This window comes from Schistocerca piceifrons, chromosome 8, assembly GCF_021461385.2.
Source record: "Schistocerca piceifrons isolate TAMUIC-IGC-003096 chromosome 8, iqSchPice1.1, whole genome shotgun sequence".
Classification (NCBI taxonomy): domain Eukaryota; kingdom Metazoa; phylum Arthropoda; class Insecta; order Orthoptera; family Acrididae; genus Schistocerca; species Schistocerca piceifrons.
Genome location: NC_060145.1, coordinates 128,698,674 through 128,842,852, shown reverse-complemented (window position 1 = coordinate 128,842,852; position 144,179 = coordinate 128,698,674). Strand labels below are relative to the sequence as shown.

At 41.5% G+C, this 144,179-nt stretch overlaps 1 protein-coding gene across 2 annotated transcripts; it reads left to right on the top strand.

Annotated features, from left to right (window-relative positions):
• The first annotated feature begins 24,036 nt into the window (after positions 1–24,036).
• LOC124711759 lies at positions 24,037–124,598 on the top strand. Of its 2 annotated transcripts, XM_047241974.1 has the most exons (6): positions 24,037–24,176; positions 56,697–56,810; positions 57,086–57,183; positions 57,270–60,043; positions 84,124–84,262; positions 124,211–124,598. In XM_047241974.1, exons 2-6 carry the CDS (start codon positions 56,702–56,704, stop codon positions 124,385–124,387), a joined length of 3,297 nt encoding a protein of 1,098 aa, XP_047097930.1. In that variant the 5' UTR covers positions 24,037–24,176; positions 56,697–56,701; the 3' UTR covers positions 124,388–124,598. The 2 variants fall into 2 exon arrangements, with proteins under 2 accessions (XP_047097930.1, XP_047097931.1); XM_047241975.1 differs by lacking the exon at positions 84,124–84,262 and having other exon boundaries at positions 124,211–124,315.
• Positions 124,599–144,179: the final 19,581 nt, after the last annotated feature.

Here is a 144,179-nt window from a genome sequence, read left to right as displayed (position 1 = left end):
GTCTGTTTATAATCCTAAATGTTTTCCAAATGAAATTTTCTTTTCTTTGTACATTCATTTGGTTTAGAGTGAGGAGTTGCCCTTCATGATCAGAGAGCCCATTTATAATATTTTTCATGGTAAATTATTGCAAATATCCTTATCTACAAATACATCATCTATTAAAGTGCTAGAGCTGGCAGTTACTCTAGTTGGAGTGTCCACCACTGGTACTAAATTGTAACAGTACATTAAATGTTCAAAATCTGTCTTGCTTCTATTTTCTGTTAAAAGGTCCACATTGAAGTCACCCATAACAATGATAGATTTAGTTTTCCTACATAGGTGGGCCAGAAGTGATTCAGTTTGTCTTAGAAATACCTTTAGATTTCCAGCAGGTGCCCTGTAAACAGCCAGAACAATAACAGTTGCACTATCTGCTGTTAACTCAATGCCACACACCTCAAAATGTTGTTCATCACAGTATTTGCTTAAATCTAGGGATTTATACACTATATTATTTTTTATAAATATTGCAACACCACCTTTTTCCATAACAGATCTACAGTAATGAGTAGCTAAACTAAAGTTCTCAATCTGTATCATGTGGATCCCATTCATAACGTGATGTTCTGAGTAACACAGTATATTAGGCTCACTTTCACACTTGTCTTTTAAATTTATTAGCAACTGGTCTATTTTATTCTTGAGGCTACATATATTTTGGTGGAATAAAGACAAAGTTTGATTTTTTCTCCCCTCTGCATTTGCGTGATGTTTGCTAGGAGTGGCTTTTTTCAGTACATTAGTTGATAGTATTGCTTGGGGTGTGGAAAACTCATATTGAATACACGAGAGAGATGCTTCACGCAACTTTGAATCCAGTAAGTAATAACACTTGGTGTAGTTTACGAATAACAATTTTCAGGGAAACTGTAATGTCAGTCCATTGATGTGTTATTTGTGTGGGAAAGACTGCAAAAACACATGTTTTTATGCTTTAATCAGTAGTGAGGAGAGATAGTTCGTTTTAGGGACTTCAACTGACATTCACATTTAAGAAAGCAGATTTAAATGTGGGATGAAAGCAGTATTATACCTGGCGAAATCAAAAAATAAAGTTTACATCATACCAAATAAAGTGTACATGATCACATACTCACTCTATAATAAAAGACGATATGACCATACTGATGAAAGAAATTTGGAAGCTCCAACTGATCATGATTATCTCATATTGAACCTAACTGAATATGCTAGCAACTTTTATATTGCAGGACGTTTTTAAACATATGACAGAATTATTGCTATTTGCAGAGGCTGTGAACACAAAAAGACATGAAAAGGTACCCAGTAAGTAATAATACCTGCTGTAGTTTACGAATAATAATTTTCAGTGGAACTGTAATGTTGGTCTATTGATGTGTTATTTGTGTGGGAAATACTGCATATACACATTTTTTTCCAATTTGATCAGCCTTTGCTATCGGTAGTTATGACGTGAGGGGAGATAGTTCGTTTTAGGGACTTCAACTGACATTCATATTTAAGAAAGCAGATTTAAGTGGGGGATGAGAGTAGTACACTACCTGGTGAAATCAGAAAACAAGGTTTACAGCATACCAAATGAAGTGAAACATGATCACATACTCAGTTATGTAAAAATAAAAAAACTGAAATGAATGCTTTCAAATCACATTATGTGAAAACATGACCGGATCGAAACATACTTTTTTCACTGCACTGGTTTAAAACATACACTCCTGGAAATGGAAAAAAGAACACATTGACACCGGTGTGTCAGACCCACCATACTTGCTCCGGACACTGCGAGAGGGATGTACAAGCAATGATCATACGCACGGCACAGCGGACACACCAGGAACCGCGGTGTTGGCCGTCGAATGGCGCTAGCTGCGCAGCATTTGTGCACCGCCGCCGTCAGTGTCAGCCAGTTTGCCGTGGCATACGGAGCTCCATCGCAGTCTTTAACACTGGTAGCATGCCGCGACAGCGTGGACGTGAACCGTATGTGCAGTTGACGGACTTTGAGCGAGGGCGTATAGTGGGCATGCGGGAGGCCGGGTGGACGTACCGCCGAATTGCTCAACACATGGGGCGTGAGGTCTCCACAGTACATCGATGTTGTCGCCAGTGGTCGGCGGAAGGTGCACGTGCCCGTCGACCTGGGACCGGACCGCAGCGACGCACGGATGCACGCCAAGACCGTAGGATCCTACGCAGTGCCGTAGGGGACTGCACCGCCACTTCCCAGCAAATTAGAGACACTGTTGCTCCTGGGGTATCGGCGAGGACCATTCGCAACCGTCTCCATGAAGCTGGGCTACGGTCCCGCACACCGTTAGGCCGTCTTCCGCTCACGCCCCAACATCGTGCAGCCCGCCTCCAGTGGTGTCGCGACAGGCGTGAATGGAGGGACGAATGGAGACGTGTCGTCTTCAGCGATGAGAGTCGCTTCTGCCTTGGTGCCAATGATGGTCGTATGCGTGTTTGGCGCCGTGCAGGTGAGCGCCACAATCAGGACTGCATACGACCGAGGCACACAGGGCCAACACCCGGCATCATGGTGTGGGGAGCGATCTCCTACACTGGCCGTACACCACTGGTGATCGTCGAGGGGACACTGAATAGTGCACGGTACATCCAAACCGTCATCGAACCCATCGTTCTACCATTCCCAGACCGGCAAGGGAACTTGCTGTTCCAACAGGACAATGCACGTCCGCATGTATCCCGTGCCACCCAACGTGCTCTAGAAGGTGTAAGTCAACTACCCTGGCCAGCAAGATCTCCGGATCTGTCCCCCATTGAGCATGTTTGGGACTGGATGAAGCGTCGTCTCACGCGGTCTGCACGTCCAGCACGAACGCTGGTCCAACTGTGGCGCCAGGTGGAAATGGCATGGCAAGCCGTTCCACAGGACTACATCCAGCATCTCTACGATCGTCTCCATGGGAGAATAGCAGCCTGCATTGCTGCGAAAGGTGGATATACACTGTACTAGTGCCGACATTGTGCATGCTCTGTTGCCTGTGTCTATGTGCCTGTGGTTCTGTCAGTGTGATCATGTGATGTATCTGACCCCAGGAATGTGTCAATAAAGTTTCCCCTTCCTGGGACAATGAATTCACGGTGTTCTTATTTCAATTTCCAGGAGTGTATTAAATGCAATTTAAAAATCGAAATGGAGCCTTTATACCCTGGGAAGTGATTTAATTCAAGACTAATTCTGGAAAATTATCTTAATACCTAGGTTCTGCCATCGAGAATTTCGACATATTTCAGTTGGTTGGGCAGCGAAAAGTTTTTTTTTCGAGTCCTGTAGAATTATAATCTGTGCACTTAATACGGTTTAAAACAATGCTTCTCGAATCTGTTTGCTATGGTCCGGTAGCACTCTACAGTAAAAGAAGAAATGACCATACTGATGACAGAAATTTGGAAGCTCTGTCTGATCATGTTTGTCTCATATTGAACCAGAACATAAGCTGGCAACTTGCATATTGCAGGATGTGTTTAAACATATGACAAACAAGTTATATTGCAATTCTTGCACACACAGTTTATTTAGTGTAGAATGTGTGCAGTTTGGTGTAGAGTCTATTCAGCGCTCTGCCTCATTAACAAGAAAAGATAATGGTGGATTGAACATGCCATATAAAAGAATTATTGGCATTTGCAGAGACAGGGAAACTAACATAGTGATGGTTTTAGTCATCCAGTTCTCTACTTCCAAAAGGCCATGTGCTCCATGAAATTATGTCAACTGTAGTGCCTATAATGATACCAACGCGATTTATTTCTTGAACTTGCGAACCCCCCCCCCCTCCCCCTCCGCGCCCCTACTTTATTAAGGAGCTTGACTAAGGATGCTAGCTAGTTGACTATCTATATCTCAATCTAAGGAACCAGGCTAATTAAACTGTGCACAATGTAATTAAGAAACGATAATTATCAGCTCAGCAGTAGATTTATGTGTGGGAACAATCACAAATTTTCATTGATTAGGTGATGGGATCACTAACTATGGAGTAGAATTCACAGGTAAAATGAATCCCTGAGTTTGTTAACAAAATCAGAGTTATTTTAAACAATGTCACTAATTCAATAAAAGCTTACTCCAGACATAACAAACAATAATAATAAAGTGAAGAAAAATAAAACTGAAACGACCTATGGTTTTCAAAGTTCAAAAGAGAAACACTTGATGGAAAGTTCCACTCTGTACCATGTACTGGCAAGGAAAAAGTCGCAAAATCAAAAAATTATTAATTTAGGATAATGAAATTTTGGGAATACATTTATCTAGGTAACATGTTTAAGGGATTGTCATTGCAAGATCGGAGGTTAATGTAAATGTGAGGTAAGACTTTGCAAACATGAAATGCTGATATTAATAACTGATATAACCGCCAGAATGTTGAATGAAAGCATGAAAACATGCATCCATTGAGTTGTACAGGTGCTGGATGTCAGTCAGTGGGATGGAGTGTCACGCCTTTTGTACTTGGTCAGTCAGTACAGGCTTGGTTAATGCTGTTTGTGGATGACACTGGAGTTTTCGTCTGATGATGTCCCATATGGACTCGATGGGAGGCAGATATGGTAATGCAGCAGGTCAAGGCAAACTGTTGACTCACTGAGGAGAAAGTTGGATTACAACTACGGTACATGGGCGAGTGTTATGCTGTTGGAAAATACCCCTTGGAATGCTGTTCATGAATGGTAGTACAACATGTCAAATCACCAGACTGACTTACAAATTTGTAGTCATGTTGTGTGGGATTGCTACGAGAGTGCTTCTGTTGTCACACAAAATCACACCCCAGACCAGAACTCCAGGTGAAGGTTCTGTCTGTCTGGCACACAGACAAGTACAAGTTGGTTGCAGTCCCTCAACTGGCTCTATGCTGACCAACACATGGCCATCACTACCACTGAGACAGAAGTGGCTTTCATTGAAGAACACAACAGACCTCCACTGTGCCATCCAATGAGCTCTTGCTTGACACCCCTGGGGTGAGTGGAATGCACACTCCAGGGCGTCTGGCTAGGAGCTGTTCTTGATGTAACCTATTTGCAACAGTTCGTTGTGTCACTGTGGTGCCAACTGCTGCTGAAATTTCTGCTGCAGATGTAGTACACTGCGCCAGAGCCATATGCCGAACATGATGATCTTCCCTCTTGGTAGTGTTACTGTCTGGAGCCCAGTCTTCTTGTTACTGTACATTTTTGTGACGGCCGCTGCCAACAATAGTGCTTAATGGCTGCATTCCTGCCAAATCTATCTGCAGTACTGCAGAACAAAACATGCATTTTTCGTGGTCCTATTACACGATCTCGTTCAAAATCAGTGAGGCGTTGATAATGGCGTCTTTGTCGTCATAAAGGCATTCTTGATTAACAGCAACTCACCGTGTCCAATCTCCAAAGTAACTAACGCTCACAACCGTTGGAGCGTGGATTTAAAGCAAAACTGATTTGCATCTTCGTAGTGGAGCTACTAGCGCCACTATAATGCGATTGGCATGAAAGATAAATAGACATCAGTTTTCAGACATAGGAGCAAGTCTACCAACTTTCCTTTATGTCTCTCAACTTATTCGTGGTGTTGCAAACCTTTTCTCCGACAATGTGTTAAAAATTAACCGTCCAAAATCCATGTCTCGACGTCAGTGATTGCTTATCATGCTCAGAATAAAACAGAAGTTATTGTGCACAGTGCCTGCCCCAGTGATCAAGTTGAACATAACCGTGAAATTATGGAGACGAGGTTCGAACCAGAAGTCTTCTGGGTGAAATTCCTGTTTGAAGCATTCAGACGAAGTGTGTCCCAGCTGCATATACAGCCCGCAAAATCTCTGCTGAGAGCAGAACCCGAAGTGACCGAAATATTGCAGAGAGCATCTATATTCCAAAAGTCTACCGCTCCTCAAGCAGCATTTGCCACTCTCAGAAGTTGGCTTTAGCAAACTGCTAATGAAAAAATTAAGCTGACCCCACGGTACTCCTATGAGAATACGAAAAATGTGGCTATCCCAATCAACTATAGTGATGCCTCACATCCAGAAACTTGCGTCTAAAAACTTTTACGTCATGATTCTCTAGCCAATCTGGATGTCTTATTTTTCGTGCTTTTAGCGCTGTTTTCTAGCTTTGGAACACAAAAAGAAGTAAAATTGTTAAACTAGACGACCAAGTAGTTGCCGAATCGTGTGATCAGTATTTTCAGGGACAGTCCATGTCTTTTAGAAAGCTTCGGAGATCTGTACCTCCCCTAGCAAGTTCCTCTTACGAACGCCTCAGAAAACTGCCCATTCTGTTTACGAGGTCTCCTTCCACCAGAGAAACGTTTTGCGGATATCAATAGCAGTAAACTTTTAGCAGAGAATGCCTGAGCGATGATTCTCCAGGAAGCTGGTGGCACATTACTGACAGCTGGTGGCCTAGTGGCCATCCTTCACACCTGAGGTCTGGCGCTTTCCTTACCTACTAAGCCAAGGGTTAGGACAGTTCTGTTGGAATCTTGTGTCCGTTCTGAGCCTGACACAGCTAACTGAAATCTTCTTAAACCATATTCAGTACATATGCAAGGTAAATATACAAGTGCAAAGATGAGAGAAATGGAGAAACTACCTTCACAGTCCACCCACTTAGCTGAGTAGTCAGAACATCTGACTGCTATTAATCAGGCCCACATTAGATTCCTGACTGGGTCAGAGATTTTCTCCACTTGGAGACTGGGTGCTGCGTTTTCCTCATTGTCATTTCATCATCATCGACAGGCAAGTCACCCAATGTGGTATCAACTGAAAAGACTTTCAACACAGTGGGTAAACTTGTGCAGGTGGGGAGTCCCAGCCATCAACGCCATATTATCATTTCATTTCATCTGTGCAGTCACTGTTGTTCTCCTGCAAATGGAAATAAACATGTTTCTGTAGACATTCCAATTTAGAATGGAATTAACTTCTATGTAACAAATCTGCATATAAAACTGTCTCTAACTTCCACATTAAAATGTAGTTAATCTGCATAATACATATTGCAGAATTGAATGAGACGAGACATACTGCTTCAGCAGTTTTCATACTGAAAGATCATCTAAATGAAAATATGTTCACTGAAAATCATGTTTATATTATTGTAAAAGCCACAGTAAAAATATATGTTAAAATTCATGCAATGCAACTTTGCTGAGGAATATAATTAGGCAGTGTATGCTACTGTGCAGAGAAACGTAATTAGGCACACACTGACCAAACCTATTTTATTTCATAATCAGTGATGCATGTAGCATTTAAGATGAGTTAATTTATTAAAAATAAAACTGTTTTAACTAGGAAAATATTAGTTCTTATAAAATTACAAGTCATGCATTATACTTTTTGCGTGTTAGTAGTAGTAATGAACAAAATTGGAAATAATGTTTTATTTCTTGTTTACTTTCTTATAAACATCCATAAAATCAAAATAATTATATAATCTTAATTGTGTTGATCTGTAGCATAGTCTGTCTTATATGTTAGTTTGGAAAGTAATTAATGTGAATGCTAAGTAGAGGTCCTGATAACTGGTTGATCTGTAGTATAACACATCTACATTCAGTCCATGTCTCTTGGCACTTTTTACTATAAATAACTAAAAGCTAAGTACATTCACATGAGCTGTACCAGATTACAGAAAAATTTTTGATGAGTATTTTGCTGCATATAATGTCAATATATTGTACATAAGCTACAGAAATGCAATGGGCGCTACATAGCTCTTACTCTGATTAATATGAAGAGTAAGTAGAATTCAGTGAATAATTAACTATGTAATGTACAGTTATATTAAAAAGAAAATACAGAAGTATGATGCAGAGGTAGAGTAAAGAATCATAGTATTTAGGCATTTAATAGATTTTGTCTATCTGTTGGTGTTTGCACAAAGCTTATGAACTCTAATACTGCAAACAGTCCTGACATTTTCTTCAAAAACTTCTCCAGTCCTTCATATTGGATTTACAGATTTTTACTTTTGTGTAGATATGAAAAAAAGTATGTTAATTTAGCTGTATATGGTCTGTTTATTATAAATTTCTGAGTTTCATTGATATATATATATATATATATATATATATATATATATATATATATATATATATATATATATATATATAACGTAGTACAAGGTATCTTCATATGGGGAGGATATTCTGCAAATTCTTAAGCTAGTGGGATGTATGGTTCCACTATGAGGATACTAGGATACTTTGCACCATTTTAGGGTTTGCGTGGCATGTAGAGCAAGGAATGCATGTCATGCAAATCTGTCATTGTTAAAGTTACTTTGCATCATATTCACAAATATACACAACTTGAAGTAGGTGGAAAAGCTTATTAACACATATAAACAGATACAGAACGTTACAAAAAGTTTTCAGTGAGGCAGGTTTCTTTAAAAATATGTCACAACTTCAATTTATAACCCAAATTTCATGTAATTCAGGCTCACTGAAATAGACATCATTTCTAAGTTGCTTAATTGAGCTCTAAAACTTTTTCCCAACTGTAATTTAAATTACTAACAGTTGCAGTTCACTACCAAGCACTTTTTAACCTCTGCGTGGAAGAAATCGCCACTTCTTCTTTGCTACATTTCAGTATTTTCTTCTGGCAGTAGTTCATTTACATATGTGAAGATTACAAACTCTACAGATATTTTCTTCAGAAGTACTAAACTGCCAGAAGTCCCACCTTCATACAACTTTTGACAAGGTTGATGCTCTAAACAATTGCTGACTTTGATTTTCTAATTCATACTCGGAACTTACGACAGTAGCAGAGTATCCTGTGCTTTTATTATGTACATTTTTTTTCTCAATTCACCCTCTTTCTTAGCAAAATTGTTGTTGTAACTTAGTGCTTCAGTAGTTTCTGTGGCATTGCTCTATGGACAACACAAGATGGTTGGTTTACCCAGCTTCAAATATCAAATAAAGGTTCCCATTTAAATCATTATTGTTTATTTGTATACGCTAAACACCTTCCTGTCGCTCTATTTAACATGTTTTCATCTTTATATGCAGACAAATATTTACCCAGCGTCTCAAAAATCAGTGTGCAGTACGATGACTTCCAGGGTTCCTGTAATGACTCCTCAGCATATTCGTATTGCACAACTAAAAAGCCGGCCGGTGTGGCCGTGCGGTTAAAGGCGCTTCAGTCTGGAACCGCGTGACCGCTCCGGTCGCAGGTTCGAATCCTGCCTCGGGCATGGATGTGTGTGATGTCCTTAGGTTAGTTAGGTTTAATTCGTTCTAAGTTCTAGGCGACTGATGACCTCAGAAGTTAAGTCGCATAGTGCTCAGAGCCAGCCAGCCACAACTAAAAATGTTTGCAGAACTAACATCACACAGATAAAAACACATCCAGCTAGTCGTATTGTATTACTGGTAATAAGTTTGGGAAGATAAGTGATGGGGTAACTTGGCTTCACATACTACAAGCACAAATTAATCCTAACGTAACATAAATGTTGACTTGCACCTATACATATATATTACAGTAAGACATTTTTGCTAGGTGTCCTAAAAGTATTGCCAGTTAAATATTTACTTTCATGAACCGCAACTAACACAAAAGTAAAGACACACGTGTATTAGCTAGTAAACTAACTCATGAAGAAGCAACTTCTGCAAGTTGTTTGATGTGGTAACACCCTGAACAAGTCGACTTCCGCAAATCTCATGTATGGTTATTATGCATGTATGCATAGACTATTGTGAAGTGGAGTCTTATTTTGGGTTAACTCAAGTCTGGCAGCCGCGATCAACTGACGGAACACAAGTACAGCTGATTAATGAAAGGATAGTGAGTAGATCTCGGCCCACAATTTGTCACATACCTGTCGCCATAGGTAGGAAAAATAGGTCTTTTTTAGGATAAATCCAGACAACAGGTTCCCCTGCCTAAAGAGCATCTCCAGCACTTTAAAAAATACTGAAACAACCACTCACAAGACAGATTTTTAACACCTCAAATATCGCATATACCATATGTCACAAAGAAAAACAAACCATTGGAAAGAGTAACATGGGGCATTTCACAGACTTAACAATCCTCCATCAAAACACGCAATCAATAAAAAATAAAATACAACTATTAGATGTTGAGCTCTAATCTTTGAACTGCACAGTAGTTTGTATTACTGAGCACTGGTGTAAAGACACAGAAATCTAACATGTAGTACTATCATTGTATGAAAAGACAAACTCTTACTGCAGAACTACTTTAAGGGGTGGAGGATCATGCATTTATACCAGAAAATTAACACAGTTCAAATCAAGGCATGACCTCAGTGCCGTAAGTGAAGACGAACACTTTGAAATATCAGCTATTGAATTAACAGGGTGTGATATCACCACGAAATTAACCATTTTGTGAGTGTATAGATCTCCCACTGGTATCGTGGACACTTTCTTTTTTCAATAAGTTAACAGAAGTTCTAGATAAAGCCTCAAGTACAAAGGTCAACATAATTCTGTGTAGGGACATTAACATCATCACTAACATCATAAATGAATCCATCAACTCCTTTATAAACATCCTTCAAAGTTTTCGCATTTCCCTATTGGTCAATAGTGCAACAAGGGTTACCACAACGACTTTTTCAGTAATTGACTATGTGGCCACAAATATGGACAGGGAAAATGCGATATAGCTGTAAAAGATCTCAGACTATCAGACGATCTCTGTCAAATAACAACAGTAAAGTCAGGCATCGAATCATTCCCTAAACTACAAGCCTACAAACGACGATTTTTCAAAGGAACTAGAAAAACAAAGCTGGAATGAAGTGTATAAGGAAAACAATGTGAATATGAAATTTTCTAAATTCTCCACACTGTTTAAATTGAACTTTGAAAAGACATTTCCAAAAGTATGCATGTCTGAATCAGCATCCCCCAAAACCCGATGGATAACAGCAGGTATTAAGAAGTCCTCCCAAACACTTAAACACCTCAGTTCCATGAAAAAGATTCACAACGATCCAGCATTCTTAAATTTCTATCACAGATACAAGAAGATCTATAGGAAGGTGCTGATTGCTGCAAAAAAGTCATTTAATGACAAAATAATATGAAATGCAGAGAATAAAAGCAAAGCAGTCTGGGATGTTATAAAAAAGGAAACAGGAAGAGGCAAACAAGCGCAGAATAACATACTGCTAAGGGAGGGGCATAAAGTAATCAATGATCCACAGCACTTAGCAAACTATGTAAACGAACATTTTTCAAGTATTGCAGAGAAGTTACAGCAAAAATTCCCCCAGGCAAATATAACACCTGTAAATAATGTACTAAATACAATGTTTTTACTTCCAACCACAGAGAATGAAGTCAGTAAAACAATTCAAAAACTAAAAAATAAAAAGTTAGTAAGCTTAGATGAAGTACCAATGAGTGTACTGAAATAATGCATAGGGATTACACATGGCCCTTTAACAAATATAATAAATGAATCCTTCACATCACGGAAATTTCCAGAGCAGTTAAAACAGGCAACAGTTGTACCTTTGCTTAAGAAAGGTAATGCAGAGGACATAGAAAATTACTGGCCCATTTCCCTGCTGTCAGCATTCTCAAAAATAATAGAAGCAATTACGAAAGACAGATTAATGAATTACCTGAATAAATACAATCACAGTTTGGTTTTCAAAGTGGCAAAACTACGGAGTCAGCCATACTAGAATTTACAAAAGTTGTACTTGATGCTCTTGATAAAGATCAGTGTGTCAAGGCACATTTTTGGATCTTTCTAAGGCGTTTGATACAGTCGGTTACAAGATTCTATTAAATAAATTAGCAGCATAAGGAATAAGAGGGGTAGCTAATAACTAGTTTCGATCGTACCTAGCAGATAGGGTACAAAGAGTAACAAACTTCAAATAGATCTAAACATTTAGTAAAACACTTATCAGAACCAAAATACATTAATATATCTGTTCCACAAGGTAGCATATTACGACCAATACTGTTCCTGATATACATCAATGACTTTCCCAGTAGTGTTACTCATGGTGAAAAAATCCTCTTCGCTGATGACAGCAATATTATAGTCACTGAGAAAACAAGAGAACTCCTTGCTGAGAAAGCAAATGAAACTCTCAAGGAAGTTTATGATGGGTCAATAAGTAATAAAGTGACAATGAACATAAAGAAAACTAATGCCATGAATTTCAGTTTGAAGAGGAAAAATGACAATGTTAAATTAAATGTAGATGGCACCTCTATTAGACTGTGTAACAAATGCAAAATTTCTAGGAATGAATATTGATTCTCAGTTGAAGTGGTGTGAACACACAAAGGTACTTGCAAACAGAATGTCATCAGCATGTTATGCCTTCAGAATCCTATCATCAGTGTGTAACATGCAGTGTCTTTCAGTTACATATTATTCATATGTACACTCAATTCTTAGCTATGGCATTCTTTTTTGGGGAACAAATGCACAAAATATGAACACAATTTTCAAACTCCAGAAAAGGGACATAAGGATAATAACCAAAAATACCAGCCAAGCTCATTGTAAAGATCTGTTCAGAACACTGGGGATTTTAACTGCTCCATGTGAATACATTTACCAGGCAGTTGTACACATCAAAAATAACATTGGTAATTACTACACAAACAGCTCTGTTACTCTAAACTTACATTTACCAAGAAAAAATAAACATAAAACCCAAAACAGCATTCTCTACCAAGGAATAAAACTCCACAATAAATTACCAAAAGAGATTAAAGAAGATGGAAAAATACACTTATTAAAAAAAAAAAGCAGATAAAAAGTACCTCTTATGCAATACATTTTATATATTTAAGGATTGCGTAGCTAAAACACAGTAGGGGTTTGATAAAAAATGTTATAGAAATAAATAATAATAACAATGATTATAAAATATCCAACATTCCACATAACACCTTCACTTTATGTTTTTTCGTTCTTTTTTTCGTTTCTAGAAATACTTACCCCCTATCTATGAATGGCACAATACTAACACCTCTTCCTCTTTTTGAGCTCAGCATCTCACTCATTATGGAGGGATGCTGTCTCTGTTTTTCAGGATATCAAATGTGAAGTTGCAGTACAGAAAATGGACCAGAGATCACCAGTGTGTGTGTGTGTGTGTGTGTGTGTGTGTGTGTGTGTGTGTGTGTGTGTGTGTGTATAGTGAGTGAAGTGTTATGAAACAGTGTGTCTATAGTGTGTGCAGTGACTGATAGTGAGATATGAGTGAACAATGTGGCACTACATTATTTAATAAGTTATTTGTAAAAGAAGGTATTGTATACCAGGGGTAAATCTAATGATTGTCTCTAACTAGAAGTCTGTAAATATATGTGTATACGAGCTAGCTCCTTTAAATTGATCTCAATTTGTAAATACTTTGACATGTCCTACACACTTGTAAAAAGAGATCTACGGATGAGTGAAGCTACTACTACTACTACTACTACTACTGTCAACGAGGATCGCGTGTCGGCCGCGAGGAGCGCTGACATGTACTTACTCCTTGCTGTGGTGCGCGAGCGTTCCATGACTTTTAAACAATGTGTTCCGTTGTTGATTACACAGAACGTTTTTGGGAAGTTCCACCCAAGTTTTATCTACCGTTCCATTGGTTATTATTGTGTAATAACTGCCTATGTTATGTGTTCTTTCCTGAGTGATCTTCAATAAAAACATGATAAACATAGAAGACGCAATTCTTCCACAATTAGAACGCGATAGTTAGTCGCAAGCCTAACCCACAGTTGGAACGCGACATCGGGTGACCTGACGTGATTGTGGCTAAGAAGACGATTCATCGGGACCATGAAAGTAACATTTGTTAGCGGAAACATGACAGATACACCAGAAACTCCCACGATTTCTAGACTGGCAGCACGACTCCCACTATTCTGGCCTCACAACCCCGCATTATGGTTGGCTGTCAATTACATATAACAACTGACAGAGGACGCCAGGACGAGTCTGAATTGTTTATTCAGCTGAGCAAGTTTTGCGGCGCATCACACCACTTAACAACGAGTTATCATCCAGCCAGCAATGGCATGGTTGAACGGTGGCACTGGTCCCTTAAAGCCGCCCTAATGTGTCACGAATTGAAGTGTACCATGGCTCTTCTTTTACTGGTACTCGGCCTCCGCAGTGTCACTATGCCAGACCTCGACGCATCCCCTGCTGAGTTGGTCTATGGGGAATCCCTGCGGCTACCAGGCGAGTTCATTGATCCAGGTGCCTCACCGGGGGACTTATCACAGTTGTCCCAGTTTACAATCCAATTGCGGGATCGAATTTCACACATGCGACCACATCCGGCCTCGCAACATGGGACACCGCATATGTTTGTACATAAAGAATTGAAGCATTGCACCCATGTCATGCTGAGCAAGGACGGCATTAAACCAGTGCTCACGCCACCTTACACTGGACCACACCGCGTAATAACAAGACAGGACAAAACGATGGACATTATGGTGACTGGAAAAAGGAACACAGTGTCGGTCGACCGAGTTAAACCTGCTTTCGTCTTGGAGGAATCATTAGATGCGTACAGTTCCCTCTACCGAGCGTTGTTTTCGCCAGTTGATAATCCAGCATATGATGCAACTCCTTCGACGCAGACACAACGTCCAACGCGGTCCGGACGTCGTGTGTACTTTCCGGCGCTCTCCCATGGGGGGCTGTGTGGCGACTAAGGCGGTCGCGCGGTTGACAGCCGCGATCAGCTGAGGGAACGCAAGTGTCATCGAGGTTCGCATGCCGGCCGCGAGGAGCGCTGACATGTACTTACTCCTTGCCGCGGCGCGCGAGCGTTCCATGACTTTTAAATGATCTGCCACGTTATAATTGTCCCGTTGTTGATTTCACAGAACGTTTCTGGGGAGTTCTACCCAAGTTTTCTCTAACGTTCCATTGGTTATTACTGTGTACTCACTGCCTATGTTATGTGTTCTTTCCTGAGTGATGTTCAATAAAAACATGATAAACATAGAAGAAGTACTTCTTCCACAAATAGAACGCGATAGTTAAGTCTCGAGCCTAACGCACGGTGGGAACCAGACAGACAAATGAAAGGATGTGCACTGGGAAGTCCTGTTCATAAATTTTCAATGAATTTAAAGTTATGACACTTCCCTTTATTTACATCTATAAAACTATCTGCTTTTTGAAATCTGGCACCCAGTTTTCTTCTTCAAACAGTGAATTCCATGACTGTCCAACAGGACACAGAAATAAATTCTATAGAGAAGTATCAGAAAACTGAAAGATATCATTCCAAAATTCTTTTGAGTGCCTTACCTTAAGATTTAAAGGGATAACAAAGTTGCACGTTTTTTAAGAATGAGGTTTAAGAATGTCAATAAGCGGAAGTTATTACTTTGTTATTGAATACTTGAATTTTTCAGTATTTTAGTACACCTGTTTCATACTTCAAGTTACATGTAGCCATGTGTCACTAGTATACTGAGTGAGTCGATGCAAAATGTATCTACAGAATTTGGTCGCACATAACTAACAGCATTATTATCAATAACCGCCTAAGGCAGTGTCAATGATGTGACAAAGTGTTCAGTGTAGTTTACTTATCTTTATTTATCTATCAAAAATTAATTAATCTGCCATTATAGATAATGAAATAATCAGTTGGTTAGTTAGTGGCAGTATCAGTGATGTGATAAAGTGTTCAGTGTAATTTATTCGCTTTTATGTATGTATAAAAAATTAGCTAATCTGCCAGTATAGATAATTACATAATTGATTATTTCTTACTCTTATTCATTACTGCATATACAGGGTGGTCCATTGATAGCGACCAGGCCAAATATCTCAAAGCCATCTATCACAAAGCAAGAAAAGTGGTCTAACTAAAATATTCATATTTCTTTACATGCTACATGAATATGTAATAAAATGGGGGTTCCTATTTTTAAAAAACGCAGTTGATATCCGTTTGACCTATGGCAGCGCCATCTAGCGGACCAACCATAGCGCCATCTGCTTTCCCCCTTCAAGTTTCGTTCTTTGTAGTTTTTTCGTTTGACGCTTGTTTCGTGAGATATTTGGTCTGGTCACAATCAATGGACCACCTATACACACATTACACACATTTGTGTGTGTGTGTGTGTGTGTGTGTGTGTGTGTGTGTGTGTGTGTGTGTGTGTGTGTGTGTGTGTGTGTGTGTGTGTGTGTGTGTGATTCACAAATTTTTTGTTTAATTACTTCCCTGTATTCTATATTGTTGCAAACTTACATTTTTTAAAGTTTTTGGTTTGTGTATTTGATCTTTAGAATTCGTTCACAGACACTACTATTCAAGATAATTTTATTCATTTTTTCTGTATCAACACATGGAAAATCCCATATCATTTTGTATGATAAGATGGATGCAAAATAAATAACAAAAGGATTATAATAGTAATACTGTTTGAAGCAAGCATACAACTTTCTCAGAAAGTTTTTAATCTGAGCGAAGTCCTTTGAATTTATTTCACTGAAACATGCTTCTTAATAATTGAAATATGTACACCTCTGCATCCATTTCTATACAAACATTTCTTTTTTTCTGAATTATGTATTATGCAGCGATTTTCTTCAGTAATAATGATAATAATAATGCTAAAACTGTGGTAGGTCCTCTGTTTCTAACCATGACTATAATCTTCCACATGCCCTCCTTGCAACACAACTAATGGAAACACTTCAGGAAGTTCTTGCAACAAGTTCCTGAAATTAAAGCCAGTTTCACACAGGAAACTAAAACGATGTCATTGACTGTGGCATTCTGTAATGCCACTGTGTGCTGCACATAGGATGCAACAAGTTCTATGTACTTGTGCAGATTTCAATATGGCGTTAATTGAAAATCATATATGAAGATATTAACATTATAGTGCAAGTCATGGCATTAGAGTTGTGACAGGATTTAAATACAAGGAAAACGAAATGCAGATGTTGATTCAAAAACAGGTCTCACGCAAGAATAAAATAATGGCAACAAACACATGGATAAAATAAATAACACTAGAAGGTGCAAACGTTATATGTTACGGCAAATCAACCAACAGCCATCATGACAGTAATATTCTAAAATTTTATTGTACAGTAGTCATTAATGTGGGCATTTCGAAAATAATGTGTCTAATTTTTAGTTTCACAGCAGCTTCAGCACATTCAGCCACATTTTCCACCTGAAATCCACAATTTATACAGTGCTTGGCGTCTCAGACTATTAGGTTTCTGCAATCGGGTATTTTGGTTAAGGCTAGTTCAAACTGGTCGTCACATCATGTCAGTTCAAAACATTCCGCAATACATTACAAATGGTGGCATCCACACTGCTCATCATGTCACATCACATCACAGAACCATTAAGGTTTCTTGGTAAGAAAGTTTTGATGGCTGACATCATCATCTGTTATTGATCATGTGTCCTCCAATATCATTTCTCCTGAGATACAGCCAGGAACTCATATCCATATTCCGTATCATCATGCTGTTCATGGCTGATACGAATTGTCATACTAAGTCTTTCTTACTTGTCATTTTTGTTGTTTGATACAAACTGTTTCATATCATTATTTCTTTTCTTAAAGTTTATAATTTTGATTAATTGAAGCAGTGATGCGGCAATCTAAGTTGTACAACATGAGTGTACTAAAACACTACCTGTCTACTTCATTTAAATAGTGGCTTTTTATACAAACCAGTACAGTATTTAATGTCATACAATGAAATGGACTGCAATATAGCTACACCCTGAAGTGGAAGAAGTACTGTGGATAGAATCAGATTGATTAGTAGAGTAATTAAATTGTACACTGATCAACCAGAACATCATGGCCAGTGACCAACCATCGATATAAATCTCTCCTGGCGATAACAGTCTTAACATAACAGTCCTGTGTATTTCGGAAACTGCACTACTTGTTGGGTGTTTCAGGGGTGCTGTGATGAGTGTCTTAACATGTGGCGAAACGAAGGTGAAACCACATCCGGACACTGTGAGGCCACTCCTCTTTACAGATATCGAATGTCATAGGCTGGCCAGACTGGTAAAACAGGACAAGCAGCGAAATGTGGTGGAACTAATATCAGACAATGCTGGGCACAGTACAAGAGCATCTAAACATACAGTTCACTGAACACTCCTAATGATGAGCCTCCTCAGCTGATGAACCACGCATGAGCCAATGTGAACACCATGGCATTGCAGCTATGAGTGACATGGGCATGTGACCATTGGCACTGGACGTTGGCACAGTGGCAGAGCATTGCGTGGTATGATGAATTCCGATACAATGGAAGGGTGCAAATTCACTGTCTTCCAGGAGAACATCTCCTTGACACCTGTACTGCGGACAGAAATGAGCTGGCAGAGGCTCAATTATGCTCTGTGGAACATTCATGTGGGTGTGCATGCATGGGTCCAGTAGAGCTCGTGCAAGGCACCATGGCGGTATTGTATACTGGTTGCAGCCCATGTACATCTTTAATGACGATCATGTTTCCCAGCATCAGTGGCATATTTCAGCAAGATAATGCGCCATGTCACAAGACCAGGAGTGTGATGGGGTGGCTCAAGGAATACAGTGGCGAGTTCCAATTGATGTACTAGCCCCCCAGCTCGCCAGCTCTGAACCCGACAGAACACATCTAGAATGTGATTGAACATGGCCTCAGAACTCATCGCCCCCTCCCCAGAATTTACAGGAATCAGGTGGCTTGTGTGCACAGATGTGGTACCAAATCCCTCCAGCGACCTACCACGGCCTCATTGCTTTCATGCCATAATGTGTCGTCGCTGTTATCTGTGGTAAAAGGTAGACATACCGACTGTTAGATGGTTGGTCATAGTGTTCCGGGTGATCGGTGTATGTTGTCAAGTATTTGTAATGTTTGGTAAAGAAATTGCCTGCAATCTTTGGACACTGGAATAGTGACAAAATGATTTTGTTGTGGAGTATACATCAAGTAATGTATTAGAGTTGTATTTTTCAGTAAATGTTTGTGGCAGTCTTATTTATTGTTAAAGCATCAGTGGTCAATAAATATGTGATTTTGGTAGTTAACCCCGATACAAGTGCGGAAATTGGACTATTAAAAGCCAAATACATGATGTATTGAAAATCATAAATTTTGAAGGGAAGGGTATTGGAGGGGGAGATATGACTACCGCCAAAAATTTGCACTGGACTGGCAGCTCATAGCACTGTGTTTGTTTTAGTAATTCTGGGTGCAATTTGCTGTAACAAATAAAAATACTGGTGCTTTCACTTTCTAAAATGTTTATAAAATGCAGATTCGTCTTCCTTTATCTCCTTGTAGCGTGTATGAAATTCCACTTCTGTAGCACACAATGACATTTTTTTGACCCACATTCTTTTTTAGCATTGTTTCGCCCTTCTGTCTTCCTGCTCCAATATCTAAGCTATCCCAGTTAGCTGGAAACTATTTGAGCAAGATGAATGTAATTTTTGTACAAATGTGTACTTCTAGCATTCACATACACTCCTGGAAATGGAAAAAAGAACACATTGACACCGGTGTGTCAGACCCACCATACTTGCTCCGGACACTGCGAGAGGGCTGTACAAGCAATGATCACACGCACGGCACAGCGGACACACCAGGAACCGCGGTGTTGGCCGTCGAATGGCGCTAGCTGCGCAGCATTTGTGCACCGCCGCCGTCAGTGTCAGCCAGTTTGCCGTGGCATACAGAGCTCCATCGCAGTCTTTAACACTGGTAGCATGCCGCGACAGCGTGGACGTGAACCGTATGTGCAGTTGACGGACTTTGAGCGAGGGCGTATAGTGCGCATGCGGGAGGCCGGGTGGACGTACCGCCGAATTGCTCAACACGTGGGGCGTGAGGTCTCCACAGTACATCGATGTTGTCGCCAGTGGTCGGCGGAAGGTGCACGTGCCCGTCGACCTGGGACCGGACCGCAGCGACGCACGGATGCACGCCAAGACCGTAGGATCCTACGCAGTGCCGTAGGGGACCGCACCGCCACTTCCCAGCAAATTAGGGACACTGTTGCTCCTGGGGTATCGGCGAGGACCATTCGCAACCGTCTCCATGAAGCTGGGCTGCGGTCCCGCACACCGTTAGGCCGTCTTCCGCTCACGCCCCAACATCGTGCAGCCCGCCTCCAGTGGTGTCGCGACAGGCGTGAATGGAGGGACGAATGGGGACGTGTCGTCTTCAGCGATGAGAGTCGCTTCTGCCTTGGTGCCAATGATGGTCGTATGCGTGTTTGGCGCCGTGCAGGTGAGCGCCACAATCAGGACTGCATACGACCGAGGCACACAGGGCCAACACCCGGCATCATGGTGTGGGGAGCGATCTCCTACACTGGCCGTACACCACTGGTGATCGTCGAGGGGACACTGAATAGTGCACGGTACATCCAAACCGTCATCGAACCCATCGTTCTACCATTCCTAGACCGGCAAGGGAACTTGCTGTTCCAACAGGACAATGCACGTCCGCATGTATCCCGTGCCACCCAACGTGCTCTAGAAGGTGTAAGTCAACTACCCTGGCCAGCAAGATCTCCGGATCTGTCCCCCATTGAGCATGTTTGGGACTGGATGAAGCGTCGTCTCACGCGGTCTGCACGTCCAGCACGAACGCTGGTCCAACTGAGGCGCCAGGTGGAAATGGCATGGCAAGCCGTTCCACAGGACTACATCCAGCATCTCTACGATCGTCTCCATGGGAGAGTAGCAGCCTGCATTGCTGCGAAAGGTGGATATACACTGTACTAGTGCCGACATTGTGCATCCTCTGTTGCCCGTGTCTATGTGCCTGTGGTTCTGTCAGTGTGATCATGTGATGTATCTGACCCCAGGAATGTGTCAATAAAGTTTCCCCTTCCTGGGACAATGAATTCACGGTGTTCTTATTTCAATTTCCAGGAGTGTATATAAGCTACCATGTTATGTATGTACGCTTTACGTGTAAAAACTGTTGAGAAACATCTTTCAAAGACCACAATTCACGCGAAAAAACCAGGTGAACAAGCAAGAAAGTCCATAAGAGTTGAAATCATAAGATCGGAATTGATCTGATGTGACAAAACATGACGGACAGTGTGAATACACCTTTCGCCATGGTCCCATGATGGCCAGTGAGAACTGCCTTTTAATGGTAGATATTAATTTTATTTATTTACTTATTTATTCAAAAATCTTTCAAGATTGCAAATAATGTGTTGACAACCTCCACCCCGCCGGCCGGAGTGGCCGAGCGGTTCTAGGCGCCACAGTCCGGAACCGCGCGACCGTTACGGTCGCAGGTTCGAATACTGCCTTGGGTGTGGATGTATGTGATGTCCTTAGGTTTGTTAGATTTAAGTAGTTCTAAGTTCTAGGGGCCTGATGACCTCAGAAGTTAAGTCCCATAGTGCTCAGAGCCATCCTCCCCCCCCCCCCCCTTCCCCCCGCCACCACCCCACCCTCACGCATACACAAACATTTGCTGCTACAGAAATTTGTCTATAATATGAGGTGGTTGTTCTTGTAGTTCCAGAAGTTGCGAATGTGTGCCTCCACACTACTCTTTCGACTATTTTTACAATAACGATTTGAAAACACACTGAAATCGAATGGAGTCCAGCAGCAATTATTCCAAGATAACTACGACAGAAAGCTTGTCTTTCGAAAATCTCGTTTTAAGGTATTCAGTGGTGAGGAAAGGTTAGTTGCTTCACAAAGTACAACGGAATTGAACTTTTTGTGGCATGGCGAAAGTTGCATCTCTTGAATGACACCATTGAAAACTACGTGTTCAAATATGCAGCTGTGGTGCCACTGCAGTGTTCCACTATCTGTGACATCACTTTAATTGTGTGTGTGTGAACCTGCTTAAACTGCAGTTGCAATTTGTGCAAGGTTTTGTGCTAATGTAAACAACCCACTGGATGCTTGCAGAAGTTACTTGCCAAAGATACTTGTTAGTGGACACACGTCTGAACCAGTAAACATATATAATTGGCCACCAGTCAAGAGTGTGCAAAATTGGTTTACAGCTTACTTTGTTTCACCAGAAAGGGAAGTAGCAAGGCATTTTTTAATGATAGTCTAAACATAAATGCATTACATTTGCAACAAAAGTAATAAATACTGTTAGCAAAATTCGAGGAGTAATTAGATGGCCTTCTCTTGGTGATATAGCTTGTCGCATCTTTGTATCCTTTTTTAAAATATTTGATTGTGTTACAGGGAAGATATGTTCGAAACTAGTATACGCCATTCTCAGACAGTTTTTAATTCGAACAAAATGCTCTGATTTTATATCATTCAAAGGTGTTCCTTGATGATTTAAATATTTGCGTCTCTGCATCCACTTCTTAACTCAGACATTACTTTTCTATTCTTAATTATGTATTTTGTAACTATTTTTCTTCAATAATAATAATTATTATTATTATTGATAAACAGTGGCAGCTGCTCTGTTTATAACCACAGCACTGTAATCTTCCACCTACCTACCTCACGACGCATTTGTAGTGGAAAGTACTTGCAACAAGTTCCTGAATATTACGTCATTTTTTTCCATTTCCTGTCGTTCCAAAATTTCATCTTTGCATTCTCTCTCTCTAAAACACACACACACACACACACACAAGATAGACACGCAGCGATTGTTGGCAACACTACACGCTGTAAACACGTGCACGTTGAACACACAACGAAAAAGTACAAGGGAAATCAAGAGAAATGGTGTAGTAAACGTGTGTGAAAGTCGCCGAAAATCGGTCTTCTGGGCTTTGAGAAACGGACCAACATCTCCAGGACGACATTCATGGACTGGCAACATTGGATATCGTAACACCAAACGATAATTTATCCTAACGAAACTTGTGCTGCAGAAGTTGTTTCTAATCTCAAAAACAAGAGAAGACCATGAGAAAAAGTAACATAGTAACACATTTGTAACTACTATATGATGCATTTATTGTACGTATAAAACCAAACATGCTTCGTTAATAACAGAATTAAAACAAGTATGGCAGAAAAACGGATTGTCTTTCATTTAGTTGCAAAGACAGCACAAATCCGCATGACTTGCTGAATTTAACTTGCAGAAGTAAATTTGAGCCAGTTTTTGTTCCAATGTAAGCACCTCAGCAAGTGTTTGCAGAAGTTACTTGCTAGTTGACAGACGCCTTGAACACCAAAATTGCAAAAGAATATTCCCAAGATACGGTAAGAAAATAAAAGAAAACGGGTTTTAACTTGTTGCCGAAAACCTTCCGAAATGGGTTGCGCGATGTCAACTAAGGAACGATAGATTAATATCGATTTGTATTTTTATCACCAGATTATAAAGAAAGTGGTCTGAGGTGTGGTGTCACCGCCAGACACCACACTTGCTAGGTGGTAGTTTAAATCGGCCGCGGTCCATGTAGTACATGTCGGACCCGCGTGTCGCCACTGTGATCGCAGACCTAGCGCCACCACCAAGGCAGGTCTCGTGATACGAGAGTGGACTCGACCCCAGTTGTACGAGAACCTAGCTACCGCCCAGTTGTACGCGAACCTAGCTATCGCCCCAGTTGTACGAGAACCAAGCTACCGCCCAGTTGTACGCGAACCTAGCTATCGCCCAGTTGTACGAAGCCTTTCTCTCTCATTAGCCGAGAGACAGAATAGCCATCAGAAGTTAATGGCTACGAACTAGCAAGGAGCCATTTGTATCAGTGCCTATAGCTTACGAGTATTCAAGAGAGATGTATTCCGAGGAATCAATAAAAGTTAAGTAAAAAGCATCTACATACTTTTCTTCTTATTCATTCATAAGTTTTTATGTTCCAGACTTCACGCCCGACTGCTTATTGCCGTTTGTGCACTATCGGCCACAGCGTTAGTTTAGCATTCCTTTTCAGCAATCCACATCACGGTGTCGGTCCAGCTACCGACACTACATGAGGTATAATGCAAAACATCCCCCGAAGGCGCAAAGTACGCCCGTCGTACGGTATCTGATAAAATGCTGCAAAAAAATGTAATCCAAGTTAGAAACTAGTGTGGAAAGTTATGGAGATCACAGTTACTAACGTCTGTCAAGTCCAAGCAAGTTGAAGGAAAACAACGACATATTATGGAAAGGAAGGTAGACAAGCTTATGTCGTATGAAACTTTTAAGTGCACAAGATACACTCAGGAAATGTGTCAGGAAAAATCAAACTAGAACTGATAATGGAAAAATTGGTTAATGGTAAAATAATCTCCAATACTTCATGAGATTCATGCAATTATCCTGAATCAATAACTTGCCGCATTTTCGTTCCTGGCGGCTAGTAGACCAAACTGGGAAATTGCATTTATTTAAGAACAGTTTAAGCATATTTGGATTCTCAATGAGAGTTGCGATGGTAACTCTGTTATTTTCGTGTTTTACAATTTGATATTGCCTCTTACATCTTTCAAATAACTTGGCCTGTATTTATATTCATCTCTATAAATGGTGGTGATCAGGTGCTTTACTATTCTGTTGCGGCGTGGTAAGGGTTAGACTGTAACCAGTGCCACCTAGTTGGCATTGGTTTGAGTCAACAACAGAGATTGGCAGCCTTCGGCCAGGCGAGACGCTAGAGTTTTGTAGTTTATTAAAGATGAGCTGTTGTAGCAGTTAGTTTATAATAGATTACTCGCAAAATACATATATTACTATTTACTTCATACTGTGAGCTTTGCAACTAGGACAGGCAAATGCCCTGAGACTACTATGGACAGCCGGCCGAAGTGGCCGTGCGGTTAAAGGCGCTGCAGTCTGGAACCGCAAGACCGCTACGGTCGCAGGTTCGAATCCTGCCTCGGGCATGGATGTTTGTGATGTTCTTAGGTTAGTTAGGTTTACCTAGTTCTAAGTTCTAGGGGACTAATGACCTCAGCAGTTGAGTCCCATAGTGCTCAGAGCCATTTGAACCATTTGAACTACTATGGACAATATCGGTGTAGACCAATATAGGAAAAAAGTCATATCACAAAACCAATAGTAAATGGTCTATCTGACCTGACATGCAGCGTCTAGTGTTAAAATATGAAACTTGTCAGGATAAAAAAAATCAGTTAAGTCTGAGTACAGAAGGGTAATAAATCAGTCAAAAACTCAGAAATTCAGCAAATTCCTCAAAAACATGAAATGGATGTTACGATACTTCTGACTCAAATGGAAAATACAAAGGATTCATTAATAAAGTCACTTAAACTTTTGAAAATTTTTCCCCTGAAGGTAATTCAAAACACAGAAGTCAAAAAATAAACCATGGATTACACAAGGAAAAAGGGTATCACGTGGGACAAAAAGGAGACTTTTCCTACTATCTAGGGACAGCTCTGATGTTAGCATTGTAATGCATTACAAAGAATACTGCAAAAAATTGAAGCAAGTAATCCCAAAATCTAAGCAGCTTTATTATGAGAAAGAGATAATTCCATCAGGCAACAAAATAAAAACTGTATGGGATATACTGAAGACAGAGACAGGTGGGGCCAAAAAGAAAGAGGGACAGATAGCTCTAACAGTAAATGAGACTTTGGTAACAAGTGCATGTAGTGTTGCAAACCTCTTAAAAAAAAGTACTTCATTTCTGTTACTGACAGGTCGAGGTTATCAGGTTCGGTGAACAGTGCAATGGAGTATCTGAGACCAGTCTCTAAAAATAACTTCAGTAAAATAGAAATGACACTCACACCGCCTTAAAATCTAAGTATTCTAGTGGGAATGATAACATATGAACGAAGTTCAGCAAAGAGTGCTCATGCGAGTTAAGTTCTATCTTAATCAAACAATGGAAAATCCAGGATGGAATGTAACAATATTATGAGAATAAAGTTGCTACTCACCATATAGTGGAGATGCTGAGTTGCAGATAGGCACTACAAAAAGACTCTCACAATTATAGCTTTCGGCAGTTAAGCCCTTCATCAACAATAGACACACATATGTGCACACACACACTCATGCAAATGCAACTCACACACATGACTGCAGTCTCAGGCAACTGAAGATAAGTCTTTGCATAATTATTCGCTTGCGTCTGAGCTGTCTAACCTGTAAGCAGCAAATAACCAAGGGACCTACGCTCAATTCAGATATAGAAGGATCATGGACACAAACCCAAAGGCAATACAGTAAATAACACATTTATTTAAACAATAGTGCAAAATCTGTACAACATACAGTTTGCATTGGTTTACACAATCAAGAACAAATTTATATTACACTGGTCTAGCCAATACAATGGGTGGTGTGGCTTAAGTTTAAAACACACGTATTAAAATAATTACACTCCTGGCACTAACAAAGCTGCCAATCATGCTCCAATATTAAAAGGAGGTAACAGATAGTGAAGATCAGACTTGCTTGAGAAGTATTGCTATAATTAAGGACTGCAGTTTAGTAATGACTCACAGGACAGAGGCTAGAATATCCCCATCTTTAAAAATATTTAACTAGCAAAATTTTGAGGCAGTAAATTGCTTTATGGATATTGCCATGTTAAAAACTTCAATTAATTGATCTTAGCAAAAGTAAAACTCACAGTGGCTAGAAGAGTCCAGTGTTTAAGGAAATTTAAAGTGTTTAACCATAAAAATTCTAAAGAAGCTTCCTTCCCAGAAATCTTAAAGGACTAGGGTTTCACGACATTTAAAAAAATGTAATGGCCCTCATCCTTGGCTTACCCCAAACTCTGAAGGGACGCTAATCAAAACATTTTAGTTCTCATCACTTTAAAGGCACAGTTACCAAATAAGTTGCCGTTAATCAAAGAAGTGAGCCTGAACAACCTAAAATATTACACTGAAGTTTACTAAACAAGTGAGTGTCTTCAGTTCTCAAAATCTAGGAAATCTAAAATGTACATTGACTAGATGGGCCATACTTGTCAACAAACACTATGGGCGCCACAGCCAGCTTTTTCCAAGATGCACCATTGACCACAAATAGCAACTGCCAGTCTATTAAACAGAGCCACGTTACAGGGCCCCACACTAGCTCTTGCTTATAACAGTCAACAAGTGCTCACTATTCAAAGGAGGCTCTGCCAGCAGTAACTGCTCATCCATATGGCATCCACCGATTAACACACTCCACCAAGTTGCCTCCTGAGCCAGGCCGCAGTATTGCTGTGTCCTCACTACCATGATTCCTAGCAAGGTGCAGAGTTAGCACCACCTCAAGCACAGCCACAATCTTTGCTAATTGACAGCGGACCAGCACTGTGTCTTCCTACATTTCTCCAGAACCAAAACTGATCTTCCCAAAGATTGTCATCTTACAGCTTTCCGTTCTACTGTAAATAATGTGTGTCAGTATTTTGCAACTATCACTTGTTTAATTGACAGTTCTTCCATGTTTATACTTCTCGGCACCTGCCTTTGTTGGAATTGGAATTACTAAATAATTCTTGAAATCTTGGGTAATTACCCTGTCTAGTATATCTTGCATACCAGCTGGTATAATTTTGCATGGTATGTTCTCCCAAGTGTCAACGAGGATCACGTGCCGGCCTCTCAAAATGTGTTGTTACAGTTTAGGTCTTTCAGTCCTCTGCCAAATTTTTCTCACATAATGATATGTCTCATCTCTTCTTCATTTACGTCCTCTTCTCATTCCATAATATTGTCTTCAGGTTTGCTTTCTTTGTATAGCACTTTTATATATTCTTTCCACCTTCCAGTCTTCTGCTTTGTTTATTACTGGTTTTCTATCTGCACTCTTGATAGTTAAACAGCTACTTCTCTTTTCTCCAAAGGCCTCTTAAATTTTCCTATAGGTGGCATCTATCTTTCCCCTAGACATGTATGATTTTACAGCTTTCCATTTTTCCTCTGTGCAGTCATGCTTTACCATTTTGCACTTCTTGTCATCTGATTATTTAAACATCTGTGTTATCTTCTGCCTACTTCACATTGCCTTGTTATTATATTTTGTGCTTCTATCACCTAAATTCAGTAGTGTGTGTGTGTGTGTGTGTGTGTGTGTGTGTGTGTGTGTTTTATTCAAGGAGTTCTACTTAGCCTTGTTTTTGTGCTTAGTTGCTCCTCTGCTGCAAAATACCATCTCTCAAAGCTACCTATTCGTTTCCTATTGTTTTTCTTTCTCCTGTTTCATCCACATTCATCTAATGCATCATTTGAAACTCTCCTCAAACCTCTGGTCTTTCAATTTATCTGTGCCCCATTTCCTAAATTTACGCTTCTGCAATTTCTTCAGTTTACATCTGCAGTTCATAACCAATAAATTATGGCTAGAGTTGGTATCTGCTACTGGAAAAGCTATGCAGTTTAAAAGCTGGTTTTGGGATACCTGTTTCATTAATATATAATATATCTGAGACCTTCTGTCACCTCCTTGTCTCTCCCACATATACAACCATCTTTCACGATTCTTAAAGATACGTTTCACAACGATTAAATTGTTTTCTGTGAAAACTTCTACCAGATGGTTTCCCCTTTCATTCCTTTCCACTTTTCCATGTTCTCTTACTGTTTTCCCCCTTTTCTTTTTCTTGGTATTGGATTCCAGTCCCTGCTTACAATCAGGTTTCTATCTTTCTTAATGATTAGAATAATATCTTCATTAGCTGTGGAACTAGTAGGCATATAAATGTTTACTACTGTGTTTGGTGTTGGCTTTGTTTCTATCTAGGCTGTAATAATGCATTGCTTTTCATAGTAGCTTACCCACATTCCTATTTCTTATTCATTATTAGACCTGCTCCTGCATTACCCATATTTGATTTTTTGTTGAGAACCCTGTACTCACCTGAACAGAAGTCCTGTTTTCCTTACCACCACACCTCACTATCTTACACCAGATCTAATTTCAGAGTATCCATTTCTCTCTTTATTTCTCTAGCGTGCCTAATTAAGGGATCTAAAATTCCAAAATTTGATCCATAAACACCAGATTTGTTTTTTCCTATAATAACATCCTCATTAGGAGTCCCCCCCCCCCTTTCCTGAGATCTTAATGGGGGACAATTTTACCTCTAGAATATTTAACTTATGAGGATGCCATCACCATTAAACCAAATATTAGAGCCACATGTCCTGGGGAAATATACTAGCTATAGTTTCATATTGTTTGCAACCATTTCCATTACCAACATACCAAGGCCACATTGGCTAGTGTTACAATGCCAGATCTGTCAATTATACAGATATGTGTCCCTCTAATGTGATTTCATCTGGGATACAGCAGTTTGTAAACTTCTATTGTTGGGACATGTGAGCCACCCCACTGTGGCAATGTCCATGATTCATTGATATTTTCTACAATACTTGAAAAAGTACTGCACGCTGGAATTATGAATCTAGAATTAAGACTACATTCTCAGTCATGAATAATGTCGTGGAATCCTTAAGCAGAAAGATGTCATTTGGGCTGTGTTTGTGATCTTTGTAAGTTTTTAATTGAGTAGAGCACACAGTACTACTTGACAAAGCATATCATTACAGTATCAAAAGGGCACTGGGAAACTGGCTGAAATCATACCTCCAATACAGTAAGCATTTACATCTTCATCTAAATTCACACTCTGTGAACCACTGTGAAGTGCATGACATCAGGATACTTCTGATCTTACCAAATGTTAGGATTTCTTCCTGTTTCATTTGCACATGGAGCATAAGAGGAACACACATTTAAATATGCAGTATAATTTGTCTGATCTTGTCCTCATGATCCCTATGGGTGTGATATATGGGGGCAAGGGGGGGGGGGGGTGAATGTGGAATATTCCTAGATTCTACATTTAACAATTGTTTGTGAAACATTGTAAGTAGGCTTTCACATGATAATCAGTGTCTACCTTAAAGTATCTTCTTCAACACTCTTAGCATTTCCATAATACTATCCCGTAAATGAGACTAACCTTTAACTATCTGTGCTGCACTCCTATGTACACCAGGTGTTAAAAAAGAAAGTATTCCATATTTTGAGAGGTGGTACTATGGACAAAAAAAAAGTTCATGGAACATGAGCTGCAAAAGACATACCATAAGAACTATGAACACTTGTTCAACTTTGCTACTGTGAAACACATCTCTTGTACTGCAAGATCTTTGCTGCCACAGATGACCTACAGAATGCAGTAAATGAGTAGTAGTAGTAGTAGTAGTAGTAGTAGTAGTAGTGAAGACACATTCCTCTGTTACAGCGTGCAGTAAGCACCTGTTAGTGCTGCTACTGTAAACTATATCCAAAATTCTGGACAAATGCAGCACATACATTAGTTTTAGTAGTACTAGGTTATGTTGTGATGAATTTGTGAAACGCTTTTACATTGTAGTTTTATCTTTGCACTTACCACCACAATATGTCTGCTTGTGTCTGTATGTGTGGATGGATATGTGCGTGTGTGCGAGTGTATACCTGTACTTTTTTTCCCCCTAAGGTAAGTCTTTCCGCTCCTGGGATTGGAATGACTCATTACACTCTCCCTTAAAACCCACTTCCTTTCGTCTTCCCCTCTCCTTCCCTCTTTCCTGATGAGGCAACAGTTTGTTGCGAAAGCTTGAATTTTGTGTGTATGTTTGTGTTTGTTTGTGTGTCTATCGACCTGCCAGCGCTTTCGTTCGGTAAGTCACCTCATCTTTGATTTTATATATAATTTTTCCCATGTGGAATGTTTCCTTCTATTATATTGAAATAATGTTCTATCTTATACAAGCAGCCCAACAAAGTACTAAAAATGTGCTGACTTGGCAGCACCTTTCTTGAGTTTTCTTTGTAACCAGTCAAGTTGTATCTCATTAAATGCTGTAGAACATGGTAGGAACACCCATTTATAAAAGACGAGATAGGTAATTGACATCCCATTACAAACACATCTCCCTCTTCTCATGTTGTGAAGTTCTGTGCACTATCGTGCAAGTTTATGAAGTTTCAACCAAACTCGGCACAGAATTTTCAAAGCCTCTTTTCTGAGACTTCCAACAGACTCAGAACAGTAGGACGTGATCAGTTCTAATGGAAAATGCAGCAGGTAATGGGCTTTGTATAACTTCCATGAGTCAACTGATCTTTTCCACTTTTCCTGCCACTGGGAAGTTCCAAGACCTTGGAGCCCAAACAGTAGCCATTGTTTGCTCTAGTGTGTGCCACAGTCTGTAGTAGTTTGCATTGTCTTTCCTCGGTGGCTGTTAGAATAGGCTCTTCAGTTTGTTGATTGGACCTCAAAGCATATATCCTGAGTACACAAGATGATATTTCTTGTCCTTTGCTGCCATTCCCATAAGGGATAGAATTATTCATTTCAAATTGAAACTGCCTTGACACAGAACACAGAAGGCTTTCCAAGAGGTGAAGTATGTTTCTCTGGCTCATGTTAACTTTCAGTGGGAGGCAGCACCTCATACTTCTTGATTTGGGGGACAAGTGTATCGTGAGCTCTCCCTGGTTCCTGCCTCCTGTGACAGGGCCTTCGACATACCACTGACAAACCACTCACAGTCAAGTCAAGTCAATAAGTAGTACTTTAACCTGTTTACTGTAATTGAGCAACAGTTTCCCTCCACATTTTATTCTCCAAACTTAACCTGCATTGCCAAACTAACTATTCCTTGATTCGTAAAGATCTCTTTACAATGACTTGATTTAGTACCTCTTGATTAGTTCCTTGATCTACCCATCTGATCATCATTTTGCTGTAAGACTACATTTCAAAATCTTCAGTTTTCCACTTGTCTTTCTGCTTATTGTCCATGTTTCACTACAGTATAAGGCTACCCTCCAGTAAATACTTTCAGAAAAGTATTTAAATATATATTAGATGTAAATATATTTTCTCATTTTCTGAAAAGCCTTTTTAGTTATAGCCAGTCTACACCTAAAATGCTCTATATTTCTTCCATTATCAGTTATTTTTCTGCCCTAATAGTAAAATTTGTCTATTACTTATAGTCTCTCATTTCCTAGTTTAATTCTCTCAACACCATGTGATTTGGTTTGACTACACTCCATTTCCTCCATCCAGAACGTTATGCATTCCATTCAACTGACCCCTCAAGTTGTTTGCCACCCCTGAAAGCATTGTGACGTCACCAGCAGATCTTTTTTTTCTACTCCCTTTCTAGAATTTTAATTCCTTTTCCAAATATCTGCTTGTGTGTCTTATGTTACCATAAGATCGAACATATTCATCTCCAGATGGCTTCAGTAATCAGAAAGGTAAAAGTTTAAATAGAAATATATTTGAAGATGAAGTATGTAAAATAAATAATGTTCTATCATATACAAGCAGCCCACCAAAGTACTAAAAATGTGCTGACTTGGCAGCACCTTCCTTGAGTTTTCTTTGTAACCGGTCAAGTTGTATCTCAATAAATGCTGTAGAACATGATAGGAACACCCATTTATAAAAGACGAGATAGACAAGTGACCTCTCATTACAAACACATCTCCCTCTTCTCATGTCGTGAAGTAATTTTGAGATTGCAGCCTCAACAGAATATTGAACCACCTTCCTCAGCTCAGTCTGGCTTCAGTACAGGCTTCAATACTGAGAAACCACTAAATACTGAGGAACCACTTAATGACCTCACAAATTCAGTAGAAACATGCAAGAAAAATTACCCTGTTGACATTTTCTGTGGTCTTGGCAAGACCACTGAATGAGTAGTTCATAAAATTATAGTAGGGAGACTAACATAAGTTCCCTTTCTGTGAATCAAGTCTTATTTTAACAGTAGGAAACAGAGGATCTTATTAACAAATGATGCAACTGGAATAAGACTAAATTTGGTGAGAAGAAACATTAAATATAGTGTTCTATCAGATTCTGCGTTCAACTTGCTTCTGTTCTTAAGGGCCTGTACCTCAATTAATAAAAACAGAATCAGTTGATTATCTGTCTGTGTGACTGTTTTCTCAGGAACAGGTATAGGTTTCAAGTTGAAAGTTATGTTACATACTCAGGTCTCTGTCCCTTGGCAGTGTGAAAACTTTAAGCCTCTAAGTCATTGTAATAAAAAAATCCCGCCATTTATGTCCGTATTTCATTACTCTCAGACTCATTCATCTGGTACTTCCAGTTGACCTAGAATCACGAAATTTGACAAGAAGTAAAGTTTCATAGTACAAGTACAGGAAAAAAATCCAAAAATTGTTAATTTGTAATTATAGCACATAATAAAATATTATTTTGCCATTTGTTGTCTCTCTGTCTGTATGTCTGTTAATACCTCTTTGTCTCAGGAATGTTCTTTTGTATCAAGTTGAAAATTATGTCATGTACTAAGTTCTATTGTCACTTGGCAGTGTAAAAAATTTAAGCTTTTAAGTCAATGCAATCAAAAAATATCACCATTTATGTTACATATTTTAGATACAAACTCATTCATCAAAACCTGTAGATGAACTGTCTGTATATGTTTCGGGCCTGGTGGTCTAGCAATAAAAGTGCGCCCGGAAAGTGAGAAATCATGGGATCACACAAATCTCAGGTGGACCACAGATTCTTCAATCTTTGTTTTAACCTGGCCTTCACCTCTCAACAATGTGAAGAATTGCCAGAAACAACACGTGATTCAGATTACACATTAAAATGGTACATTCCCTTTCCCTGGATGGATGCCTGGGGTAGGTAAGGGACACACAAGTCATCAAAGAGGCATCCAGTCAAAAAACTTGTACCAGGCCATTGAGCCACATAAAATTTTGTTACAATCTACATACATAGCTAAGTTTGTACACTGCCATCAGAGTGCAAGTCCTACTTACACTTGTTTACTTACATAGCTGATTTACATGAGAAATTGGAGGGCACTTCAGAAACCGTACTTGCTAACAACATATAAAATGATAAAAGACACAAACACTTTCAACTTAACAGCCAGGAGAATAATGGCGCAGGTTTACAACTGATTCACAGTTAGTGGTTTAACCCTTAGTCTTACAATAAACTCATATTATGCTATTCAAAGCAAATAAAAATGACTTCCAGGTACTAGAAGTAGGGATCAATAGGCAGACAGCAGAAGTCTCAGAATGTGAAGTTTCTATGCATCCAGATGTATAATGAATTGAGATGAGACCAGCACCTGGATAAGTTAACCAAAAGGTTCAGCTCTGCCCACTATGCACTCAGTCTCTTTTGTGTTAGCCTGTAGGGAGAATTTTCATAGCATACTTCCACTTAATACTGTATTTATTCTACAGGAATGCGCAGCAATAATATTATGTTAAGTTGGTAATTAAACATCTTGCAAAAGCCTCTTCAGGGCTCTAGATATTCTAACACTTGCATGACAACAAGAGAGAATTTAGGATTAACTGTGCAATTCACAGTTACAATGCTACAAGTAAAAAAAAATCTCTTATAAACTATGCATTACTAGAAGGGAAGTAATTCACTGACAGACTACGCATAACTAAAAGTAACAATAATTTGCATAAACTGTGTAGGCTAATGATCACAATTGGGTTTTATATTCTGCCACTAAAGTCTGTAACAGGTTAGAACAGAATAGAAACTTTATTGTCACATAACATGTCATATGCAATCAGATGATTGGGACATAGGTGACTCATCAGTTTAAAGCTACTTCTAATTCTAAGTATACAGAATAATTACAGGTATTTTGTAATTTTAAGTACCATAAAATGATTTAAAATAATCAAGTTGAAACTAAATTTTTCACAGACTTTATTTCGCAGCCACATACCCATATAGTAAGGAGTCTTCTCCAGCAGTTTTAGCCTATGAGTTGGTAACTTATACTGATATTTGTTTCTTGTTTCATAATCATGCTTAAACAGGTTATCCTCAAAAAGTTGTGGGTTTTGTTTAGAAAACTTAATTGTCTAATAGATAGAGAGGCCAGGAACAGTCATAAGATCAAGGGCCTTGAATAGAGGTCTGCACAATTGCCTTTTTTCTGCACCTGCCATTGTCCTAATGATTTTTTTCTGTAGTGTAAAGACTTTCTGTAAGTTTGTTTTCTCTGATTCCCCAAAAATTATACCATATCTATTCACAGACACAAAATATGCATGATATACAACTTTTTTGACTGGTGTTTCTATTATACTGCTTATAACATTCATTGCAAATATTAGATTATTTAGACGGTGACAGATGGCATCTACATGGTCTGCCCGTGATGAATTCTTGTTCGGCATTACACCTAGAAATTTGGTTCAGTTTGTGGTGGCAAGGCAATTGTCCTCATATGGTATTTCTAGTATATATTGTACAGTTTGTTTTGTGGTAAAGTGAATTGTTTGTGTCTTCGTTAGATTTAATTTGAGACCATTATTTCTCACCCAGGCCTCAATTCCAGCCAGAGACTGCTGAAAATGATTTTCACTTTTCTTGCAACAGGCTATTACTGTAGAGTCATCCGCATAAAGAATAGTGTCTGAATTTATGTTAGTTGGCAGGTCGTCTATATAATACAAGGACAATATTGGCCAGGGATAGAGCCTTGTGGTTGCCAGTAGACATCAGACACATAACTGAAAATTTTTGGCTGTTCAAAAACAATGTAGAAGAAAACCTCATTAACCACCCTTTCCGCAGTTTATCAGAATATTTGGACACAGGGATGTTAAGTCAACATAACTGTAATATTTATATTAAGAACATCTTGACTTATGTATAGACACCTGATAGTAGTCTGAATATTTAGACAACTGCTTGATTTGAAACATTAGAGAAAAACAGCAGCTGAGAAGGATTAGAGAAAGAGCAATGTGTCCTTCCCCCCTCACCCCCCTGCCACCACATAGGAGCTGTTTTTCCCCTAATATACATACACATATTCCGCATAAAGAATAAAGGAAATAGGAACAGACAAGATCTTCGAATGTGCAGCCATAAAGCTTACAGATCTAAATCTAATTGTAGCTACAATTTACCATCCCCCATCCAGTAGTATTAACGATTTTCTGTTACAAATGGACTTGTTTCTACCCAAATAAGTCAGTGGAAACAGGATGTAATTATATGTGGTGACTTTAATATAGACTTTCTCACCCACAACAGAAACAGGGAGACATTAATTAACATTGCAAAAACTTACAACCTGCATGGCCTTGTAAACGAGCCCACTAGAATAACACCCACATTCAAGACAGCTCTAGATCAAATTTTTGCAAATAGAAATAAACTTAACCAACACTAGAAGTATACAATGCAGGATTCAGCAACCACCAAACCGTCATTCTAAAGGTCGATGTTAGCAAATATATCTCAAACCCAGTTCCACCTAAAATTTTATGAAGGTTTTTCACTCAAGATAACTTGAACAAGTTAAATGCCCTCCTTAGTAAAGAAAAGTGGATAGAGATGTACACAGCCAGTGACGTCAACATGAAATTCAACATATTTCTTGACACAATGAGCCGCCACTTCGAAGAGGCTCCAGTAAGAATAAATAATAATAAGAGAAACAAAACTTGGATTGCACCAGCTATACAAAACATGTTATGTAAACAAAATAATGACTCCCCCCAACTAACAGAATACTATAAAAACAACACATGTATCCTAAGAAGAGTGACAAGACAGGCAAAAAGGATGAAAAATGATGAGTACATTGAAAAATCCAGCAATAAAGTAAAAGCAATGTGGAATATTTCAAAAATTTTGTACACACAATTGCTGAACCATTAACTCACCTCTGTGACTATTCTTTCCAGGCAGGCACTTTCCCTCAAGCTCTGAAACTTTCTAAAGTAATTCCTGTCTTCAAAAAAGGTGATAATACAGATATGAATAACTAAAGACCTATCTCAATCTCATCCTGCTTTTCTAAAGTTTTTGAAAAAACAATGTACAAAAAACTGATGGACTTCATTAAAAAAAAAAAAAAGATTTACTAAGTTTAGCTCAATGTGGGTTCAGAAGCAACAAATCTACTGAAACAGCAGTATATGATTACATAAAGACGCTATTAGATCTGTTAGACAAAAAGCAACCCATAACAGACATATTTCTGTATCTGTCAAAGGCTTTTGACACTGTTGACCACAAAATATTGCTGGAAAAAATAGAACACTATGGTATCGGAGGAATTGCAAACAATTGGATTGCTTCATTCCTAACCAATCAGAAGCAGAGAGTCAGCATGAAATACACTAATAGACAAAGCAACTGAATAACCGAAATCCTATTGAGTAATAAAACTGTAAAGTAAGGTGTACCACGGGGTTCAGTATTGGGATCTCTACTTTTCCTCCTGTATCTTAATGACTTGAGCCTGAATGTAGATGCACATAAAACAATAATATTTGCTGATGAGACAACTGCACTCCTCAAAGGGGAGAATACAGAGGCTGTGCAAAAAGCAGTGACCTTGGCCACTGAAAAACTCAGCAACTGGGCTAAAATCAACAGATTAACTATCAACACCAAAAAGACAGCTTCCATGAACATTCACACAACACAAAATGCAAATTCCTCTCAGCCACTTGTCACTGTAAATAACCAGCCAATAGGTACTGACACTGTTTTCAAATTCCTGGGTCTGTGGGTTCAAGATAACCTGAAATGGAATACACATATGGGAAAGGTAAATGCCAGAATTAGTACTGGCTGTTATGCATTGAGTGTACTGAAGTCATGTGCTAGCCTGAAAATATTAACCACCGTGTACTACACTTACATACAAGCCCACCTAAAATATGGTGTGATATTCTAGGGAAATTCTCCAACTGCCCTGAGCACATTCAAAATCCAGAAGAGAGCAATGAGGATTATTACTGGAAGCAAACCCAGAGACTCCTGCAAAGCCATCTTCAGAAAGTTGGAAATCCTTACACTGCCTTGCCTATACATTCTCGAGACTCTAAAATTTTTCAGAAACAACATAGTGCCAACTGACTCCAGAGTCATAAAAAATAATGAAATACATAAACACAACAGCAGAAAAAACTCAAATCTTCACGTTTTACATACAAATACTCAACAATCTTCCCACTAGTATTAAATCCATTGAAGACAACATAAAATTTAGCAAAGCCGTGAAGTCATATTTGTTGTGTCACTGTTTTTGCTCTATAAATGAATACCTAGAACAGTAATCTTGCTATTTATGTCAAACTGAAAACACTGAGCAATGGAGTGAAGTTAACTTAACCAATCTTTGCAATATAATACATTATGTATGTTAATATATGTTAACAATGTTAACTGATATTTTCCTAACATCCGTAACACACTGTGTACCATCAGATCACATGGAATAAATAAATAAAATAGTGTCTGAATTTATGTCAGTCGGCAGATCATTTATATAATACAAGAAAATATTGTCCAGGTTGTCAGTAGACATCAGACACATAATTGAAAATTTTTGGCTGTTCAAAAACAGTGTAGAAGAAAACCTCATTAGCGACTCTTTCGGCAGTTTATCAGAATAATTGTATACAGGGATGTTAAGTCGACATAACTGTAATGTTTATATTAAGAACATCTTGACTTATGTATAGACAGCTGATAGTAGTCTGAATATTTAGACAACTGCTTGATTTGAAGCATTAGACAAAAACAGCACCTGAGAAGGATTAGAGAAAGAACAATGTGTCACCCCCCTGCCATCACAGAGGAGTTTTTTTCCCCCTAATATACATACACGTATCTAGAGGTAATTCACATAATCATCAGGTATGGCTAAATTAGAGCAAGCCATAATTTGTTGTCATTACACTTTGTAGAAGTAAACTATATAGGCTGCTTTCGCTTGCTAACATATAACAGAACACAATGTGTGACTTAATGAATGAATGGAAAGTACTGCAGAAACATTGTTATAACAGCATGATATAAAGTTTTCAAGTGCTGAGAAGCCAGAAGCTCAGAGCTGTCACAAAACCAGCGCAATATGCACAGAAACCAATTCAAAACATTATCTCAAAATATAAGACCCAAGGAAAAATGTCATTACAGGGATACCACATAGACACTATCTGTTAGCATTCTCTTGAGTTAATACCACCACAGGGAAAGTCAATAGGCTCTTCGAATAACACTATGATTACAGTGCAAATGCCTTTGTGGCAACGATGAAATCGACATCAACGTTGATACATCCATCTTTGGACTAAGCTAAGATTATCTTTGGCCTCTTCTGTCATGACTAGTTCTTTGTGAGCCTTGCTTGTGTTTTGGTGAATAAATGAATTACTGTGAAATGGGGGTTGTTTGGTGTAACTAACCCAAACTTCCCACTCACTGATGACCCTGAGTTGTAACGTCTTCCGTTTTCGCCGTTTTACTGTGTCCGTGACTTCCGCGTCGGTTATTTTCGCATGTATTACATCAACACAGCATTCGAACAATGACTTCGGCCCAGTGCCTAACGCCGGATTTTGTGATCAACATGCATCGTGTTGCGGGTGATGTGCACCCCCCCGGGACTGCAACACAATGCCTCTCACTCAATGATTACGCCGATTTCACCGGACGTTTTCGAGCCTGCAACAATAAGTGAGGTTAGGAGTGTGCATGACTCCGGCTATCAAATGCCTTTGTTCCGACCACATGTGCCCTTCTTCATCGACTGTGCAGTTACCTCTTATGGGTCTCCGTGCAGTGCGGGACCAATGCCGATTTCTGCAAATGCTTCGCTGGGCAACTTACCACCGCCAGGACAACGATTTGCCATGCCGCAATCCATGCAGTACCATGCGGATACCTGCCACATGGCCGGATCTGCTTCGTTCACAGGTCAACCTCCTCAGCATCTGACCACATCCGCGCCTGCCTCAGTTCAGCATCAGCACATGCCTTCCTACTTCGATACCTCGGCCTGCAACAGGAACAATAACTTGTTATCAGTGCCTGACCTCCACCTCTGTCCCACAGCTATGCCTCAGTGTTTTGTGCCACGACATTCACCTTATCTGCACACCATATTGAGTGGAGTGACTATTAACAGTGAACATTCTCACATTCTGTCCCACGTTCTACATCATTTCCCACACTGTGCTTCTGGACAGCCCGCACCTCCGCAGCCTCCCTGCAACACAGGTGGCCCTAGCTGTGATAATATGTCAAGCTTTCCGCAGACTAACATGCATTATCAAACTTTGAACTTTTTCTCACCTGTCGCCCCCGTGCCAGCTCCAGTCGATCTTCCGCTACCATTCTCACCACATCTCGGTGCCTCATCCGCATCGGTCTTCCGCGATGTGTCAATCTGAACACACCCGCAAGGTGTTGAGCTTCCGCAAGCACAACCGACACATTACGGTGTCTGACCCGCGTCAGCCTTCCGCGTCGCGATGGATCGTGCTCAACCACAATGTGTCATCTTCACACTGCCACTTGAACAGCCATCATTGCCACATCCCCTGGAGGCACACTCTCCTGGGATACTACAGCAAAAACAGCTTGTTTCAGGCAGTGCCCCGACGAACTCAACTCAACCTGTTCTTCCGAACATTTTACAATGCTTACCAGAACTGCCGCTGTTTAATTCCGACAGAGCTACAACCTGGTTCAAAATTGCAGACGAAGTGTTCGACCATTACAAACTCGATGAGTCAACCAGGTTTCTGTGCCTCATCACCCACCTGCACGACCAGGAGGACTTGATTGCTGACCTGATCGATGTCCCAGACTCATCTACCCAGTACACTCTAGCCAAAAAGAAAGTTCTACATCGGCTTGCACGCTCAACTGAGGCAGCAATACGGCAAGTTCTCCACGTCGAGCAACTAGACAATGACAAACCTTCCCGGCTCTGGAGATGACTATGTGCCCTGGTCAGTGCCGATCTACTCTCTATATATATACTAAGATGGTATCTGTTCTTTCAGACATGTCTGAAAGAACAGATATTATCTTAGTATATATATAGTTAAGGCTCACCGGCCTCTTGACCATCTTCTTCTTCTGTGTGAATGCACAAACAGTGCCCGAACTCTTACGGGAATCAGCAACACGCCGCGAGTAATGAGTATAATGGGCAGGGGCACTACGAATGTAGTGCGGGACAATACGTTGAGAATGTGGGTTTCGCAGGAGGCTTGCCAGAGATAAATCCCCTGCAGTCGCACTATCCTCTGTGTCCTCGGTGGCTCAAATGGATAGAGCGTCTGCCATGTAGGCAGGAAATCCCATGTTCGAGCCCCGCTCGGGGCAAACATTTTCATCTGTCCCCGTTGACATATGTCAACGCCTGTAAGCAGCTAAGGGTGTTCATTTCATTGTAATTTCGATCTACTCTCTGACACAGCTCTCCTCACCATCTGGTCAGATAAACTATTTCCTCACATCCGCTTTGCTCTGGCACTGTGCTGACGTTCTGCTCGCTCCAGGAAGCAGTAAACAAGCTACTGGGACGTCACCGGCTCCGCCCACGGTCACACCCCCTCCTGCAACCAAGCCTGCTTTGGCGACCGAACCTCAGCCACCACCACTGGCATCGAATGTTCCACAGGAAATGCAACCGCACCACCATTACTGTTACTTCCACACACGGTTTGGTGAAGCGGCACGAACTGTAGACCACCCTGCTACTTCCCAAATGCCAATCGCAGGTAGGTCCGGGTGCCACCTCCTGCGCACAACATGACAGGCAACCCCCAGTGCTCCATTCTGTCTGGGAACGACCAGATAACTGTGGATGACTTTACATTAAACATGTTTCGTCGGGATACCATTTCCTAGTAGACACAGGTGCTGATGTTTCGCTGCTGCCTACGCCCTTAGCGTCGTTGAACATCCACCCTCATCATACTTCACTGCAGACCATGAATTCAACTAAACTACAATGCTCGGGTTTGACTTCCCATGTCATCTCACTCTCTGCAAACTGCAAACTCAAATGGACTTTTTTAGTGTGCGAAATTGATGTACCTATATTAGGCATTGACTTCTTGCAATACCACAAACTTTCATTGGACCTAGTGTGAAACACTGTGCTTCATCACCCATCCAAGACTCACTTCCCCTGTGCTCCGTCGAGCAAACCCCCCTGTGACACATCGGTCTGGGCTCATCTCATCCGTACATGCTTGTCTCTGTCGACGACATTACAAGAAACAACTCACAAGTGCCTTGTCAAGCTTGAAAACGTCGTTCGCCTACACAGGGAAAACTTCGAGCTCTCCCTCCGGCTCCACGAAACTCAGCTCCAGCTCTCTGATGCAGCAAAGGAATTACAGACACTACAGTAAGGGCAAAGCAAGGTCAGTAAGTGCGCCGAATCTGCTTGCAGTCCCAGCAATCGAGCCTCTGTGTGTTTACCTCCCACTACCCCTCGCAACTGTACTATCAAGACTGCCATAACATGTAGTGACAGCTCCACAGGGCCACACCCTCCTAACACGACAGTGTTTGACACTCGGCCGGACACAAGTGCGCATGTGCGACGAGCGTCATGTGTTCCTGAACTGATGGCTCCTACCCCACCCCTCATGGACAGCACCTCAAACTATGCAACTTTGGCTCCTACGCGCACTGTGCGACCACTACTGACAACAAAAACAGTGCACTCGCACCTAGTACTTCACCCATGATCCTGCTGCCACAGGCTGCGCCCTCGGACAGTGGACTCACTAACGGCTCACGAGCTCTACCAAGCTCTCCTGACCACGGTGCCACTGCTTAGGGCCGGTGGCCATCTTGTCGCGTTTACTCCTGGGACACTTTGCTGCCTCGGCTCCCATCGGACTTGTCAAGTGGCTCCGAACACCACAACCAAGCCTCGCCTGCCCCGCCTGCCACACATTGTAAACAAACTGCCTCCCGCGCCACTGGCAACATTTCTGTCATCACCAACGGCACGGTTCACAAGCTTTGCCTCACGGCACTTCCCCCAATCTCCAGTAAACCATGTCGACTTTGTCCCGTGCGCCTCTCCGACCTTAAAAATCAGATTTCTGAACTACTAAGCTCCAGCGTCATTGAACCCTCTGTCAGTAGCTGGTCTACGCCCATACATATGACACCCAAGAAAGATGGGTCCTGGCACATGTGTGGAGACTACTGTCGACTAAATGCATGAACAATTATGGATACCTACCCCATACCCAACATTGCCGACTTTACCAGTTCCCTCGCAGGTGCGACCACGTTCTCTGTCATTGATTGCAAACGGGCCTACCACCAGATCCCTATGGCACCTGAAGACATCAAGAAGACAGCAATCACCACCCCGATCGGGCTATTTCAGTTTTGATTCATGCCCTTCGGTCTGAAAAACGCAACCCAGACCTGGCAACGCTTCATCAACGAAGTGCTATTCGACCTAAAATTCTGCTTTGCATATCTTGATGACATTCTTGTGTTCAGCTCCTCCATCAAGGACAACATTCGACATGTGCAAACTGTTATGAACACTCTCGCGGCAGCAGGCATCGAGACCAACCAGGTCAAATTGCAGCTACATCAACCCGCTGTCACTTTTCTTGGTTTTCGGGTCTCTGTTGACGGCGTTTCACCGCCCCCTGAGAAAGTACAAACAATACTAAACCTACCCAGACCTTCGTCATTCGAAGAGCTCCAGCGCTTTCTGGGAACGGTTAATTATTATCACCGACATCTACCTCGGGCTGCGGCGATTCAGGCTCCACTGACGGATGCCTTGGCAGGCACCCACACTTCTGGATCTCGGCCCGTTCCATGGACTCCTGCTATGACTGACTCTTTCACTGACCTCAAAAATCTTTTGGCCGAGTCCTGCACCATCGTGCATCCTCATCCCAATGCGTAACGTTTCATCACCACAGACGTGAGCGACACTGCCATCGACACTGTCCTTAGCCAGACAATCAATGGCCAAACTTCGCCTCTGCAGTTCTTCTCACGCAAGCTCACCAATGCACAACGGAAATATTCCTCGTTTGACTGGGAGTTGCTCACGGTCTACGAAGTGATCAAGCATTTTAAGACTGATGTTGAGGGACACCCTTTCTATGTTTTAACGGACCACAAACCCCTGGCTGCGGCCATTACAAACCTGCCAGCTGACCCCCCTCCTCGCCGCTTCAGATACATGGACTTCATACCTCAGTTCACCACCGATGTCAGACACATAAAGGGTGCTGACAATATAGTTGCTGATTTCCTTTCACGAGTCAATGCCATCCATTCGCTGTTAGACCTTTCTGAACTGCCTAACCTCCAACCCGCTGACGAGGAAACACAAAACCTGATTTCAGACTCTACCTCTTCAATACACTTTGTCCGCACCACCTTCCCTGGCATATCTGGTGCGACGACAGTACGGGCACATTACACCCCCTCATCCCAACCACGCTCCGTCGAGCTGTCTTCAGTGCATTGCACAATTTAGCCCACCGCTGTGTGCATCCGCCCGCCTCGTAGCAGAGCACTTTGTGTGGAGAAATGTCAACAAGGACTGCCAGCAATGGGCACACTCCTGCGTTGCATGCCAATGCTGCAAAGTACACAAGCACACTTCACCGCCCCTCAGCGCCTTTTCGATCCGTCCTGGGCATTTCCAGCATATTCATATTGACATTGTCGGCCCTTTCCCCCCCTCTAATGGCTTTTGTTATGTTCTCTTGTCTCTCGACCAAACAACTCACTGGGTTGAGTCTGTCCCCCCCCCCCCCCCGTCCCCCCCCCCCCAACATTATGGCAGAAACTGTTGCTCGAGCTTTTGTCAAGTCACAGGTATCGCGTTTTGGATGTCCAGCTATCATCACGACTGACCAGAGCAGACAATTTGAGTCAGCCCTGTTCAACAAGATTTGTAACATGTGCGGCATCTGGCGCATCCATACCATAGCATATCACCCGCAAATTAACGGGCTAGTTGAGCGCTGGCACCGCACTTTCAAGGCGGCTCTTCAATGTCACGACTCTCTATGGATGGAGGCCCTTCCCCTTGTGCTACTCAGCATTCATGTGATCTATAAGAAAGACCTCAAAGGCACAATTGCCGAGTTCGTATACGGCCAGAACATTGTTCTCCCTGGCGAACTTGTGAGCCCTTCCGCTTCACTCCCTCAGTCTGACTTACCTTCCTTCGTGGACCGCGTCAGATGCCACTTCATCAACCTCCATATCCCTCTGCCCACCAGCCACTCCCGCCCTAGGGTTCACGTCCCAAAATCTCTGGACAATTGCGAGTACATCATGCTCTGAGATGACACTGTCCATTCTCCCCTCCAAGCTCCATATATCGGCTCGTACTGAGTTCTCCGGCCCTCCGCCAACACCTGTGACATCCAGATGAAAGATTCAGCTGTTACAGTCTCTCTCAACAGACTTCAGCCTGCTCATGTCGAGCCTTTTTCTACCCCCCTTCAGGCCACGACCATGCCACTCACTGCCATGGCTCACGACGCTCTGACCACTCCCTCCACGTCGGACTTCCAGCTCCAATCGTCGAGCTCCCCTCTGATCTCGCCCTCTACTCTGGTCTCACACACTCCATAGAGTGACCACATGCTCCCCACGACGAGCTTACCTAAGATCACGCCCTCGCCGCCGGGCCCTTCGCCAGTCCCTCCGACCTCTCCACCGTCGCCTGCCTCGCCCTGTCGAGGTTTCTCACCCCCCCCCCCCCAATCTTGAACATATCCTCACTCGACGTGTTTGTGCCTGTCCCCCCAGACATAATCCACGAAATCTCAATAATACTGCACAATTATACACTGTCCGTTGTGTGTTTCTCTCCATCCAGTGCTCATGACAATCTTCTCCATTCCCTGGCACCTGGTGAAATGTGTTTCCCTCCCACCCGACGTCGACCTGGACATGCTTTGTGTGTTCGCCATGCCCACCGGAGACAACATCATTGTCGCTCTGTTCCATCTGCAAACCGCCGGCCTACCTGTCGCCGCACGACCAGCACGCCCAGTATGACGCCTGGCTTGCTTCAACGACTTCCAGGTTTGGTGGCCGAACCTTCCTTCACGACATCTACCCATGCAGCTTCCCGACAACGCTGTCGAGCTGACCGCGGTCCGGCTGCCGCAGACCACTCCTACCGACGCCATAGTAACCCCCCTCCCCCGGCCCGGCCTCTCAAGAGTACTCCATACTGCAGGAGAAGGGGGGGGGGGGGGGGGGGCTATGTGGCACCGATGAAATCGACACCAACGTCGATGCATCCATCTTTGAACTAAGTTAAGATTATCTTTGGCCTCTTCCGCCATTACTAGTTCTTTGTGAGCCTTGCTTGTGTTTGGGTGAATAAAAGAACTACTGCAAAATGGGGGCTGTTTGGTGTAACTAACCTGAACTTCCCCTTCACCTTCTTTCTCACCACAGAGAAGATGGAGAGAAGTCTCTTCACTTCAGAAAGAATGGAACATATTTGAACACAATAGGCCAATCAAAGCTAAGCCAGTCATTCAGAATTCTTCTGAAAAATATGTGTCCGAATAAGTGAAATCCAGTGCCTCTACCACAAACAGAATCAGAAACAGCTATTACTGTAGACTACTTTTTATAAGGTAACAATTCTGCATGAGTAAAAGCAGCAGCACCAGTAGCAGTTGCAACACGAGCAGTATCAGTAACACTATCAACAACATTAGCAGTAACAACATCAACATCAGTAGGAGGAACAGTACCTTCATGATTACTATCAACAAAAACAGTACTAGCATCAGACTTGCTACCGACTGCATGACAGTGTTTAGAACCATGGAAACTACTATTACTGAAACAAAAAGCCCACACATCTAAAGCGCAAGGATGTTTTATATCCAGGAACTGGGAAAAAAGTTACGCAATATACAGATAAATGATTGTGGGGGAGTGATAAATTACAAAAGAAGAAAACTTATTTGTTAGTGTAAATGAGTCATTAGAAATAACAGTAGTAAAAATAACAGCAAAGGAAAATCAGCACTTTAACATTTAAACTAATACTTCATAATTATTTATATAACAAATTACAAGTGCTAGAAGTAAAATTAGAATATGATCTACATTTTGATTTCACTTACAGGTCACAGCATTGGATGTTAAAACAGCAGATGGAAACAGTATTAACTTTTGAATGAAAGTATCTTTGAGATATTTGGTTTATTCTGCATTTTTGAGCTTAGGGTTTAAGAGGATGATAACATATTTCTTCTTTTGTAAATATATATTATGAATTTTTGTTTTTAGAATTGTTCTGTACCCTTGAGGAAGGCAATGGCAAACCACCTCTGCTAGGACTGTGCCTAGTCAGCGGTGCGGGTCTCCCACATTGTCCTCTTATGCTCCTCGGAGTTTGGGACCTCATCATCATCACCTTTGGGCAGCCCCTTACTATGCATGTATGGCACAGAAGTATATTTATTTATTTGTCTAGTTATTTTTTTTTGACCATAGGAAATCTCTCTGCGTAGAGATACTGGTGTTATAGATGTACGATAAAAGTAAACCTGCATTCTAGTACAGTTCCATAGTGTGTACTGTGTCTCCAATTGTGAATATCGCAGTCTGGCTTATGCACATGGGAGATCTATGCTGACCAACCAGCTTCACACAATCAGTTTGGCCTCTAGGTACACATGAAAAAAATGGCCTATAGCACCATGGTGCCTGAAGGAGGTGGGCAAGGGAACACGTGGAATAGAACCTGGATTAATGGAGTTGGGTGCTCTTCACTGATGACTACATGAGCTATCTCATGCCTTATGACTGTCTTTTTTCTTTAGAGTCATCAGTCTTCTGACTCATTTGATGCAGCTCAGCACGAATTCCTCTCCTGTGCCAACCTCGTCATCTCAGAGTAGTACTTGCAACCTATGTCCTCATTATTTATTATTCCAATCTCTGTCTTCCTATACAACTTTTGCCCTCCACAGCTCCCTCTACTACCTTGGAAGTCATTGCCTGATATCTTAAAGGGTGTCCTATCATCCTGTCCCGCCTCCTTGTTAGTGTTTTCCACACATCCTTTTCCTCTCTGATTCTGCACAGGACCTCCTCATTCCTTACCTTATCAGTCCACCTATTTTTCAACATTCGGCTGTGGTACCACATCTCAAATGCTTTAATTGTCTTCTGTTACAGTTTTCCCACAGTCCACGTTTCATTACCATACAATACTGTGCTCCAAACATACATTCTCAGAAATTTCTTCCTCAAATTAAGGCCTGTGTTTGATACTAGTAGACATTTCTTGGCCAGGAATGCTCTTTTTGCCACTCCCAGTCTGCTCTTGATGTCCTCTTTGCTCTGTTTGTCATTGGTTATTTGGCTGTCTAGGTAGCAGAACTTCATCTGCTCTTATAATTGCGTAGGCTTCTGCAGCCAGAGTCAGTCGACATAAAAGTTTTCTGGGTGTGGTACCATGTCATAGCGTATAAAGCTACTGCTGCTGGGGAAAAACCAATGTTTCAGCCATGGTTGCAGTGGCCTTCTTCTGAGTAGACCGAGAAGAAGGCCGCTGCAACTGTGGCGGAAACATTGGTTTTTCCCCAGCAGCAGTAGCTTTATACATTATGACTCGGTACCACACCCAGAAAACTTTTATGTCGACTTCATCTGCTCTGTGACCATCAATCCTGACGTTATGTTTCTTACTGTTCTCATTTCTGCTACTTATTACTTTTCTGCTACTTATTACTTTCATCTTCCTTCAATTTATTTTCAGTCCACATTCTGTACTCATTAGACTGTTCACTCCATTCAGCAGATCATGTAATTCTTCTCCACTTTCACTCAGGATAGCAATGTCATCAGCATATTGTATCATTGATATCCTTTCACTTTGAATTATAATTCCACTCCTGAACCTTTCTTTTATTTCCATCATTGCTTCTTTGATGTACAGGTCGAACAGTAGCAGCAAAAGACTATGTCCCTGTCATACACCCTTTTTAATCCAAGCAATTCTTTCTTGGTTGTCCACCCTTATTTATTCCCTCTTGGCTCTTGTACATATTGTATATTACCTGTCTCTCCCTGTAGCTTACCCCTATTTTTCTCAGAATTTCGAACATCTTGCACCATTTGACATTGTTGAACGCTTTTTTCAGGTTGACAAATCCTATGAACCAGTCTTGATTTTTCTCCAGTCTTGCTTCCATTATCAACTGCAACGTCAGTAACCTTTCCTAAAGCCAAAGTGATCATCATCTGACACATCCTCACTTTTCTTTTGTATTCTTCTGTATATTACTCTTGTCAGCAACTAGGATGCGTAAGCTGTTAAGCTGATTGTGTGTTAATTCTTGCACTTGTCAGCTCTTGCAGTCTTTGGAACTGTGTGGATGATGTTTTTCTGAAAGTCAGATGGTATGTCGCCAGACTCATACATTCTACACACTAACATTAATAGTCGTTTTGTTGCCACCTCCCCAATGACTTTAGAAATGCTGATACAGTTTTATCTATCTCTTCTGCCTTATTTGATCTTAGCCCTCCAAAGCTCTCTTGGATTCTTATTCTAATACTGGATCCCCTGTATATTCTAAATCGGCTGCTGTTTCTTCTTCTATCACATCAGACAAATCTTTCCACCTGTCCACTCTCACCTCTGCATTTAACAGTGGAACTCCCATGGCACTCCTAATGTCACCACTTTTGCTTTTAATTTCACCGAAGGTTGTTTTGACTTTCCTGTATGCTAAGTCAGTCCTTCCGACAGCCATTTCTTTTTTTATTTCTTCACATGTTTCAGGCAGCTATTTCATCTTAGCTTCTCTGCACTTCCCATTTATTTCATTCCTCAGTGACTTGTATTTCCGTATGCCTTTATTTTCCCTGAACATTTTTGTACTTCCTTCTTTCATCGATCAACTGCAGTATTTTTTCTGTTATCCATGGTTTCTTTGCAGTTACCTTCTTTGTACCTATGGTTTCCTTTCCAACTTCTGTGATTGCTCTTTTTAGAGAATTCCATTTCTCTTCAACTGTACTGCCTTTTGAACTATTCCTTATTGTTGTATCTGTAGCATTAGAGAACTTCAAGCGTATCTCATCATTCATTAATACTTCCGTATCCCACTTAGTTGTATGCTGATTCTTTCTGACTAATCTCTTAAACTCCAGTCTACTCTTCATCACTGCTACATTGTGACCTGAGTCTATATCTGCTCCTGGGTATGCTTTACAATCCAGTACCTGATTTCAGAATCTCTGTCTAACCATGATGTAATCTAACTGAAATCTGCCCATATCACCCAGCCTTTTCCAGGTATATCTCCATCTCTTGTGTTTCTTGAACAGAGTATTCACTATTACTAGTTGACATTTATTACAGAAGTCAATTAGTCTCCCTCCTCTCTCATTCCTTGACCCAAGCCCATATTCTCCTATAACCTTGTCTTCTACTCCTTCCCTTACAACTGCATTCCACTCCCCCATGACTATTAGATTCAACTCCCTTCACATACTGTACTACCCTATGAATACCCCGATACACTTTCTCTCTCTCTTCATCTTCAGCTTACGACATCAGCATATGTAGCTGAACTATCATTGTCGGTGTTGGTTTGCTGTGGATTCTGATAAGGACAACCCTATCACTGAACTGTTCACAGTAACACACTCTCTGCCATACCTTCCTATTCATAACCAATGCTACGCCCGTTATATCATTTTCTGCTGCTGTTGATGTTACCCTATTTATATCTGACCAGAAATCGTTGTCTTCTCTCCATTTCACTTCACTGCTCTACTGTATCTAGATTGAGCCTTTGCATTTCCCTTTTCAGATTTTCTAGCTCCCCTACCATGTTCAAACTTCTGACATTCCACATCCCATTCATAGAACTTTATCCTTTCATTGGCTATTCAATCTTTTCCTTGTGGTCACCACCCCTTTGGCAGTCCCCTCCCAGAGATCCAAACGAAGGACTATTTCGGATTCTTTTGTCAAAGGAGAGATCATCATGACACTTTTTCAATTACAGGTCACATGTCCTGTGGATACACATTATGTGTCTATAATGCAGTGGTTTCCATTGCCTTCTGCAGCCTCATGCTGTTGATCATTGCTGATTCTTCCGCATTTACAGGCAGTTTCCCACCCCCAAGGATGTGAGGATGCGCTGAACCTCTGTCCGCTTCTCCGCCCTCTTTGACAAGGCCATTGGCAGAATGATGGTGACTTCTAGTGCCAGAAGTCTTCGTGACTAAATAAGGACCCTTACTGGCATCTTAAAATTTGGGCTTAGTGGGACTGGAGAACAAATAATTTTATCAGAGCATGTTTCAGTCCATGGACGTATAGGTTGCACTTCCACTGAACCACTCTGTTAGGCTCTGCCTTCAGTGTATGACATGAAAGCATACAGAAAGTCTTCTTGGTGCTGGTTCACACACCTAATAATTTCTGTGTAAGACCTCATCTGAACCCTAACTTGACTTGGCTCATCCGAACTCAACTGATGTCATGCTGACACATGCAAGCAGCTTGAGATGCAGGTATGAGATGCAGGAATATAACTTCACTCCACAAAGATGGTAGCATCTGAAATTCATTGCCCAGAAATTACAACCAATTAAGAAAATGCTTATCTTCCCAGGATTTGAAGGGAGTATCTTCTGATCCATAGTCAGGCACATGATTCACATAGCAAGGCTGCTGTGAGCTGTACACATCACATTATAACAGGACAAACTCTCCATGTCCTGTACTTGCATGTGAGTTTTTCGGTTAACTTATTCATATAACTAAGCATTTAGCTCATGTTCTGCAAGAGTGCTGGTACCCATGCCACTGATTGACCTGAAGTCAGTATCATCATCAAGTATCAACATCCATATGCTGGCGTCAAAACAGTTTATTAGCCATTTAGATGCCTAAGAAACTCACTATGGTGGCAGTTTTTTTCTTTTTTTTATCTTTTTGAAATTAAATATTGAAATTATGGAATTTAATTACCACCATATTTTTTAGCTAGGCTTCTCTACCAGGATTGTCTGTTGGCAAGTATGATTTTGGGACATGATTTATGCCTAAAAGCTATTGGACTTCATTTTGCTAAAAGTGAAATTTTAGATGCAGGTTCTATTTTGAAAGCAAACCAATCGTATTCGAGTGATTGGTGCCATTAATATGCAATCATTCACCAACAGACATCCCCACACAAAGTAAGCCACATTTACTTTTCAAATTCATGAAAAAAAGCTGAGGAAAAAAGGTATGATTATTCTTAATTACAAACACAATGAAATTAAATAATAATAATTTTTATTATCATGCAAATGAGCACAAATAACAGAATCTCTACTTAACTGTGACCTTACCGGACAATGGTTGATCGAGAAGAGAGAGAACAAAAAGTTGCCAGGCCAGTTCATTTAAACTTACATAGATACTGTAATTTACAGAGAGGTTTTATTGTAATTACAGTGTCTACTAAGCAGCAATAAAATCGTCTCAGCTCTACTGCGTGAAGACACACAGTCACAAAATCTGTTAACACTTGGGGAACATTACATCACGTACAGGGCCACATTTAGTGTGTGCAAAAATCAGTTTCAGCTAAACAGCGATGTACATAATCACAAGACACAAAAATAATTTTCATGTAGACTTTCCTCCTTGTCTATGGTTCAGAGTGGAGTTACGTTGTCTGGTACAAAGACATTCATTAAGCTTCCATCTCACACAAAGCAACAAACTGAAAATCCCAACTGGTTCAATAGAAAATTATAAATGTAATTCATTGGTTGCTCTTCCTATAAATTATTTGAGTATCTGACTTCAAAAGATTAAAATGTTCTGTTAGTTACTTGGCAAGTTGCAGTATTATCTGTGAAGCTGAATGACGAGTAGTAATGTACTGTAGCAAGGACATTGTATTTGCAGATGTAGGTAACTGTTTTCCGTAAAACAAGTAAATAGTAGAAACTTTCTGGCAGATTAAAAACTGAATGCTGGATTGGGATTAGAGCATGCAACCTTCATCTTTCATGAGCAAGTGTTCTGCCAGCTGAGCTACCTGAGTGCTACTCACAACCCACGCTCACAGCTTTACTTCTGCCAGTACCTCATCATAAAAATTCATTTCGGAAACAATTACCCAGGCTGTGGCTAAGCCACGTCTCCATCTTTCTTCCAGGAGTGTTAGTTCCGCAAATCTTGAAGGAGAACTTCTGTGAGGTCTGGAAGGTAGGCAATGAGATATTGGCAGAATAAAGCTGTGAAGATGGTTCATGAGTTGTTCTTTGGTAGTTCAGTCAGTAGAACACTTGCCCATGAAAGGCAAAGATCCTGGGTTTGAGTCCTGGTCTGGCACACAGTTTTAATCTGCCAGGAAGTTTCACATCAGTGCACATCCCACTGCAGAGTGATAATTCATTCTGGAAATAAATAGTAAGCTACCAATAGGGAATAAACAGAAGTTATGTAGTATAGCTGAGGGCAGCAGATTTTTTTAGAGTAGCAGCTTTCTTTGTAATTTATTTTATTACATTTAGATGGCATAAGCATTTAACAATATAGTGATAGTTTATTATTATTACAATATATGGATTTAGTTTCTACAGTTTCCTTATATCTTGTTCCACATCCCTGAAGGTTCTCCTTCTTAATTGGCTCTAGGGAACACAATTAACTAATTAATTAATGAGATGTGCTCACTGATCTCTACTTCTGATAACTGTAAATAATTTTTATTTGTCTGGAATTGTATGACATAAGTCTTTGTAAGATTAAGGGTTAAGTGTTTCACGTGAACCATTTGCAAGCCTGTTCCAATGTCTTCTGTAAATGAAAGGGTCTCTGGAAGAGCTAACACATAAGACTATGTTTTATATTATTGCATGTCATATATTTCATTAAATTCAATGACAGGTACATAAATAGAATAAGACAATTCAAATTATATAGTAGACAGCATAATCTGATGGTACATGTCAAACTACTTGTTACCATAATGTGGTGCGTCTGAAAAAATAAGAGGTACAGAGACCAGACTAACCCTTACTAAAACGAGAGCCATCATTTACTTCTGCCGACTCCTTCAAATCATTTATGTATGGCAAGAACATGAGTGGATGAAGTGCTGAACCATGTTACCTCACCCTGACTTTAGTTTTATCCCTTTGGTATCATCATCATCATACATTTTAACTGTAAACTCATTTACACATGCCTATAGCATTTAGGTGTAAAATAGCCACTTCCTTCTTTTCTGAAAAAAACGGCCTTTTTTGTTTAAAAAGTAACTAATTGGTAATGACGTAGTGATAAATCTTTATTTTGTGATTTCATTAGCAAATTTTCAGTGTAGACTGTCCATAAGCTGTTCATTATGCGCATATTGGTCTAGTCCCTATGTACCATTTGTTCAAAATAGTTGGCTTGGCCTGCACATTTTTCTGTTCCTTTAACAATACTACAAATAATGTAACTAAATGTTTTTAGCCACTTATGATTTAATCCATAGTTTGATAATCTGGTCCATTAAATGTTTTCACATTTATTGCATGCACTGTATGAAGCTTTTGTAAAGTTTGCCGCACTACTTATTAGTAACATTTGTTGCCTCACTTGCACATTAAGTCTGGCTCTAGGTTAACTGATCAGAACATGGAGAACTGTTACACATATATACTTTTACTGGTATTATTGACTCCAGCATAAAGTTTTTCCAGTAATCTGAAACTTGCTTGTTACCCTATCTTACACCCTTAATTTCTCAGGTTTTCAAATCTCATCCAGTGCAGGCACCAACAATCATTTTTTCCTCCTCATCCCATCCAGTAAGTCTCCCTTCTGAGTGACTTATTCCCACTTCTCCCTATTTCTTAAACTTCACCAGTCTTTAACCTTCATCACTCCTCCTTTCCCTTCAATCATTTTGTCAGAAGAAGGAGCCACTGGCCCCAAAAGCTTGTGAATTTCTATATCTGTTATATGTGTTTTCTCCTGCTGCACTCTGGGGAACAGATTTTTTTAAATCTATCTATATTATATTTTCAAACTCTGTACCTCTTGTACTACAGGGTGGCACAGGGGAACGGGAAATTTTGAACGTTACAGTTGGCAGCACTGTAGCGCTGGCAGATGTTTGAAACTTTGCACAATTGATGTGAACGCATTGCCATTTAGTAATCATGGAGAATTGGACTGGTGCAGAATGTGCAGTAGCTGTGAGAGCGTTTTACAAAAATGGTGATAGTGCGACTGCCGCGCAGAGAACATTTTGACAGCATTACCAGCTTGGACGTCATGGACGTGTCCCATCTGCACATGCAATTACAACGTGGGTGCATAATTTTGAAGAAACAGGATCTGCCTTGAAAAAGAAACCTCCAGGTGGCATTCCAACGGTACATACCTCAGAGAACATTGCAGCTGCTAGAGCTGCAATCGAGAGAAGTCCTTGCCGCTCCATTCGACAGCATGCATCTTCGCTAGGGATTCAGTGATGAAGCTTACAAAGAATACTGCACAAATTAGACTTCCATCCCTATAAGTTGCAGATTGTGCAACACTTACATGAACAAGACCCAGCGTCACATATGGAGTTTAGTAGCCAGAGATTGGCTAAAATCAACGAGGACGCGAATTTCCTTTGTAACTTATGGATATCAGATGAAGCCCATTTCCACCTGAATGGATTCGTGAACAAACAGAATTTTTGTTACTGGTCACAAGACAATCCTTGTGAGTTTCACCAACGACCACTACATAGTGCCAAAGTCACAATATGGTGTGCTGTATCATGTCATGGTGTTATTGGCCTTTATTTTTTTGAATGTGAGGATGGTAGTGCAGTGACAGTAACATCTGCTCGATATGTTGAAATGCTTCAAACATTCTTTACACCGAGACTGTACAAGCTTAATCTTAATGTCGAAAACATGTGGTTTCAGCAGGACGGAGCCACGTCACACACTGCTCAACAATCGATGGCAGCAGTTTGTCAATTGTTTGGAAGACGCATTATTTCACGTAACTGTGACATTGCATGGCCTGCGAGATCCCCTGATAGCATGTGCGACTTCTTCCTGTGGGGATACCTTAAAGGCAAGGTGTACCGTACACGTCCTGCAACAATCCACAAGCTGAAGGAGAACATTGAAAACAAAATCACTGCCATTCCCCAAGATTTGATACACCACACATTCCAGAGTTTTCATAACAGGCTGTTAGAGTGTGAACGCCAAATGGGAGCACATCTTTCCGATGTCATCTTTAAAAAGTAAAGAGACACTTTTGGACATTTTGATTGTAAAGACATACTGAATAATGGCATACTGAATACATTCACTTTCGTTAATAAATTACTAGTTTTATGAATTTATTCATGGAAATGACATTATTTCGAAATTTCCCGTTTCCCTGGGCCACCCTGTACAAACACGTTGTGGACCAGTTAGTGTTACAATTATGATTTTTGTGCTAGTGAATGCTACATTTGCAGTTCCATATTTTTTACTCCCAATTTCGATGGTTTTTACATGCTTTTCTCCTTCACATTCACCTTCCAGTTTCTTGATTCTGCCAATAACTATTTTATTCTTTTACTTGACACTGTAGACAACTTCTTGCAGTGATTTAATAATTTCAACACGCTTGCTTTGAGCTACACACACATTTCACATTTATGGCTACACCTCGTGGTTTTTTCCAGTTCTTTAGCCCCTCCCTGACATACAGAACATGTTATTACTTTTATTTTTAATCATATCTGAATATATCTGGGAACTCAAATTTTTCAAGTGTTTACATGTTGTAACATTTTCATTTGATTATTTTGTTAATGTTCTGATTATGTATGTGTTTACAGACCCAATGTATAGTTACCCACTACCAAAAGATGATTCTCAGAAAGTTTCTTGTCATGGCGATAACATTGACCATGGAAGTCAGATAGTGAGTCAGCAACAAAATGAAACAAAAAGCAAGTATTAGAACTATTATTTGAGACATATCTGATATGCCTTCATGTGACTGCTTATCACTAAGTGTGACTTTATTTTTATTTTGTCTGTTTCTCATTTGTTTAATTGTAGTAGGACATGTTTTATCATTTTAATTTTCCATGGCTGACTGATACTAACAGTTTCATGTGTTTCCTAACAACCATTTTACATTAACTTGTTTCATATATTTACTAATTCTCATTATGGTCATATTTGGCTCTGTATTCTAGTTCCAGTGTTTTTCTTTTGCCAGAAATTGAAAGTTATGAAACTGACTATGACAGAATTAAACAAACACTAAACTGTATCAAAATGCTGTACCATAGTTCTGGCGGTAATAGTTTAAGTAAGGTATGGTTCATGAAAATAGCAATATATTTACTGTGATTCTTTGAAATAGTAATGAATGCTTCCTAATACAGTTATTTATTGTGCAGATGATAAAGAAAGCCCCAAATGCAAAATCAAGAAAGAGTTCAAACAGAAATAAAAGACCAAATGATCCTTCAGAGGATAAGCAGCCTCACTTAAAAAGTGCATCTGAAGGACTGATTGCAGAAGAATTGGACACCCATAAAGAAGGAAGACAATATCAAGAGACTAATGATAAACAGATACCTGTAGCTTTAAGCAAGTCTGAAGAAATTGGCAGTGAGTCAAAAATGTTCAATAATGCAGAATGCAATACTGATGCCCCATTAGAAGTAACTCATATCCAAAAAAGAAAGGACATCAAAAGCGTATACCACGATCTGCAACCAAATCCAGAAAAAGAAAGCACAAATGATCCCATGAATGACATTCAGGCAGAAACACAGAAAAGTGGTCATGCAATTGAAAAGAATTACTTAATGACAAAGTCAGAAGTGGCACCTATGGACACTACTGACTCATACAAAGAAGAAAGGCAAGTTCATAAAAATAAAAATAGAAAAACTTCTAAAACTTTCACGATGACATCTGAAAATAGTTCTGAGCCTATTACAGAACTGACAAAAATTCCAAATTTAGCTCAGTCTGAAGCTTCATCAGAAAGACTTGAGCTTCATGGGCCAAAAAATAATAAATTTTCAAACAATCTTTCACAACTTTATGCAGAGAAAAGAATTACATCTGATACACTTACCAGTTTATTAGCGGACATACACAACAATGTGCATGAGGATTCTAAACTTAATGTTTCAATAGAAGAAAGTCGCAGGAAATTTCGATCAAGAAAGATCAGAGATCGTCACCAAATGAGATATGAAAATGTTGAGAGATATATAGCGTCTATGGTGTCAGAAGAAAATACTCCAGAACGAGAAACAGATGACATTCTCCTTAACAAGCAGAGTTTGCCAGAAGAGGCTTATGATAGAGGTGAGGAAGAATCAAGCAATTTTTTAGAAAACAATGTTTTTGATAATCCACATGATTTTGTATGTGGCCCAGATTATCCTAGAAATCTTGAAGAACAGTATTTAAGTAAAAAAAGTAGAAAGCAGAAAATGACAAAATCTCACAATGCTCATTCCGTTGGTTCTGCTGACACATTGCAAACTGCCACGCCGAAGAAAAAGAATAAACATAAAAAGAATGAGAAAAAAAGAAACAATGCAGGACATTGCACTTTACCTGTGAAGCAAAAAGGCAAGATAAATGAAGATGTTTTATCAGTCACAACAAAACCTAAAAAGAAAAAAGTTAATAAATTGAAAATCACAGATTCAAGAAATACCATAGGTTTTAAACCAGAATCCGGGGGAGACAGAGACAGATTTAGTCCTACAGAGTCTTTCTCAACAACACAAGTACCATGCAAGTTATGGCCAACAGACAATGTAGTTGAGCTGTACCATAATGCAGCAGCTAAGCCCGGAGCAACCAAATCAAATGTGGGTGGCCATCAGAAACCAGAAAGAGATATTAAAATAGCTCTCCCAAAAAGACCTGCTAAGATGATGAATCAAAAACTGGCAAATCTTACTCAGAAAGTGAAGAAATTAAATGAATATGTCATTAATGAGGACAAATTGCAAGAGGAGATGGAAAACATAGAACTTCTGGGTAGCATCAAAAGTGACAGGACCCATACACAAGATGGTACAGAAGAAAATCAGCCAAATGCACCCACAGATAATAGTCTTTCCTTGCACGACTTCTCAGAATCTCCTGGAGAAATGATGACCGTTGAGGTCATAAAACAGAAGATTCCAGCTTCAAAGCCATTTAAAAAAGTTCTGAAGAGCTCCAAAAATTATGAGATTCAAAGACGAAAAACAAGAACAACGCCAAATGTACAACATCAAGACGCCAGTCCTGTGCCTCCAAAAGATATGAGTCTTATCACTAGCAAGAAGAAAAATTTTCAGTTGCCGACATTATCATCACAGTCAAAACATATCTGTTCAGGTTCATTACAGAAATTTGACTTTCATACAATACCTTTTGTTGTTGGAACATCAATAACACCAAGCCATAATCTGGGCCTAAATATACAGCAGACGCTCTCAATCATGAAACTTCACCGTCCATCATCAGGACAGTCACCAATGGAGTTAGCAAATGTATTCCTGCGTGAAAAGCAGCATACCTTAGCAGGTGATCATCTTCGTCCAGTTTTATCATTGCATTCAAAACTCACTGCCTGTTCAGAGTGGCAGTCCTGTTGCCCTGCTTTAATGAGATGTTCTGACACATCAGATGAACCAACTAAAGAGAAGGCCCAAGCAGACTGTCAAGATTCACTTCCTCCTAATGAGAAATGCCTAGAAACAGGAAAACAGCCAGAAAACCCATGGTCATTGGATGAAAACTCTAATAAATCTCATGCACATTGTACTTGTTATCCTTCACCACCTTGTACAGACTTTCAGTCTCTTCTCTCTGCTTATCTTGAAGGAGGAAGTAAGTGCAGTATTTCAGAAAAGTCAAGGGTACCTTACAGTGGACTTAAATTACAGAATTTTAGATTAAGAAATCATCCAAATTTTCCAAAGATTCCTCGGATGAATAGTGTCTTAAATAACATTGGTCAGTTGTGCAATGGCAGAGAAGATGTGGATGCTATACCAACAAAGGAAAACGGTATTGTTCATGCTGCCGAAACACTGGCGAGCAGCAAACAAGAGAGAACAGACCATGCCTATTTGAGACATCTCACAGACCAGAACAAGAGCCTTAAGGATGTCTTACTTAATCTTCATTCTGATTTTGTGCGCCTTAATAAGTATGTAAAAGTCAATAATTTATTCAGCTACCAGTATTCATTAGTCAATTATATGTGTTATTTTATTTTGTGTTAAGTTAAACAGTGAAAGTTTCCTGCCTCTCTATTACTATTTATATTTACTGTCCTTTTCTTAAGCATTGTTTCATTACACAAATGCGAGGAAAAGTTGTGTGTGTGTGTGTGTGTGTGTGTGTGTGTGTGTGTGTGTGTGTGCGCGCGCGCGCGTGCATGCACGCGCGCGAGTGCATGCAAGTGTGTGCATGTGTGCACACATGCATGAAATCATGCAGGGGTGTAAAATAAGGAAGGGGTTATGACTGCTACCCTGATATCTGCTGAGACTTTGCTCAGCTCCAGTCATTTCCCAGGTCATAAAGATTCCAGTCTTAATGAAGATACCATATTCTGAAAGAGATAAAACACAGCAGAAAGTGTGCAAAGGCTTCAAAACAACCTTAAAACACTACTAACTGATATATCAAATGAACTTGAATCTTTGTTTACAATTCTGAAAGAAATTTACACTTGACATATTTGAAGAAAAAATTGTACTATAGTTAAAGTCTGCCAAAAACTGTGTGGATCTTTTGCTTCATGACAGCAGTTTAAGACCTACAGCTCTAATCATTGGCTGTCAACTGTCAGTTCACAGTAAGTGTAGAAAGTAGTTGTGAGCCACGTATATGTGTTGTTAGATAATGAGATCATGAAAGTCTTTCATTCAGTTGATTACATAAACTAGTTTTCCAAGAACACTTTGCTGCTGCCATGATGAAACAACCATTGAATCATTATAAATACTATTATTTCTGGATAGGCTTCCATATCACCAACAAAATCCAGATAATATTAAAGTTAATCTGAATTGTTTTTGTTGGTTGCAAATACAAACAATTTTGGTTTATTTTTTGGCAAGTCATTACTAGATAAATGTGTAATGTATTCACAGGTGCATATACAAAGAGTACATAGTAAATTCCTAAAGTTATTCAAACAAACCCAGAGTAAATAAAGTGTAATCATCATGAAGATCAGTAAGTGTTTAGATCACAAAAAACAACATAATGTAACCTATAACTTGCAGCTGCTTATTTGCAGATGATCTTGCTGTCTTGATAACATCAGAAACAATAGAGATGTTGAGATAAACTAATGATTGTCAAAAACTGTATGAACTGGTAAAGTTGTTGATTGTGTAATTCTAACCCCCCTATGTATCAGTCAAATTATGGGACCTATGTTTTGCATAGAATCATAACATGCTAATGGAACAAGCTGTAAATGCTGTTAATTCCCTTGAGGCCACAGTTGATTCTAAAATATGTTGGAATAATCTTATTGATTAAGTGGTGAGAAAAATTAGTAAGGGTATATTTTGCTCTGATGAAACTACACCTCTGTGCCAATATTCCTGTTCTCAGAACTGCTTATTATGCCTTGATACACAGTTACATAACACATGGTACCGTTTTGTGGAGTCACCAGAGGGTAGAAACCAATGTTTTTAAATTAGAAAAAGGCAGTAAGAATAATATACAACATGGCACCTAGACCTTACCTTAGGAAACTGCTCCGCCATCCTTTTTTTTTATTTTGCAGTGTGTATTGCCTGCCAAGTAGAACTATAACAACTACCAAAATTATGACTTATGTCACAAGCACAATTCCAGGGACAAGCATGACCTAATAAAATTTGGAGATGCAACAAAAAGTAGTATGGGAAATATGCAAGCTTGTTGCACAGTTGGAACAGTGTTGCACAAATGCTGTATAGATCACTTAACAAAATGTTATTAGCTGGTGCTCCATCATCAGACATTTGTGAAACAGAGGATACACAATCATGTAGTAAAAGCAACAGTGCTGCCAGGACACATCACAAAAATATCCACAGATTACAAGTAAAGGACACATACCAGATATATCAAGTTTTACAGATGAACTGAAGTTATATAATACATATGTAACTGACAGAGGCAGATTGATGGTTGTACAGTGATAACAGCAGCATGAAACAAAATTCTATTGGTAGGCAGCGATGGTGTATCCTTAGTGGCACTACACATTGCTAAATGACTAACAATTACTTATGTGGAACAATTTTTTAAAGAACTGCATAAAGTCAAATAGACAGAAAAATCTAGCTGACAGTGCAAAACATACATATAATTAAATTTGTGGCTTATAACACCAACACGACAGACAAAAATGTTAAAATAATTTTACATAGGTAAAACAGAAAAACATTTTTGGGACTGTACAGATGTTTACAGTGTCCTTGTTCCATGATGACAAAAATTGTAACTGATGGTCCATATAACAATGTGAATAATTAAATATGGGACTACTGTTCGCTATGTTCCATCATAAGATCTTTAAAATCAAAAACATCTAGCGGGTATGGTGAAATATCAGCAAAGAATGTGACTCTGTAACATATTAAGCTGTGTGTGTAACCAGTCATTTATCAGTGGAATATTTCCTGAATGGTTGACATATGCTGAAGTTAAGCCACTGTTTAAGAAGGGAGATAAAGAAATAGTGTCACATTTCTGTCCAATTTCACTTTTTGCCAGCAGTCTCAAAAATTTTTAGAAAAGGTAATGTACAATCGGCTTTATAATCAGCTTATTGCAAATAACATGCTGTCAAAGTCACAGTTCAGATTTCTAAAGGGTTCTGATATTGAGAAGGCTATCTACACTTACAATGAAAATGTACTTCATTCATTAGACCAAAAATTGCAGGCAACTGGTATATTTTGTGATCCGGCAAAGGAATTTGACTGTGTAAATCACAATATCCGTTTAAGTAAATTAGAATATTATGGTGTAATAGGAAATGTTGCAAAATGGTTCAAATCTTATATCTCTGGCAGGAAACAAAGGGTGGTATTAGGAAAGAGACGTGTATTAAGCTATCAGGCATCATCCAACTGGAAACTAATTGCATGTGGGGTCCCACAAGGTTCCATCTTAGGGACCTTACTTTTTCTTGTGTGTATCGATGACATTTCATCAGTAACATTACCAGATGCCAAGTTTGTTTCGTTTGCCAATGATACAAACATTGAAATAAACAGCAAATCAAGTGTAGTCTTAGAAAGATCGGCTAATAAACTATTTGTGGACGTTAGTCACTGGTTCCTAGCCAATTCTTTGTCACTAAACTTTGAAAAAACACACTACATGCCGTTCAGAACTTGTAAAGAGTGTCCCACGAGTATATGCCTAACATATGATGACAAGCAGATAGAAGAAGTGGACAATGTTACATTCTTGAGATCACAGCTTGATGATAAATTCAACTGGGAGGAGCACACCACAGAACTGCTGAAGTGTCTAAACAAATCTTTTTGCAATGCGAATTCCGTCAGACATAAGGGATATAAAAATGAAAAAGTTGGCATACTATGCTTACTTTCCCTCCATAATGTCATAGGGGATTTTTTTGGGGTAATTCATCAAGCCAAGCTAAAGTTTTTCAGGCACAGAAACATGCAATAAGAGTTATATGTGGTGTGAACTCAAGAACATCCTGCAGAGGCCCATTTAGGGAACTACGGATACTAACTACTGCTTCCCAATATATTTATTCCTTCATGAAATTTGTCATTAAAAATGTATCACTTTTTCAAACCAACAGTTCTGCTCATGGAGTCAATATTGGAAATAAGAATAATCTTCACAAGGATTTAAAGTCACTTACTCTTGTACAAAAAGGTGTATATTATTCAGGAACACACATTTTCAGTAATTTGCCAGCATCCATAAAAAGCTTAACAACCAATGAAATTCATTTTAAGACAAGCCTCAAGGATTTGTTGGTGGCCAACTCCTTCTTCTCCATTGACGGATTTCTCAGTATAACCAAGACACACAAAGAATGTACATAAAGTCCAGGAACCTTTCAATTATTTATTGCACATGAACCAAACATTGCACAGATATCATATATATGTCATTTTGAATAAAAACCCTGAAAGTTATTTTTCATGTGTACCATCACAGCGTAGTTTGGTAATTTGCTGATAGCAAGCGCTTGTCACAAACTTGGCGAGTTTAGGTGCAGAGCAAGCTTTCTGTGTGTTGGAGTGTCAAACAAGTGTGCTACAGCTGTTCAATGAATGTTTAGAGCCAAGTATGGTAAGAAGCCACCAACAAGGAAAGCCATTTACCACTGGCACAACAAATTCGTTACAACAGGTTGCTTGTGCCTGGCAAAGAGGAGGGGACATCCCAGTGTGAGTCAAGTGAATGTGGAGCGTGTACGAGAGACATTCATAAGGAGTCCAAAGAAATCAGTGCACTGTGCATCCCGTGAACTTGAAATGGCTCCAATGACAGTGCGGAAAGTCCTGCGACAGAAGCTGTCTATGAAACCATTCACATTGGAGCTAGTGCAGAAGCTCAATGATGATGACAATGACAAGCGTTTTGAGTTTTGTTCACAGTTGCAACAATTGAATGAGGATGTGACTGGCATTGTTGATCACTTAATTTTTAGTGATGAAGCCACTTTTCACACTAATGAGAAAGTGGACAGACATAATTGTAGGATCTGGGGTACAAAGCATCCACCCGAATGCACTGGATTTGAGCATGATTCCACAAAGGTAAATGTTTTTTTTGCCTTGTCACGTTGAAAACTATATGGGCCATTCTTCTTCACTGAGAGCACTGTCACTGGGTATTCCTACTTGGGCATGTTGCAGCAATGGCTGATGCCTCAAATGCAATTGGACTCTCCATTCATCTTTCAGCAGGATGGGGCTCCACCCCATTTTCATCGTGAAGTTCATGGGTGCCTGAACACAGAGCTGCTGCATCGATCGATTGGCCATGATACAGAAGGGGACAGCTGTTTCATGAAATGGTCTCCCCAATCACCAGATCTCACTGCATGTGACTTTTTTCTGTGGGGATACATTAAAAATCTGCTGTATGTATTGCCTCTACTACGTGATGCAGCATAGCTCCGGAAGAGAATGTGACTGCCACAGTCAACAATGCTGTGCTGGGACGGATATGGCAAGAATTCGTTTACCATATTGACGTCTGCTGGGTCACTCATCGAATGTTTGTAAAAAAACTTTTCTGAGTTTCTCTTCAAAATACAAACCATATTGATGTCTGCTGTGTCACTCATCAAATGTTTGTAAAAAAACTTTTCCGAGTTTCTCTTCAAAATACAATGTTTATGACATCTGTACAATGTTTACTTCTTGTGCAATAAATAATTGAAAGTGTCCCCAGCCTTTATGTGTGTGTGTGCTGTGATACATTTTTGAATAGGTCTTTAGGAGAGGAAATGAATTACTGAATAAAAAATACAGGGTCCCATTTAAAAAAGTCATACCTCTGTTCATATCTTTGTAAAAAACAAAGCTGCAATGAAGTCATTAATGCTGATTGATGTCCCCCTGGCAGCTAAAGAACATTTGCTTGAAACATTTTGTAATTTGCATCTGGAGAAACAGTTATTTAGGGTGGTCAAGATAAATGGGACACCCTGTATATAAAGTACAATCTAACTTCTGCACCATTTCAGTGCAGTAATGTGTTCATTGTAAATAAGTATTGTAGTAGTTCTATTTTACATTTATTACTTTATAAATAAAATGAACATTTGTTTTAGTTGTAAATATTTGTCATGTATTATTGTTTTTCTGACATGTTCTACATCCAGGACCTCCTCACTATGGATCAATTGGAATGAAAGTAAATCTAATCTCATCTAATCTTAAGAGTACCATTGTGAATATGGGCAACCATCAGCCGAATAATGGAATGACAACTATGAAAATTTGTGCTGGCAGACTCACACCTGAATTTCCCACTTATCATTAATGGTAAATGGGAAATCTGTGTTCAAGTCCTGGTCTGCCACAGTTTTAATTGTCATCATTCCATTATATAGCTGATGGTTGTCCATTTTTGCAACTGCAAACACGTTTCATGTACATGTAGTGGCTGTAGTTGCTGCAATGTCTTTTCCTTCTGACATGTATGCATGTCTGTAGGATTATTGCATCATACTTCTGAACAACACAGGCACTGCATTATCATAATGCAACAAACACACAATCTGGAACAGTTTTATTTTACATAAGTAAAATAATCAGTCTTGCTTTAAAAAAAAATGTACAGACATATAAAGCATAACCATTTACATATGACATTATAAAAAGATGTGGCATGAAAAATAAAGGTACAGTTTAATATTTACAACTCACATTCTGGTGCCATAATATACATATTGTGGAAAGAATTACAAACCTAACATATTAAGATCACTAAAATGAAGCTGTACATCAGACAACCCGAAGATCATGACATCTTGATATATTCAAAATATATCCGTTTTATAAATACATAAAATAAGAAGAAAGCAAGGTGGCAAAATAGGGACTGTGGTCTGTCAAATATTATGTAGCCAATATATTACTAAAAGTATCAAAAGCCAGTGGTGACTGAAGTGCAACTGTTCGTTCAGTATTGCAAATGTATCCTTCTGGAAGAGATAGAGATCTACATGCACCAATTACATGACCCATTATACAAAGCATAAAAATGTTTTGTGTACAATCAGTAAAACTCTTTAATGTCACACCTCAGCATAGAAGGAACCTACCAATACAGTAATTCAACAGGAAGGTAAAAGAATTTCTGTTAGAACCAAATGTCTGTGAATCTGATGAATTTCTGACTGATGCGAAAAAAATGGCATGTCTGAAATACGCGCATTCTTGTACTTGTAGAGTATTTTGCATAATATATTTTTCATTCAGAGATTAAAAATTTTCTGTATAAATTTTTACATCTATATTGTACTTCATATCTGCAATAACACAGTTTGCCTCTGAGGTCCGTACAATAATAAAAAATTCATTCAGTCACCTTCATTAAAACAGTTTGACTTAGATATGGTAATGGAAAGTCCTCATGGAATATAATTAAAGCAGTAAAGGTAACAACTCACCAAATAGTTGTGGCACATTTTTCAGATCTATGGAACCCACATACACATTACTACTACTATGTTGTCAGGCCCAGTGGACTGCACATTTCTACAAGTTTCCTCCTCCACTGTATTCTGTCCATTGCTGCTATCTGCCATTCATTCACATCTATTGACACTTGGTTTAAATCTTCATGGAGGCCATCCCTCCAATGCTTCTTGGGTCTCCTTGGGGTCTCCTCCCTATAAGTGTGAAACCCAGGAGCTTTCAAGGCCATCTGTGATCCTTCATCCGGGCCACATGGCTGGCCCACTGCATTCGTTTGGCTTTGACAGTTCCTGCTATGTTGGGCTGCTGGTATAGTTCCTCAAGCTCTTGGTTGCATCTGATCCTCCATTCCCCTGTATCTGCATCCAGAACAGGCCTGAAGATCTTCCGAAGCACTTTTCTCTCAAAAACAAGAAGCTTATGGAAGTCCTGTTTCCAGATATTCCATGTCTCACAGCCATATAGAACAACAGGCTAGATCAGGGTTTTGTACGGTCGAATCATGAACTGTCTGGAGAGATATCTGAACTGAAGCAGTTGTGCTAGGCTGTGGTAAGATTGGTTTCCTGCTTGTATTCTGGCATTGATCTCTGCTTCACATGATGAGTTCTCAATGAAAAGTGCCCCTAGGTATTTGAATTCATACACTCTCTTACAGGACTGGTCTCCAACCTGCAGTGATTGTACATGACCAGCAGTCTGACAATGACCACGCATCTTAACGAGGTACTCTGTCTTGGCTTCGTTTATGTTTAACCCAAATTTGCTGGCAGCCTTCTTTAGTACTTTGGTCATTTGCTCCAACTCCTCTTCAGACCTAGAGAGTAAACAGATGTCATCTGCACAGGCAAATATGCCAGTCTCTTTCCTTTGATTTCAATCCCTTCATTCTCTTGGAAGGTCCCACATACGATCTTCTTGAGGGCAAAGTTGAACAAGATGGGGGACAACCCATCTCCTTGCATGAGCCCTGTCACAATTTCAAATTCCTCAGTTACATGATTCCCATCTTCACCTTTGCATGTGTTTCGTTCAGACAGATCTTTATCAGATTGATGAGTTTCTCTGCCATGCCGAACTCCCTTAAACAGCTGAGCAGGCTATTGCGATGTATGCAATCATAGGCCTTCTTAAAACCAACAAATAAAATGTGCAAATCTTTACCATATTCACCCAGTTTCTCAGTGAGCTGCCAGAGACTGAAGATGTGATCTAGTGTTGACCGTCATGGCCAGAAACCTCCCTGGTACTCCGCAATCACCGATTCTGCCACTGGCTGAATTCTATGTATGAGGCAATTGGACAAGATCTTATAGCAGACATTAAGCAGGGTGATTCTTCAATAGCTGTCACATTCAGTTTATCGCCCTTCTTATGTATTGGACAAATCAGAGCTGTTTTCCATTCTGCTGGTAATTCTTCTTTGGTCCATATTGCCTGTATCAGTCAGTGTATTCTTTCTACAAGTTTCTCTCCTCCTTCCAGGATTATTTCAGCCCGTATTCCATCTTCATCTGGAATCTTATTCTGCTTAACGTGTCTGATTCTGGGTTTTATCTCATCCAGAGTAGGTGGTGGACACACTGCATCGGCTGTAATTGGGTTCTGGAAATCAAACTGCAGTTAGAGTTCATCACAATTTAGCAGCTGTCGAAAGTACTTTTTCCATTTCTCAGCTATGTCGCTATCGTTAGTCAGGATCTTATCATGGGAATCTTTGACAAATTTCTCCTTGGCCTGGTGACCTTTGCAGAGGTACTTCACCTTCAGAAACATTTCCCTAGTCTTTTGTCCTCTGAAGTCTGTTTCTGCTTCAGTGATTATATCCCTTATGTATTTCCTCTTTGCTCTTCTCAGAGTTGCTTGTGTAGTCTTTCGGACCTCCTCAGATTGTGCTTTGCCCTGTGCCAGATTTTTCCCCTTCAGCCACTTGCTCCTGGCTTCCTTCCTCCTTTCCAAAGCATCTGCACGTTCCTTTGCAAACCAGATCTTCTTGCCCACTGTGTTTCCCATGAGTGTTTCCTTTGTTGTATCCCTAACTGAGCTCTAGATGTTTTCTCACATTAGTTCAAGGTCCTGATTCATGTCCAGTTCACTGAGTGCTTCAAAGTGGTTACTAAGTTGCACCTGGTATTTGGTCTTTGTTGCTTCATCTTTTAGTTTCTCCACATGGTACATTTCCACTCTTTTTAACTTAGGCCCCATTCTTCCTTTACACTGTATGTTTAAAAAGCCTCTGACCAGGAAATGATCACTCCCACCTTTGGCACCCCGTGCTGTCCAACACCCATCTCTTGGCTCTGAGATCAATGGCAACATGGTCTATTTGATTTATAGTTCTCCCATCTGGTGACACCCAGGTTCCTTAATGTATATTTTTCCGCTGGAAGTTTGCTGGAGATGAACAACCCTAACGATGTAGCGAAGCCGATGAACCTAACTCCATTATCATTGCTTAGGTTGTGTAGACTGTGCCTTCCTGTTGTGTCTTGGAATATTTGTTCTTTCCGAGCCTTGGCATTCATATCACCAAGGAGGATCCTCAGGTGTCCATTTGGTATAGCGTCCATCACTGCCTCTAGTTGTGCATAGAACTCTTCTTTCACTTCACTTTTGCTCTCCTCCGTGGGAGCATGACAGTTCACAAAAGTCATCTTAATATGCTTTACATCCAGTGTTACAACAGATGTTTTTGGGTTGACGGAAACGAACACTGAAACATTAGTGGCCAAAGTCTTACTGACGCAGAAACCAGTGCCTAACAGATGAACTCGTTCACAGGCTTCATACAGATTAGTACAGTTTTCAACATTAATGCTGCCAGCATCCTCCCACCAGATTTCTTGCAGTGCAACTAGGTCTAGTTTGTGCCTCTGAATTTCTTTGACAACACTGATTGCAGCTCCTGTCTTGTACAGACTCTTTACATTCCACGTTCCAAATCATATACTGTTTCTTTGCCATTGATGTCATCTATTTTTGTCAGTAATGTTCCGAGACTTACTTGTAGTCTTGAAAGCATTTTTAATTTTTTATGAAGAGAGGGTACTGGCCTCTCACCCAACCTGCGGTGTTATCCTCACAGCTTTCGGGATTGCTGGCTTTTCTTAAGGAGTGGGCTCTCCTCAGGAGTTGTGTTAGAAGTAGGAATAAGAAAATTGGAAAGACACCCTCGGGTCTCGAAACCTAATACTGTTGGGGTTGAAAAAGCAAGAGTTGGCCAAGGGAGGCCGACAGGGAAGGAGAAAGAAGGAGCCTGACACAAGTAAGTGGAAGCAATGTCAGACTTAACTCAGGTCCCTGCGGACGCCACCCGCGCACTTCTAGCTGAAGTCCCTTGGGGACTCCACACACACGTACATACACATATTCTTGCACAAAAATACACACCTGGATGACTTCGTTGTCCAGGTGCTGGCACTGTAATTTGTCTGGGTTGAGGGGTGGCATTATGTGCAGTGAGTAAAGGGAGGAGGTGGGGAATGGGAAGGTTGGCTGGGGAAGGGTGTGTGATAGCCGAGACGGAGAGATGAGCTCATCTGGCTGCAGATAGGGGGAGCTGTGTGTGACACATAGTGATGTGATGAAGTGGACTGGGAGGAGGAGATAGAAAAGAGGAAGAGAGAGATTGTGGGGAAGAGGGTACAGGAGAAGTGAAATTTGGTGCTGGAGCAGGGATGGAGATGGATGAGAGGCAGGGGCTACCAGAGATTGAGACCAGAAGGATTATGTGATTGAAGGATATGTTGCAAGTACAACACCACCTACATAATTGAAGGAATTTGATGGTGGAAGGAGGAATCTAGATGGCAAGGGTTGTGAAACAGCCACTGAAATTGAATAGGTTGTGGTCAGCAGCATGTTCTGGTAAGGTTGCTTAAATCCATTCTTGGCCACAGTTCAGCAGCGAGCATTCATTTGGGTGGACAGGTGGTTGGTGGTCACAGCTAAATGAAATGTCATGCTGAAATTACAACAGAGCTGGTATACTGGTCTCGGACAAAAACATGGAAACACCATAAGAAATACATGCTCAAACATAAGTGCAGATATTAGTCGAGCCTGTAGGTTGCACTGTTGCATTTGACCACTAATGGCACCCATGCAATCTCCTCAATATATTGCAAGTGTCAGTCATGGTCAGAACAGTGTTCTGTGCTGTTGTGAGTTCATTATGGTATGTCAGAGCTAAGCGAATTCGATCATGGGTAAATTGTTAGTGCTCAGGTATGGGGAGTGCATCCTCAACCAAGGGAAATGAAGGGCTGGTGTTTCAAGAGGCCCCATATCAAAGATTTATGCCACATAAAGTTCTTTCTGTCTAGGGGTCTGATTCTTGAAGCTGAAATGTTCACATTTTAGGTCCTCATGGTTGAATTAATCTAAATAATTCTGAAGATTGTTTTTGCAGAATTTTTGTTTTTACATTGATTTATTTTGTCACATTTTACTATATCACACAGTCTTTGGAATTTTTGCATTAACAAAGCCGACATTACACTGTTTGCCCAAAATACGACCTATCACATCAGTGGCATGCTTACTACTGCCTCACTTTGCAGTAATAACAATATTCCACAGGGTTTACAATTTTTATTGACAAATGAATTTTTATTAGTTTTGATTATTATTTCGTAAATTAATCCAGAAATAAAAATAATAAACAGTACTAGATTGTGTAATAAATAATAAAAATTTTAAGTGTGCCAAATAATTCGTAATTTCAAATGTTTCTAAGAAAACAATAATTTTAACCATACATTCAGAACTAGTATTTATCGATTATAACATCCAAAATAATAATTGTTATTCACAAATCTTAGTTTAAAATATAACATATTATGTATAAAATTATATGAATTTTTTCAGAAAAGCTACTGAGCTAATACTGACCTGTCCAAAATTCGAAAAATATTACTGGTATTGACTACTACTGTTGAGGAAAAGTAATGCTAGTGGAGGATGTCCCATTACAAGGGAGAGAGTACCTTGTATGTGTTCTTGTGCAAGACACCATTGCCAAACTATGCTGACATAGTGGGACTCCTGAAAAGTAAAGCTACTACTCTATGATGGCACAGCCAAGACTGTGACACAGTTGATGTAGTGGAAAGACTGTGACACTGACATGGTGATGTCATGATTTCCCAACAGCCATATGTCATGCCTTGGTTCTGCTTTGATTTGGGGGAGGGAAAGTGCTGCCATTTCAGGAACAATGGCAGACTGAGTTCACATAAATACTTCCAATTTTACAAACAGTACCACTCACTTCCTGGAACCAGCTTTGAGAGGGAGACTACATATGGCATCAACCTGAAATGGGTCATCAAGCTTTCATTGTTAAATGCTGTCTTCAATAGATGCAGGACTGACACCTGACTCTGGCCTTATTGTAAACTTGTGAATAAACTTATGTTAATCTTATGCTTTTGATTTATTGGAAGGCTTCCACTTGGTTCCTACTCACTGTCTTGTTGCAACCTTGCCTGGCTGTGGAGAGCTGAATGGCGTCCTGTGCACTAGAAGTACGATTCTGCTAGTCACCATAGAGGTCATTCACCCCTGACCTTTACATTTGGTGTCAGAAGCATTCCTGCGATGGACATCTACATCAAGGACAATGTCAACATTTGCAGTATGCAGCATCAAGAACTCAGTTGGGTGAATGCAGTAACTGGTCTTCTTGTTTCGTGTGTACAAGTGTAGTGATGGGCTGACAAGAGTGCTATAGAAACTGGAAGGCAAAATTTGTTAGGGCTGGAGAAGTTTCGGTGTAATAGTAGGGAAAACTATGCTGGCATGTGACTGGTGAACAGCACATAGTGCAACCTGTTATGCCACAGTGCACTGTGTACAGTCAACACCAGTTACATGTCATATGTGCCAGAAGTATGGCTATTGGGCAAAGCAATGGGATGACTCAAGATGGCTCATGATTAAAAGTAAGGATTAAAAGTAGTGTTTAATGTCACAATTGCCTATTTTGTGTAGTGACCCAGGGGGTGTGGGGCCACTATGGTGTGGAGGCAGTGGAGTGGCGGAGTGTTCAGGCAATAGTGCTGACCAGTGGTGGCTAGGAAAACCCAGCTGAAAGGTAAAACTCCTTTATTCTGTCTTGTGCTACAATGATGAAAATGCTGTGATGCCGTGGCATGCCCTGCTGCAGGCTTATGGTGTGCCAGCTATACCATCAGCAATGAAAGTTCACAGCGGTGTGCTGGACATGTGATGTCTGCATCCTACTCTCCTGGCACTGTTTGCTTCACTCGGCAGTACTTTCACCAGCTAGCTTTGTGCAGTTGTGAATGAAAAATGCCAGTGATGCAAACATCTATCCAAATTCTTGCAGTGGTCCACTGTGGAAGAGAGGCTTACCCCAGTGTGGGTGAATGGTGTTGACACCACCCTGGCTGCAAACCACTACCCTCCAAGGCAGAAGTTCAGCTTCTGCTGTGGAGCCTGTAGATGACTCATACAGTGTACTGCTCCAAGTCCACGGGTGTGGGCTTAACCCCACGAGCTGGCATGGTTGAGATGGCAGCCAAGACTGGAGTCACCTGCTCACAAGCTCATAACGTGGTGGAGATTTCTAATCGATATTAATAAGCTTGTGGCCTCTGTTGGATGATTGGTCACCACTGTTCTGTCTTCTGTTGGCATCACCTGTGGGGTGTTCAATGCGGAATTGGCCATCTATTGGGCCCTCCGTTTTATTAAACAGTCCTCCCTCACCCAAGTTTTGTTATATACAGATTCACCACTTGGTGTTTTTCCCACCACCCCCTGGTCTCTGCCATCCATGACCTTCACGCTGATCTTGGTGATGCTGCTTGTTCAGTTGATTCCATTTGGATTTCTGGCCATGTAGGTATCCTAGTATTGAACTTGCTGATCAGTTGGCTGGGGGGAGGGGGAGGTTGAGGGGCAGCCACCTACCTCTCCCCCCCCCCCCCCCCCCCCCAACCACCACCACCTCATTCTCTGTGTCCCCTCCAGGTGCATATTTGCAGCTTTACATCAAATTTGTTTTTACTTAACTGTGGGCTGACTCCTTTGAGGCTTCTTCCCTGTATATTAAACTTTGTGCCACCAACGGGCTCCTACCATGTGGTGTACTTCCCTCTGTCTCTCTTGACAGAGGAGTCTACCATCCTCTACTGTCTTCGTATTGGCCATACTAGGTTGACCTATACTAGGTTTTTTAATCTGCAATGAGCCTCCCCCCCCCCCTCCCCTTTGGAGCTGCAGGGCTCTGCTCACGGTGACGGATTACCCCCGCCTTTTGGCCCTTCACAATAAATATGCCCTTGTCTCAGGTGTTAGGGGACAACCCTTGCGTGTTTACATCTATCCTTGGTTTTCTGTGTGATAATGGTTTTTACTCTCAGGCTTAAGTCCTTGAATTTTTCTTAGCCATTTGAGTTCCTCAGTTAGTGTAGGCATCGGTTATGGGGGCCTTGACCTTGCAGCCAGGTTCTCCCCACCATTTGTCTACATTTATCTAATCTGTTGTGCTGTTTTGTCCCCTCTTTTCTTGCGTCTTCTTCCCCTGGTGTTGTCCCCATTCTGTCATGATAATAGTATGGTGTGAGTGTCAGGACGGGTCAGTGGTGGTGCTGGTGTGCCACCATGCGTAGCTTTTCTGGTGCACACTTGCTCTCCTCATTCCCACCTACCTCCCTCTTGTTCTGTCCTCTTCCTGCTGCCCTGTTGTCCCTTTTCCCTCTTTGTTCGCAAATTATCCCTTCCCCTTGATTGGACTGTGCTGTTTGTGTTGTTTCTCTCATAATTTTTTCCATCCTAGAGCATGGGACCAATGACCTTGCTGTTTGGTCCCCTGCTCCAAATCAACCACTTAACCAACCAACTATTTGACTGAGAACACACCCCACCACTCTATTAAAAGCATCACTCAACAAGACAAACTATTTCTCATAGTTCAGAGAAATTAGTACTGGACTTTACACTTTTTTTAACTTCTCAAATGTGTCTTGCCATTTCTTTGTCCATTGGAATTTTATTCTCTTTCTTAACAGTCACATATGTGGTACTGACATATCTGTATATCCTTATATGATTTTTCTGTAATAATTTACTAAACCAAACCAAGACTGAAGCTTCTCAGTATTGTCGAAATTGGAAATTCCTGCACTGGCTGCACTGACCTCAGATCCATCTTAAGTCCTTCACTGCTAATCACATGCCCTAAATATGCTATTGCTTCTAAAGCACAGTGACTTTTTCCTGTGCTCAGAGTTGAATGCACTGCTTGTAACCTAAAACCCTCTCACAAACATTGTTTATGTTTTGCCACATTTTTATATAGTTATATGATTTAGGTATACCATTCACTGGTGAGGTTTCAGTCCCATCAGTATTCCATATAATCAACTCTTAAATGTTATTGGAGCATTCTTCAACCCAAATAGTGTCCTACAATATTGTTAGTGACCTCAGGGGACTGAGAGTGCTGTTTTCGGACAGTCCTCAGGGAATACCTCTGTCTAATGATACCCACTCCTCAGATCTGTGGTAGAGAAGTACTTACACTATCCCAAGTTTCCAATAGCTTCAGTGATATTTGCTATTGGATACACATCAGTCAGCATTTTACTGTTAAGATGTCCAGTCTTTAGTCACAGCAAAATCAGTGTGGTGACTTCTTTGGCACAACTGCCATAGCTGCCATGCAGGGCCTGTTAGTTGTTGATCAATGAATTCTTCCAGCAGTGGCTACAAATATCACAATATGTGGTAAGGTATACAAAATAGCAGTGACTCATTTCCTTTAGAGATATGGCACTGCGTTACATGTGTCATTGGTAAAGGCCTTTGAGGGTAAAACAAGACCTCAAACTCTAACAATAATTTCTCCATTTCCAATCTGTCCATATTTTAAGATTCCTACTTTCTTAGACAATGCAGTTTCACCAGTAGTATGCATATTTCTCTGGTGCACACTGACTGATTCCCTATTGACATCATCCAGGACTTCCAAATTAGGTACAAACATTCCTTTCATCAACTCTACTCCACCACCAAAATTATCCAAATTCATGGAAACCACTTTCCTGTCCACCTTATCCCATATGTGTACAGTGTTTCTCCTTACAGATCAGTGTGATGTGTCTAATACATCATTTTTCTGCAAGTGGTTTTTTGTATTAACTGGCCATTCTGGTTCCACATTTACACGGACCAACTTTCTGATGCCTTGTGTCACAATAACACGCAAATTAATCCTTTGTTTTGTCGACTACAGCTCAAGTGTTCACCCTTTAAGGTTGATGCACCTTGCAACAGTGCTTCAGTGGTGACAGGCTCCCCCCCCCCCCCCTCCCTCCCTCACAGCCCCCATCCCTCCCCTGGAACAGTGTCCCTCTAAGTTCAACAACATCTGTGTCACCTAAGGTCAAATTTGACATGCTGCATTGAAACCATGCAGTGACCTTCACTTACCTGGGGCACAATTTCTACACATTGCTTAAAATGCTGAAACCCAACCTGAAAATGTATTATTTCTGACCCCAAAGACTCCATATCACTATCTCCAGTTCTACATAAATCATAGCGTTGAGGGTTCAATTGCCTCTTGCACATGAGATCCATACTTGCTATCGACCCATGTGCACTTGTGTCCAATAAAAAATTGTGCGTTCTGCCCTTCACTACTCCCACTGTACTACGTTCTGCCTCTGCATCCATAATAGTTGCATCGAAATTTACCTGTAGCTTTGCACAGTAGCATGGGGTTCCCTCTTGGACTAAAACTTCCTTATTGATCCCTTGCTTCCCCTTACCATTCTTATGATCACATTGGTGGTGTCCAACCACATCACAGCTACCACACTGAGGTTGGCAACATTGCCTCTGCACAGGTCCCATCCTTTGACATCTGCAGTACCTCCTGTTAGTGGAAAATACTCTCCTCCTATTTCACATTCCTATTGCTACATCAGTTTCTTCAAACTCTGTTGCTAATCTGACCACAGAGTACAAATCCTTCAGGGTATACATTCTCACCCTTCTTGATGTATCAGGCAGAAAGCTACTTAAAATGCATTCAGTGCCCTCTGTTCTGCTTCCTGGAGCATGACTTTATTTGCCTCATCACTCTCCCCTTATTCACAGGTTAGCACATTAACCTTTCCTGTCTGCAAAATTCTCTATTGACTCATTGTGTTTCCTTGACAGACTACACAATTGTTGGTGTAAAAAGCTCATGCTATTTTGCTTCTTGTACCGCTGTGACAGGCCTTGGTTCAGTTCATCAAATGTTTGTCCATCTCTTAGCCCCATCGTACATCTGACATATGTAATGTCTTCCCCTGTCAACCATAACTTTATCACCTGCAGTAACTGATCCTGCAACCATCATCAGTTCTAACTCTTAATTTCAGGTCATCCAAAAAAGACATTAAATTGATGCTCAACTTTCCAGAGAAAGGTATGATCAAACTGGTGGTGGCTAAGTCTAATAAAGAACTAAATTGCTCAGCTAATTCTAACTGTTCATTCCTAGATGCAAGCTTGTTATGTAAGTCCATATTATCTGCTCTGAATTGCTCAGTTTTATTAACAAATGCTTGAGCTACCTCCCATACCTAAGATAGTTGATACAAATTACCAGTTCTGATTCTGTTCACAGTGCAGAATGCCCTAGCAAATTACATTCACTGCATTTCACTGAATGTAAATAATCTACTTCATATTACCGCAGAACTGAGAGAGATGAGCTGGTTCCACTGTCTTTATAGACATAACTATCCAATTTCTATGAATCTCCAGCTCATAATATATATCCTCTGCACACAAAACAGGGAAAAAATCACAAAAACCAACAGTGTGCTCGCTCACCTCCCTGTGTGACAAAATTGGATGCCATGATTGCAAAGCCATGCTGTGACCTTGGTGACCAGGGGTGAGTGGTGATTCTGCAGTGTAGAGGCAGTGGACAGGTGGAGGGGTTGAGGCATCAGTGGTGGCCAGAGGTGGCCAGGAAAACTCAGCTGAAAAGTAAAACATCTTTATTCAGTCTCACACTACAATGAGGGAATGTTGCAATGTCATGGATATGCCTTCCTGCAGATGCATGATCTGCTGGCCACACTGTCAACTACAGAAGGCCGCAGCAGTGTGCTGGATGTGTGGTGTCTGTGTCCTGCTTTGCTGGCACTGTTTGCTCCACTCAGCAGTGCATGCCCCTGTTAGCCCTGTGTGCGAGAAATACCAGTGGCCTGAACATCTGTACAGGTTCTCGTAGAGGTCCACTGCTACCAGAAGAGATGTTCATCCCTGGTACAGGTGGATGGCAGTGGTACTACCTATGCTGTGAACTGCTGCCAACCAAACCAGAAGTTCAGCTGCTGCTTTAGAGCCAGGAGACAGCTCATCGACTTTACTGCTTCAAGTCCACAAATGCTGACTTAGCCCCGTGAGCTGATCTGACGGAGACGGCTGCCCAAACCAGTGCCAGCTGCTCACAGGCCCATAACATGATGTAGACTTGCATGACTTTGGTATCTCGAAATGTTCTGTCAGAATGTGCATAACTCTGCTAGACTCACACTCACGATGTTCATCAGTGGTGACACATGACCATAGCCACCAGCCAAAATTTCATTATTCTTGTAAACTTTTGAATAAACTTGTGACAATTTTACCATAGAGGTTATTCGCCTTCCTTCCCTCCTCCCAACCTCTACAGCATGAAGCCTTCAACAACTACCATAACATAATCTTAACTGAAAGACCTCTCACAAAATCCAATGAATATCTGGTCATATGTGAAAGCTGTCAGTGGCATCAAGGTGAGTATCCAGACACTCCTGGATGACAGAATCTGTAATTGATGAAATTGTGGCAAAACTGCCAGAAAATATTAATATCTTTGCTTTTTTGTACTTCGTTTTACTTACTTTGGTTGTTGACTAGTTGGTGTGAGACATTCGTCATGACTGTTACCGTGATTGTCGAAAACTATTTCTTTGTGTTTTGATTTATCTTGTGCCAATAAAAATATTACATAGTGAAAGTAAATGGTGTTTTCTGTGTTATAAGTATAACACCCGCCATACTGGTGACCTGCGACGCGCAACATACGCCGATTCGACAATGTGGCCGTTTACTTTGACATCTCCACATCACTCACCTTCCGCTCCTTTCAGACTACAACATGATACTAATTGTGCCTCCACACTGACTTTCCACGGTTTCCTACACACAACACCACCAACAACCGGGATAAAATTGGAAGATAGGTACAACGCCGTGGAGTTTTCTCTGTCATCAACAATGCCATTGTGGACTCTTTCAACATCGTCAGTGATGTCACCTGCTATGAAATCTTTTCCTACGTTTGTCTATAACAAACCAATCATGAGTGCTGTGCCTAAATTTGTGACTCACAGTGCATCGTATGTACAACCTCCTGTGACATGTAGTGTGCAACAGTGCCCCAACACTATGAACCTCACAGACTTTTCGAGCCCACAGATCACTTGGAGCTCCCCATATATTGCTGATAAATCAGTTTTGGACACATTCTCTCCCCACCCACTACAAGAATCACTACAAAAACAAAAGGGGAACAAATTTCAGTGACAACAATTACTGGTTGGACAGTCATTCTGCCCCGATTGTTTCCGCAGCCCCAGCTGCGCCTCCCGCACCAGCCATGTTTAAACCAGCCGGCACGAACGCCGCGAGTGACAGCTTCATAAACACTCCGCCACTCCCGTCCGCTGTGCTATCAAATCTGTTACATCCACAACACAAGAGTGAGAAAATTCCTAAATTACCAAGGTTCACGATGGACAATCCGCATACGTGGTTTATTTTGGCAGAGACTGTATTCACTGCCCTAAACATTGATTCAGATAGTGCTAAATTTATTGCACTTATTAATGCCCTAGAGGACCACGCTGAGTGGGTACAGGACGTAGTGCTGTCGGCGGCCCCTGCATATCGTTACACACTGGCAAAACAACAGATCTTCGAACGTCTAGCTAAGACTACGCAAGAGTCTGTTTTATACATACTGCAAGATGTACATCTCAAAGACTCTACTCCTTCACAACTATGGCGACGTATCAGAGCAGTCTTTGATAGCAAAACAATGCCCGATGAAGCTTTTCTTTCTGGGTTGCAAAGCTTCTGCAAGCTATCCAACTGCAGCTCCTATCACACAATCAGGAACCTCTACAAGCGAAATTATTGCTGGCTGACGCCGCTTATAAGATAATCAACAGAAGAAAGTTATCTATGTGTGCCCCCCTTGATATTATGCCTCTCCCGTGTGGCAGAGGCCGATCTTTCCAAGACAACAGACAGAGTACACTGGCTGAGCAGCAGATTCCACACCGTCCTTCACCATCTCATATCACAGCTTCAAGTGACGTCTTTCACCCGGTAACAACACAGGATCAGCAAGTTTATCCTCTCTGCTGGTATCACTCTGTTTACGGTAGTATAGCTAGGAATTGCTGCTCACCCTGTGCAATGCGTCCAAACACACATGGCGGGCTGCTATAGGTGCACTGGTCCGCACTGTAACATCAAGTCGCCTAACAGATCACAGGCTAGTACTTCCGAATTATTCTCCCGGACGTTTGTATATCCAGGATATAGCTTCTCAGAAATGGTTTTTAGTGGACACTGGTGCTGATGTGAGCGTCATTCCACATTCAATGGTCACTTCTACAATCACGCATTCGCCTCACCAAATCAGAGCAGCCAACAATTCCTCATTAAAGGTTTATGGTGTAACGCAACTTCGCATTTAGTTCGATGATACACATAATTATGAATGGACATTTTCGGTAGTAGAAATGTTTCAGACTTTCAATATATCAGGGGTAATGACAATGTTGCAGCAGACTACCTGTCACGCCTGTCCTCCCTGAAGACAGCTATTGATCCTCACAGCTTACACGAGCTCCAGCTATCCAACCCAGAGATACAGCACCTTCTCTCTGACTCTGATACTTCCTCACAAATTGCTCTACTTCCCTTCCCTAATGATGATTGCTCTTTGTATTGTGACATTAAAACAGCTCATCCTCATCCTATAATCCCTAAAGCTCTTAGGAAAGACATTTTTGACACAATCCACAATCTCGCTCACCCGAGCATTCGCGCGACTACGCGCCTCATTACAGAGAGATACGTTTGGCCTAATGTAAAAAGAGATTGTAATTGGTGGGCATACCATGCCAGAGAGCCAAAATACACAAACATACTAAGCCCCCATTAGGCAAATTTACTGTGCCCTCAGGTAGATCCTGTCATGTCCATTTGGACATCGTCGGTCCATTACCGATATCTAACAACTTCCGTTACTTACTGACCATGATCGATCGTACCACACGTTGGGCCGAAGCTATCCCCATCGCAGTCATTACGGCCAAACTGTAGCTAACGCTTTTGTCCACCTTTGGCTTTCTCGTTTTGGTTGCCCTACTTCACTTACCACAGACCAGGGGAGACAGTTTGAATCTAATCTGTTTAATTGCCTCTGTCAACTGTGTGGTATCAACAAATTCAGAACTACAGCCTATCACCCGCAAATCTAATGGCCTAATAGAACGATGGCACCGTACCCTGAAGGTCGCTCTCATGTGTCATTCTTCCTCTTGGACTGAGGCACTCCCCTGGGTCCTTTTAGGTTTGAGGACGGTTTTCAAATAAGACCTTAAAGCGTCAGTTGCTGAGATGGTATATGGAGAAAACTCACACTTCCGGCGGATTTTCTTGATGATCCTCCTCTACTTCCCAAGGATCAACTTCCCGAGTTGGTACGACAGGTTCGACAGCATATCACCAAGTTACGTTTTCTGCAACCTCGATCGCATGTTACCCCTCCGGTTTTCATTCACCCACACCTCAGTTCTTGTAACTATGTGATGCTCAGAGAAGACGCCGTGCGTCCACCCTTTGCTCCACCCTACACTGGCCCATACCGGGTCCTGTCAAGCTCTGAAAATACTTATACAGTCCGCTTTAAGAACAAACCATCTGTCGTGTCCATTGAGCGCTTGAAACCAGCATGGATCCTTAATGACACCAACATACATGATAATGAATTTTTTTTGCAGGAAACTTCAGAGGCCTGTCCTCTCCCTTCTCCACAAGCTAATCAAACACTCTCTGCAAGTCAAGGCTCCCCTCTTCTATACTTCACGCCTCCGAGTGCCAGCAGTAATGAACTAGTGTTTCAAGTGAACTTGAGTGACTATGATGTGGACTCTATAAAAATACAGCTTGTGGACACTTTTCTTTTTTTATTTGAAATTCAAAACAATTCTGTGCCATCTGACCAGAAAGACATTAAGCTATTACAGTGCTTCAATGTGGCTCCTGGTACTTCACAAAATGACATTTCAGCCTATGTAGACTCCAATAATGTTTTATTTATAAGAGTAACCCCCCCCCCCCCCTTCTCCTTCATCTTCTCCAAATTATCCTACCCCTACTGCTATCACCCGTGCTGGCCGCACCATACGGCCACCTCTCAGACTTCAAGATTACGTCATGCCTCAAATGTTTACCTTCCCTTTATCACTTACTCCTGATCACTCCTCCTATGCACTTTCGCTCTTCGGGGGGGGGGGGGGGGGGTCTCTGTGGCAGAAATGCCAGAAAATATTAGTATCTTTGCTTTTTTGCACTTCGTTTTACTTACTTTGTATGTTGACTAGTTGGTGTGAGACATTCATCATGACTGTTACCGTGATTGTTGAAATCTATTTCTTTGTGTTTTGATTTATCTTGTGCCAGTAAAAATATTACATAGTGAAAGTGAATGGTGTTTTCTGTGTTATAACACCCACCATAATATCAATGTAAAAGGAGAAATGCTAAACTTCATTTTTATTGATATCAGCAAAGTAAGAGCAGGAAACTTCACTTTACAAAGAAAAATTCAGAAATACTATCCTGACTTTACTCTCACACCATTGAAAAATTCTATTAAATAGGTACTGGTGCCCATGGCATTGGGAAACAGGTCTAATAGCTAAATTTAAACTTAATTACTTGGCCCAGTGGAGTATCTATCAGATTCTATTCAAAATTTGTTTTAGAATTATACCACCTGTTAACCATAATATAGGTGAGATTCCTTGAATACAAAATTGTGTCTAGTAGTTGGAAGAAACCATGTCACATGTCTTCAAGAAACATAGCAGAAGTAGTCCAAAAACCACCATACAGTCTCATCAACATCCTTCTGTTGTTGTAGAATGCTATACCTTTGAACTCAAATATGATGCTTTATCTCAAACAAAATGACCTCCTCCATGCCAACCAACAGGGATTCTGAAAACTTTAGTCATTTGAAACCCAACTTGCACTTTTCTCACATGACATCCTGAAAGCCATGTGTCAAGACTGTCAGGAAGATGTAGTGTTTCTTGATTTCTGAAAAGCATTTGCCTCAATAAGATACCATCACTTATTGACAGAAATATGATAATATAGGGTAATAAGATAATTTGTGACTGGACTGAGGATTTTTTTGGTAGGGATTATGCGGCATCTTATCTTTGATGAAGAGTCACTGACAGATGTAGATTTTCCTCCAGGCATACCTCAACGTGATATTATTTCAAAGTGATGCAAAAATTGTCAAAGTGCTTTAAACTTGTAGTTCCCATCAACATATATATTCTCATGCAATGGCCACAATGTACAAGATGATATGCCAAGTTCCCTTTCCAATTCCACTTACCATTGTACTAAGCAAATAGTAATTGGCTGAATGCCTCTATATGTGGCTTGATTTCTCTTATCTCTTTCTTTTGGTCCGTATGCAAAATATATGAGAGATAATGTGCACTTTTTTTACAGCTGCTCTGAAATGTTCATTATCTCGGTTCCCTCAACAAAATTTCACAGTATGACATTGCATGAATTGTATGTGATTCATTGGAGGTTCCTTTTGAATTGAATTATTGTCATGTACTACTAGCATTTATGTTGTTTACCTGCATCCCATTATTTTTGTAAACATTATCAAAGCTCAGTATAGTCTTTGACATGATTTTATTACTTGTTTCATATCCAGTAAATATGAAGAACTGAAGATAACATCAAAAAATGATCAAGGAAAAAATACTGAAGTCCTGAAAGAATTGCAAGAGGTAGAAGCAGAATTAGAAGCCAAAGAAGATGAAATCACAGTCCTGATGAATCTTTATGAAGAGGTTGGCAATGTTTCCATCAATCAGAAATATTTGAATCATTTCATAGACAAATTTAATTCCAATAGTTATTACTTTGCCTCTGTCTTGACATGAACCTGTGAGTGGCTGGTCTTCTAAACTATATTTGAGTCAATCATCTCCTTTTACTTCTCTAGTACACAATACAGAAGTGCAAAAGCTGCTTTTAATTTTTGTAATATTACTGCTAACATTTTACCACATCAGAATCACTGGTATGTTTATATTTGCTTTTTTTGTGTTTTACATTTTACATGCTATTTTGTTGCATATTATTGTTTATGAATATTGAATAGAAAAAAAATCATGTACATATTCTGGTATGATTTAAAAAGGGAAATGCATAGGCTGAAGTTAGATATAGTGGGAATTAATGAAGTTCAGTGGCAGGAGAAACAGGAGTTCTGGTCAGGTGCATACAGGATTATAAAAGCAAAATCAAATAGGGGTAATGCAGGAGTAGGTTTAACCCTGCGGCAGGCGCGCTTAAGATTGCTGCGTCAGCGGGTGCATGCGGCACTCAGTACCACCTACATTTAAATACATAAAAAACAGTTCTTTTTTTTAATTTTTTGGTGTAATTAATTATTTACTGTTTATAACATCATTCTTAACAGCAACTTTTAATATGATCTGTTTACATATGTCCAAGGTGCATGGGAAAAATAAAATTGCTACAGAATATCTGACATACATTTCGAGGATATTTCCTAAGCATTACTTTAATAACAAATTCTAAATAAATTATAACCACATATATGATTCGATTGTTTACCATTGTTGAAGCAAGTTTTACAAAAATGTGTGATCTGTATAAAAACTTTGTAGTAATAAAAAGAATAAGGCAGTCAGTAAATACATATCAAGAATCACGCACTTTCTTCCTCCAGAGAAGCTCTGTAATCGTTACATGTGACAACATTGTGGCAATGTTGCTTGCAAACAAATCTTTTGCAGCTATTGCAAGTGACAGTAGTTTTTTTTTACCATCACAAAGATGGCACCTCCCACACCTTCTTACGATCTCAGCGTGATTGGCAGGAATTGATTGATGAGATGACAGAAATCCTTGAATATCTCGTGGTAGAGTAAAGAGCTGAGCCCTTTCTTTCAAATGGCCATCCATCAGAGCCAAGGCCAGGTTTGTTAGGTAGGTTCTTCTTCTGAATCTTTTCTCTGGATTGTTTGCAAAAAACAAGACCTGGGAATTTATCTCAGCAATATCCAGATAACAAAAAAACAATGCTAAGGGCCATCTTCTTGTGGTCCTTTGTATAGAGTAGGATGTACACATATAATCCACAGTATCGACTCCATCGTTTGTTCATTGTAGTCCAAATTTACAACACACTTGCCTGTAGCGGTGTCGATTTCAGCAGTTTCATGCATTGATGACAGGAAAAGCACAGCCTTGTTCCTTTTTGTTTGGCACAAAACAAGACAGAAGTCATCATGAAATCCGAAAAGAGAATTTCCAATTTCTCGTGAACTGTTGGGCAAAAATTCCAGAGGAATTTCCTTCTTGTTCTTTTTCAATGTTCCAATGAACGTTAGCCCATTTTCTAAAAGATGCTGGGCTACAGAGTAACTACTGTAGTAGTTGTCTGTAGTTACATTCCTGTGAGTTCCCTTGATTGGCTCTTCACAATATCCATTGGCTGGTTAGATGCAACATATGGTCCATGATTCTGTCTGCCCCAGTTTACTTCAAAATTAAAAGTATAAAATGTCTTGCTATCGCACAATGCATACAACTTCAATCCATACTTAGCAGGCTTATTGGGCATGTACTGAACAAAACCACAAAGTCCGCAAAATGGGACAAGCATTTCGTCTATGGTTGTGAACTCCCCTGGACTGTAGTTATTTCTGCAGTTGTTCAGAAATGCTGAGTGGAGATTGCGGATGGCAGCAAGTTTATCAGTTGCTAGTCGTTCTTTTCTTGTAGGCGTATCGTCAAACCCGAGTGACCGGAGCAAGAACAGAAAGTGCTCGTAGCTAAATGCTGCCCTTAGAATAATCATTCCTGTTCCATTTGATGCCCACAGTTTGCAATCTCTAGCACTTGAGTAATTCACAGATGATCTACTGTTATTTATGTACTTGTGTTTGCAACGACATAATCAATTATCTCAGGATCAAACAATTTGAGAAAACTTTCAATTTCAGTTTTAGCTTCTCTGCCATCGTGTTTTGGGCCAGGTAGGACTTCGATTATATTCTTACGTTTTGATTTCCCTGATAGTGCTAACGGATTATTTATCCACAAAGTTTCTTGGTCCTTAACAATATAAAAATGGCTGTCATCATGTGGCATTCCTTTCACTTCATTCTTGTCAATGCATGACTGCTCAGATTTGCTGGCATGATCTGAAGTTTCAATTATTTCTGCCTCCTCATCACTGTCAGAGAAATGTGCGTAATCTTCTTCGTCAGATGATTGCAGAACAAGACGCTCAATTTCTGCTGGTGTTAGTCCTTTCCTTTGTGCGGACGTGGGAGATAATAAAATAATTCCAATACCAAAGCAATGTTAATAACTAAATCATCATTCACCCACAGAGTTGTAAAACAAAGCTTCTAATCATCAAAACATTCGACAGTGGCACGGCTACATGTACTTACATTACCGGGCGCGTGCGGTACGCAGTGCTGTCTCGGTGCAGTCGTCCACTTCACAGGTGAGTCACAGCTGTTATGGTGGGTATAATGTCGGTGCAGTAATGCAGTTTGGTGCATGACTAAACAATTGAAGCATATGTAGCACCACTGTTGTGTGCTCAGCGCACTGATGTAATTATTGAACAAAAACAAAATTGGCGGTACTGTATGCCGCCACACGCCCGATGCAGGGTTAATAATGAGTAAGAAAATAGGAATGTGGATAAGCTACTATCAACAGTACAGTGAATGCATTATCATATCCAACGTAGACATGAAGCCCACAGCCACCACAGTAGAAGTTTATATGCCAACTACCTCCATAGATGATGAAGAGATGGAAGAAAAGTATTATGAGGTAAAACAAATTTTTCAAATTGTTAAGGGAGACAAAATTTTAATTGTGATAAGGCATTGGAATTCAATAGTAGGAGAAGGAAGAGAAGAAAAAAATAATAGGTAAATACAGGCTGGGGGAAAGGGATGAAAGAGGAACCTGCTTCATAGAATTTTGCATAGAGCGTATGCAAATCATCACTAACACTTGGTTTAAGAATCATGAAAGAAGGCTGTATATGTGGAAGAGACCTGGAGACACCAGAAACTGTCTCAAAATCTGGCAGAAAACCCTAAGAGATTCTGGTCATATATAAAGCACATCAGTGGCAAGACGCAATCAATACCTTCAATGCATGATAAGAACGGTGAAGCCACTGATGACAGTGCCACTAAAGCAGAGTTATTAAACATGGTTTTTTGAAACTCTTTCACCAAAGATGATGAAGTAAATATTCCTGAATTCCAATTAAGAACAACTGTCAAGATGAGAAACATAGAAGTAGATCTCCTCCTTGTAGCAGAGCAGCTTAAATCATTCAATAAAGGTAAGGCCTCTGGTCCAGGTTGTATACCAGTCAGCTTCCTTTCAGAGTATGCTGATACAGGAGCTCCATATTTAGCAATTATATATGACTGCTCTCTCATAGAAAGATCCATACCTAAAGACTGGAAAATTGCTCAAGTTACACCAATACCCATAAAGGGAAATAGGAGTAATCTGCCGATTACAAGCCCATATCATTAACATTGATTTTCAGTAGGGTTTTGGAACATATACTGTGTTCAAACATTATAAATTACCTTGAAGAAAACAATTCAACACAGGTTCAGAAAATATCATTCTTGTGACACACAACTGGCTCTTTATACTCATGAGGTAATGAGTGCTATCAGCAGGGGATGTCAAATTGATTCCTTATCTTTAGATTTCCAGAAGGCTTTTGACCCCATTCCTCACAAGAATCTTCAATCAATCTGTGTGCCTATGGAATATTGTGCCAGTTGCGTGACTGGATTCATGATTCCGTGACAGAAAGGTCACAGACAGAAAGTCATTGAGTAAACAGAGGTAATATCCAGCGTTCCCCAAGGAAATGTTATAGGCTCTCTATTGTTCCTGATCTATATTAGCAATATAGGAGACAATCTGAGTAGCCCTCTTAGATTGTTTGCAGATAATGTCATTTACCATCTTGTAAAGTCATCAGATGACCAAAACAAATTGCAAAATGATTTAGATAAGGTATCTGTATGGTGCAAAAAGTGGCAGTTGACCATGAATAAAGAAAAGTGTGAAGTTATTCACACAAGTACTAAACGAAATCGACTAAATTTTGATTACGTGATGAATCACACAAATCTTAAGGCTGTAAATTCAACTAAATATTTAGGGATTACAATTACAAATAACCTAAATTGGAATGATCACATAGATAATGTTATGGTAGAGCAAACTAAAGACTGCAGTTCATTAGCAGAACACTTAGAAGGTGCAACATGTCTACTAAAGAGACTGCTTACACCTTGGTTCAAATGGGTCTGAGCACTATGGAACTTAACATCTATGGTCATCAGTCCTCTAGAACTTAGAACTACTTAAACCTAACTAACCTAAGGACAGCACACAACACCCAGTCATCATGAGGCAGAGAAAATCCCTGACCCCACCGGGAATCGAACCCGGGAACCCGGGCGCGGGAAGCGAGAATGCGACCACGAGCTGCGGACATGTACACCTTGCTTGACCACCCTATTCTGGAGTATTGTTGTGCGGTGTGGGATCCACATCAGGTGGGACTGACAGATACCATCGAAAAAGTTCAGAGAAGGGCAGTTCGTTTTGTATTATTGCAAAATAGGGGAGATAGTACCACAGACACGATATGTGATTTGGAATGGCAATCATTAAAACAAAGGCATTTTTCATTGTGAGAGGATCATCTCATGAAATTTCAATCACAAATTTCCTCCTCTGATTGTAAAAACATTCAGCCCACATCACAATAAAATAAGAGAAATAAGGGCACACACAGAAAGATTTAAGTGCTTGTTTTTCCCATGCGCCATTCGAGAGTGGAATGGTAGAGGGACAGCTTGAAGGTGGTTCATTGAACCCTATGCCAGGCACTTTATTGTGAATAGCAGAGTAATCGTGTAGATGTGGATGTAGATTGATTATACAATGGTAAGACAGATTTTGGAATGAGATTTTAAATTCTTAGGCATTTCCAGTGGCAGATGTGGACTCTGACCACAGTTTATTGGTTATGAAATCTAGATTAAAACTGAAGAAGTAGCAAAAAAGTTAGAAAATCAAGGAGATGGGACATGGATATGTTGAAAGAACCAGAGGTTATTGAGAGTGTCAGGGGGAGCAGTTGACTAGAATGGGGGAAATGTATATGCTAAAAGATGAATAGATAGCTTTGAGAGATGAAATAGTGAAGGCAGCAGAGGAACAAATTGGTAAAAAGACAAGGCTAGTAGAAATCCTTGGATAACGTAGGAGGTATTAAAGTTAGCTGATGAAAGGAGAAAATAAAAATTTCACCAAATGAAGCAGATGGAAGGGAATGCAAACGTCTAAAAAAGGGATTTAGAAGCATGTATTGTCAGGGGAAAGATAGATACCACCTACAGGAAAATTAAACAAGCATTTGGAGAAAAGGGAGGTGGCTGTATGAACATCAAGAGCTCAGGTGGAAAGCCAGTCCTAAGCAAAGAAGGGAAAGTTGAAAGGTGAAAAGAGTATATAGAGGGGTCTATAAAAGGGGAATGAACTTGAAGGCAATATTAAAGAAATGGAAGAGGATATAGATGAATGGGAGATGGGAGATAAGACACTGCAAGAGAAATTTGGCAGAGTGCTGTAAGACTTAAGTCAAAACAAGGCCCCAGGAGCAGACAACATTCTGTCAGAATTACTGATAGCCTAGGGGGAGAGCCAGCTGTGACAAAACTCTTCCAACTGGTGAGCAAGATGTGTGAGATAGGTGAAATATGGGTAGAGTAACAAGTTGAAAGGTATGTCACATACTAAAGTCTATTGTCCCTTGGGGTTGTAAACACATTAAGCTTCCAAGTCAATGCAATCAAAAGGTACCGTGATTTATGTCACATATTTTGATACTCAGAAACTCACTCATTAAAACTGATAGGGTATTTCCCGTTGATCAAGAATCATGAAATTTGGCAAAAAGCAGGGTTCTACAGGACAAACGAAGAAAAAAATTTGAAAGTTGTTAATTTATAATTATATCACATGAAAAAATATGTTTTTTGTCATTTGTTATCTGACTTAAAACATTCTTGAAAGTCTTGGAATTCCTTGGGCTGATATCTTGTCAGTATCAGTGTCGATAGCAGGCAGAAATGTTGGAGATTCTTGGCTCCCATGATGGTTTAACTGTCTATATACATAATTAAGTTTGGGAAGGACCCTCAGAGTGTTAGTCCCACTTGCACCTGATCAGTTTTTTTCCCTCCTTGGTCCAAATGATGAACTATATCAGAGGTTGCACTACAGGTACATCCTGTAAGAAACGTCCTTCAGAGATGACCTGTAGTTTCTTCAGAATTCACACCAAGGAACCTTAGTTTGGATTTTGCCTTTCTCCCCAGATCGGAATTTCAATTTCCTTTGTAGTTTCTGTTGTTCTGGAAGGTCATTACTAGATACTAGAGAGCTGTCACAATCCTAGTAATACAGATATGATGATTTGTAACAATACCAAAGAAGACAAAGTAAATATTCCAGAATTCGAATCAATAACAGCTGCCAACATGAGTAACTTAGAAGCAGTTATCCTCAGAGTAGCGAAGCAACTTCATCACTTAATAAAAGCAAGTCTTCCAGTCCAGACTGTATACCAATCAGGTTTCTTTCAGAGTATGCTGATGCAACAGCTCCATACCTAACAATCACATACAACCACTTGCTTGGTGAAAGATCTGTATGCAGAGACTGGAAAGTTGCACAGGTCACACCAACATTCAAGAAAAGCAGCGGGAGTAATCTACTATATTACAGGTCCATATCATTAACGTTGATATATAGTGGGATTCTGGAACATATATTGTGTTCGAATATTATGAATTACTTCAAAGAGAATGGTCTATTGACATGCAGTCAACATGGATTTAGAAAATATAGTTCTTGTGAAACACAACCTGCCCTTTACAAAGTGTTGAATGCTATTGACAAGGCATTTCAAATTGATTCCATATTTTTAGATTTGCACATGGCTTTTGACATTGTACCCCACAAGTGGCTTACAGTCAAATTGCATGCTTCTGGAATATCGTCTCAGTTATGTGATCGGATTTGTGATTTTCTGTCAGAGAGGACACAATACTTAGTAATTGATGGAAAATCTTTGAGTAAAAAAGAAGTTATTTCTGGCATTCCCCAAGGTAGTATTATAGACCCTCTGCTGTTCCTTATTTATATAAACAATTTAAGAGACAAACTGAGCAGTCATCTTAGGTTGTCTGCAGATGATGTTGTTGTTTATCATCTAGTAAAGTCATCAGAATTGCAAAACAATTTAGAAAAGATATCTGCATGGTGCAAAAATTGGCAATTTACCCTAAATAATGAGAAGTGTGAGGTTGTCCACAAGAGTGCTGAAAGGAATCCATTAAACTTCAGTTACATGATAAATCAGTCAAACCTAAAGGCCATAAATTCAACTAAATACTTAGGCATTACAGTTACGAACAGCTTAAATTGGAAAGAACACAAAGAAAATATTGTGCAGAAGGCAAACCAAAGACTGTGTTTTATTGGAAGAGCACTTTTATTGGAAGAGCACTTAGAAGATGCAACAGATCTGCTGAAGGGACTACCTACAGTATATTTGCCCATCCTCTTTTGGAATACTGCTATGTGGTGTGGGATCCTTATCAGATAGGATTAATGGAGTATATCAAGAAAATTCGAAGAACAGCATGTTTTGTATAGGGGAGAGAGTGTCCCTGACATGATACAGACATCGTTAAAACAAAGGCTTTTTTCATTGCTGTGAATCTTCTCACAAAATGTCAATCACCAAGTTTCTTCCCCAGATGCGAAAATATTTTGTTGATGCTGATCTACATAGGTACAAATGATCATTATAATAAAATAAGAAAAATCAAAGCCTCCATGGTAAGATATAGATCTTTGTTCTTTCCAGGCGCTGTTTGAGACTGGAATAATAGCGAATTATTGTGAAAGCGGTTCGATGAACCCCCTGTCAGGCACTTAAGCATGTTTTGCAGAGTATCCATGTAGATGTAGATCAATTATTTTCCTTTATATCCTCCCAGAGGGCTCATGATTCTTCTGTAAGTTCACGCTTGGCACATACTGAGCCCTGGGTTATTGCAGCCATTTCTTCCTTCCCAGGCTGTATTTCATTCCCTCTGCCGCTCCTTTCCTGTCATCACTCCTTCCCTCTCTGCCTCCTCCTTCCCCTCTCTTGGTGTTCTCACATATATTGACCTGGCTACTCTACTGCTTTCTTGTATTCCTTCCAGTTTTGTTCCCTTTGCCTCCTCTTTTTCATCCTTACATTCTAGCATTTTTGGTCCCACTTTGGGGTTTGACCTCCACTTATAAATTTTCTCTCCATAGTGTGACACGTTTGGGGAAGAACTCATTCCCTAGCATCTATGGCATGGATACCTCTCCCCCCTTGCTTCCCCTCTTCCTTCCCCACTGTAGCCCTTCTCCACTCTGTTAGATCACCAGCACGTGTAGCCAGTCTGTGTGGTGGGGCTATTATGTACCCATGTGGCTAAATCCCCTGACAACACAGGGATCACATTTCTGCCATCTGAGCTGTTGCCTTCCTATGTATGTGTAGGAAGGGTTGCTTGTCATTCTGGAGCATTGGAACTCCTGGCAATGGCCACCATGCCAGGCAGCCTTTCCTGTGGCTGGTTGGGACTCATGAGGAGAGCCCCTGATTAGAGTGGTTGATATCAGGGTGGATGCTCTGTGTACGAAATATATCAAGCTCCAAAAAACTGTCCATTCTTCTATGACCATCTCTTTGGTTAATAATGGACCATTTAGTGCCACTGCTTATGACCATGTGACCTTCCCTTCCCTGGCTACACCCTACGGGGAGGGCCAGGCCCACTGGTTTGGCAAGAAACACTTTCCCTGCCACCTGGTCTTGCACTAGGATGGACGGGGGCACATTTATCGCCATCAAGCCATTATTTTTTGTGGAAAATATCGAAGACATGTTTGGCAGAGTGGAGCCTCTCAGTACGTTGCAGACAACTTTCCTGTTGATCAAACCATTCCTGCCACCAAATCTGCAGCCCTTCATGCTTATGAGCATCTTGGCAATGTCCCGGAGTCCATTACTCTTCACCAGTCTTTGAATTTGGTTCAGGGAGTCATTTTCCATTCCATGGGAACCACAACCTTGAAACTGATGAGAAACTCCTGGGCAATCTGGATTGATGGGGAGTTCATTTTGTTTGACTTGTTCAGAGAGGTCATAAGGACAATTGCACCAATGCCGGTTCTCGAGATTAAGTGTTATCAGTGTGATGTGAAACTGTGTGTCTCACCACCCACGAGGTGTTTTCAGTGCTTGCATTTTGGGCATAAGTCTTTCCGTTGTACAGCGGGCCCTCTACACAGTGAATGTGGACACCCACTCCATGAGGGGGGGCCTTTTGTTCCACTGCCCAAGTGTGTTAATTGTCATTACTCTCGTTTTCCACACTTGCCAGATTGCCTGGTTTATAAGAAGGAAAAGAAGGTACAGGAGTATAAGTCCACTGGTCGTATATCTTACACTGATGCTCATCAGAAATATGACCAACTTCATCCTCTGTGTCAATGACTTTTACCTTTGCCTCTGTTAAGTACTTTCCTCCTCCTCTGTTTTCCTTACCGCAGGCCCCCTCTCCTCTCCCTCTCCCCTGTGGTTCCCATGCCGTCCCCTCCAGCTGCTATTCTTGCTCCCCAGTCGAAGCATCCCCCTTCTTCAGTACCTGCCAATGATGGGGCTCCCTCTCAGGACCCCCTCCCTCAGGTGTCTCTCAGGTCAGAGGCCTGCTACCATAACTCGGCCATGGGCACACAGTCTATGCATCCTATGGTTGCCCGCTCTCTTTCAGTTTTTGATCTTCTCTCTCACTGTGCTCTGCTCTCCTTGACCTATGAAAGAGAAGAGGAAATAGAAGTCCCAGGACAAGGCCCCTCGATGCCCCAGGAGGTGCCATGTCCTCCCTTGCAACCTGAGTCTGACCGCTTATTTATTGATGTCACCTCATCCTCGTTGGTGGCAGATGATGACCAGGAAGCATAACTGGCTCCAGCCCATTCACATTCCATTTGGATACCTGCTATTTGCTTATTCAATGGAGCTGTAATGGATGTTACTATCACGTCCCAGACCTGTAATCTCTTATTGCCTTTTACTCAGCAGCTTGTATTGTTCTCCAGGAATCTCATTTTATTGATGCTCACTCTCTCACCCTTTGTGGGTTTTGTGCTTTATGTTGGAACCAGGTCAGCCCTTTGAGGGTTTATGGTGGAGTTCATACATTGGCCTCTATGGATATTGTTAGTACATGAATCCCCCTTCATACCGCATTGGAAGCAGTTGCCATCCAGATCCACTTGGATTCCACGATCAAGATTTCGAGTCTCTCTGGCATGCCACCTACACTTGCTGCCCTATCTGGCCTCCTTCAGCAGCTGCCCTGTCCATTCCTCCTCCTTGGTGATTTTAATGCCCACCACAGTGAGGTAATGGTATTTCATGTAGTCAGGGGCTCCTCATTGATCAATTTCTTGCAGACTATGTCCTGTGCTCCTTAATGATGGTGCCCTAACTCATTTTAGTGCCACTTATGCCAGTTTCTCTGCCACTGATTGTTTGGTTACTTCGCCTCCCCTTGTTTCTTCCTTACACTGGTCACCGCACAATGACCTCTGTGATAGTGACCACTTCATGCTTATTCTCCCATACCCTTTCCACCTCCCGAGGGCCAGGGTTGCCCTGCTGGGCTTTAGATCATGCTGATTGGCCTCTATATACCTCCCAGGTTGTGTTTACAGCTTATCTGTCAGGTTGTACTGATGGAGTTGTATGTGATCTTTCCAGTAAGATAATTTGCGCTGCCAGCATTGCCATTCCCCACTTGATGAGCTCCATTCACCGTTGGCCAGTTCTGTGGTGGGGCACAGCCATTGCCACTGCTGTCCATGATGATCATAACACCTTGCAATATCTCAAGTGATACCCATTATCCAATGGTCATATTATCCTTAAACATCTTCACACCAAAGTCCATTACTTACTCAAACAGAGCAGGCAGGTGTGTTGGGAATGCTTTGTCTTCTCCCTAGGTTCTTCTGTCCCTTCGTCACAAGTGTGGGCTACACTCCACACCTGACAAGGTTGTCAGTGCCAGTCTTCCATCCCAGGCCTTGCCCTTTCAAGTCGCCTTTGTGTGGATCCATCTGTTCTCACAGAACCCTTTTTTTGATGGCATGGGCATCAGTCCCCTATCCAGCCACCTTCCTACTCTGGAAACAGTGAGCTGATCCAGTCCACTTATATTTTAACCCTTGCCTGGTGGAATTTACTATAAACACTTTACTGAATGGGAACTTCCTCTGGCCCTCTCTTCTTCCCACAATTCAGCCCCTGGTCATGATTCCATCCATAATCAATTGCTTCAACACCATAATCATCCACAACAACAATATCTCCTCTGTGTGCTTAACTGTATTTGACTCCAAGACATTTTCCCCTCTTAATGGAGAGACAGTATTGTGGTTCCTGTCCTTAAGCCCAGCAAGGATCCATCATCCCTTGATAGTTACTGGCTGATCAGCCTGATCAATGTCCCTCGCAGGTTACTAGAACTGATGGTGGGCCATTGGCTCAGTTGGGTTATTGAATCTCAGGATATTTTATCTCCTTACCAGTGTGGCTTTCCAGAGGTATAGTCTCCAATGAATCATCTGCTTCAATTGGAAATTGCAGTTTGGCAGGCCTTTTTTCAGTGCCACAATTTTCTTCAAGCTTCATAAGCCCTATGGCACAGCTTGGCACCATCAGATTCTACCTATGCTCTGTGAGTGGAGTCTTTGGGGCCCCCTCCTGACATTTTTTCACCTGATCCTGTCCCACTGGTTGTTCATATTTCAGGTTGGCACTGTTCTCAGGGCTCTGCAGACCCAGGAGAATGGTGTTCCATATAGTTCTGTATTAAGTGTCCTTCTATTAATGAGCTTGTAGCCTCTGCTGGACTGTTGGTAATCCCTGCTCTGTCTGTGGATGATTTCTGTATTTGAGCTAGCTCCAAGTTGATGACCTCTGTGGAACAACAGCTTCAGTGTGCCATATGATGTGCTTCCACATGGATGCTCTCACACTGTTTTCAGTTCTCTCCCCTTAAATCGAGGGTGGTGCATTTCTGTTGCCATACTATGATACATCCTGATCTGCAGCTCTACCTCAACACCCAACACCTGCCTGCGATCTCCCAGTCCATTTCTTGGGTCATATTTTTGACAACAAACTTACTAGGTTGCCCCATATCCATCATCTGAAGGTTAGCTGTTTATGCAAACTCAGTGTCCTTCACTTCCCTGCCCACACCTCTTGGAGTGCAGATCATTGGGCTGTCCACCACTTTTATCATCCATTAGTTCTGTCTCATCTAGACTATGGTTGTCAAGTTTATGGATCAGCTGTCCCTTCCAAGCCGCTCCAGTTCACCATCATGGTATCCATTTAGCCACTAGTGCCTTTAGCACTAGTCCTGTAGATAGTTTTCTGGTTAACACTGGAATCCCTCCCCATTCAGTTCAGCAGTCCCAGCTCCAGCTTTCCTATGCCATCTCTGTCTGCTCCTCCCCTGCTCACCTATCCTGTCCTATTCTTTTCGTGGCTTCGGGTTGTCATGTACCTGCTGCCCACCCTTGTGTGGATTTACCAGTTGGCCTCTGCCTTGCTTCTCTCTGCCGTGATCTCCAACTCCCCTCCTTGGCCTCTACCATGCATTCTCTCCAACAACCCGACCCCCCCTGCCCCCCTTGTTTAGTTCCTCAGCCCCGGATTAGATGGATCTCTTCCGGGATCTGAAAGGCCCATCGCCCCAATAATGTTCCATTGTTTGTTACAAATGCTCTTACAGGAGTTACAGGATGCCATTGTTTTTTTATACCAATGGTTCTAAATTCACTAATCATGTGGGCTATGCCTTCATGTCTTCTGCTGGCACAGAACATCATCTCTTGCCCGCTACGCGTGGTGTGTTTACCGCAGAATTGATGGCCATCTACCAGGCCCTCTGCTTTATTAATCAGTCCTTTCCAACATGAGTTCTGTTTTTTTATGTATGGACTTAATGAGTTGCCCCAATCTTGGTGATGCTGCTTGTTCAGTTGATTTCTTTTGGGTTCCTACCCACGTACCATATCCTGGGTAATGTAGTTGCTGATCGTCTGGCTGGGGGTGGGGGTGTGCACCTAACCCCCCCCCCCCTCCCCATTCTCAGTGAACACCTCCAGCGATGATTGAAGGCTACCCTTCTGTCTAACAAACTTTGTGATGTCACCATGTGATGTTCTTCCCTCTGCCTCTGCTGGCAGGAATCTACCATCCTTTGCCATCTTCAAACCAGCCATACTAGGCTGACCCATGGTTTTTTACTCCGCAATCAACTGTCCCTCGGCCCTATCCCATTGTAGTTGTAGGGCCCCATTCATGGTGATCCATGTTTTGCTGGAGTGCCCCCCCCCCTCCCCTTTTGGCCCTTTGCACTAAATATGCCCACCCACTTTCCTTGTTCCGGGTGATAGCAGATGACACTCACATGGTTATGTCTGTCCTCAGTCTTCTTTGTGAAAAAGTTTTGTCTTCACAGGTTTAAGACCTCTGAAATTGGAGACCCTCAGTTAGTGTTGGTGTTGGTTGTGGAGGCCTTGGCCTTGTCTCCCCAGTGGCCCCACTTTTTTCCTATATTTTGCCTGGTTTACTGTGCCATTTTGTTTCCCCTTTTCTTCAGTCTGCCTCCCCTGGTGGTGTCTCCATTGTGTCTTGATCATGGTATGGTGTGGGGATCGGGTGCCTCAACATGTGTAGCTTTTCTGGAGTGCTCCTGCTATTGCCTTTTCCCCCTACCCTCCCTGTGTTCTTTCCTCTTGTGATGAAGCAATCTGGGATAATTTTTACTTCCCCTCATGTTTTGCCATCTGTCTCCTTAAAATTCCCTTTTTCATTTGTGACTAATTACCGTTAACATTGTTGTTGTTGTGGTCTTCAGTCCAGAGACTGGTTTGATGCAGCTCTCCATGCTACTCTATGCTGTGCAAGCTTCTTCATCTCTCAGTACCTACTGCAACCTACATCCTTCTGAATCTGTGTAGTGTATTCATCTCTTGGTCTCCCTCTACAATTTTTACCCTCCAAGCTGCCCTCCAATATGAAATTGGCGATCCCTTGATGCCTCATAATATGTCCTACCAAACAATCCCTTCTCTAGTCAAGTTGTGCCACAGATTTCTCTTCTCCACAATTCTATTCAATACCTCCTCATTAGTTATGTAATCTACCCATCTAATCTTCAACATTCTTCTGTAGCACCACATTTTGAAAGTTTCTTTTCTTGTCTAAACTATTTATTGTCCACGTTTCCCTTCCATACATGGCTACACTCCATACAAATACTTTCAGAAACGACTTCCTGACACTTAAATCTATACTCGATGTTAACAAATTTCTCTTCTTCAGAAACACTTTCCTTGCCATTGCCAGTCTACATTTTATATCCTCTCTACTTCGACCATCATCAGTTATTTTGCTCCCCAAATAGCAAAACTCATTTACTACTTTAAGCATCTCATTTCCTAATCTAATTCCCTCAGCATTACCTGATTTAATTCGACTACATTCCATTATCCTTGTTTTGCTTTTGTTGATGTTCATCTTGTATGCTCCTTTCAACACACTGTTCATTCCGTTCAGCTGCTCTTCCAGGTCCTTTTGCTGTCCCTGACAGAATTACAATGTCATTGGCGAACCTCAAAGTTTTTATTTCTTCTCCATGGATTTTAATACCTACTCTGAATTTTTCTTTTATTTCCTTTACTGCTTGCTCAATATACAGATTGAATAACATCAGGGAGAGGCTACAACGCTGTCTCACTCCCTTCCCAACCACTGCTTCCCTTTCATGCCCCTCAACTCCTATAACTGCCATCTGGTTTCTGTACAAATTGTAAATAGCCTTTCGCTCCCTGTATTTTACCCCTGCCACTTTCAGAATTTGAAAGAGAGTATTCCAGTCAACTTTGTCAAAAGCTTTCTCTAAGTCTACAAATGCTAGAAACGTAGGTTTGCCTTTCCTTAACCTATTTTCTAAGATAAGTCTTAGGGTCAGTATTGTCTCATGTGGTCCAACATTTCTACAGAATCCAAGCTGATCCTCCCCGCGGTCAGCTTCTACCAGTTTTTCCATTCGTCTGTAAAGAATTTGTGTTGATATTTTGCAGCCGTGGCTTATTAAACTGATAGTTCGGTAATTTTCACATCTGTCAACACCTGCTTTCTTTGGGATTGGAATTATAATATTCTTCTTGAAGTCTGAGGGTATTTCGCCCATCTCATACATCTTGCTCACCAGATGGTAAAGTTTTGTCAGGGCTGGCTCTCCTGAGGCTATCAGTAGTTCTAATGGGATGTTGTCTACTCCCGGGGCCTTGTTTTGACTTAGGTCTTTCAGTGCTCTGTCAAACTCTTCACGCAGTATCATTTCTCCCATTTCATCTTCCTCTACATCCTCTTCCATTTCCATAACATTGTCCTCAAGAACATCACCCTTGTATAGAGCCTCTATATACTCCTTCCACCTTTCTGCTTTCCCTTCTTTGCTTAGAACTGGGTTTCCATCTGAGCTCTTGATGTTCATGCAAGTGGTTATGTGAGTATAATTTGCGTTTTCATAGAAGAGAAAGGCTGGCCCTCAGTTTTAAAGAATATATCACCAGATCTAATTTTGTGCTTAGTTTTATGTATGTAATTGATTTTCTAATTTATTTTCACTATTCCTAGTTAGTATCTTTCATTATAGGGCAAAATCAGTAATTGTTTCATAACTTAAATTCTATTGTTAACTTATAAACAAATATAAATTCTGTACTAATTATAAACATTTGGAAGAACAACTAGTAGTATTCTTAAAGGCTCTATTTGGCTCTATTGAAAAACATGTTAGCAGAGCCAGCCCTTAATTAATTCCAAAGTAATTAACAGTTTTGTCAAAAGTATTGTTTGTGTGATGATATTTGTTAATTTCATGATTTAAACAAATAATTTGGTCTAACTCTTGTAATAGAAGAAACTGTTAAAAAGAACCAATTTTTCAATGTACCTATCATTGTGAGGATATATAAGGGCCCGATTTTTGGTCCTGAGACAGTCAGTCCACAGCTGAGTTTCAGATGAGAAACCTTTGTTGGTTAGAACAACAACAATGCATCAACTTAACTGTGGAATAAGTGTAACACAATTAGGCCATGTGTTAAAACAATGACAGTGTCTGTTCAATACGTACCACAATTTATTTGAAAGACTGTGAACTGTGTGGTTAGGTCTTATTGCTCATAGATGTTCAGCATTAAGCTATTGTAGCAGTATGTGGATGTTTGCCTGCAAACTATTTATGAGGCTTTTCAATATTTAAACAATAGTACTCTGGCCATATAACGGTGTAATATTGGAAGTTGTGAACAGTGAAAGCAAAGAACTGTGAAATGCAACTGAGCATCTGTTGGCTACATGGTTTACAGTAGACAGTACTGCACTTCCAAACCCTATTTTTCAGCCAGTATATCAACACTGAGGACAATCAGTGAATAAATAAAGCAGACGAATGCCACACACTCTCCCTATTGCCCCGACATTCTTTTTACCTATTTTTGCCTGTTTTCCTTCCCCATTAACTTGACTGCCCTCCCCCCCCCCCCCCCTCCCCCGCCCAATCAACAAAGTAACCAGCAAACTTTTCTTCTGAGTCTATGGATTATACTGCACATTTCACATGTAACCCCAGGTACTGTTCCAAACACAGATTTTTCTCTAACTCCTTCTCAACTTTCTCATAGATATCTTTTTTTTTACCACTAGCAAATAATTTCAGAAAGCTTGGAACATGATCAGCTTTGTCAGTAATGTACTATTAACAGCACAGATATTGGTCACCAGCAACCACAACAAAGTCCCGTATGACATGAACACAAATCAAATACAACATATCACTTTTACATATATGGATAGGAGGAAATACAACTTCAAAAATAATGCAGATTTTGATCTATCATATTGTAATAGTATTACAAGAGGCTACAAATATTGTTCTACTAAAGGAACACATTATTACTATCTTTATTTACAGAGCATTGTAACTAAATAGAGAAGATTCTATGAGTGGTCTTCGTTAACTGAATGATGAGGAATGTCAGCATTATTTTCATGTGGGATGTAATGCAGCCTACATGAGGAATGACGCTGGTCACATACAAAGTGTATCTCTGATGCCAAGAGACAGTTCAAAATTATTATCTGTATATGGTCTAGGATTGTCTTGCTCCATCCTCTCAAACTTCGTTCATACTTGGTGTGCAGGTTCACTGAATGATCAATTTTTTTACCTTTATATGTAGGGGCCTCTGAAGTGAAAGGTGCACAAATGTGATTGTATCAGTTAGAAAAGTTTTGGCCATGTTAAAAGTGCTGTAATTCAGTTGGTAATGGTGTTACAGTTACAAAACTTGGGCAGAATACATGAACAACTGGAATTGTGGATATATGCTAGTTTTGTGTTATTTGGTTCACTATTTTGTTCCAAGTGCCAAAGTCGTTAATAAATTTTGTCATGACACAATATCTGCCAAGTTGATATAACTTGATCTATTTAAGCAGCTGGTTTACAAATTTCTCCTTTTGTGATCTTATTACCTAGTAGCTTGATTATAAAACCTGCAAGCTTCATCACTTTCGGCTGAAAGTTTTTGAGATATGTAGCAATGAAGTTGCCCCAAAATCAGATTTACTGCCAAAGTGAGTGGTTTTAAAGCCTTGTGTCTCAGAAGAGATGCCTGTTCTGTATTTGAAAGGGCATGTTTTTCATTACACAATATCAAATTTCCACAAATGGTTTTTCCCTTAAATGTAAAAAATTGTCCAGTCAAATTCCTCATGAAAATGACAATTGGCTTATTCCAGAGAAATAAGGAGGTAAGAAAGAAAAATTAATTTTTACCAGACTTAGTCCTCTCTTATGTCAAATTGATGCTTAACTTCTACATTTTTTGTTTTGCAGTCAATAAACAAGAATGTTTGGCATATGGCTTTGTGAACACAAAATACAGAATTCACAAAAAAACTGTAAAAAATATTTATATGTTGGTAGCCACATTTTCTGACCTCCTTTGTTTTTGAAGAGGAGATAGATACAAGCTATTGTCAGAATATGTGACACAAGAATTGTTTTCTCATATTAATAATTATATTTATTTTTGGTTATTGTATTTTCCAGTGCATAATGTTCCACATCTAATATAAGAACTATGAATTAAATTAATAATATTATGGACAGGAAAGTTGCCACTCACCATATAGCGGAGATGATGAGTCGCAGAGACGCACAACAAAAAGACTGTCACAAATAAAGCTTTCTGCCATTAAGGACTGGAAAGATAAGGCATGGGAGATTTGTTTTTGTACGAGGTTGGGAGGATGATTACGGTCAGTGACGGCTTTAGTGAGACACTCGGTATATTTCGTGAGTGACCGCTCGTCACTGCAGGTGCGACGACCATGGGTGGCTAGACTTCTTGGTATGGAATGGATGGCAGCTTTCGAAGTGGAGGTATTGCTGGTGGTTAGTAGGTTTGATATGGATGGAGATACTGATGTAGCCTACTTTGAGGTGGAGGTAAACATTTAGGAAGGCGGTTTGTTCAGTTGAATAAGACCAGGTGAAGCAAATGGAGGAGAAGTTGTTGAGGTTCTGGAGGAATGTGGATAGGCTGTTCTCACCCCAATCCAGATCACAAAGATGTCATCAATGAATCTGAACCAGGATCTGGAAGGGGCTCTCCTGGGATCTATAAGCCTTGTATGGTTTAGATACATTAATACATCTTTGCCATATGGACTCATAGCGAGGTAGACCTGTTGAAATTTTTACACTCTCAAAATATATTCTCTCAGTTAAATTTCACATGGTCCTATTGAAATTCTCATGCCATTTGACTTTCCTTGATGTTGACATCATCCTCACCAAGCCTCAGCTACACATTTTGTTCACTTTAAAGCTACAAACAAATTGAGATTTGCCATCTTTTTCTAGTAAACATTCCCTCCCATGCAGCCTTAGCATTAGGGCATACATATTTGTTCAGATGCAGACTTCTTACAGCAATACACCACCTTTATCGCTCACATCAGCCTTCACTGTACATAATTATCTCATCAGCCTAGCTCAAAAGCAGATTTTGTGGGCCATCACATCCAATCCTGGTACTGCTAATACCTCCAAAAAAAAAAAAAAAAAAAAAAAAAAAAAAAAAAAAAAAAAAAAAAAAAAAAAAAAAAAAAACAGCTTAGGAGCACACTTCTTGTCAGTCAGTACTGTAGTGGACTTGAATGTATTAGTCAGATACTTCAGCACCCCTATTCCTTTCCATTTGCCCCTCACTTTGCCTCTCTTGGTGTTCTTATTTATGTAGGTCTGGCTATCCTCCTGGCTTCGTTTCATCTTGCCTTTTTGGTTTGTTTGCTTTTCGTTCTCCTCTTTGGCTTTTCTTTTTTGGTCCCCCTTAGAGGTTTGACCTCCTCCTCCAAATCTGAAACCTGTAGTGTGAGCCATATGGGGAAAACTCCCTCCCTACCATGTTTGGCATAGGTTCCTTTCCCCCTCCTCCTCCTCCTCCTCCTCCTTCTCCTCCTCCTCCTCTCTCCCTTTTACCCCTTCCCCTCCCTCCCCACTATAGCCCCTTCACATCCTTGCTAGGCCACCAGCTCAGTAGCCAGACTGTGTGGTGGAGCTGTTATATACCCATCTGGCTGAGCCCCCTGACACCACAGGGATCACACTGCTGGTACCTGCGCTGTGGATGCCCCGGGAAAGTCTAGGAGTGGTTGCCTATCTTTTTGGGGCATCAGAACTCCTGGCAGTGAGCGTCATACCAGGCGGTCATTGCTGCAGATGGGTGATGCCCAGAAGGTGAGCCTCTGGCCAGAGTGGATAGCACCAAGGTGGATTTTTGGCACATGAAACATGTTAAACTCTCTGACCATTCTCCTGTAGCCATGTCTATTCCTAGGAATTGTTCTGTCTCACTTTCTGCTTCTGCCTTCCTGGTGTTTCCCCCCTTGGGTATCCCCTGGGAGGAGGACCAGGCCTGCTGGCTTGGGGCAAAACCGCTTCTGCAGTTCCCCCAGCCCTGGAAGAAGTTTGGTGGACTTCACCCTGTGAATCTCTAATCTACTTTTGCCTAAGTTGTGTCTTCCCCTCCTCCCCTTTCCTCCTTATCCCCATCCTTGCCCCCTTCACCCCCTCCCCTCCCCCCCCCCCCTCCCGGCAGCTCCCGTCCCTTCCCCTCAAGGAACCACTCCTCCTCCTCCTCGGCCAGAGAAGAAATCCTCTTCTGTGGCTCCTGGTAGGGATGGGGTTTACTCTCAGAATACCCCTGCCCAGTGTTCTCAAGATAGGAAGTCTGCAACCTCAGATTGGATGAGGGGCCCCCACTCGGAGAGCCTCAAAGCCATTTGCTCTCTGTCTGATCCATACACCACTGCCACCTATTTCCTCCTCCCTCCCTCCAAGGGAGAAGAAGAAGTAGCACAAGTCCAAGGCTTCTCCAGTATCTTAGGGGACTTTGCCCCCTCCTCCTCATTCTGGATCAGATCCAGTTTTTATGGATGTCACCCTATCCTCATTGGTGATTTGACATCCCCTTGGCTTCTTTATGGGAAATTGGACTCTCATCACATTATAATCCAGTGGAACTGCAAAACATATTACAGTCACCTAATGGAAATACAGCAGCTTGTTTCCTCTTATTTTGTGTTCGATCTTGCTCTTCAAGAAATGCATTTCTGTGATGACCACTCACCAACGTTTCGTGGTTATTGGTGTTCTGTCAGAACCATGCTGGCCCCAAAATAGCATCTAGAGAGGTCTGCAGTTTGGTTCACAACGACATCATTAGTGACTGGACCACCCTTTGTATCAACATGGAAGCAATAGTGCTATGTGTGCCAACGACCCCAGCAATCACTATTTTCAATGTCTACCTCCCTCCAGGTAGCCCACTTCCTTATGTTGAACTGCCTACCATAGTACAGCAACTCCTGCCCTTGTATCTCCTCCTCAGGGACTTCAGTATACACCGCCTCCTGTGGGGGAGTGCCACTACGATGTGTAGGGGTCTTCTAATTGACCAACTTCTTACAGACTTTTGATTTGTGTCTCCTTAATGACAGTTCCTCTACCCCTTCAGTGCTGCTCAAGGCACCTTTTCTGCTGTCGATCTCATGATCTCCTTCCCTGCTGTCGTGGCTTAACTACACTGGTCATCCCATGATGATCTTTTTGACAGTGATGACTTTCCAATGATTGTATCATTTCCTTGTCACTGCCAGGCAGACAGGTCACCACATTGGGCATTCTGCAGAGCCAGTTGACATTTATATACATCTGCTGTGCACTTTGACACCTCTCTCACAGATTGCATTGATGCAGTCATACAAGATGTCACTGTCTGGAACCGCGCAACTGCTACGGTCGCAGGTTCGAATCCTACCTCAGGCATTGATGTGTGTGATGTCCTTAGGTTTAAGTAGTTCTAAGTTTTAAGGGACTGATGACCTCAGACGTTAAGTCCCATAGTGCTCAGAGCCATTTGAACCCCAAGGTAGTGTTATAGGCCCTTTGCTGTTCCTTATCTATATAAAAGATTTGGGAGACAATCTGAGCAGTCGTCTTCGGTTGTTCGCAGATGACGCTGTCGTTTATCGACTAATAAAGTCATCAGAAGATCAAAACAAACTGCAAAACAATTTAGAAAAAATTTCTGAATGGTGCAAAAAGTGGCAGTTGTGACCCTAAATAATGAAAAGTGTTGGGTCATTCACATGAGTGCTTAAAGGAACTCGTTGAACTTCGGTTAGGCCTACACGATAAATCAGTCTAATCTAAAACCCATAAATTCAACTAAATACCTAGGTATTACAATTACGAACAACTTAAATTGGAAAAAAACACACAGAAAATGATGTGGGGAAGGCTAACCAAAGGCTGCGTTATATTGGCAGGACACTTAGAAAATGTAACAGATCTACTAAGGAGACTGCCTACACTACGCTTGTCCGTCCTGCTTTAGAGTACTGCTGCACGGTTTGGGATCCTTACCAGATAGGACTGATGGAGTACAGTTCAAACAAAGGCAGCACTTTTTGTATTATCGCGAAATATGGAAGAGAGTGTCACAGACAAGATACAAGATCTGGGCTGGAAATCATAAAAGAAAGGCATTTTTCCTTGCGACGGAATCTTCTCACGAAATTCCAATCACCAACTTCCTCCTCCGAATTCGAAAATATTTTGTTGACAGCGATCTATATAGGGAGGAATGATCACCACGATAAAATAAGGGAAATCAGAGCTCATATGGAAAGATATAAGTGATCATTCTTTCCGTGCGCTATACGAGATTGGAATAATAGAGAATTCTGAAGGTGGTTTGATGAACCCTCTGCCAGGCACTTAAATGTGATTTGCAGAGTATCCATGTAGATGTAGATGACACTATTCTTCATTGAGCTGGCACTGCTGTTCCCCTATCCACGGGTTCCCCTCATCATCGACCAGTACCATGGTGGACCAAGGATTTAGCAGTCTCTATCTAGGACTGCCAACAGGCACTGCAGTGATTTAAATGACACCCTTCACAGACCAACCTTATTGCTTTTAAGCACCTGTGTACTAATGCTCACTACCTTATTAAGCAGAGTAAAAAGGAATGATGGGAGTGCTATGTTTCCTCCTTGGGAACATATGCCTCTACATCTCAGGTTTGGTCCAAGCTCCACAGTCTTCTGCGCCACCAGCAGCAATCAACTGTTCAGAGTCTTATCCTACAGGATGTTATGTGTACTGATCCATTGGTCCTTGTAGACTTATAGACTACCTCGCGACACACTTTATGATAGGGTTGGCATCCACTTCCTATCCTGCTACCTTTTACTGGAAAAAATGATGAGTTGAAGAGCCTCCCCCCTCTGTTTCAACCCTCACAAGACTGAAACCTATAATCTGTAATTAACTCTTCACTGAATGGGAATTCGTGCAGACTCTTATCTCGTCACATGACGTGACCCAAGGCCCAGATTCCATGTACAACCAGATGATCCAGCATTTGGACATTAGCATTTGTCTCACATGTGCCTTCCCCTCGCAATTGTGAGATAGTATAGTTATCCCTGTAATTAACCCCAGGAAGAACCCAACGTCTCTCGACAGCTACTGACTGATTACCCTGTAACCCTTGATTACCTTTGTAAACTGCTTGAGAGAATAGTTAGCTTCCAATTATGTTGGGTACTCAGACCTTGGAGCCTTTTGTCCCCATATCCCAGTGGTTTTGGGAAGGATGGTCTAGCATATAACATTGCCTGGTGCTGTCTTATTTTAGTTACCCTTCATGACTAGCACTTTTGAGGGCCCCTTCTGATTGTTATCCACTAGTTTCTATCCCACCAGCTCTTCAGATTAGAGTTGGCACTTCACTCAGCACCTCTCAGATCTAGGAGAATGGTATACCACAGGGTTCCATTTTAAGTGCCACACTCTTCCTCATTGTCATCAATAGGCTTGTAACCTCTGTCGGGCCTCTGATTACCCTGGCATTGTACGTTAATGATTTTTGCATCTGGTGCAGCTCCCACTCGGTAGCATCCACTGAACACTAGCTCTGAAGTGCCATCTGATGGGCCTCTGTGTGGGCCCTCTCTCATGGCTTCCAGGTTTCTCCCTCCTATAGGCAGATTATGCATTTTTGCTGTTGACCCACAGTACATCCTGACCCATAACTTTATTTAGGCAACCAACACCTAGGTGTTGTAGCACAGTCCCATTTCTTGGCCTTCTTTTTGATAAACAGCTGATGTGGTTGTCCCGTATGTGCTACCTGGTGAGTGCTTGCATGTGTAAGTTTAATGCTGTCCACCTCCTGGCCCCACACATCTCAGGGTGCAGACAGTGCTACTCTTCTCTATATATACCGTGCTCTTGTTGTATCCAGACTAGATTATAAATGTCAGGTTTATGGCTTAGCAGCTCCGTCCACTCTGAAACTAATTGACCCTGTCCATCATTATACAACAGAGCCAACTCCTGGTTTCTTATGCAATCACCATTTGACGATTCTCTGACCATCCCATGTGCCCCATCCTCTTTGCAAATGTGGGATGTCTCCCCTCTTACCTGCCCTCAGATGGGATTTCCGGTTGGAATGCATCTCATTTCCCTCTGTTGGGATCTCCATCTCCACTCACTGGAATGTGCCCTCTGCATTTTTCCCACACCCCACTTGAATGGTGCCTAGACCATGGATTGGACTGACCTATCCCAGGCTCCTAAGGTCTCAGAGTCACCCCTATGAAATTCCAGCATCTTGCATGTTCCATCCTTGAAGAGTTTCAGGGTGCTACCATCTACTACACTGATGGCTCTAAAATTATTGATAAGGCAGGATATGCTTTTACATCTCCTGCTAGCGTGGAGCACCATTTACTGCTGGGATTATGCAGTGTGTTCACAGCAGAACCACTAGCCATTAACACGGCCTTCCATTTGGTTACTCAGGCCTCCTTCCACATTGTTTTAATATGTACTGACTCAATAAGCAGCCTGCACACTGTAGACCGATGCTACTCTTGTCACTCTTTGGTCTCTGCTGTCCATGACCTTCTCTCTGCCCTTGGCCATGCTGTCTGCTCAGTTGTCTTTCTCTAGGTCCTCAGTCATGTCAACATCCCAGGGAATGAATTGGCTAGAGAGGCAGATACTTGCCCCCATTCCCTTTCATAATTCCAGGTGCAGATATGTGGATATACATCAGATCTCTCTTTGCCCAAGCCCTCAGGGGCTCAGTATTCATTTGCTGAGTACAGGGTTGGTGACCCCTGGGTTCCTGATCTGGGGACTGGTAAGTGCCACCAGTCCCCTGTCACCGTAAGCTCTGGGCATGCTTCAGTGACCACTGTAAGGTGTGGCTGTCATAGAGAACGGGGAGCTTGGCTTGACTGCCCCGATTGTGAGGATGGTAAAAACCTCTATAAAAGAAAACTCTCAGTCTCAAGGTGTGCTGTGTGCTGATAAGATGCATGGCTATTGAGATGGAACAGTTGTTAGTGGGCAACCTCTGGTAAACCTGCTGCACCTCAGTTGTACAAGGCTTGCCTAGGCATGCAGGGTTCTGCATAGATGGACTTTTATTTACCTAGCTGATCGTGGGACCGAGATGGATCCTTTGAAGTCTTCTCTACCACCTTCCAGCGGAATGGGTAGGCCACTGGTAGGAAGTAACACTAATCAATTTAGAGGACTCATGTAGCCAATCCTCTGGACTCAGAGATATTAAAGAATTCAAGTGGTTTTAGTAACAGAACACATGCTGCTGGCCAGAGTGTTTTTTTATTGGGTAAACGGAGAGAGGGGAGTTTTGAAAAGGTGTCACCTTTTTACGTACAAAAGGGGTTTGAGAGGATTGCAGGTACCTTAAAATCAGTAAAGTGGTTATGAAATGGGACAGTGTTGGTGGAATCACCAAGTTCCCAACAAGTAACAAACCTGCAGAAGGCCTAAACCCCTAGGGGATATGCCATTGAGACTGAGCTCCACGCCACATTAAACTACAGTAAAGGTGTGAGACGTGCAGAGACCTGGTGGACATCCTCAAAGAAGATCTGAAGGTTGAATGGGCCCAAGAAGGCATTGTAGATGTGCAGAATGTTATGTAAATGGAAATGAGCGTTTGGCGTCATTGGCCGAGAGGCCCCTTGCGGGGCAGGTCCGGCCGCCTTGATGCAGGTCTTATTACATTTGACACCACATTGGGCGACCTGCGCACCAGATGGGGATGAAATGATGATGAAGGCAGCACAACACCCAGTTCCTGAGTGGAGAAAATCCCCGCCCCAGTCCGGAATTGAACCCGGGCCCGTAGGACGACAATCCGTCACACTGGCCACTCAGCTATCGGGGTGGACAGAATGTTATGAAAAGGGTTGAAAATGATCTGATTAAATCCAACTCGTTCATACTCACTTTTAATAGCACGAAACTCCCAGAACATATTAAGGCAGGTTTTCTTCACTGTGTGGCCCTGTGCCCCGGTTCCATGCACAGTTTTAAACGCCAGTGATTTGGCACACCAAACTTGAATGTAAGGGAGTAACTACTTGTGACAAATGTGGAAAGTCTGCCCACGAAGGAGTCAGATGTTTGTCTCCTCCAAAGTGTGTGAATTGCTCTGGGGCTCACACTGTCTGGAGCAGGGACTGCTGCATCTTCCTGGAAGAATGGAAGATACAGGAGATAAAAACTACACAACGGATCCCCTATGGTGAGGCCAAGAAGATTTATAAGACCATGCAGCCCCCAATGTTCGCTACCTCCTTTGCATCAGTTGCTCAGCAGCCAGTACAAAAACTGATGCTGCTACACAAATGGTGGTAGCTAGTGCTAACACTAGTACCTGCATTAGTCAGTGTAATTGTACTGCTACTGTTTCTTTAGCACCTATATTTCCTCCAAAACCATTGGAAAAGTCTTTGGTCGCTAATGCTGAGCTCCCTGCCCCCCCAAAGTTCAGTCTGGTCCACCATCTAGTGCTGCCACTACCACTGCCCGGGTTGTGGCTCCAAAGTCTACCCAGGCCAAGTGTCCCTCACAAATGGAGTCAGGAAGTAAACAGACCAACAATGTCAGCATCATACTGTGTTTACAAGAAATAAATTGTAAAGCCACTGAAAATCCTGTGCTACAGGTCTATACCCTTCACTGAAAGGATCACCTCACTGGGGAGAGAGCCAATGGAGTGATTGCTGTGTTTGTCAGTAATGCGCATCACTCCTCTGCTCTCCCCAAGGCTACTGACCTGCAATCAGTTGCTGTCAAAATTCATTGGTGTCAGGGGATCACAGTTTGCTTGCTGTGTCTACTTCCACGAGATGCAATAGACTCTGAGGCTCTTATAGATCTTGTGGAACAACTACTGCGACCATATCTCCTACTGGGAGACTTCAATGCCCATCGTGTCTTGTGAGGCATGATCTCTACCGTATTTACTCGAATCTAAGCTGCACTCAAATCTAAGCCGCACCTGAAAAATGAGACTCGAAATCAAGAAAAAAAAAATTTCCCGAATCTAAGCCGCACCTGAAATTTGAGACTCGAAATTCAAGGAGAGAGAAAAGTTTTTGGCCACATCTACAAATCGAAACAAAGTTGGTCCATTGTAATATGAGACACAATTTAGGTCAAATGAATGACGATACAGCTACAGTAGGTTCGAGTCGTAAGCTTAGCAGTTAAGCTTTAGTGGGTAGCCATTGCTATGCATCACACGCTCCGTCCATATTTATGCGGGTACCTTTCCTTTTTCACGTTTGGTTTGAATTGATTGCTTATTTTGCTTTGATCTGGTAAGTGCCGTTCTCTTTGTTATAGGTGTTTACATCACTCTAAGCTGAAAATGCATTACTGTACTGTGTCATGAATTGTTTGTCGCATTCTAATATGAGTGTATACGGCCTGTCCCCGCTCGCGGCATGGCTTGTTTTCGTGCGCGCTACCGCCACTTACAATAAAAAAAGAGAGGAATCATTCCATTAGGAAAACAACAGAAAGAGACTGCTATTTGTTGTTACTTACACTACTGCTTTCTTTGATAATGATCAACAAGAACCAAACAATAGACTGCTTTTGATAGAAGACGTTCTGAACGAGAGTTTAGCGAAAATTTTTCTCCATTTGAAAATCTTTGCAGATGCCTCTTCAGTACATTACATTCTGCACAGAAATTAGAGTCATCTTAGATTTAAGAATCTAATCAATTGCCGTGCTTCATTTCTGACTGTATCACTATTAGGCATAAGAATAATACGAATATAAACATGACATGATATGTATATTCTTCCGCGTTTGCTGTTGTCTCACCCTAGTTTCGTAGCTTATTAGGCAGGCAGGATTTAAATGAGATAGCAGCAAACATGAAAGAATACATGGCAAAATGTATATATTCGTATTATTCTTATGGCGAAGAGAATACTGTATGTGATTCATGTGGTGTCACCGCCAGACACCACACTTGCTAGGTGGTAGCCTTTAAATCGGCTGCGGTCCATTAGTATACATCGGACCCGCGTATCGTCACTATCAGTGATTGCAGACCGAGCGCTGCCACACGGCAGGTCTAGAGAGAGACTTCCTAGCACTCGCCCCAGTTAGACAGCCGACTTTGCTAGCGATGGTTCACTGACAAATTACGCTCTCATTTGCCAAGGCGATAGTTAGCATAGCCTTCAGCTACGTCATTTACTATGACCTAGCAGGGCGCCATTACCAGTTACTATTGATGCTGTAAAACATGTACCGTCAAGAGTGATGTTCGCCAATTATGAATTAAAGTTAAGTATTCCAGTAGTTACATACGTTCTTTGCTACTACAAATTCCTTGTCCTGTTCCAGACCTCACGCCAGCCTGCCTGAGCTTAAACGCGTGCCTTTTGGCTTCCTGTCATAGTGGATTGGCTGTCTTGCCAATCCACAACAATTCACAATTCATAAAAGTTCCTATTAGCAACCATCTCTTCTCACAGGTAGGAAAAAATTCAGAACGTGGTGTTGGCCATATTGGCAAACATCCCAAACAGTCTTGCCAGTCGGATTTTCGTAGTACATTGAAATGCTGCTACATTCAAAGATGAACAATACGGAATTTGTATTTACTTCATTGGATAAGGTATAAAATGCAGTGGTCGAAACTCGGGGCGGAGAAGAAGGCTCGTCTTCCACCCTTATTTTTTTAATTTATTTACTGACGCGGAGGTTTTGGCGCTAATATTTATCTTTGTTCCTGCAAAGCATGCCTATACAGCGCTACCTATATTCGATGGCAGAAGTCACTTGTGGCGGCACCTACCAACATTTTTCAGAACTTCCGCTTACTTTGCACTCGATTCTAAGCCGCAGGCGGTTTTTTGGATTACAAAAACCGGAAAAAAAGTGCGGCTTAGATTCGAGTAAATACGGTACTTGCCCTCGGGGTTGGGTTTTGGAAAGCCTCATGATGTCTCACAAGCTGTGCATCCCTTAACACAGGTACTCACACTCATTTCAGCACTGCTTCTGGGTCATTCTCAGCCATTGACCTCTCTTTCTGCTCTCCCACCCTTGCAGATTCTGTGAATGGGGCACTACCTGAAGTAAAGTCACCAACATGTATGGTCAGGAGGGCTAACTGAATGCCAGTCAGCCAACTGGCTGTGTTTGAACATTGCAACAGCGTCCATGAAAGGGTGGCCCACATCACACAAGTGATGTATCATGCCACTGACTTATCCATCCCAAAGTCCTCAGGTCTTCTTCAGCCATCTGGGATAGACGTGCGGCTCTTCAACGATTTAAATGTTGCCCTACAACAGACAACTTCATAGCCTTTTGAGTCGTGAAGGTCAAGGCTCAATGTGTAATCAAGGAGAACAAGAAAAGGTCATGGCAACACTCCTGGACTCCTTCAACCATTCCACTTGTTCTGCGACAGTGTGGGAAGCCATCAGGAGGATTTCTGGTAAACACAGTCGCTTACCAATAGCAGCAGACTGAAACAGGGAAGTCTCCAAACAGCTCCCAGAGACATCGCTCAGATGCTGGTAGAGAATTTTGCACAAACTACGGCCAATGCCTGCCAAGATCCAGCATTTCATCACTAACATGCGACTGTAGACAGGAGAAAATTGGACTTTAGATACAACAATTCAGAGACTTACAACTACCCTTTCTCCGGGAGCTCTGTCTGAGACTCGTGATACTGCACCCAGTCACAACCAAATCTGGTACTGCATGCTTAGACATTTGGCCACAACATCAAAGGAAATTCTCCTTAGACAGTACCTTCCCCAACCCATGGAGAGAGTCAATGTTGATACATCTTCTGAAACCAGGAAAGGACCTCACATTTGCCAGTAGTTATCGGAATATTGCATTAATGAGCTGTGTAGGAAAGATCCTGGAGCAAATGGTTAAGTGTCATCTGGTCTGGGTGTTAGAGACCAGACTACTCCTTAACCCCTCTCTGTTGGATTCCAGAGATTTTGGTCCACTGTCAACAACCGGACCCTGCTAGAGGCAGCTATTCAGCAGTCTTTCCCGTGCAACCATCACTATATTGGTATATTCTTTGATATCAGTAAGACTTATGATGCTACTTGGAGACACGGTATTCTCACACTTTTGTGGCCATCTCCCCATCTTCATATGGTTTTTCTTGTCTCACCAGTTTTTTAGGATCTGAGTTGATGACTTGCTGTCAGATCAATTTAAACAGGAGAATGGCGTCACTCAGGGTAGTGTTTTAAGTGATACCCTCTTTACCAGCCACAAACAGTATCACATCTACGGTAAGCAGTCCTGTACAGTGATCCTTATTTGTGAATGATTTTGCTGTTTTCTGTTGCTCCTCCAGTGCTGCAACAGTGAGCCACCAGTTGCAGCTTACAGTGTGGTGGTTAGAGGGACTGGTTTTCAATTTTCTGTGGATAAGTGTGCGTGTATTTTCATTTTAATTGTTCTTGTCCTATTTTTAATTTATCTGCCTTGCCATACAAGGGGCACCATCCTACACTTTAGTAACTCAGTGAGGTTTCTGTGCCTCATTTTTGACTCAAGATTGTTGTGGTTGCCACACCTGACGGACCTGAAAGCCGGAATGCTCAAGGCCTGAATATGTCGAAGTGTCTTAGCCACAGGTCAGGTCTTGGGGAGCAAATAGTGCATGCCTCCACCAATTTTATGGGGCTTTTGTGCATTCATAGCTGGACCACTGGTGCATGGTGTATGGGTCAATGAGGCTCTCTTATTTGTGGATCATTGACACTGTCCACCATGAGGGGATTTAGTTGGCCACGGGTACTTGTTGGACCAGTTCCATACCCAGTCTGTGCTGAGGCTGGAGAACCGCCATTTACCATCCAGCACCAGCTCCTCATGGTGCATCAGGCTTGTGAATTCCTCTCAGCTCTGACTTCATAAGTTCCTCTCAGCTCTGACTTCATAAGTTCCCTGCAGCTCCAACTTCACCCGCACACCATAATGTTACTTGTCCACCTCTGAAGTACCTTTTTTCCAACAGTCCATGAGCCACAATGCCATTTGGGATCCGAATGCAGTGTGTGCTAGAGTCACTTGGCATGGAGCCAGTTCAATCCCAAATCCAGCGTTTTAACCGTCTGCTGCCCTGGTTACTGGAGAGGCCCAGAGTGATTTTAGATTTGGTGCAGTACAGGAGAGATAGCACTCCTGCTTCAGTTTTTAATGTGATATTTTCTGACATTTTATCTGAGCACCATGCCTACATTGCTGTTTTTATGGATGGGCAAAAACAGAGGGATTCTATTGGTCGCTCTGTTGTTTTCCCAGATCGTGTACTCAAGGTCTGACTGCCTCAAGCCTGTACTGTCTTTGATGCAGAATTGTATGCAGTCTTGCGGACACTGGATCAGATGAGACTTTCTCCAAGTGCTGAATTTCTTGTGTGTTCTGATTCTCTGAGTGCCCTTCACTCTCAGAAACTTTTGTACCCAGCAGATAAAGTAGTCCAGACTATCCAGGATAGCCTCCTCCAGCTACAACAGCTGGGGAAGGAGGTGTCTTTCTGCTGGGTACCAGGGCACCTGGGAATTGTGGGAAATGAAAGTGCAGATCTAGTAGCCAAGGAGGTGTGCCTTGATCCTCAGATATTTCAGCGTGCCATCCCCCTACATGTTACGACCTCACTGTTGAGATACAGAGTCTTGTGTCAGTGGGAGGATGAATGGCTGGAAATAACCGACAATAAGGTCCATGTCAAAGCCCATAACAAGGCCGTGGCTTAACTCCTTCCAGCCACATCAATGAGATGAAGTCCTCGTCACTCGCTTTAGTATAGGCCACAGCCCTACGAAGCATGGCTTCTTGGTCCAGCAAGAGGATGCTCCGATGCATGGTGCTTGTGGCATACAGTTCACTGTGCACTACGTTTTATTAGACTGCATTTTATTTTCTGACCAGCGGGCCACGGTTATTTGCCAGCGGATCTGCAGTTTATTTTAGGTAATGATCAAATAAATGTGGTTCAACTTTTAAAGTTTTGTGAATTGTCCAACATTTTTATCAAGATTTTAGGGGGTAGTTTTAATATGTTCACGAGGTGACTAGCTCACCCATATTTTATGTAAGTCATTTTACTTGTGTTTTAGTCTCCTGTATAGCATCTTTTATTCTTTCCCATTGTCTTAACATGTATGGTCACATTTCACTACTTTTCTTCGCATTCGTTACTTTTAATATGGGTAAGGGCACTGATAACCTTGCCTTTGAGTGCCTGTAAGTAACACACACACACACACACACACACACACACACACACACACACACACACACACTCACTCACTCACTCTCTCGTGAAATGACATCTGGTGCACTACTGCTCTCAGTAATGAACTCTGTACACTCAAGAAGACTACCAAAGTTTGGCACTCTTCCAATCCTCTCCAAAGAAGTCCACTGTCTTATGTCGTCTATGCATCTGTCACACTAGACTCACCTATTGTTTTCCCTTGCTTTATGAGCTAACCCTACAATGTGGCTGAGAAGTCAGACTGATAGTATCCCATATATTGGTGGAATGTCCCCTTCTTTTAGCACTTTGTACTAAGTATAGCCTTCCAGATGAACCAATCAGCTACGTCATCAGGGTTATGGACTCCTAAGATCATGCTCTAAAATAAGGTCCATTGTGACTGACTTTTTGCCCACCACACCTAGAATAGCTGTTCATCATTTGCCCACCCTCCCAATCTTTTAAATGTCCTGGTCAAACTCTATGCTCGTTCTACACCCGTTTCCCTACAATATTGCTCCTACCCCTGTGACACACACACACACACACACACACACACACACACACACACACACACACTGTAAGACTTGCCCTATGCACCCTACTACCACCATGTACACCAGCTCTGTAACTTGTAAAATATACAAGTATATATCGTCAAAGGGAAAGCCAGATTTTGTATAAATACTGTTTGGCCTCCTACATTGCTATGAATACCACAAAGTTATCAGTCAGGTTGAATGGGCATAGGCAGAGGGTGTATATGGGCAACACATAATATCCTGTTGCAGAGCTTGCTCTATAAATGACAGTTGTGATGTTGGTGCCTCCCTCACCGCTTGTGCCATTTGGATTCTTTCTCCTAACACTGCTCAGAACACAGCAGGTGGGAACTGGCTTTACATGTGTGTGGTTCTCACCACCAACTTTCCTTTTATATTTCCACATTTTTAATTTTCTGACCTATCTATTTTTCCCCACTCCCCTCACCTGTCTTCTTTCTGTTCTTACTGAATCTTTCATGAGGTTTTTTCAGTATTCCCTGTCGTGCTTATTACCTCCTGAGGTTTTCAAATCTCTTCCAGTGTAGATACCAACAAGCAGTCTTTTCTTCTAATCCCATCTAATAAATCTCTCCTGACCCAGGGCTCTGGGCAAACCTCACCAGTTATTTTCTTTCATCCCTCTTCCTTTCCCTTCAATCCTTCTGCTAGAAGAAAGAGCCACTGGCTCCAAAAGCTCATGCATCTCCACGTCTTATGTGTTTTCTCCTGCTGCTGCTCTATCCACTTTGCATAAGAACTATGAATATTTATGAAACCTTACACTTAATCTGTTAAGTTTTTGAGTTTTTGGAACCATAGAATACAAAAAAAGGCATTCAACTTTAAAAACGTAAGAAAACTTAATTTTTGCAGGTGATCTTATACTGTTGTTTGAATACCTGATAGATTCAGCAAGTAAAGATCTGCCAAAGTATTCTTTTCGTAATATGGATGCTTTAAGTAGTCTTTTCATGACATATAATTCCAACAAAAGGCTTAAATATTTGAGATTTTCCTCCTGAAGGAAAGTAACTGTTGTTGAGTCATTCCAACATGACTTTTAATGAAGGATGTACAATTTGTCTACATGAAAAAACCATTTTGCTGACAAAATTTGAATCTCTGTAAAGATCATACTGTAATCTTTTTTCGAAGAGAAATCATCACACCAGAAAAATTTAATACAAGTTAATGAAACTCTGGCAAACCAGTTGAAAAATTTTAGCAAGTGTGGTTCAGATGGGCAAAGGTTGTATTTAAACTGTCATGTGGAACTCCATAACAAATTGGCAGCTGTTGCAGCTTTGGTTTCATCTGATAAATATGTGCAGATGGAAGAATGTTATAAGCTTAATAGCAGTTTGCGTTCTCTTAAAATACAAAGGATCAGTAAGCATGATTTAGAAGGCTAAATCAAGTGCACAGTTAATCAGACACAAAGATTAATAAGTAACCAATATGCTGGTGACTTGCAGCAGCCAGGAAGCATACATGAATTGTTCTGATTATGCTCAGCTGTTATAAAACTTGAGAGGAATGGAGAGTCACTGTCAGGTGTAGAATTAACTTTGGATGTGCCCCAGGGAAGTGTGTTGGACCCCTTGCTGCTCATGTTGTATGTTAATGACCTTGTGAACAGTATTGATAGTAACCTCAGACTTTCTGCAGATGATGCAGTCATCTATAATGAAGCATTGTCTGAAAGAAGCTGCATAAATATTCAGTCAGATCTTAATAAGATTTCAAAGTGGTGCAAAGACTGGCAACTTGCTTTAAATGTTCAGAAATGTAAAATTGTGCCCTTCACAAAACAAAAAAATTACTATCATATGACTATAATATCAATGAGTTGCTGTTGAAATCAGCCAACTGATACAAACACCTGGGTGTAGCAGTTTGTAGGCATATGAAGTGGAATGACCATGTAGTCTCAGTTGTAGGTAAAGTAACTGCCAGACTGGGGTTCATTGGTACACAACCGGGGAAGTGCAACCAGCCTACAAAGGAGAGTGCCTACAAATGACTTGTGTGATTGATTCTAAAATATTGCTCAAGTGTGTGGGGGCCATATCAAATAAGACTAACAGGGGATATTGAATGTATACAGAAAAGGACAGCACTAATGGTCACAGTATTATTTGACCCATGGGAGACTGTCACTGAGGTGTTGAAAGAACTGAATTGTCAGACTCTTAAATATGATGTAAACTATCCAAGGAAAGTCTACTATCAAAGTTTCAAGAACTGATTTTTAATGATCAGGAATGCACTAAAACCTTCTATGTATAACTCGCGTAGGGATAATGGGGATAAGATTAGAATAATTACAGCATGTAAAGGGGCAATCAAACAATCATTCTTCCCATGCTCCATTATATGAAGAACAGGAAGAAATCCTAGTAACTGGTACAATGGGACATACTCTCTGCCATGAACTTCACAGTGATTTGCAGTGTACAGATGTAGACATAGATAAAAAGAAACTCAGTACAGAAAGCAGGTCAGCAGTGATCACGGTATCATCTGTCTTTTATCTAGATTTCAGCTAACAGAACAGCTGTCATCAGTACATTACAAGCAGTCATGTAAACTCACCATGGTTATAAAGACACACATTACAATATTACTTTGGCATGTACAAGCATCACTTAAAAAAACTCATGGAAGAGTTTTTTTTTTTTAATTTATTTATTTCTTTTAACTGATGCTTGTACATGTCAAAGTTATACTGTAATATGTGTTGTTATAATTATGCTCAGTCTACATGACTACCTGTAACACGCTGATGATAGCTGCACTGTTAGCTGAAATTTAGGTCTGCAATAAAGTACAGATGATATTATGACTTAGAAGACCTTCTTTCTGTCCTGCATTACATAGTGGGGGTGGGGTGTTAATTTATGTTGGTGATATTTCTTTAATCTGAGACCTTGACAATCATGCATTACTCTGACCATGATAATTGTGCATTACTCTCATACAGTACCCAAACCATAGTACACCACATAAAGCCATTACGTACTCGTTCTACTTAAATTGGGAGACTGGAGTTCTCATTGACAAATTACTTTAGTTACTGACACAGTTACACAACATAAAGTGCCTCTTGAGACTGTCAGAAGAAGACTCTATCCAGAGTCTTCAGACAAGAGACGCCAAAAAATATACATCAGAGTCTGATGATCTCTTCTACAGCATTGTTCATACCGGTTCAAGGAATCTTCTGACATATTCCTTGGAGCTGCAATTGATGGTGTGATTTCACTACACTTGCTCTGACATCACATCAGTTCTGCATTCCAACACTGCCTGTAGACCACACACAGACAAATATCTACAATAGATGCCTGAAACATGAGTTTTTAGAATAACATCATATGACAGGAATCAATACCAGAAATAAAGCTATGACTCTATGTGTTTACTTATTTGTAGACATCATAAAGGGAGCAGAATTTTAGTGTGATAAATTCACACATATTTCAAGATTTTAAGTCTGAAAATTCCTGCACCCTTTCAACATCACAGTCCTGGTGGACAATTATTCCATGTAATCAAACCCGATGAAAAAAAAAAGCTCTCTTTCTATGTGACAAAAATGCCACAATTGCAACATTTCCCTGTAGAGTACCATGAAGGTTTTGACGATAGTGATGTTCAGAGGTGTTGTTCAAGCAGGGATGTGATAAACATTGTTTTAGAGATGTTTCTCAAAATATCACCCTTTTACATTAACGCAGAACTGGCATCTGCTTGCTAATGTTTGTCTAACAAGCTCAAAACAACAAAGTCTTTCATGAATAATGTTTGCAGCTTCAGCCAAATGGGGAACCAGCTCTTCTGCAGTATCTATCAGAGTTTTGTATACCATATGCTTCATCTGCCTCCACACAAAAGAAATCCATAGGTAGTCAGCAAATTCTCTAAAACAATACTCATCATATGATTAGTCTGAGCACCATTTCTGAACATCTCTAGCATCAAAACTTTCATGGATCCTAGTGGAAATATGTTTCATCTTTAACATTTTTGTCACTGAGAAAAAATGTTTCTTTTTACCTCCTCCAAACATTGTAATATTTCATATAGATTTTTCACACCCGATATGCAGAAGTCTTCCATGTTTATGTTTGAATCTACAGAAGTAATTGTATAAGATATAGTCCTTTATAGTCCAGCCGGCACCACGCGGGGGCACAGGTGGATGTATGCATGTATGTGTGTACTTTACTGTAGGTGTATTTTACTGCTCATAAAAGGATAAACTCCAGAAGCTAACAAGTTTTCTTTCTTTTTTGTGCATCTGTTGACAACTCAATGCTTGTCAGATTACCTATCTGACTCATTTAGCTTACACTCACTGATGCATAACATGTCTGGCTGAATATTTTGCTTAGGAGTACTTCTGCTTCTTGTTTCTTGTTATCAGTGTACTGAATATGAATTTTTCCTGCTGACAACTTAATATTGTGGATTGTACTTTGAAAGCATAATCTTCAGTTCCACTCATTTGCTGGTACAAGGTACCAGAAAATCCTCTGTGTTGTTCACATGAGTGATTTCCACCTGTGTTTACTTGTGAAGGTTTGTTGGACTGCCTCCTTTGCCTCTTCTTATCAGGTGAGACCAGCTTGTAATTTGTGATTGCCTGATAGATACATTGATATTTGTATGTTTTAATTGCTCTTCCCTCTTTGTCTCTGTTCTCTTTGGTTTTAACCGGTTTACAATATGTGTGTGTTTGATTTTCAAATTGATTTTATGAAGTTTCAGTTTCTTGCCTTCCTTCAACACAGCTGTTTTTAGTTTAAAGCACTTTGTAATTTGCGTTGTCGTGTCAGTTTTACTGTCTGCAACCCATTTACCCAACACATGTAAATATTTTTTGGCTAGGAGCATCTCTTCTAACACATTGAAATGGAGTCTATTAGCAGAAATGGTTTCATTGTTTTAAGCACCTTAAGTCCATAAGTTCATTATTTTTAAAGTAAGCACATATTTTTCTGTAATATGCTTGCCTGCAGTACCGATTTCACAGCTTATGCATGACCAAGGTGTTAAATCAGAAGAATGTGAAATGTTCACAGTAAGAACATTTGTGTCAGTTAGCTGGTTTAAGCATTTTTTCACTAGTGGGAAAAAGTAAAGCTCATTGCTTTGGCACATTTTGTTAAGTTTGTTATTTTACATAATGGAACCCTTAACATTGCATTTTTCTGCTAATTTTGCTGCAATTCTATGACTGTGATTGTTGCATAATGAAAAAAACACTCTTCACTTTAACTTTATTTTCACACAATGGCATGGAATTTCCATTTCTCTGTCCTCTGGCAATATTTTGATGTTTTGAGTCTTTTTCTGTATCCAGCTTCACTGTAAATTTATTTTTTATTATATCTGATTTGTTTTTCAATTGCTCATAACTTTCAATGAGGGATTACTTATTTTCAGTTTTTTAAATACACTATCTGAAGTAGTACATTCAAAATTTAGCATAGCTTCAGAATTGACCAATTGTTTTTCTTTTCTGTGGAGTTCAGTCTCTGGGTTCATGACTTACTCCATCAGCATTTTATTTTCTGTCTCTAATATTTTTGGAAGTTGTTGTTTTGAAGCAAAGATGTTGTCATTGTCCTCCCTGGTTTTTTCATGAGAACACTAACATGCACAGGAATAACTAATTATGTGCTTTGTTTTTGATCTTGTGGCTATTTCATTGAAGGTTTTTGTTATTTTCACTGTGGATGTGTGGCATGTCTGTACTGCACCATTGCCTTTCTGTTTCCACTCTTAACTGATCACAAACTGGGAATGTTCCATTAGCACTATCTGAGAACACTAACATGCACAAGAATAACTAATTATGTGCTTTATTTTTGATCTTGTGGCTATTTCATTGAAGGTTTTTGTTATTTTCACTATGGATGTGTGGCATGTCTGTACTGCACCATTGCCTTTCCGTTTCCACTCTTAACTGATCACAAACTGGGAATGTTCCATTAGCACTATCTGCCTTCTTACACCTCTTGTTGCTCTTTAACCAATTCTTTTGCTAATGCTTCAGATCCTCATGCCTACCCTCCCTTTTTCCCTTTGATGAAGTTGATTTTTGTGTCACTTATGCATCTATTTTCGGTCTTTGATTTGTTGAGTACTCTCTGTTTCTTGTTAGTTACTGATTTTCAATATCTCATTTATTGTTAGCATTTCGCTGCTGATTCTCTCTGTACACACTTCCGCTGCATTGTCTTATATTTAGTATTACAGATGAAATTTTTAGTTTAATTCCTGACTGGCCTTATTTCCTTAAATATTTTACTCTCTTTTGTTGTATTAAGGAAAACCTGATTCAGAAAGTCATAAAGCAAGCACAAGTAAAATGCCAAGCTGCATTTTATGTCTTACGCCATGGAAACCACAAGAATCCATGTTCTGTAATTTGAACCATTTGTGTGTTTCATCCCAGTGCAAAGGATTGCAGTTTTGAAAATGGAAACTTACCCTTTGGCACTTTAAGCCTATTTATAATCCATGTCTTACTACTCTTTCATCTCATCATCTTCTCATTCATGTAAAGTGTCAACAACACAATTTTTCTAAAGTCCAAGAATTTCTGCTAATGTTGATATTGTTTGCCTTTGTGTCTTTCTCATGTAGAGTTTGTTGTTTGTTGATGTATGCCTACAGGTGACAGTACTGAAACGACAGACAAAGGCTCTCATGCAACGTGTAAGTAACCCCAGCTTAGCAACTGCAGGCAAGGAAGGTCGACGAACTGGGCCACGTGAAACATCTGTTGCATTCCTACTAACTAGACTTTTGCGCAGCATTCAACGAATTCAAGATAAATTGCGTGAAGACTGAGGCTCGTGTAATGGGTGGAGTACAGTCTGACAGCAATACATTAGATTTGCTGCATTTGTAAACATATAACGTCTCAAGTCAATTGAATATGACTGTTATATTGAAGTCTTGGGTTTTCTCTTGTAATTACTGACAGTGTTACTTAGCATAAAACTATGACACTTTGTCATTATGGAATGAAAAATCAAATAAAATTAAACCATAATTTCCACAGCAGCAGCATGTTACTCTGTGCACCAGATTTATGGAATGAGAATGTACTTTATTTTAACAAAAAGCTTAGTAATTATTTCATGCAAAATACATTCATTTTTCAACTGTAAATTAGTTTTATTTCTTATAAAGTTTTTTTCCCCATTGTTTTTTTAAAAAAAGTGTGCCAGAATAGGATAATGCATGCAACAAATCTGTGGTTTCTGATAGTTATATTTAAAGCTAAGGTATATTTTAGTTACATTATCATGTTCTGAGGCATCAAGGGATCACCATTTCGTATTGGAGGGCAGTGTGGAGGGTAAAAATCGTAGAGGGAGACCAAGAGATGAATACACTAAGCAGATTCAGAAGGATATAGGTTGCAGTAGGTACTGGGAGATGAAGAAGCTTGCACAGGATAGAGTAGCATGGAGAGCTGCATCAAACTAGTCTCTGGACTGCAGACCACAGCAATAACATGATTGATTATGCTTTCGTGTTTGTATAAAACTATACCCCTTAAAACAATATAGTTATTTCTGGATGCATCAAGTCTTGCATGGTTCATGTGATTTTATGATAATATTTTCCATTTTCCTGCAATTCAGCTGAAGCTAAAATTTCTCATTTGTTGTCCACGACTTTATCACTTCTCCTCAATAAATATAGCTGCCACTTTTACATGCATATTAAAGAAAGCAAGAGAGAAGAACCTTCTGCTGTGAAATGAAATAAATTATAATATTCATGTTCTGCACTGCTTTAATAGGCAACTAGAAGGCTTAACCAATTTTTTATGTCAACTTCCTGTTTCAGATGCTTGGTGGTTTGGTTGTCACCAGTTGTAAGACAGGAATTTCATTCATATATTCTACCTCGGTAAAATGTTACAATTTATAAGGGGAACTAGGAAATACTAATTATTTTAGGAGTAATGGTAACAACTAAATAAATAGTTGAGGTGCTGATTAATCAATAGGCAAATAAACAACACTCAGACCATTGCTAGCTTTTGGACAAAACCTCCAGTGAGCTGAAGAGCACCCATACAACTCCACAGCTACATTGTCTTGACTGGCTACATCATGCAGCACTACAGCCTGACTGGCGTTATGCCCTAAGTTTGGTGGAATGGGCAAAGGGAAAAAGGAGATGGAGAGTGGGAAGCAGGGTAGGGGAAGGCTGTCTGACAGCTGAGAGGGAGATGCACCAGGTACATGGGGTAGAAGTGTGGCACTAGTGAGATAGTTCAGGCCACAAGCAGATGGTGGTGTGTGCAGTGCAAAGTTATGTGTCTGAGAGGGTCAGGGGACAAAAAGAGAGGGAGACTGCAGAGAATAAGTGTAGGATGAATGGTCTTAGAACTTTGCAGCAGGAGCTTGTGCACATAGAACCCCAAAGAAGGCTTAGGTTGTTAAGCAGCCATTGAAACTAATGTTCTACCACTGGGTGCTTAATTTTGTTCTCAGCTGGAGTTTGGTGGTCATCATTTGGTTGGATAGCCAGCTGGTTAATGGTTATGTCCAGGGAGACGTATTCTGGCTTCCTGCAAGACAGCCTGTTGTGATGTCATTGGAGAGGCACAGAGCAACCTGAACATTGTTACTAGCAGCAGTCTCCGAGTAGTAATGCTTTCGTGCATGGCTAGTGCCATGATTTGAGTTGTTGCTACTTTCCTAGTAAAATCTGCATTGCCAGTGAGCTAAATAAGAATAGGAATAACTGTACTGTAACTCATTGCAACAACATGACCAATAGAACACAGGATGCTATGATTCATCATTTTCTAAAAGTACTGAATCTACAGCAGATTCAGCCATATTAGTAACACAAAAAAATGAGGATCTTAGAACCTAATAACAATAAAGCACAGGCTAATGGCTGGGTCATGACTTAACAGAAGATTAAGTGAAACATAAAACTGCTATTTTGTCACAAAGTTTCACATCAGGGCAGATTTGATGTTTACTTAGAAAGTGAAAGAATGTTATCAGTAGCAGTCTTCAGCCTTTGTTAACATGTCAGTGGAAGTATAGACAGATGACTGACTTACATCATCACCAATATATAGCACCATCAGAAAAAGGAATAGTATGTATGCAGACTGAACTGATGAATGAACATTTGTACCAAGGCTGGAATTAAAACCCGTCTCTCCTGCTCACTAGGTAGAGGAGACCCAGTTTCAAATCCCAGCCTGGCACATATTTTCATTCATCGCTTCAGTGTGCATATATATATCATAGATGTTTGAAACTTGAAAAGGTCTCTGGAACGATACAGTTTTATTTGACTAAAAGAAATAGTGTTTGAATTTCCTGTCACTGTTATAATGAGTATATTGTTTTTGCTTTGGACATTGTGGAATGCACCATGACTGCAACCTGGAAAAAATAATTCTCTAGGAAGTCTAAGTTCAACATAGCTGTCAAGTAAGACACTCCTATGTTTCTTATATCACTAAAGAAACCAATAACTGAGTTCATGGACGTCAAAACTCCTTGAAGACTTGAACACCTTCCTACAATCATGGCCAAACAAACTTCCAAAAATCTTCTTAAGTGGTTTCCTGGCAATTTCAACAATGGGTACATTATAGAATACTGATACTATCCCATCACTATCCACACTGACTGAGAAATACATCTTATTTGTGGCTAACTGAAGCTAACTGAAGCAGCTTCCATATTCATTATACAAGGTAGTTATAATTAAACTTCCACTACTTGAGCCAGTATAGATGGAAAACAATTTACTGTTTAGGTATCCAGCTTTATAGGAATGCTGCTCAGAATGTGTGCTCAGGATTTGCATTGTTAGTTGTCATGACTGGTACTGGTATGGCAATGTAGGGTTGAAACAGAAGCATCAGTGAGCATTACAATTGCAGACAGTCAATATATTTCTGGACAAGGTGAGTGGGCTTTACTGGTAATGCTGTTTTATTAGAACAACAGCTACAGTGCTGCTGCTATTCACAAGTGTCGACACATTTAAGTAATACCCACCGAGTTTAAACAACATGTTCAGAAGTTCAAATTAACTGCCAATTAGGGAATGGCTCCTGAGAGAGGCTTAGAGCCAATTACACCGCAAATTGTTAAAGAATTTACTGCTGCCATGGCTGAGAACATTGGATGCAATGTTTGATCCTCAAGCAAAGGACAATTCTCTCTCTTCAAATAATTGTAGCTTTGATAAAAGCTAACACAGATTACAAAACCTATTATTCCATTCAGTTAAGCATCAAATGAGGCACTAGTTTGATCAGAAATCTGTCTTGTAATGTGACCAAAGGTAGAAGCAAAGACAACTTGCTTCTAAAAATTGTGTTAAATTGTTCAGCATATCCCAGTATAAGAGTACACTACAGTACTTCAACAGTAGGCTGAACAAGATAATTGTAAACATGCTTCAAAAGAAACTGCACTTCAAGACTGAATTACTGTGATTTCTAAAGGCTGAATACATTGGTAGAGACCAAGTATATTTATACAAATATCTTTTACAATAACATCGGTGTTATTTATTTATTTGTGTAACATACCTGATGTTTCTAGCATTTGTAGACTTAGAGAAAGCTTTTGACAATGTTGACTGGAACACTGTCTTTCAAATTCTGAAGGTGGCAGGGGTAAAATACAGGGAGCAAAAGGCTATTTACAATTTGTACAGAAACCATATGGCAGTTATAAGAGTCGGGGGACATGAAAGGGAAGCAGTGGTTGGGAAGGGAGTGAGATAGGGTTGTAGCCTCTCCCCACTGTTATTCAATCTGTATATCAGCAAGCAGTGAAGGAAACAAAAGAAAAATTCGGTGTAGGTATTAAAATCCATAGAGAAGAATAAAAACTTTGAGGTTCGCCGATGACATTGTAATTCTGTCAGAGACAGCAAAGGACCTGGAAGAGCAGTTGAACAGAATGGATAGTTCTTGAAAGGAGGATATAAGATGAACATCAACAAAAGCAAAACAAGGATAATGAAATGTAGTCGAATTAAGTCGGATGATGCTGAGGAATTAGATTAGGAAATGAGACACTTAAAGTAGTAAAGGAGTTTTGCTGTTTGGGGAGCAAAATAACTAATGATGGTCAAAGTAGAGAGGATATAAAACGTAGACTGGCAATGTCAAGGAAAGCGTTTCTGAAGAAGAGAAATTTGTTAACATCAAGTATAGATTTAAGTGTCAGGAAGTCGTTTCTGAAAGTATTTGTATGGAGTGTAGCTATACATGGAAGTGAAACATGGACGATAAATAGTTTGGACAAGAAGAGAATAGAAACTTTCAAAATGTGGTGCTACAGAAGAATGTTGAAGATTAGATGGGTAGATCACATAACTAACTAGGAGGTATTGGAGAGGATTGGAGAGAGAAGTAGTTTGAGGCACAACTTGACTAGAAGAAGGGATCGGTTGGTAGGACATGTTCTGAGGCATCAAGGGATCATCAATTTAGTATTGGAGGGCAATGTGGAGGGTAAAAATTGTAGAGGGAGACCAAGAGATGAATACACTAAGCAGATTCAGAGGGATGTAGGTTGCAGTAGGTACTGGGAGATGAAGCAGCTTGCACAGGATAGAGTAGCACGGAGAGCTGCATCAAACCAGTCTCAGGACTGAAGACCACAACAACAACAACCACCTGATGTTAAACAGCAGGGTTTATGTTGATCTGATAATTACTATAAACAATAAATGTACACAACTGTGAGGGGCAATAATGCCAGATGTGCGATACTCTTCTGCATTGAGTAACTCCATTCCATTTTTTAACTCTGTTGTATAATGTTTCCAGGTTGGCTAATTAGAACTGAAGTTGTTTTAAAATGTACCACAGCTAAAAGACATAACTACTTGTGATCAATATGAAAAATGAAACTGAGGAACAGCATCACAGTCTCAGTGTGCCTAGTGATGTCAGGGGGTTCTGTCCAATGACAGTGTATTAGCCAGGAGTGGCCTAACTATTGCACCTTGTTTTGACATATGTGCCAAGATGATAAAAGAAGCACAAGAGGGACATTGGCAAAGTGTGACACCAATCAAGTGTCCTTACCTGCTGTGCTGGTATTGCTTATACTTTGGCATCATGGCTTGCAGTGTTCTGGAAAGCAGAGAACAACAGGCACTGCTGACAATGAAAATAACTGAAAAACAGTTGGTAGAAGCTTAAGAAAAATGTCATTCTATTCCTTTCTGCTCCAAGAGTCTGTTGAGCAATGTTGGTAAGATCTATTGATTAGTGAGAGATCTGTTCACTGAGGACTGTAATTGTTATATTGGAGCAACAAAATACAGAAATGCTATTGACAAATGTTTATGTCATTTAGTAGCTTGAATACTTCAAAGCTCTCTTTCAACGCTTTGCCCTCAGCAGACAGAAAAGAAGACAGATGGCAACAGCTGGTTTCACTGCATAGCAGGTCCACTGCAAGATACTTCAAGAAAGGTGATCATACAAGAAAATAATTCAAGTAAAAAGTATCCAGTATAGCATCAGGGAGCTGGAAGGTAACACATCCTCTGGGCTTAGTCCTGCTGCAGAAAAGTGAAGTCGTATTCCATTTCCGTGCCATAAATGTAGGATGTGGATAAAAGGGGCATAGATAAGAGGTTATCAAAAATAAGAAGAATTTCCAAAAAGTAACAGAAGAAAATATGACATTGCCTAGAGCCACCAAGGTAAACAGTGGAGAATATAGAGCGAGCACATACTTTAATGTCCCTCAACATAATTAAAATATTGAAGAAGAAATAATTTCCATTTTGTGAAAACAAAGAAATTTTAATTGTTGTGCAGAATTCTTTCTTCTTCTTCTTCGTCATCGCCTTGTCCCACGTCACGTAGGGTCGGCATTGCTCTTCTGGATCCTTCTCCTCCATAGTACTCTATCCATTGCCTCTTCCTTCTACCATCTTTTCTCCCTTAGGTCCCCGGATATCTTATCCTTCCATCTCATCTTCAGTCTTCCCCTCCTTCAATCTTTATATCTCCAACTCTGTTCCGATATACTCTTGCCATTTTCTCTGTAAGTGTCCGTACCACCTTAGTCTGCTCTCATGTATCTTTTTCCCCATGGGTCCCGCTTTCACAGCTCCTCTAACAAATTCATTTCTAAACCTGTCCTTCCTTGTTACCCCACACATCCACGTCAGCATCCTCATTCCCGCCACTTCCATCTTCCTTTCCTGGGCTACTGTGATTGGCCATGTGTCTGCCCCATATATCATAGCAGGCCTTACCACCGACTTGTACACTTTCCCTTTCAACCCAATGCTCATCTTCTTGTCACACAACACTCCACTCATTTTCCTCCAGTTGTTCCAACTGCAATTTATTTGGTGTTTTATCTCGCTTTCCAGTCCTCCGTCCCTCTGTATGTATGACCCCAGGTATTTAAATTTGCAGACCAATTTCAGCACATCATCCTGGATCTTGCAAGACCTCATCTGCACATCCTTCAGTGCTAAATATTCTGACTTTTTCCTGCAAATTTTCATCCCTCTTTCTTCTAGTGCCTTCCTCCAATCCTCCAGCTTTTCCTCAAGTCTGTCAATGCTCTGCTCACAAAGAACCACATCATCCGCAAACATCATATTCCACGGTGCTTCCTTCTTCACATCTTTCACCACCACATCCGTAATCAGATCAAAGAGGTAGGGACTAAGTGCAGACCCTTGATGTAACCCTACTTTTGCTGGAAACTCCTTTGTCATGCCCACATCACTTCTCACCTGTGTCATTGCTCCTCTGTTGTGCAGAATTGAATGAAAGGAAATAGTTGACCATAGCAATGAGGTCAACAGCAAGGTATATTTGCACGCTTGAGTAAAAGCTTTTGGCACACAGGTCAAGTAGCAGTATGCTGATGATAAGGGATAATTTTGAATGCTGATTTCAAAGTTATGAGTGCAACGTTAGTGCTGCTTCACTTCACAGTGTGGCAGCCAGTCAGCAGACTGGTAGGTACTGGTAGCCTGATATGTCATAATGCAGTTTTGACACCAATGTACAACACTAGACAACTGTATGTCTCCAATTCATCACAAAAAAATCTCTAAAAAAGAAAAACCCTCAGTATGGGAATTTTACAGTTCACCTAATTGGGGGCATTGAAAGCTATACTGTACCACAAATGCATTGTGCATGGACAAAGCGATGTCCCGATGAACCACTGCACAGTTGTTAGGTAGTCTGCTGTTATTATTGTATGCCTTTCACCACTCACAAAATGGAAGAATTATTAGCTCTTGTGGTGGCTCAAGCAGAAAAGCTAAAGCAATTTGACGAACTACCTACTAGTATTAAAGCCACTTGAGAAGAGTTACCTACAAAAATAGACTCTTCAGACCGTAAAGTTTCCAATACAGATGTGACTTACAGCCAAATTATCTAAGTATTTGCAGCTTGAAATGGTAAAACAGTGTGATTTAGTCTGTAAAGAGATGCAAGAATAGCTCAAAGAGGTTGGTTGTCAAATTATATAAAGGACTATCCACTTGGGAATTTGAAAGCATAAACAGTCTGTAGGGAAGCAGCCTACTCACGCCTTATAAAATTCACATCAGTCTTTCCATTATGTGCCAGCCTAGTCCGCTGTAACTAGCTCTGACGTCATAAATGTTGCGCAATACTTTAAAAATCAAGTAAATAACCTGAAACATTTCTAGCATGTCAGGAGTAATACTAAATCAATATGTGTTGAATATCAGTTCAATAACTTTAACCATTTTCGAAATTTGGACGTTTTTCTGTAAAAATCATTGGCGCAACAGAAAAGAGCTAGAAACTTAAAAATTTATATTTAGTTTTCTTTTCATAATAATTTAATAGAAACAGTATTCTGGATCTCACAAATTAAGATTTTAGTTGAAATTCATAATTTTCTGGTTTTTGTCTTAAAACTTAAGGAAGCAAGATAGATTAAGTAGGCTAATAAATAAGGCTAGGATGTTTAGATTTAAGTAGAATGGAGACACGCTATAATCATAAAGATGTGAGAAGTTTCAACTGAATAACTATAAAACTATAGCGATAGCGTATCTCCAAAGGGCACATTTAAATTGAGAGCTTCATCGGCCATCAGCAAAGGAAGCAATGATTTATTCGATAACTTAAAGTGGTGCATTACTAGCCCAGCGGCTAGTCGGGAGAGTGGATTTGATCAGGCATTCCCTTAGCCATCCGCACCGCGGCTTTATATGTAAGAACGCTGCATGAGAGAAAAGGCCCCAGTTCTCTCCAGATGCTGATTAGCGCACCACCTGTGCTGGGAGTCGCGTCGCGTCAGTATCATTGCTATAAACAACCTCAGATGCCGTAATAAGTTACTTGGGATACGCATAACCGTGAAATCGTTTTCGAGAGAAGTGTTAATTCTGGGATGACTTTAATGATCTATCTTCAGTTTGCGTATGTCATATTCTCATGTGCCGTCGCGGGACAGACATTCTACCATTATTTAGTGTGGCGTTTGATGAACATTATTAGTAAAGCAGTGCGGGTCTCCCGCACCATTCCCCTATGCTCTGTAAAGAAGCATGGGATTTCATTTTTTACATCATCAAATTATGGCGAGCATTCACTTAAACATTTAATTTGAACAGTTATAGTTGCGACTCCGAACTGCTCTGGTAGTTGGATTGTGTGGGTTCTTTTTGGCCTGTGACTTGCAGAATATAGAGAACATTTTAGAGAGAATGGTTTTTGATTATGAATCCCAAACAATCTCCTAATTCCTCAGAGCTATAAGCTGTAGCTATAAATGTATTTCTCAGATGAAGTGGGCACTAGGAATTTTAATTACAGGCTTCACGTTTTGCTAATCACTTTCTAGTTGCCAATATTGTAGTTAGAGAGCCAGTGTTGAGAACGGCAAACAACAGCATTAAATAAATAATAGGAACATTTAATAACAACAATTATATCCACCCGCCGCCCCACATATGGTGCATCGGCAGGGAAACAAACTGAGTAAAAGTGAAAGTGATTTTTAAATATTCGGATTCGGGAGTGAAATGTGACATGCAACTGAATAATAGAACAGTGATAATGTTACGTGTGCTTGTGGACGACCCAATTGGATTAACAACGCATCTGGATTGACGGAGCTGGCACTGAGTCTAGCGGTGCTGCCGGCATCACGAGAAGCCAGTTTCGCCTCACTGCAGTCGTCCGCCAGAGCAACTGGAGCCGCACCTGCAGTTGCGGGCCATGCAAACACACAGCAGCCGTCAAAGTGCCATCTGCAGTTCAACGCGCCGCGTCGCATCAGTAATCCTGGTACGCCGCGCCAGCAATGCCATACGTCGTGCAGAAGGAACTAAGTTAAGTGAAAAGCTGTTAAAAATTTTACTAACCTGCACTAAAAGACTGTCGGCGATGGAACCGCCAGAAGAAACTGAGGTTAAACTTAAATCAGAACCTATGTCTGGTGAGGGAACTGTAAATCCAGACAATGGTTCAAGTGTAAATATGCATGAAAATTGTGGTGTCACCGCCCAACACCACACTTGCTAGGTGGTAGTTTTAAATCGGCCGCGGTCCATTAGTACATGTCGGACCCGCGTGTCGCCACTGTGTGATTGCAGACTGAGCGCCACCACAAGGCAGGTCTCGAGATACGGAATAGCACTCGCCCCAGTTGTACGGACGACGTAGCTAGCGACTACACTGATGAAGCCTCGCTCTTTTGCCGAGCAGATAGTTAGAATGGCCTTCAGCTAAGTCAATGGCTATGACCTAGCAAGGCGCCATTAGTAACATTGCATGTATCTAAAGAGTCTCACTTGTATCGCCACAATCTCCAGATGTACCAAAAGGATGGATTAAAGTTAAGTATTCCAGAAGCTATGTACTTTTCTTTATAGCATTCATTACGTATCCTGTTTCAGACCTCACGCCCATCTGCGTGAGCGTAGCGCGTGCCTTTCGGCTTCCTCTCATTGTGTCTACGCTGTCTTGTCTAGACACAACATTTTTTGGCAACGAGTCAATGGAAAGGGTCTTGTTCTTTCTAATTGCTTACATTTAATTGTGTCATGGCTTCGCCAGATGTACTGTCCGAATTTTATCGCTTGCAGAATCAGCAGATGCAGGCGTTATTGGATGCCCTTGGACAGCTTGTCCAGGGTCAACGTGCACTGCAAAACGATGCGGCCGCCGCCGCTTCACCGCTACCGCAGCCACAACATGCAGTTGCACCACCATTCCGTAATTTTCAAGCAGACGTGGAAACATGGATGGAGTGGTCACGCCAGTTTGGATTTCATCTCGCCGCCTACAGAATTCAAGGTAACGAGCGGCAGCCTCATATATTGGCGTGTGTAGGGGTGCAAACGTACCATGTGATAGTGAAATTATTTCCCCGACGCGACGTAGCAACTCTGTCCTACGAAGAAATTTTGTCGGCATTGGACGCCTATTTCAAAGAAACAGTCAATGTAGTTGCAAAGAGGTATACGTTCTTTCGTACAAAACGTACGGCCGGTCAAACTAATAGGGAGTGGGTTGCAACATTGCAAGGCCTTACTAGGGATTGTGCTTTTGAGTGTGAATGTGGACTCCCTTCTTCAGATACTATGGTGCGTGATGCAATAGCACAGAACGTTTCTGATGTTCGCATACGGGAACAGATTTTGAAACTCGTCAATCCCTCCCTTCAACAAGTGATAGACATATTGGATAGACAAGACATGCTTGACTTTGCTCAGGAATCATTTGCAACTTCGCCAGCCGTGTGGAACATTAACCGGCCCGCCGGGCGCACTGCACGGCCCGGTAAACTGCCCTCGCGCACGTCTGCGCAGCTGCCACCCCGCTCTAAACCAGGTGTGCCGCACCAGCATACAAATGCAGTGAAATCATGCCCGTGGTGTGCTACTAGACATTCGCGTGAAAATTGCCCGTCACGCCAAGCTATTTGCTTTTTCTGTAATAAGAAAGGACATGTTCAAAGTGTTTGCCAGAAAAAGCTCAGATCAGACAATCACAACCATTCCAGGCCTTTTGCTTCGCGCCGGAATCGAACCAAGAATACTCAGGCTCGTGAACCTTTGCCCATGGACATTCATGTAGTTAATTCCACTTCGTCCAGTGCCACTGTCTCTAACACTGACTGTGTTCGTCCCACACAAAGTGTGCGTCGACGTCGCCGGAAATCACGTCAATTAGCAAGTGATGCTGTACCTGTATCAGTTCAAATTGCACGAGACAGTCGCTCTTGTCGTCAGCAGGACAATAAACCTTTTGTAGATTTGGACTTTAATGGCAAGGTCCTACCATTCCAGCTCGATACCGGAGCTGCAGTTTCATTGCTCAATCATGACACGTACAAACAACTGGGCAAACCTCCGTTGCGTGCCGCAAATGTTCAGCTCACTAGTTATTCAGGACAGCATATCCCTGTGTTAGGACAGTGCACTCTTCTTGCAACATACAAGGGACAAACAAAACTTGTGTCATTTTACGTTCTTCGTTCTTCTTCTGCAGTGAACTTGTTTGGTTTAGATTTATTTCAATTGTTTAACTTGTCTATTGTAAATCAGGTCCTATCAGTGAATCAGACTGTGCCTTCCGCCAGTGTTTCTCGTCTATGTGACGAATTTGCAGACATTTTTGCACCGGGCCTTGGTTGCGCTAAGAACTATGAAGCACATTTGGAACTGAAAGTAAACGCGCAACCGAAATTTTTCAGAGCGCTCAATGTTCCTCATGCATTGCGTGATGAGGTCGCAAGAACATTACACGATTTAGAATCACAAGGTGTGAGTGAATGTGCGCAATGCCTCTTCCCTTTAGCTCCGCTTCACCGCTTACGCCGTACAGGTGTTCCGTTCGTCTGGACGACGGAATGCGAACGTGCCTTTCGCCAGTTGAAATTGGCGTTGCTTTCAAATACTTGCCTTACGCCATTCGATCCCCAGAAACCTCTTTTGTTGATGGTAGATGCATCGGATTTCGGGATCGGTGCTGTGCTTGCGCACAGAGATGGGTTGCATGATCGCCCTATTGCCTTTGCGTCAAAATTGCTCTCGTTTGCGCAAAGAAATTATTCACAGATGTTGAAGTTGAATGAGTCGCATTCTCGGGGGGACGCGTTGTTGCTCTTTTTGTCATCATATCGCTCTCAGCCCCGAGATGGTCGCTCGCCGGCTGAGTTGCTCCACGGTCGTCCTCATCGAACCTTGATGTCTTTGCTGCACCCGCCGCATCAGGTTCCTGTGCAGCGGCAGTCTTCTGCTTTTGCTCCAGGCGACGTTGTATTCTATTGCAACTATCGAGGTTCACGGCGTTGGCTCGCAGGGCGCATTCTTCGCTGCCTCAGCCGCGTGATGTATTTGGTTTTAGGGGCCTCTGGTGAGGTGCGTCGGCATCTCAATCAGCTGCGCCTCTGTCGTCGCACGGGTTCTGCCGCTCCCCGTCTGCTTTCAGCGATGGTGCCATCCGGTCAGCGCCCTGGGGACCCATCTACTGGCTCGCCTCATCCTCAGGTGTTACCGACGATGCCTTCCATTTTGCCCCTTGGCGACGCGCCGCCGCCTCCGCTGCCGCCCGTCCTCCAGCCGACGCCGCCCGCAGTGGACGCCTCGCTGCAGCCGCCAAGCCTCTCCCTGGGTCAAGCGCTGCCGATCGCTTCCCGTGACCAGCCGTCCTCCGCCATGGAACTCTTGCCCGCTCCGGACCACATGGCGTCTTCGCGCGTCGGGTACCCCGCCGCAATGGAGGTCGACCCTTCGGCCCCTCCTGTCTCTTTACGGGCGCATACACCGCATGTTGACGTGCACCCTGGACTAGATTTTCAGGCGTTTCCTAGCTCCCCTCGGACCGAATGGCTGGGTGCGGGTGGCACAGCCTCGCCTGTTAGGCTCCCCACCTCATCGCATACGTCAACATGGGGTCCTCCCCACAGTGGGCGGAAGCCTTATCACATGACCGTTCGCCGATTTGCGGGGGAGGAATGTGGTGTCACCACCCGACACCACACTTGCTAGGTGGTAGTTTTAAATCGGCCACGGTCCGTTAGTACATGTCGGACCCGCGTGTCGCCACTGTGTGATTGCAGACTGAGCGCCACCACAAGGCAGGTCTCAAGATACGGAATAGCACTCGCCCCAGTTGTACGGACGACGTAGCTAGCGACTACACTGATGAAGCCTCGCTCTTTTGCCGAGCAGATAGTTAGAATGGCCTTCAGCTAAGTCAATGGCTATGACCTAGCAAGGCGCCATTAGTAACATTGCATGTATCTAAAGAGTCTCACTTGTATCGCCACAATCTCCAGATGTACCAAAAGGATGGATTAAAGTTAAGTATTCCAGAAGCTATGTACTTTTCTTTATAGCATTCATTACGTATCCTGTTTCAGACCTCACGCCCATCTGCGTGAGCGTAGCGCGTGCCTTTCGGCTTCCTCTCATTGTGTCTACGCTGTCTTGTCTAGACACAACATTTTTTGGCAACGAGTCAATGGAAAGGGTCTTGTTCTTTCTAATTGCTTACATTTAATTGTGTCATGGCTTCGCCAGATGTACTGTCCGAATTTTATCGCTTGCAGAATCAGCAGATGCAGGCGTTATTGGATGCCCTTGGACAGCTTGTCCAGGGTCAACGTGCACTGCAAAACGATGCGGCCGCCGCCGCTTCACCGCTACCGCAGCCACAACATGCAGTTGCACCACCATTCCGTAATTTTCAAGCAGACGTGGAAACATGGATGGAGTGGTCACGCCAGTTTGGATTTCATCTCGCCGCCTACAGAATTCAAGGTAACGAGCGGCAGCCTCATATATTGGCGTGTGTAGGGGTGCAAACGTACCATGTGATAGTGAAATTATTTCCCCGACGCGACGTAGCAACTCTGTCCTACGAAGAAATTTTGTCGGCATTGGACGCCTATTTCAAAGAAACAGTCAATGTAGTTGCAAAGAGGTATACGTTCTTTCGTACAAAACGTACGGCCGGTCAAACTAATAGGGAGTGGGTTGCAACATTGCAAGGCCTTACTAGGGATTGTGCTTTTGAGTGTGAATGTGGACTCCCTTCTTCAGATACTATGGTGCGTGATGCAATAGCACAGAACGTTTCTGATGTTCGCATACGGGAACAGATTTTGAAACTCGTCAATCCCTCCCTTCAACAAGTGATAGACATATTGGATAGACAAGACATGCTTGACTTTGCTCAGGAATCATTTGCAACTTCGCCAGCCGTGTGGAACATTAACCGGCCCGCCGGGCGCACTGCACGGCCCGGTAAACTGCCCTCGCGCACGTCTGCGCAGCTGCCACCCCGCTCTAAACCAGGTGTGCCGCACCAGCATACAAATGCAGTGAAATCATGCCCGTGGTGTGCTACTAGACATTCGCGTGAAAATTGCCCGTCACGCCAAGCTATTTGCTTTTTCTGTAATAAGAAAGGACATGTTCAAAGTGTTTGCCAGAAAAAGCTCAGATCAGACAATCACAACCATTCCAGGCCTTTTGCTTCGCGCCGGAATCGAACCAAGAATACTCAGGCTCGTGAACCTTTGCCCATGGACATTCATGTAGTTAATTCCACTTCGTCCAGTGCCACTGTCTCTAACACTGACTGTGTTCGTCCCACACAAAGTGTGCGTCGACGTCGCCGGAAATCACGTCAATTAGCAAGTGATGCTGTACCTGTATCAGTTCAAATTGCACGAGACAGTCGCTCTTGTCGTCAGCAGGACAATAAACCTTTTGTAGATTTGGACTTTAATGGCAAGGTCCTACCATTCCAGCTCGATACCGGAGCTGCAGTTTCATTGCTCAATCATGACACGTACAAACAACTGGGCAAACCTCCGTTGCGTGCCGCAAATGTTCAGCTCACTAGTTATTCAGGACAGCATATCCCTGTGTTAGGACAGTGCACTCTTCTTGCAACATACAAGGGACAAACAAAACTTGTGTCATTTTACGTTCTTCGTTCTTCTTCTGCAGTGAACTTGTTTGGTTTAGATTTATTTCAATTGTTTAACTTGTCTATTGTAAATCAGGTCCTATCAGTGAATCAGACTGTGCCTTCCGCCAGTGTTTCTCGTCTATGTGACGAATTTGCAGACATTTTTGCACCGGGCCTTGGTTGCGCTAAGAACTATGAAGCACATTTGGAACTGAAAGTAAACGCGCAACCGAAATTTTTCAGAGCGCTCAATGTTCCTCATGCATTGCGTGATGAGGTCGCAAGAACATTACACGATTTAGAATCACAAGGTGTGAGTGAATGTGCGCAATGCCTCTTCCCTTTAGCTCCGCTTCACCGCTTACGCCGTACAGGTGTTCCGTTCGTCTGGACGACGGAATGCGAACGTGCCATTCGCCAGTTGAAATTGGCGTTGCTTTCAAATACTTGCCTTACGCCATTCGATCCCCAGAAACCTCTTTTGTTGATGGTAGATGCATCGGATTTCGGGATCGGTGCTGTGCTTGCGCACAGAGATGGGTTGCATGATCGCCCTATTGCCTTTGCGTCAAAATTGCTCTCGTTTGCGCAAAGAAATTATTCACAGATGTTGAAGTTGAATGAGTCGCATTCTCGGGGGGACGCGTTGTTGCTCTTTTTGTCATCATATCGCTCTCAGCCCCGAGATGGTCGCTCGCCGGCTGAGTTGCTCCACGGTCGTCCTCATCGAACCTTGATGTCTTTGCTGCACCCGCCGCATCAGGTTCCTGTGCAGCGGCAGTCTTCTGCTTTTGCTCCAGGCGACGTTGTATTCTATTGCAACTATCGAGGTTCACGGCGTTGGCTCGCAGGGCGCATTCTTCGCTGCCTCAGCCGCGTGATGTATTTGGTTTTAGGGGCCTCTGGTGAGGTGCGTCGGCATCTCAATCAGCTGCGCCTCTGTTGTCGCACGGGTTCTGCCGCTCCCCGTCTGCTTTCAGCGATGGTGCCATCCGGTCAGCGCCCTGGGGACCCATCTACTGGCTCGCCTCATCCTCAGGTGTTACCGACGATGCCTTCCATTTTGCCCCTTGGCGACGCGCCGCCGCCTCCGCTGCTGCCCGTCCTCCAGCCGACGCCGCCCGCAGTGGACGCCTCGCTGCAGCCGCCAAGCCTCTCCCTGGGTCAAGCGCTGCCGATCGCTTCCCGTGACCAGCCGTCCTCCGCCATGGAACTCTTGCCCGCTCCGGACCACATGGCATCTTCGCGCGTCGGGTACCCCGCCGCAATGGAGGTCGACCCTTCGGCCCCTCCTGTCTCTTTACGGGCGCATACACCGCATGTTGACGTGCACCCTGGACTAGATTTTCAGGCGTTTCCTAGCTCCCCTCGGACCGAATGGCTGGGTGCGGGTGGCACAGCCTCGCCTGTTAGGCTCCCCACCTCATCGCATACGTCAACATGGGGTCCTCCCCACAGTGGGCGGAAGCCTTATCACATGACCGTTCGCCGATTTGCGGGGGAGGAATGTGGTGTCACCACCCGACACCACACTTGCTAGGTGGTAGTTTTAAATCGGCCGCGGTCCGTTAGTACATGTCGGACCCGCGTGTCGCCACTGTGTGATCGCAGACCGAGCGCCACCACAAGGCAGGTCTCGAGATACGGAATAGCACTCGCCCCAGTTGTACGGACGACGTAGCTAGCAACTACACTGATGAAGCCTCGCTCTTTTGCCGAGCAGATAGTTAGAATAGCCTTCAGCTAAGTCAATGGCTACGACCTAGCAAGGCGCCATTAGTAACATTGCATGTATCTAAAGAGTCTCACTTGTATCACCACAATCTCTAGATGTACCAAAAGGATGGATTAAAGTTAAGTATTCCAGAAGCTACGTACTTTTCTTTATAGCACTCATTACGTATCCTGTTTTAGACCTCACGCCCATCTGCGTGAGCGTAGCGCGTGCCTTTCGGCTTCCTCTCATTGTGTCTAGGCTGTCTTGTCTAGACACAACAAAAATAGTAATGTTAAAGTGAAATATGAAGTATTGTCTCCTGACAGTAGTGTGAAAAGGGGAAATGATTCAATAATAGAGACCCCTGTAGTAAAGCAGAAATCAGAAATTGTTAATTTATTGGATGATAGTTTATCTGATGAGTTAAAATCGAAACAGTCATCAGAGGTGGTAGAGTTTAAAAAAATAAGTTAGATATGACTGATCGATCAGAAGTTTCATTTAGTTTTGATGATTCTGGTATTGGAGCTAGTTTTTTGTCACCTGAGTGTGATAAAAAACCAGCCAGTGAGCAACCCAAAGATACTGGGGCTATTGATTTAAATGTTATATTACAAGCAATGCTAAAATGACAGCTGAATTAAAGTATGAGATTGTGGCCAGCCAAACTGATTTTAATAAACGATTGGAGGTAATGGACAATACCTTCAAGGCTGGTTGCAATAAGTTGAAAGAGGATCTGGACAGTTTGAATTATAAAATTGATTACAATCATGAGGATGTTAAGAAAAAGGTTGCTCAACAGTTATCTGAGATGTATAAAACAGTAAAATCCGAAGTTGCTGAGGTTCGCAAGGACTTTCAAATGGAAGATGCGAATCTGGAGCACAAGTTGATAGAAAAGATCGAGGCAGAATCTGAACTGTGCTCAGATAGGTTTAAAGATGTTAGTATAAAAGTAAACATATGTCAAGCAGAAGTAGACACAATCAAAACTGATACTACTCATATTGTGCAAAGAGTAGATAATGTTGAAATGAGAGTAGAAAATATTAGTACTAACATTACTAACATTGAGAGTAAAGTAGCTTCAGTAACTTCTGGTAATGGAATATGCAACAAGTTGTAGCTGCAAACGCTGCTTTTATCGGGTGTCGGCAGTTCTTGCGGTTCGATCCAGATAAAAATATCCACTCGCTAGATTTCTGGAACGATTTTGAAGATGTGATTCCACCAACTTGGTCTGAACGAGAGAAAATCTCATTTATTAGAAGCCTTTTAGCAGGTGACGCCATGCGTTGGTCAGCTGATGTTATATTGAAGTGTAAAACATTAGCGGAATTTAAAACAGCTTTCATTAATGAGTATTGGTCTAGCAATAAGCAAAATGAAGTGTTGAGAGAATTTTGAAGTGGAAAACGCTTCAATGTAGGCAAGGAATCTATTAAAGAGTTTGCCAGGTCATGGATCTCACGTTTGTCACATTTGGCCAAAAAGCTAAAACCTGAAATGATAATACTAGGCCTTGAAGCCAAACTGCCATGGTATTGGCAAACTAGAATTATATCTGCCCCTAGAGACAATCTGGATAATTTCAGTGAATATTTGGAACGTGTAGAGCGTGTGGCTGCCAATGAGGAGCAAGCACGTTTTTGTGGCGGTGTTCGTAGTGACAAACAATTCGCTGTAGAAACGGCTTACGAAGTCACCGCCACACTTTTAATAGCGGACCGACCGGTCCGCTGGAACAGTGAACAGAAAGATGAAAACCCAAACACTCTGATTAAATAAAGGTCGGTACTTATCTTTATTAAAGAAGATACAGAAACACAGTGGTGAACTCCGTGTCTACAGAAATCTGTCTAGTTCGAGTCGGAGCGGCTAGGTCAGCGTCGGCTGACGACAAACAACAACTCTGCTGCGATGAACACACAACTGACTAGCAAGTACACAATTCGGTGGCGAGTATACAACTGAGCGGCGAATACAGAACTGTCCTAGCGCTCGCGACTCCAGCGCTTAAGAAGCCAGAAGCCAGCGGTGGCGCGCGCAGACTTGCGACGATTTGCTGTCTCGCTGGCGCTGCTTATGCGGACGGCGTCCGGACTTTGATGCTGCCAACCTTTTGGCAGCGGGCTCGGGTGGCATTACTGGCTAGGATATAACACTCCTCCCCCCCAAATCGCCGCACCGTTGTTGAATAATGACGTGGCGAGCGTCGACGGCGGGGGAGGGGTCTGGCCGCAGGCGTAGCGGACGAGACCGGGGCGGAGACTGTTGTCGGTGGCAGTCCCCGGTCCGCACCCCAGCATTGGCTGTGCGGGGCCTCGGGAAACACCGACTGAAAACCGAGGTCAGGGTGCACGCCTGTGACCACGGGCGCAGCTTCTGGTACTGGACGCGACGGGGCGTCGGGACCCACGAAGAGAGGCAGCGTCTCCTGACGCTGCGTCGACGGCTGCTGAGTGGGCGCCGGACAAGGCGCTGCGGTGTCAGACTCCTTGGGGGTGCCCAAGGAAAGCGGCTGCAGGACAGGCTGCACAGCCACCGCTTGGGAAGGCGGCCCGGCTGAGGGGTTGACGTCCATCAGCTCCGAAGGCGCTGGCGACTGAAGAGGGACCGCAGGCGCCGGAGCGACCACCAGGGGCGCTCCCGGATGAAGCTGCGCGGGAGGCATCAACGGGACGGGCTGTCGGCGTGGCAGCGGCGACGGCTGCTGCTGCTGCCCTGGGGGCGGCAGCGAAGTCGGAAGGCGCGGCTGGAACCCGCCGCGGACCAAATCTGTGGACAAAGAACGAGCGGCAGAATCCGGGCGGCCAGCGTGGCGCAACTGGTTCTGACGCCTCCTGTGCACCCCAGTAGCACCTTGAACAGTATAAAAACCGCGACCCTGGACACTTATCACGGGACCACGTTCCCAACGACGGCGACCGTGATAAACTCTGAAAAAA

Coding starts and splice junctions, on each gene's coding strand:
- LOC124711759 (XM_047241974.1), top strand. CDS start 56,702: ATGTATAGTTACCCACTACCAAAAGATGATTCTCAGAAAGTTTCTTGT. Junction 60,044..84,123: donor GATTTTGTGCGCCTTAATAA/GTATGTAAAAGT, acceptor TTTCATATCCAG/TAAATATGAAGAACTGAAGA. Junction 84,263..124,210: donor TGATGAATCTTTATGAAGAG/GTTGGCAATGTT, acceptor GTATGCCTACAG/GTGACAGTACTGAAACGACA.